The sequence below is a fragment of the Salmo salar genome, chromosome 04, assembly GCF_965601325.2.
Source record: "Salmo salar chromosome 04, fSalSal1, whole genome shotgun sequence".
Taxonomy (NCBI): domain Eukaryota; kingdom Metazoa; phylum Chordata; class Actinopteri; order Salmoniformes; family Salmonidae; genus Salmo; species Salmo salar.
This window is the reverse complement of record NC_138294.1, coordinates 83,525,404-83,669,582: the sequence shown is the minus strand read 5'-3', so window position 1 is coordinate 83,669,582 and position 144,179 is coordinate 83,525,404. Positions and strand designations below refer to the sequence as shown.

The 144,179-nt window shown below is 44.1% G+C and overlaps 2 protein-coding genes across 3 annotated transcripts; both read left to right on the top strand.

Annotated features, from left to right (window-relative positions):
• The first annotated feature begins 45,385 nt into the window (after nucleotides 1–45,385).
• LOC106603870 (cytoplasmic polyadenylation element-binding protein 4) lies at nucleotides 45,386–80,244 on the top strand. 2 transcript variants are annotated; one of them, XM_082974757.1, is made up of 11 exons: nucleotides 45,386–45,901; nucleotides 48,143–49,297; nucleotides 65,970–66,060; nucleotides 68,606–68,656; nucleotides 70,522–70,545; nucleotides 71,382–71,552; nucleotides 72,516–72,605; nucleotides 73,274–73,392; nucleotides 74,529–74,643; nucleotides 75,000–75,181; nucleotides 75,858–80,244. In XM_082974757.1, the coding sequence occupies exons 2-11, from the start codon at nucleotides 48,188–48,190 to the stop codon at nucleotides 76,083–76,085; spliced, it is 2,181 nt and encodes a 726-aa protein (XP_082830883.1). In that variant the 5' UTR covers nucleotides 45,386–45,901; nucleotides 48,143–48,187; the 3' UTR covers nucleotides 76,086–80,244. The 2 variants fall into 2 exon arrangements, with proteins under 2 accessions (XP_082830883.1, XP_082830884.1); XM_082974758.1 differs by lacking the exon at nucleotides 70,522–70,545 and having other exon boundaries at nucleotides 45,388–45,901.
• Nucleotides 80,245–94,030: 13,786 nt separating this feature from the next.
• On the top strand, nucleotides 94,031–141,266 carry LOC106603869 (neuronal vesicle trafficking-associated protein 2). Its single transcript, XM_014198073.3, has 5 exons — nucleotides 94,031–94,208; nucleotides 94,682–94,848; nucleotides 101,332–101,448; nucleotides 140,119–140,229; nucleotides 140,582–141,266. Exons 2-5 carry the CDS (start codon nucleotides 94,720–94,722, stop codon nucleotides 140,771–140,773), a joined length of 549 nt encoding a protein of 182 aa, XP_014053548.1. The 5' UTR covers nucleotides 94,031–94,208; nucleotides 94,682–94,719; the 3' UTR covers nucleotides 140,774–141,266.
• The last annotated feature ends 2,913 nt before the right edge of the window (nucleotides 141,267–144,179 follow it).

Below are 144,179 nucleotides of genomic sequence, written 5' to 3'. Positions count from 1 at the left end.
TCACAAATACAAATTTAATCTAGACACCGTTGCCCTAGAACACACAAAAAACTATACATACCTCAGCCTAAACATCAGCACCACAGGTAACTTCCACAAAGCTGTGAATGATCTGAGAGACAAGGAACATAAAATTCGACATACCAATTAGGACCTGGCTAAAAATACTTGAATCAGTTATAGAACTCATTGCCCTTTATGGTTGAGAGGTCTGGGGTCCGCTCACCAACCAAGAATTCACAAAATGGAACAAACATCAAATTGAGAAAACTGCAAAAATATCCTCTCTGTACAACGTTAGAGTTTTTTTTTTTAACAAGGACAGTGCTCATTAATTAATGTTTCAGTAAAAGTGCCGGTTTTAGCCAGCCGGCTAATTTTCAACCGCAGTCCCTGGGTAGGTTATTAACGTAAAACACCAAATAATGCATGCAGAGCAGAATTAGGCCAATACCTGCTAATGATCAAAATCCAGAAAAGAGCCGTTAAAATCTACAACCACCTAAAAGGAAGCGATTCCCAAACCTTCCATAACAAAGCCATCACCTACAGAGAGACAGTAACAATTAGATCTAATCAAATCATGAGAAAACAAAAAGATAATTACTTGACACATTGGAAAGAATTAATGAAAAAAACAGAGCAAACTAGAATGCTATTTGGCCCTAAACAGAGAGTACACAGTGGCAGAATACCTGACCACTGTGACTGGCCCAAACTTAAGGAAAGCTTTGACTATGTACAGACTCAGTGAGCATAGCCTTGCTATTGAGAAAGGCCACAGGAAGGCAGACCTGGCTCACAAGAGAAGACAGGCTATGTGCACACTGCCCACAAAATGAGGTGGAAACTGAGCTCCACTTCCTAATCTCCTGCCAAATGTATGACCATATTGGAGACACATATTTCCCTCAGATTACACAGGCCCACAAAGAATTCGAAAACAAACCCAATTTTGACAAACTCCCATATCTACTGGGTGAAATACCACAGTGTGCCATCACAGCAGCAAGATTTGTGACCTGTTGCCACAAGGGCAACCAGTGAAGAACAAACACCTGTCACGGGTGTCATAGGTTAGAGACCAAGGCGCAGCGGGTTGCGTGCTCATCATTATTTTATTTATAGGTGAACACGAAAAACCAATAAACAAAGAACGACAGTTTCGCAGGCTATACACAGCAGTGCAAAAACAATCTCCCACAAAGGGACAGGTGGAAAACAGGCTCCCTAAGTATGACTCTCAATCAGAAACAACGATGTACAGCTGTTCCTGATTGAGAGCCACACCAGGCCAACAAAGAAATACACAACATAGAAACCCTAGAATACAAAACACAAGAACATATCCAACACCCCGGAACACATAAATCAAATACCCCTCTACAATAGACACACACCCCGAACCACCTAAATCAACTACCCCCTCTACGTCGACACTTACACCAATAAACCCCAGAAACACTCTACACAAAATATCCCTCTATCTAAACACATACACAAAACCATGAAAACAAATACCCTCTGCCACGTCCTGACCAAACTACAATAACAAATACCCCTTTACTGGTCAGGACGTGACAACACCATTGTAAATGCTACCCATATTTATGTTTATTTATTTTCACTTTTGTACTTCAACCATTTGCACATCGTTACAACACTGTATATATACATAATATGACATTTGTAATGTGTTTATTCTTTTGGGAAATACTGCGAGTGTACTGTTTACTGTTTATTTTTATTGTTTATTTCACTTTTGTATATTATGTACTTCACTTGCTTTGGCAATGTTAACATATGTTTCTCATGCCAATAAAGCCCCTTGAATTGAATTGAATTGAGAGAGAGAGCGAGAGAGAGAGCAGGGGAGAGATTAAGAGGAAGAGAGAGAGAGAGTGCGTGGGAGGCAGGCAAGCAGCATATCCCTCTACAATTAAAAGCCTCTCTCTTGCCTTTCGATCCCTCTCTCTCTCTGTGCTGTGACGTTTTCTTCAAATCCTGATGCCCTCCCCCTTGCGTCGTGCCGCTATCTGCGAATATCGTCAGGATAATTATTCGCTCAGAGGCATCTGAGGCACAAGCATCTGCCTCTCCTTCTGTTGACCTCTAGTCCCCCTCCTCCTCTTCCTCCTCCTCCTCCTGCTGCCTTCTCAAGCCTGTTCTACCTTCCTACTCCTCAGATTCATTACCTACAACAGAGTCTTGATCAACTAAACATGCATGCATTGACTTTCTTAGAATGAGAAAGAAATGTAGATAAAACAGTAGATGGATGATATAGAGGGGAAGTGAAAGAGAGAGAGAAAGAGAGAGGGCGGACAGACCGTATGGAGAGAGAATGATGAATGCGAAAAGGCTTTCATATTCAAATGGAGATTGAAATGGGAACTTATCAGGGTGTCACTTTTCTATCTCTTTAACACTAGGGACACACTCCATGCTTGTGTGTGCCACCGGTCTGTCACACCAATATGATTGGTCCCTAAACATGATCGTTTTTTTCTAGGTGTCTGGTGATTCTTCCCCCTTAATGCAGTTTCAGCCACTCAGGAGTCAGGAGGGTAGAGACTCCTAGCAACTCCTATCATTTCACTGCAGGAAGGTATATGTTCTAGATCTGTGGCTCTAGATGAAGGAAACAGCTGAGGAATTCTCAGTCATGTTAACAGCCATCGACTTGTAGATACACCCTAGGCTTATGGTGACTCAATATCACCATCTGTACACTACAGTATTACCTGGTTCCAAGTACTGGTATGTATCAACATGGATTGAATCCTGTTCATTATGTAGACCTCTTGAATTTAGCTCCAACATCAGGGTGGCTATGTGACTGATTTAGTAGTTTAATATAGAACATTAGAAGACAAGCGTTATGCATCATTATGGAAAAAAGCCCCAGCATTGTGAACATTATCAGCCAGAAGTCAATCTCTGTCTGGTAGACGTCACCAAGCATGCAGAGCTCATCAACTGCTTAATTAGCAGCTCATAAAACGGGTGGGGAGATCAAATTACAAAATATTCATGATATACGTACATTAGACTAGTGAGGGGGGATAGGCTCTCCAATGAGAGGGGGGATAGGCTCTCCAATGAGAGGGGGGATAGGCTCTCCAATGAGAGGGGGGATAGGCTCTCCAATGAGAGGGGGGATAGGCTCTCCAATGAGAGGGGGGATAGGCTCTCCAATGAGAGGGGGGATAGGCTCTCCAATGAGAGGGGGGATAGGCTCTCCAATGAGAGGGGGGATAGGCTCTCCAATGAGAGGGGGGATAGGCTCTCCAATGAGAGGGGGGATGGGCTTTCCAATCTCTACCATCTCTCTCCATGATTCACAGAATCCTCTAAAAAACAGGAGAGCATATGTCAAGAAGCGTGTGGCACAGTTTGTGGATAGGACCCTGGAAATATGAGAGGCACAAGGCAGACCCATCAATAGAGGACAGAGGCAGGCATACATTATACATCTCCGTTGCATGGTGATATTATTGAACGATCGCTGGCTAGTATCAAATCTAATTGTATTTGTCACATGCGCCGAATTCAACAGCTCTAGACTTTATCATGAAATGCTTACTTACGAGCCCTTTCCCAAAAATGCAGAGTTAAAAAGTAAGAACAATTTGCAACAAATTAATATAGAAATAGTAACACAATAAAATAGCAATAACGAGACTATATAAAAGGAGTACTGGTTCTGAATCAATGTGCAGATGTACGAGGTAGTTGAGGTGATTGAGGTAATATAATGTAGGTAGGGGTAAAAGTGACTAGGTAATCAGGATAGATAATAATCAGAGTAGCAGCAGTGTTGGTAGTTGTGGTAATATAATGTAGGTAGGGGTAAAAGTGACTAGGTAATCAGGATAGATAATAATCAGAGTAGCAGCAGTGTTGGTAGTTGAGGTAATATAATGTAGGTAGGGGTAAAAGTGACTAGGTAATCAGGATAGATAATAATCAGAGTAGCAGCAGTGTTGGTAGTTGAGGTAATATAATGTAGGTAGGGGTAAAAGTGACTAGGTAATCAGGATAGATAATAATCAGAGTAGCAGCAGTGTTGGTAATTGAGGTAATATGTACATGTAGGTAGGGGTAAAAGTGACTAGGTAATCAGGATAGATAATAATCAGAGTAGCAGCAGTGTTGGTAGTTGAGGTAATATAATGTAGGTAGGGGTAAAAGTGACTACGTAATCAGGATAGATAATAATCAGAGTAGCAGCAGTGTTGGTAGTTGAGGTAATATAATGTAGGTAGGGGTAAAAGTGACTAGGTAATCAGGATAGATAATAATCAGAGTAGCAGCAGTGTTGGTAGTTGAGGTAATATAATGTAGGTAGGGGTAAAAGTGACTAGGTAATCAGGATAGATAATAATCAGAGTAGCAGCAGTGTTGGTAATTGAGGTAATATGTACATGTAGGTAGGGGTAAAAGTGACTACGTAATCAGGATAGATAATAAACAGAGTAGCAGCAGCGTATGTGGAGAGTGTGAAAGTGTGTCTATGAGTAAACTCTCTGTGGCTGGCATGAGCATGGGGGGGGGGGGGGGCATGGGTTCTGCTCTCCCTTGTCCTCCAGGCTGGTGTAGTGAAGTCTGTGCCCCCATGTGGAGCGTGGTGAGGGCGGGTGTGGGATGTAGTGTGAGAGGGAGTGGAAACCCCTTCACCTTAGGCTCAGAACAGAACAGCAGAGTGGCTCTGGGGAAAGACCAAGTGTGTCTTTACTCTCCTCTCCTCTCCTCTCCTCTCCTCTCCTCTCCTCTCCTCTCCTCTCCTCTCCTCTCCTCTCCTCTCCTCTCCTCTCCTCTCCTCTCCTCTCCTCTCCTCTCCTCTCCTCTCCTCTCCTCTCCTCTCCTCTCCTGTCCTCTCCTCTCCGCTCCTCTCCGCTCCTCTCCTCTCCTCTCCTCTCCTCTCAGAACTGCTGTGTACATCTGCCTAAATAGATCTGCTAGGCTGATTAAGGCTCCACGTTTACGTAATTGTGAGTTTGGAAACGTGTCGCTGGTTCCAATTTAAATCAGGTTGTTGTGATGTAAAACGGCCTATGAGTCTGGGAGAATAGGATGTGTTTAACTCGCTACAGTATTTCAGTACGCTCTCGTATCTTTCAGCCTGTTTGCGTGTGTTGATTCATTATTCAGTTGGCCTCTTCCTCTGCTTCCGGGCCCTCTCTGCCTGCCTCTGTAATGCAGTGGACTGGTAGTTTCTGTTTCAATGCAGGAGCCGTGACCGGTCCATTCATCTCCTCTTCCATTTGCCTAACACACAAACACGACACGAGCGAAATAACAGTGTGATGCAGGCCAGCAATCTGCACAGTGGAAATCAATAGCATGGGATCTAACATCTCTCCAGCCAAACAGTATGAGTCAGAGCCTGAGGGGAATCAATGCGGCCTGTAGGTGTTTGCCATAATGGGAGGCTTGCCTTTAATGGGAGGCAGTGGTGGTTTGTGTGTGTCTGTGTTTTTGGTTGTCTGTCAGTGGGTGAGTGCGGGTGTGTTTGGTCCTGAGTGTGTCTGTGTGTGTGTGTGTTTGGTCTTGTGTGTTTGGTCGTGTGGTTGTGTGTGTTTGGTTGTGTGGTTGTATGGTTGTGCTCCAGTGAAGGGCTTACATATGGGGTGTGGTTCATGGTAGACAGACAGGGCCTCACTCCCAGCTAGGGGTATACCATAACAGTAATTCAATTGAGCCGGCGAGCCAAGCCCGCTGGGATTTACAAAATCTGTGCAGGTGTGTCTGTAGTGTATGTGTATGTTTCTATGCTGGTGTGGGGGTTGACATTACAGGCTGGCCATGAAATGTGATTGTGTTTTTTTCAGTAGGGGGCAATTTGAGACTCCTGCCTCTTTCCTCTGTGTCCAATAAATACATGATCAGGGGCAGGAGATGAATTATTGAGAGGCCTCCCCTCCACCCCGTCTCCACTCTCTCTTCCACCCAGTCTCCACTCTCCCATCCACCCAGTCTCCACTCTCCCCTCTCCCCTCTCCTCTCCCCAGTCTCCACTCTCCCCTCTCCCCTCCACCCAGTCTCCACTCTCCCCTCTCCCCTCCACCCAGTCTCCACTCTCCCCTCCACCCAGTCTCCACCCTCTCCTCCATCCAGTCTCCACTCTCCCCTCTCCCCTCCACCCAGTCTCCACTCTCCCCTCCACCCAGTCTCCACCCTCTCCTCCATCCAGTCTCCACTCTCCCCTCCCCAGTCTCCACTCTCCCCTCTCCCCTCCACCCAGTCTCCACTCTCCCCTCCACCCAGTCTCCACCCTCTCCTCCATCCAGTCTCCACTCTCCCCTCCCCAGTCTTCACTCTCCCTTCTCCCCTCCACCCGTCTCCACTCTCTCTTCCATCCAGTCTCCACTCTCCCCTCCCCAGTCTCCACTCTCCCCTCCCCAGTCTCCACTCTCCCATCCACCCAGTCTCCACTCTCCCCTCCACCCAGTCTCCACTCTCCCCTCCACCCAGTTTCCACCCTCTCCTCCATCCAGTCTCCACTCTCCCCTCCCCAGTCTCCACTCTCCCCTCTCCCCTCCACCCAGTCTCCACTCTCCCCTCCACCCAGTCTCCACCCTCTCCTTCACCCAGTCTCCACCCTCTCCTCCACCCAGTCTCCACTCTCCCCTCCACCCAGTCTCCACCCTCTCCTCCACGCAGTCTCCACCCTCTCCTCCACCCAGTCTCCACCCTCTCCTCCACCCAGTCTCCACTCTCCCCTCCCCCAGTCTCCACTCTCCCCTCCACCCAGTCTCCACCCTCTCCTCCACCCAGTCTCCACTCTCTCCGCTATTCTTCTGTTCTTGCAGGTGCTGTACTGTAATCCAAAGCTAATTAAGACACGCTCTGTGTGTGTGTGTGTGTGTGTGTGTGCATGCATGCATGTGTTTTGCCCTGATTGGGACAAGGAGACACTCATTTAGCTGGGGGTGTGTGTGGGGGTGGAGGGGAGTGTGATGGATGCCAGCCCAAAAAGGCCCATATTGGGAGTTCATGGTGATGATGTAATTAGCTCAATATGCTGCCTACCTCTGGCTTATGGGATCCCAGGCACTATGAAGACTCAGTAGTACCCCTGCCAGACTGAGTGGTACCCCTGCCAGACTGAGTAGTACCCCTGCCAGACTGAGTGGTACCCCTGCCAGACTGAGTAGTACCCCTGCCAGACTGAGTGGTACCCCTGCCAGACTGAGTGGTACCCCTGCTAGACTGAGTGGTACCCCTGCTAGACTGAGTGGTACCCCTGCCAGACTGAGTAGCACCCCTGCTAGACTGAGTGGTACCCCTGCCAGACTGAGTGGTACCCCTGCTAGACTGAGTGGTACCCCTGCTAGACTGAGTGGTACCCCTGCCAGACTGAGTAGTACCCCTGCCAGACTGAGTAGTACCCCTGCCAGACTGAGTAGTACCCCTGCCAGACTGAGTGGTACCCCTGCCAGACTGAGTAGTACCCCTGCCAGACTGAGTAGTACCCCTGCCAGACTGAGTAGTACCCCTGCTAGACTGAGTAGTACCCCTGCCAGACTGAGTGGTACCCCTGCTAGACTGAGTGGTACCCCTGCCAGACTGAGTGGCTCCCCTGCCAGACTGAGTGGTACCCCTGCCAGACTGAGTGGTACCCCTGCCAGACTGAGTAGTACCCCTGCCAGACTGAGTGGTACCCCTGCCAGACTGAGTGGCTCCCCAGCCAGACTGAGTAGTACCCCTGCCAGACTGAGTAGTACCCCTGCCAGACTGAGTGGTACCCCTGCCAGACTGAGTGGTACCCCTGCCAGACTGAGTGGTACCCCTGCTAGACTGAGTGGTACCCCTGCCAGACTGAGTGGTACCCCTGCCAGACTTCTGTCCTGCTCATAGTGGGACTATATGTTGTGCCCTCCAGACCCAGTTCAAATAGGGATTATGCATATTGGACTAAATCAGGTGATGGCCAGCCTAGGGACATATGGTCTGGTATTGGCATTGGAAACAGGTGCCAGTCATCAATAAACCATGGTGAACGCCATATACCTCGTATCAAGTTATATTGCATTCATAGCGTTTCCTGCAGGGTATTTTATGGCTAGCTATAGCTACTGCATAGCTATAGCATGGCTTTAATTCAGGTAACCTATGCATTATCCATTCGGCATTATCCATCCAGCATTATCCATCCAGCATTATCCAGCAGTCGCCCAGTGAGTACCTTATTCTGAGAAACGTTCATATCTCACTTGCTTATAAGCGTAATCCTTTCATGGCTTTACATGACTTTATTTTCTGATGTAGATTAGATTTTGCTTATGAATTGTGCAGGGCTCCCTTGCAAACAAGACCCTGGTCTAACAGTCATGGCTGGTAGAATGGCAGGTGTGTCACTATCAGGCTTCCATCATATTGACAGGGTGCAGTTCGACTGTAGGCTCCATCACAGGGCTTTAAATACTATAATATTACCATCCCAGACTGTTCCCATGTTCCCATGTTCCCATGTTCCCATGTTCCCATGTTCTCCTGTTCCTCTCTGGTCTTTGATTGTGATAGAAGCAGGCATAGGGATATTTCTCCCCTGTGCACCCTCCTCAGCTATGTTGTCGTGCCTTACCTGTGTGTGTGTGTGTGTGTGTGTGTGTGTGTGTGTCTCTGTGTGTGTGTGTGTGTGTGTGTGTGTGTGTGTGTGTGTGTGTGTGTGTGTGTGTGTGTGTGTGTGTGTGTGTGTGTGTGTGTGTGTGTGTGTGTGTGTGTGTGTGTGTGTGTGTGTGTGTGTGTGTGTGTGTAGGGAAGCTGGCATTCAGGGAGTGGGTTGGCACATTGTCCCTGAGAGATGGCTTTACATTCATCTCTACAGTCATGCAGCTGGTGAGTAAGCTAAGCACTTCCTTCAGTGTGTGTGTGTGTGTGTGTGTGTGTGTGTGTGTGTGTGTGTGTGTACACGTGTGCGTAAAGAATGACACATGGCTAAAGGCTAAGGTTAAAGAGAGTGGATGTATCTTTCTCATTTCATTTGTTCCTGTAATATTGCCGTCTTTCTCAGGATAAAACTCTCATGCTATATCACATGAATCTTTCACATGACAGCTTATTACAGTTTCTTCTACAGAGACTTTTCATGGTCGTTTATAGAGCGCTGATGAGGTAGCACTCTATCACACAGAGAGGAGCCGGAGAAACCCACGATGATGGGCTAAATTACATGTTAAACTTGCCATGTCAAATAGAAACATCATAGGATCAGGATGTGGTTTGTATATCAGCTTCTACAATGTTGCAGTACCCAGTACAGGATGTCCTCAATGTGGCAGATCTAACGGTCTAATCACAAGAGAGAAATGGGAAGAGACTATTATGAAGAGGGTAGCAATCTCTCCTCTCCTCTCCTCTCCTCTCCTCTCCTCTCCTCTCCTCTCCTCTCCTCTCCTCTCCTCTCCTCTCCTCTCCTCTCCTCTCCTCTCCTCTCCTCTCCTCTCCTCTCCTCTCCTCTCCTCTCCTCTCCTCTTTTCCTCTCCATTCACAACAGGATTCAGTTGGTAAGAGATAGACATTCAGTCCATACTAGGAATAGGATCTTCACCATCGATCTCTTACTCCAGCATAGAATATACATTGTCAAAATAGCATTTAGATTCAGAGCAATAAAAAAAGAAATCATTTATCTGAGCAAACCAGAAATCTTCCAAGAATTAAATTCAAGCAATATTTTAGGAGCGCTTGAAAACAATACATTGTCTATGTTGTAAATTACTATGGTAGATGACAGAACCAATCTATATTTTCAGACTGTCAAAGTATTTATCATTATTATTGTTTACTTTTGTATATATAGTTGTTCTTAACATATCAATATTTATTTTAAAGTTTGTCAAGGACTCCAAATGAGGACTAAAAGAGATCCTAATAAAATTCAAATCCTCTCCTCTCCACTCCTCTCCTCTCCTCTCCTCTCCTCTCCTCTCCTCTCCTCTCCTCTCCTCTCCTCTCCTCTCCTCTCCTCTCCTCTCCTCTCCTCTCCTCTCCTCTACTCTACTCTACTCTACTCTACTCTACTCTACTCTACTCTACTCTACTCTCCTCTCCTCCCCCAACCCTTCACTAACTCTCTCGCTCTCTCTCTCTCTGTATCACTATCTCTCTCTCTCTCTCTCTCTCTCTCTCCCCCCTGTAATCTATTGTGACAGATTGCGGCCGGGAGGCTGCAGCAGGTGTAATCTAGGGCTGTGTGGCTCTGTGCTGCTATTTATGTGCCACACCGGGCTGGGCTGGGATAGAGTGGTATAGAGAGGGCTGGGCTGGGATAGAGTGGTATAGAGAGGGCTGGGCTGGGATAGAGTGGTATAGAGAAGGCTGGGCTGGGATAGAGTGATATAGAGAGGGCTGGGATGGGATTAGGTGGGGTGGGGTGGGGTGGGGCTGGGCAAGGGTGGGGTGGGCTGGGCTGGGCTGGGCTCTGCACCACTTCTTATGCAGTTGAAAGGCACTCTCCTGTAAAAGTGTGGATTTAAGCCATTTCTGGATGTTTGATACTTATGTTTATGATAAAAGTGAATCCTGGTGAGATAGCACAGTACTACTGTACATTAATGGACTCGCTCGTTCTATAACTACTTATGGGAAAACCTATTTCATCAAAGATAACATGGTCAGATTGAAGAAAATCAGCGAAAAAGAAATGTCTTCTCACTGTCAACTGTGTTTATTTTCAGCAAACTTAAAATGTGTAAATGTTTGTATGAACATAACAAGATTCAACAACTGAGACATAAACTGAACAAGTTCCACAGACATGTGACTAACAGAAATGTAATAATTGTAAAGGTCCTGTGTGTAGCTGGTGTAGAGAGTCAGGCGCAGGACAGCAGATATGAGTAATCAACGTATTTTACTCAAAATACACAAATACAAAGCAATATAGCGAGCCCACAATAACGGACCGATTTACAACGAACAATTACTCACAAACAAACATGGGGGAACAGAGGGTTAAATAATGAACAAGTAATTGGGGGATTGAAACCAGGTGTGTAAGACAAAGACAAAACAAATGGAAAATGAAAAGTGGATCGGCGATGGCTAGAAGGCCGGTGACGTCGACCGCCGAACGCCGCCCGAACAAGGAGAGGGACCGACTTCGGCGGAAGTCGTGACAATAATGTGTCCCTGAACAAAGGGGGGGGGGGGGTCAAAATCAAAAGTAACAGTGAGTATCTGGTGTGGCCACCAGCTGCATTAAATACTGCAGTGCATCTCCTTCTCATGGACTGCATCAGATTTGCCAGTTCTTGCTGTGAGATGTTATCCCACTCTTCCACCAAGGCACCTGCAAGTTCCCGGACATTTCTGGGGGGAATGGCCCTAGCCCTAGCCCTCACCCTCCGTTCCAACAGGTCCCAGAGGTGCTCAATGGGATTGAGATCCGGGCTCTTTGCTGGCCATGGCAGAACACTGACATTCCTGTCTTACAGGAAATCACGCACAGAACGAGCAGTATGGCTGGTGGCATTGTCATGCTGGAGGGTCGTGTCAGGATGAGCCTGCAGGAAGGGTAACACATGAGGGAGGAGGATGTCTTCCCTGTAACACACATCGTTGAGATTGCCTGCAATGACAACAAGCTCAGTCCGATGATGCTGTGACACACTGCCCCAGCCCATGACGGACCCTCCACCTCCAAATCGATCGCGCTCCAGAGTACAGGCCTCGGTGTAACGCTCATTCCTTCGATGATAAACGTGAATCCAACCATCACCCCCGGTGAGACAAACCCGCGACTCGTCAGTGAAGAGCACTTTTTGCCAGTCCTGTCCTGGGTTTCTGCCCATAGGCGACGTTGTTGCCGGTGATGTCCTGTGAGGACCTGCCTTACAACAGGCCTACAAGCCCTCAGTCCAGCCTCTCTCAAACTATTGTGGACAGTCTGAGCACTGATGGAGGGATTGTGCGTTCCTGGTGTAACTCGGGCAGTTGTTGTTGCCATGCTGTACCTGTCCCGCAGGTGTGATGTTTGGATGTACCGATCCTGTGCAGGTGTTGTTAGACGTGGTCTGGCACTGCGAGGACGATCAGCTGTCTGTCCTGTCTCCCTGTAGCGCTGTCTTAGGCGTCTCACAATACGGACATTGCAATTTATTGCCCTGGCCACATCTGCAGTCCTCATGCCTCTTTGCAGCATGCCTGAGGCACATTCACGCAGATGAGCAGGGACCCTGGGCATCTTTCATTTGGTGTTTTTCAGAGTCAGTAGAAAGGCCTCTTTAGTGTCCTACGTTTTCATAACTTAACTGCGTCTTAACGACCGTTCCACAGGTGCATGTTCATTAATTGCTTATGGTTCATTGAACAAGCATGGGAAACAGTGTTTAAACCCTTTACAATGAAGATCTGTGAAGTTATTTGGATTTTTACGAATTATCTTTGAAAGACAGGGTCCTGATTAAAGGACGTTTCTTTTTTTGCTGAGTTTACATAGCAGCTGGAGGGTTGTGTGGAACTGAACTGACACAGTTTATGGCTCCACTGAACCGCGTGCTCTGCGATGGAATGTGAAAAGCAAGTATCAGCACTTTGCTGCTCGGCTCTAGAAAAAAAGGGCTCAAACAAAACAGTATGCATCTCTCCCCCCTCAGGCTGTCCCTGACTGGCCAATGACAGGCTCCTCCCGCCCTGCTAGGTTGTTCATCTCTTGCCAGCCTTGAGAGTGAAAGGCGTAATCAGCTGAATTACTGGAAGTTATCTGTCTCAATCAATTAGGTCTTACAGGGAGAGCTGTCTAACTCCTCCCACTGAAACTCTGACCAATCCCAAAGGCTATAGGGAGGAAGGGGATTCAAGTCGGTCGCAGAGCACAGAAACAGTTTTCCTGCTTTACAGGGTAGAGGCAGACAGTGAATGATTTGTCCCAAATACAATGCTTTTAGTTTTAGACATATTTAGGACTAACGTATTCCTTGCCACCCACTCTGAAACTAATTGCAACTCTTTGTTAAGTGTTGCAGTCATTTCAGTTGCTGTAGTAGCTGACGTGTATAGTGTTGTATCATCCGCATACATATACACTCTGGCTTTCCTCAAAGTTAGTGGCATGTCGTTAGTAAAGATTGAAAGAAGTAATGGGCCTAGACTGCTGCCCTGGGGAATTCCTGATTCTACCTGGATTATGTTGGAGAAGAAGCTTCCATTAAAGAACACCCTCTGTGTTCTGTTAGACAGGTAACTCTTTATCCACATTAAAGCAGGGGGTGTAAAGCCATAACACATACGTTTTGCCGGCAGCAGACTATGATCAATAATGTCAAAGGCCACACTGAAGTCTAACAAAACAGCCCCCACAGCCCCCATTGGAGTCAAAATGGGGTAGCATCTCTGTGGAACGCTTTTGACACCTTGTACAGTCCATGCCCCAATGAATTGAGGCTGTTCTGAGGGCAAAAGGGGGTGCAACTCAATATTAGGAAGGTGTTCCTAATGTTTTGTCCACTCAGTGTATGTAGCTACATAACAGAGAGTAAGTCTGGACCACAGGAGGCTGCTGAGGGGAGAACGACTCATAATAATAGCCGCAACGGAGCAAATGGAATGGCATCAAATACCTGGAAACCATGTGTTTGATGTATTTAATACCATCCCACTCATTCCGCTCCAGTCATTACCATGAGCCCGTTCTCCCCACCAACCTCCTGTAGTCTGGACTATGACAATTGCCAGCTAGAGTTGAACGTTTTGGGTGTTTCAAGTCTCCAACAGATGCGGCGACAGTGGCCAAGGATCCACACAGCCAGAACAGAGGGAGGGGGTTTGTCAACAGGGTGGAGATGGCAGGCAAGCAACACAGTTCACTCTCTATTTAAGGCATCTCACCGGCTCGGGTCTTGTATGCTGACTGATGAAGTTCGTTGTTAAGTTCCCAATCACTCAATGATAAAACCCAGGCACAACACTTCTTAGATTTCCTCAGATTGAGTGATGAGTTCATCACTGCCAGCTTGCCATCTATTGCAGTCCTCCTCATGGGTCAGGAGACCGTAGAAACAACAACAACAAAAATGGTTGTTGAATTAAAATCAAAACACATTGGCTAACTAGCTTGCTAGGCATTGTTATAGCTATTTTGAAAGAACTGATTTGCCATCAAATTCAATGGCAGGAATCAAATAGCTGTAACCCAGTATTGCATAAAGTGCTGTAGAATGCTAACAGACTTTCACCACAGAGAAGTAGGTTACAAACATGTTGACAGAGCTCATGTGGAGAAGCTCTCTGGTTAGGGGAGAGAAGGGGAGAGAAGGGGAGAGAGGGGGAGAGGAGAGGGGAGAGAGGGGGAGAGAGGGGAGAGAGGGGGAGAGAGGGGGAGAGAAGGGGAGAGAGGGGGAGAGAGAGGGGGAGAGAAGGGGAGAGAAGGGGAGAGAGGGGGAGAGAGGGGAGAGAAGGGGAGAGAGGGGAGAGTGGGGGAGAGAAGGGGGAGAGAAGGGGAGAGAGGGGAGAGAGTGGGGGAGAGAAGGGGAGAGAGGGGGAGAGAAGGGGGAGAGAGGGGGAGAGAGGGGGAGAGTGGGGGAGAGAGGGGGAGAGAAGGGGAGAGAAGGGGAGAGAAGGAGAGAGAGGGGGAGAGGAAGGGGAGAGAGGGGGGAGAGTGGGGGAGAGAAGGGGAGAGAAGGGGAGAGAGGGGGAGAGAGGGGGAGAGTGGGGGAGAGAAGGGGAGAGAGGGGGAGAGAGGGGGAGAGTGGGGGAGAGAGAGGGGAGAGAGGGGGAGAGAGGGGAAGAGTGGGGGAGAGAAGGGGAGAGAAGGGGAGAGAGGGGGAGAGAGGGGGAGAGTGGGGGAGAGAAGGGGGAGAGAGGGGGGAGAGAGGGGGAAGAGTGGGGGAGAGAGGGGGAGAGAAGGGGAGAGAGGGGGAGAGCCGAGGGGGAGAGCTGGGGGGAGAAGTGCGGGGAGAGAGGGGGGAGAGAAGGGGGAGAGAAGGGGAGAGAGGGGGAGAGAAGCGGAGAGAGGGGAGAAGGGGGGAGAGAGAGGGGAGAGAGGGGGAGAGAGGGGGAGAGAAGGGGAGAGAGGGGAGAGTGGGGGGAGAGAAGGGGAAGAGAGGGGGAGAGAAGGGGGAGAGAGGGGGAGAGAGGGGGAGAGAAGGGGGCAGAGAAGGGGAGAGAGGGGGAGAGAGGGGGAGAGAGGGGGAGAGAAGGGGAGAGAGGGGAGAGTGGGGGAGAGAAGGGGAGAGAGGGGGGAGAGAGGGGGAGAGAAGGGGGATGAGAAGGGGAGAGAGGGGGAGAGAGGGGGAGAGGGGGGGGAGAGGGGAGAGAGGGGAGAGTGGGGGAGAGAAGGGTGAGAGGAGGGGGAGAGAAGGGGAGAGAGGGGGAGAGAAGGGGAGGAGAGGGGGAGAGTGGGGGGAGAGAAGGGGAGAGTGGGGGAGAGAAGGGGAGAGAGGGGGCGAGGAGGGTGTCGAGGAGGGGGAGGGAGGGTTGGAGGGTGGGCGGGTTCGAGCGGTAATAGATAAGGGTGACCCTGCATTCTCATTCACCTTCCTCCTTCCACCCCGCAGTGTGAGGCCTTTCTCAGTCTCATCCTCTGCACCCCGTACTCCACCCGTCGTCATGTGACTGTGTTGCTGCTGCCTGGTCGTCAGGGAAACCCCACACACCCACACTGATATACAGTCTGACGTCATACACTCCACTGTGGTGCATGTCTAGCACTTTGTACCATGAAAAAAAATGCTCACTTTGTACCCTCAAAACGTCCTCACCTTGTACCCTCAAAACGTGCTGGCTTGTGCTTCCAAAACATTCCAAACCGGGAAAAGTGAATATGAGAAAAATGAGAAAAATACATCTATTATTATCAAGACCATTTCTAATGTTCCCTACCACACAGTTCTTTACATGACCACATGATATTTGTTGTTGTTCCATTAGGCCCAGGGGTTTAGCAGGGGTTGGTTATGTAAATGCTGGAACAGAACACAGTAAGACCTGCATTATTCACTGGTGAGAATGAAGGAAAACAGCCCTGCAGATTAGATTAACAGTGGACTATGACTGACACTCGCACAGCATAACTATAAACTCACCCCTCTCTCCTCTCCCCCTCCGCCCCTTTCCCCCTTGCTCCTCACCCCTTACCACATCTCCCCTCACCCCCTCACCACCTCTCCCCTCACCCCCTCACCAACTCGCTCCTCACCCCTCACCACCTCTCCCCTCACCCCCTCACCTCCTCTCCCCTCACCCTCTCACCAACTCACTCCTCACCCCTCACCACCTCTCCCCTCACCCCCTCACCTCCTCTCCCCTCACCACCTCTCCCCTCACCCCCTCACCAACTCGCTCCTCACCCCTCACCACCTCTCCCCTCACCACCTCTCCCCTCACCCTCTCACCACCTCACCCCCTCACCACCTCTCCCCTCACCCCTCACCACCTCTCCCCTCACCCCCTCACCACCTCTCCCCCTCTACGCTTACCTTGTGTTACTTCCTCTGGCTGACACCAGACCTCTGGTCACATGACTATCTCTCCCTCCACACTGCACCGCACGATCCCCTCTATCCTTGTGTTGTATCTAGGGTGAAGAACTGTATGTGTAGGACTGAGTGTCTCTGGGTGCCTAAACAGGCCACTAATGATCTATTTAGTCTGCCCAGACAGAGAGGTGAGGGATTCTGAGTCAGCGTGTGAACAAAGCTGCTATACAGTGCACGCTGCAGGGCTTTTCCCAAGCTGGGTTTGACATGTTGGTGTGACAGAGGCTGTGACGTTCCTAATCACATTTAATTGACTTTTTCAGGTTCTTTAGTTAAAACAGGATGACACATCCTCCAAATTGTGTATGAGCATGACCAAATTGTGTATGTAAATCATTATGGAATCTCTTTTGCTTAAATACTGTGAGAGTGGGTGCTTTTATGACTATACGGTTGCTTTAGCAAATTGGTAGTTATACTTTAGTGAGACTCATGAGTATAAAATAGGAACGTATGGTATGTGATGTATATCTGTTGTTTAACTGGCTGAACTAATGGTTTGACTTCCTCTCATAGACATACGCATACACTCATACAGACTCATAGATACTCATAGACTCATATAGATTCATATAGACTCATATAGATTCATATAGACTCATATAGATTCATATAGACTCATATAGAATAATATAAACTCATATAGATTCATAAACTCATATAGACATATAGACATACACTCATACAGACTCGTATAGATTCATATAGACTTATATAGATTCACATAGACATAGCGATTCATATAGACTTATGTAGATTCACATAAACTTATACAGACTCATATAGACATACACTCATAGAAACCCATATAGACATACACTCATATACAGTTGAAGTCGGAAGTTTACGTTCACCTTAGCCAAATACATTTAAACTCAGTTTTTCACAATTCCTGACATTTAATCCAAGTAAAAATTCTCTGTCTTAGGTCAGTTAAGATCACCACTTTATTTTAAGAATGTGAAATGTCCGAATAATTGTCACGACTTCCACCGAAGGTGGCTCCTCTCCCTGTTCGGGTGGTGCTCGGCGGTCGTCGTCGCCGGTCTACTAGCTGCCACTGATCCTTTTTTCCTTTTCGTTTAGTCATGTCTGTTTTGTGGTGCACCTGTTTCTTGTTTGGGTTGATTAGTGTGGGTATTTATTTTCTCTCTACCCGCTTTGTGTCGTGCGGGTTTATTTTTGTTTCCCTGTTTTATGTTTGGGAAACGTTGTTTTTGTTCATAATTTTTTCATTCAGGTTATGTCATTGGGATTTTGTTCTTTTGATCATTGTTGGACTGTGTATTTTTGTTCGGTGCCTGTATGGTTTTTTGATGGACTTTATTAAACTCTGGTTATTGGAATTATCTTCTCTCCTGCGCCTGACTCCTACACCCATCTCTCGTAGAGAGACATTACAATAATAGTAGAGAGAATTATTTATTTCAGCTTTTATTTCTTTCATCACATTCCCAGTGGGTCAGAAGTTTACATACACTCAATTAGTATTTGGTAGCATTGCCTTTAAATTGTTTAACTTGGGTCAATCGTTTTGGGTAGCCTTCCACAAGCTTCCCACAATAAGTTGGGTGAATTTTGGCCCATTCCTCCTGACAGAGCTGGTGTAAATGAGTCAGGTTTGTAGGCCTCCTTGCTCGCACACACTTTTTCAGTTCTGCTCACACATTTTCTATAAGATTGAGGTCAGGGCTTTGTGATGGCCACTCCAATACCTTGACTTTGTTGTCCCCCCCGCACAATCTATTTTAATTCCAGGTTCTAAGGCAACAAAATAGGAAAAATGCCAAGGGGGGTGAATACTTTCGCAAGCCACTGTAGAGTCATATGGATTCATATAGACTCATATACACTCATATAGACTCATACTGTAGACTCATATAGATTCATATAGATTAATATAGACTCATATAGACTCACATAGACTTACATAGACTCATAAATACTCATATACATACACTCATATAGATGAATATAGACTCATATACATACACTCATATAGACTCATATAGACTCACATAGACTCACATAGACTCATAAAAACTCATATACATACACTCATATAGATGAATATAGACTCATATAGATTCATATAGACTCATACAGACAGGAAGAAGTATGACACTGATGCAGTCTAGTTATTCAGACGCTCCAGATCCCTTCATGGTCATGTGTCTGGTGAGAGGTTAGACATGTCTTTGTTTCACACTGTCACATGACCCAGTCTATCCTGTTTTGCTGACTGACAGACCAAAGTTTGTGCAGAGCTGTCCAAACTCTACTATCTGACTACCGTGTGTGTGTGTGTGTGTGTGTGTGTGTGTGTGTGTGTGTGTGTGTGTGTGTGTGTGTGTGTGTGTGTGTGTGTGTGTGTGTGTGTCTGTCTGTCTGTCTGTCTGTCTGTCTGTCTGTCTGTCTGTCTGTGTGTGTGTGTGTTAGCAGAAGCTAGTATGTTTGGTGAGTGTAAGTAACAGTAACACCACTATAATCAGCGTGTAACTGTATATTATGTAATCAGCTGTGTGTGTGTGTGTGTGTGTGTGTGTGTGTGTGTGTGTGTGTGTGTGTTTGTGTTATTCAAATCAAATCAAATCAAATTGTATTTGTCACATGCATCGAAGACAACAGGTGTAGATCTTACAGTGAAATGCTTACTTATAAGTACTTAACCAACAATGCAGTTTTAAGAAAATACCCCCCAAAAAGTAAGAGATAAGAATAACAAATAATTAAAGAGCAGCAGTAAATAACAATAGCGTGGCTATATACAGGGGGTACCGGTACAGAGTCAATGTGGAGACTATATACATGGGGTACCGGTACAGAGTCAATGTGCGGGGGCACTGGTGTCGAGGTAATTGAGGTAATATGTACAGTTGAAATCGGAAATGTACATACACCTTAGCCAAATACATTTAGACTCAGTTTTTCACAATTCCTGACATTTAATCCAAGTAAAGATTTCCTGTTTTAGGTCAGTTAGGATCACCACGTTACTTTAAGAATGTGAAATGTCAGAATAATAGTAGAGAGAATGATTTATTTCAACTTTTATTTCTTTCATCACATTGCCAGTGGGTCAGAAGTTTACATACACTCAATTAGTATTTGGTAGCATTGCCTTTAAATTGTATAACTTGGGTCAAACGTTTCGGGTAGCCTTCCACAAGCTTCCCACAATAAGTTGGCTGAATTTTGGCCCATTCCTCCTGACAGAGCTGGTGTAACTGAGTCAGGTTTATAGGCCTCCTTGCTCGCACACACTTTTTCAGTTCTTCCCACAAATGTTCTGTAGGATTGAGGTCAGGGCTTTGTGATGGCCACTCCAATACCTTGACTTTGTTGTCCTTAAGCCATTTTGCCACAACTTTGGAAGTATGCTTGGGGGGTTGATGGTATCCTAAATGAAATTATAAAATATATAGACCACAAATTCCAATTGGCTATACTTAAACTCTTTAACATTATCCTCAGCTCTGGCATATTTTCCAATATGTGGAACCAAGGACTGATCACCCCAATCCACACAAGTGGAGACACATTTGACCCCAATAACTCACGTGGGATATGCGTTAACAGAAACCTTGGGAAAATCCTCTGCATTATGATTAACAGCAGACTCGTACATTTCCTCAGCAAAAACAATGTACTGAACTAATGTCAAATTGGCTTTTTTCCAAATTACCGTATGACAGACCACATATTCACCCTGCACATCCTAATTGACAAACAAACAAACCAAAATAAAGGCAAAGCCTCATGCTTTGTAAATTTCAAAAAAGCTTTTGACTCAATTTGGCATGAGGGCCTGCTATACAAATTGACGGGAAGTGGTGTTGGGGGAAAAACATACAACATTATCAAATCCATGTACACAAACAACAAGTGTGCAGTTTAAATTGGCAAAAAACACACACCTTTTCAACATATACAATACAGGGTCAAAGGTTTGGGGTCACTTAGAAATGTCCTTGTTTTTAAAAGATAAGCACATTTTTTGACCATTAAAATAACATCATATTGATCAGAAATACAGTGCAGACATTGTTAATGTTGTAAATGACTAATGGAATATCTACATAGGCGTACAGAGGCCCATTATCAGCAACCATCACTCCTGTGTTCCAATGGCACCTTGTGTTAGCTAATCCAAGTTTATAATTTTAAAGGCTAATTGATCATAGGAAAACCCTTTTGCTCCAGATACTCCAGATACTCAACTAGTCTAAAGAAGGACAGTTTTATTGCTTCTTTAATCAGAACAACAGTTTTCAGCTGTGCTAACATAATTGCAAAAGGGTTTTCTAATGATCTATCAGCCTTTTAAAATGATAAACTTGGATTAGCTAACACAACGTGCCATTGGAACACAGGAGTGATGGTTGCTGATAATGGGCCTCTGTACGCCTATGTAGATATTCCATTAAAAATCAGCCATTCCCAGCTACAATAGTCATTTACAACATTAACAATGTCTACACTGTATTTTTGAATACATTTTATGTTATTTTAATGGACAAAAAAATGTGATTTTCTTTCAAAAGCAAGGAAATTTCTAAACGATCCCAAACTTCTGAACGGTAGTGTATATCAACGAAATGGCGAACAGTCAGCAGCACCCGGCCTCTCCCTACTACAATCTGAAGTCAAATGTCTGTTTGCTGATGATCTGGTGATTCTGTCCCCAACCAAGGAGGGCCTACAGCAGCACCTAGATCTTCTGAATATATTCTGTCAGACCTGGGCCCTGACAGTAAATCTCAGTAAGACAAAAAAAAATGGTGTTCCAAGAAAGGTCCAGTTGCCAGGACCACAAATACAAATTCCATCTAGACACCGTTGCCCACATCTAGACATCTAGACACAAAAATCTATACATACCTCGGCCTAAACATCAGCGTCACAGGTAACTTCCACAAACCTGTCAACGATCTGAGAGACAAGACAAGAAGGGCCTTCTATGCCATCAAAGGGAACATCAAATTGAACATACCAATCAGGATTTGGCCAAAAATAATTGAATCAGTTATAGAACCCATTGCCCTTTATGGTTTTGAGGTCTGGGGTCCGCTCATCAACCAATCACAAAATGGGACAAACACCAAATTGAGACTCTGCATGCAGAATTCAGCAAAAATATCCTCTGTGTACAACGTAAAACACCAAATAATGCGTGCAGAGCAGAAAATTAGGCCGATAACAGCTAATTATCAAAATCCAGAAAAGATACATTCACCTCTACAACCACCTAAAAGGAAGTGATTCCCAAACCTTCCATAACAAAGCCATCACCTACATAGAGATGGACCTGGAGAAAAGTCCCCTAAGCAAGCTGGTCCTGGGGCTCTGTTCACAAACACAAACACAAACAGACCCCTAGACCCAACCAAATCATGAGAAAACAAAAATATAATTACAGTGCAAACTAGAACTAGAATCCTTAAACAGAGAGTACACAGTGGCAGAATACCTGACCCCTGTGACTGACCCAAACTTAAGGAAGGTTTTGACTATGTACAGACTCAGTGAGCATAGCCTTGCTATTGAGAAAGGCCGCCGGAGGCAGACTTGTCTCTCAAGAGAAGACAGGCTATGTGCACTCTGCCCACAAAATGAGGTGGAAAATGAGCTGCACTTCCTAACCTCCTGCCAAATGCATGACCATATTAGAGACACATATTTCCCTCAGATTACAAACCCACAAAGAACTTGAAAACAAATACAATTTGAGACTCACACAGCCAAAGTAAGTCACATGGGCTCACCATGTGTAGCTGCTCTGTGTAGGTGGACTGGGTTGGCTGCAATGGAGCTCAGCCTCTCGGCTCCATAGAACAATCCCCTGTTTGTCTCTCTCTCTCTCTCTCTCTCTCTCTCTCTCTCTCTCTGTATGCCTGAGTGTGTGATCTGTGTCTCTCTCTGTGTGTGTGTGTGCTTTTGTCTTTAAATCTGTGTGTGTGCCTGTGCCATCATGTTTGTACCTGTGTTTGTTAGTGTCTGTCTGTGGATGTATTATGTTCCTGAGAGAGAGAGAGAGAGAGAGAGAGAGAGAGAGAGAGAGAAGGTTTAGCATCAATCCCTGTCTAATTTTTGAGTGCTGCATGGAGGCTGTCCCAGCTGTTATAGTGTGTCTGGGTGCAGCATGGAGGCTCTCCCAGCTGTTATAGTGTGTCTGGGTGCAGCATGGAGGCTCTCCCAGCTGTTATAGTGTGTCTGGGTGCAGCATGGAGGCTCTCCCAGCTGTTATAGTGTGTCTGGGTGCAGCATGGAGGCTCTCCCAGCTGTTATAGTGTGTCTGGGTGCTGCATGGAGGCTCTCCCAGCTGTTATAGTGTGTCTGGGTGCTGCATGGAGGCTCTCCCAGCTGTTATAGTGTGTCTGGGTGCAGCATGGAGGCTCTCCCAGCTGTTATAGTGTGTCTGGGTGAAGCATGGAGGCTCTCCCAGCTGTTATAGTGTGTCTGGGTGCTGCATGGAGGCTCTCCCAGCTGTTATAGTGTGTCTGGGTGCAGCATGGAGGCTCTCCCAGCTGTTATAGTGTGTCTGGGTGCTGCATGGAGGCTGTCCCAGCTGTTATAGTGTGTCTGGGTGCTGCATGGAGGCTCTCCCAGCTGTTATAGTGTGTCTGGGTGCTGCATGGAGGCTGTCCCAGCTGTTATAGTGTGTCTGGGTGCAGCATGGAGGCTCTCCCAGCTGTTATAGTGTGTCTGGGTGCAGCATGGAGGCTCTCCCAGCTGTTATAGTGTGTCTGGGTGCTGCATGGAGGCTCTCCCAGCTGTTATAGTGTGTCTGGGTGCTGCATGGAGGCTCTCCCAGCTGTTATAGTGTGTCTGGGTGCTGCATGGAGGCTCTCCCAGCTGTTATAGTGTGTCTGGGTGAAGCATGGAGGCTCTCCCAGCTGTTATAGTGTGTCTGGGTGCAGCATGGAGGCTCTCCCAGCTGTTATAGTGTGTCTGGGTGCTGCATGGAGGCTCTCCCAGCTGTTATAGTGTGTCTGGGTGCAGCATGGAGGCTCTCCCAGCTGTTATAGTGTGTCTGGGTGCAGCATGGAGGCTCTCCCAGCTGTTATAGTGTGTCTGGGTGCTGCATGGAGGCTCTCCCCGCTGTTATAGTGTGTCTGGGTGCTGCATGGAGGCTCTCCCAGCTGTTATAGTGTGTCTGGGTGCAGCATGGAGGCTCTCCCAGCTGTTATAGTGTGTCTGGGTGCTGCATGGAGGCTCTCCCAGCTGTTATAGTGTGTCTGGGTGCTGCATGGAGGCTCTCCCAGCTGTTATAGTGTGTCTGGGTGCTGCATGGAGGCTCTCCCAGCTGTTATAGTGTGTCTGGGTGCAGCATGGAGGCTCTCCCAGCTGTTATAGTGTGTCTGGGTGCTGCATGGAGGCTCTCCCAGCTGTTATAGTGTGTCTGGGTGCAGCATGGAGGCTCTCCCAGCTGTTATAGTGTGTCTGGGTGCAGCATGGAGGCTCTCCCAGCTGTTATAGTGTGTCTGGGTGCTGCATGGAGGCTCTCCCAGCTGTTATAGTGTGTCTGGGTGCTGCATGGAGGCTGTCCCAGCTGTTATAGTGTGTCTGGGTGCTGCATGGAGGCTCTCCCAGCTGTTATAGTGTGTCTGGGTGCTGCATGGAGGCTCTCCCAGCTGTTATAGTGTGTCTGGGTGCAGCATGGAGGCTCTCCCAGCTGTTATAGTGTGTCTGGGTGCTGCATGGAGGCTCTCCCCGCTGTTATAGTGTGTCTGGGTGCTGCATGGAGGCTCTCCCAGCTGTTATAGTGTGTCTGGGTGCAGCATGGAGGCTCTCCCAGCTGTTATAGTGTGTCTGGGTGCTGCATGGAGGCTCTCCCAGCTGTTATAGTGTGTCTGGGTGCTGCATGGAGTATGAGGAAAACAGACAACAGGATCACCATAAACATTAGCAGCTGTCCCCACGGCAACACAGGCGTGGGGACAGTGGAGGAGCAGGAGGAGGAGGAGGGGAGGTGGAGGGGTGATATAAAGGAGGAGGAGGAGGAAGGGAGGTGGAGGGGTGATATAAAGGAGGAGGAGGAGGAGGAGAGGGAGGAGCAGAGGAAGTGGAGGAGCAGGAGGAGGAGGAGGGGAGGTGGAGGGGTGATATAAAGGAGGAGGAGGAGGGGAGGTGGAGGGGTGATATAAAGGAGGAGGAGGAGGAGGGGAGGTGGAGGGGTGATATAAAGGAGGAGGAGGAGGGGAGGTGGAGGGGTGATATAAAGGAGGAGGAGGAGGAGGGGAGGTGGAGGGGTGATATAAAGGAGGAGGAGGAGGGGAGGTGGAGGGGTGATATAAAGGAGGAGGAGGAGGAGGGGAGGTGGAGGGGTGATATAAAGGAGGAGGATGAGTCAAGTTGGGTGGCAGTAGTATTAGCTCGGTACAGCTGTCAATGGCAAGGAGCAGGTCATGGCTTAACCTTGAGATCCCTGTTGTTTCCACGGTAATGGTAGCTAGAGACTAGCCAGGACTCCTCTCTCTCTCGATCCAGTGTAACCACGCTCTCTAAGGTGTGATATGCTGCTGGTGCTGTTACAGTCACTCCTAACACAACTGTCGTCAAGATGCCTGTCTTTGCCAGCCATCTTGCCACACATCACTGTACCATGTATCCCTGGCAACAGAGAGAGGGTGGTGAAATGAAACTCTATCATGCTCTATAGTGGGAAGTCCTCAATAGATTCATATAGGGTTCAGAGTAAAGGGTTGGAGAAATACTGTATGTACGACACAAAACATTGGTGTCCTACATTTCAGCAGGGTTAAGAAGGTGTTGCTCTTTAGAACCTTAACATCCTCATTGTAACCATGGCAGCTAGCTACTGTTTTGGGGAGTAAACAGAAAAGCTGCGGATGGAATTTCTACAGGCCTGAAAATAGAGAGGGAGGCTCATCAAAATCACACCAGCGTCAAACAGGATTCTGGGTGGTGGAGGGGGCAGTGTGTGGGGGGACATAGATGGGTGGAAAGGGGAAACAGAGGGAGGGGGTAGTGTGTAGGGGCACATGGAGGGGTGGGGATTCAGAAGGGGGGAAAGGAGAGGACACGTGGTGTGGTGTGAGTGGGGCGAGGGCCCTGCCGGCAGCGGGCAGGCTAGGCTGGGAAATATGGGGGTGCTGGAACACGCATTCCTGGGGGTTGAGCTGCCTGTCCAGCCTCTGTATGGAGCTCATTGTTCCTGGGGGTTGAGCTGCCTGTCCAGCCTCTGTATGGATCTCATTGTTCCTGGGGGTTGAGCTGCCTGTCCAGCCTCTGTATGGATCTCATTGTTCCTGGGGGTTGAGCTGCCTGTCCAGCCTCTGTATGGATCTCATTGTTCCTGGGGGTTGAGCTGCCTGTTCAGCCTCTGTATGGAGCTCATTGTTCCTGGGGGTTGAGCTGCCTGTTCAGCCTCTGTATGGAGCTCATTGTTCCTGGGGGTTGAGCTGCCTGTTCAGCCTCTGTATGGAGCTCATTGTTCCTGGGGGTTGAGCTGCCTGTTCAGCCTCTGTATGGATCTCATTGTTCCTGGGGGTTGAGCTGCCTGTTCAGCCTCTGTATGGATCTCATTGTTCCTGGGGGTTGAGCTGCCTGTCCAGCCTCTGTATGGATCTCATTGTTCCTGGGGGTTGAGCTGCCTGTTCAGCCTCTGTATGGAGCTCATTGTTCCTAATCCGGTCATGAGAGCAGCCAGACCACATACAACGGCCACACACTCTCAGAGATACCAACCAATCACACTTATAGACAACACACACACACACACACAAACACACATACACAGACTCCGAAAGATACTACCTTGGATGCCGGTGCTCAGGACCTTGGGGAAACACAAACAAATATACCGTAATCACACACACTGACTAATGAATAGAACGTATTCATACTTTTCTATAAAGAAAATGGTATATCCAAGTTTTTAACCTAGATTCTCTACTTGAGTACTCGAATGGCCTTTAACTCACCAAAAGCGTGTGTGATTTTATTTTAGAATGCATTGTTTTGAATTATAATGGCCCAACCGAAGCCGAGTGCGCGGGTTGTTCGCTTTCACACCTTGTTCAATTAGAACATGTCTTTATTTTATCGTTTTATCGTTAGCGCTGTGGTCACACAAAACAATAGAAATGCTGTCATTATTCCCTTTTCTTCAACCTCATTTGAATTGTAAGAGGTGGCTTAGGGTTGAGGCTTTAGTATACATGCTAAATTAGACCACTTCATCCACTTACGGAAACACAACATCGCTATCAGTAAAGATGACTCGCTCTGCTTGCTCCGCCCACCCGCTTCTGGTGAGTTTTTCGCTTTACTGTCTAAATGACTAGAAAGGCTTTCCTCTCCTCTCCTCTCCTCTCCTCTCCTCTCCTCTCCTCTCCTCTCCTCTCCTCTCCTCTCCTCTCCTCTCCTCTCCTCTCCTACTGCCAGATGTGACCTATCACACGCCCCATCTGTCTAGTGCATCTATCTCAGAGCACCAGCAGTGGCATCTCTGTGACAGGGTCCAGGACACCTCCAACACACACACACACACACACAAACACACACACACACACACACACACACACACACACACACACACACACACACACACACACACACACACACACACACACACACACACACACACACACACACACACACACACACACACACACACACACACACACACACACACACTAAATGGATGCTGTAGTCTCTATAGGAACTCATCCTCTGGGTGTGGCGAGACTAGAGAACTTGGAAACCATTTTATGCTATCCACTGCATGAGATGCATAGGATTTATGTTATGAGCTCTTCCTGTCTCGAGCGTGTCTGTGTTGCCGTCTCTTGGGCAATACCGAGCAGCTGTTTCTGAGTCTAGATGTCCATCACTCATTGTAATACTTTGGAATCATTAATCTGAATAACCCCCCCATATCTTCTTCTGGCCTGTTGTAGAGATTAATGTCTGGTGCCTTCATGTAGATTGCCGCCTCGCCAGCTGTGGTCCCAATACTCTCCACAGCACAAGATGTGGTCTCTCACTCCCACTAATGCATCGACATGCCTGTCTTCCCTCTGTATGAGCATGTTCTCCATCTCTCCTGCCCCACAGTCTTCATGTCTATTCTGTAATGCAATCATCACTGTTGCCATGGAGAGGGAGTACGGGCGGCGGCGACACACACCATGACCTCGTGAGGAACAGCTTGGTGGAGGAGAAGCACGCTGCCTGACTATGATTCTGCAATGAGTCACCATGAGCAGCCCTTCCCAGAAATACCCCCCTGCCCGCTGCACCACTCTGCACTGCCACGTCGCTCCATCACGTGGTCATGGTAATTATTGTTTCTTAGTCACCTTCGGAGCCATAATGCATTGTTTATGTGGCATGACGAGGGACAGCACGAGAGGACTCTGGGTATAGGGACAGACAGTTTGGTGCGCTTCAGTGGCATTTGTGATTTCTCCGTAAATCAGCTTTACAGTGAGCTATACTGTAGCCTCACTCAGCTAAAGCTGCTCCCTGGCAGGCACCACACCACACCACATAACTTTGCTGCATTTGACCTTCCTTTTAAGTCTGACCTTGTGCTGATGCACTGACAGAGAGAGAAAAGAGGGGGGGGGGGGGGTAGCTTTTAGACAGTCAGCTGAATCCAGCCCAGGGAGAAAGCCTGGCTTCTTCCTGTATGGGTAATTCAGTCCTGGGCTTGATACACTAAACCAGCAGGCCTCTGCACCCGAAACAAAATGGCCCTGTTGTTGAGACAGTTTCATAGATCCATAGTGGGATCTATGAGGCAACAGTGGTGTAAAGTACTTAAGTAAAAATACTTGAAAGCACTATTTTTGGGGGGTATCTGTATTTTACTTTAGTATTAATATATTTTTGACAACTTTTGCTTTTACTCCTCTACATTCCTAAAGAAAACAATATACTTTTTACTCTTTACATTTTCTCTGACAGCCAAAGGTACTCGTAACATTTTGAATGCTTAGCAGGACAGGAAAATATTCTAATTCACACACCTATCAAGAGAACATCCTTGGTCATCCCTACTGCATTTGATCTCACTAAACACATGCTATGTTTGTAAATGATGTCTGAGTGTTGGAGCGTGCCCCTGGCTATCTGTAAATTAAAAAACAAGAAAATGGTGCTCTCTGCTTTGCTTAATAAATGGAATTTTAAGTGATTTATACTTTTACTTTTGATACTTACGTATATTTGAGCGATTACATTTACGTTTGATATTCAAGTATATTTAAAACCAAATACTTTTAGACTTTTACTCAAGTAGGATTTTACTGGGTGACTTTCACTTTTACTTGAGTCATTTATATTAAGGTATCTTTACTTTTACTCAAGTTTGTCGATTGGGTACTTTTTCCACCACTGTAAGGCGGGTGCCCTAAAGCAGGGCCTGTGGGGTTAGCAGTGGTCAGGGTGTCAGACAAGAGCCCCACTCCATGCCAGGTTGAGTGCTAATCTGTGCTGTGCTGAGGAGCTCTGTCGTGGGCTAGAGGAGCAGACTGGGACCCTTGTCAGGGCAGTGCTGAAGGGTCAACATCCCCAGCTCCAGTAGCCCTTTTCCTCCTCTCCACTTCTAGAGAGAGCAGAGTGATATACTAAAGGGATTAGAGACAACCAGAGCAGGGCTTCTACTGTGTGACACAAGGATATCTATGTATTTTTATACATGGGGAAATTAAAATGTGTTTCCTCATTTGTGGACCATAAATGAGACTTGAGAGTGAGATGTGAACCTGGACCTGAATGTGACAGAGCTAATTATCAGGATTGGAGCGCATAGAGTCTTGTGTTGTCAACAGGACTATTACTGGGGCAGCTTCCTGTGGGGGATTCTGGGAGAGGGGGTCTCCAACCCCCACTTAGATGAGACGAGGGGTGCGGCGGCGACCGAAGTGGAGCGGAACGGCAGAGTCATGGCATTCCCACCCATAAAAAGATGATTGCAGGTTGGTGGATACAAGCAAGCAGGCGAGAGAGAGTGGGTTGTTTTATAATGATGCTCCCTGGCCTCAATCATAGCATCTGAATTAGACTGCTCATCTATAGCAGCTATATCGAGATGCGTAAATCTTACAGATTAAACTGTATCACCATATGAAAAAAGAACATGCAGCTAAAAAAAAGAGGAGCTCTCTTGTCTCCCTACCTCCTCCTCCTCCTCCTCCCTGCCGATGATGTGGAGCCAAAGAGCAGGCAAGCGGTGTGATTTAATTGCACACTAGAGCAACCTCAGAGAATCTTGTATGGTGTGCATGCCAGAAACAGTTGGTGTTGTTTCTGTCTTTAATAAACTAATGGTACGTGGTGTGGTAACGGTACCTTGTTGAAGGCATGCGAGTCTCAGTAGGTCCGCCACGCAAACACATTAGGCCGTCAAACATCAGCATGAGCTGAAGCCGTATCGTACAAGATTCTGTTTGTCTATTCCGTGTTGGTCTGACTGACTTGATCGTTTTTTACAATGCAGGATGCGGAGGGGGCTGTTCCATTGTACTGTAAAACACATGACTGTGCATGCTGTGGTGCATTCCCTTTGTACATGACAGACACGTTGCATACCAATGATTTTGGGTTATACAGCAAAAACAGGAGGTGGTGGTGGGCTATTCTTTTTGAAGCGGAGCTCTGCAGTCATGGCAAACCACTTGGCAGCACTCTCGCTGGACCATGCCATGCATTTCAATGAATTGTAGTGGTGCTGCTGGAAAAGGAAATTTGAATGGACACTGGGAGGCATTTAAAAAGTGATCATTATGTCTGTGGCTCTGTGCTGTCTGGCCTGCCTGGTGGACAGAGTGTACTGTACTGTATTGTACTGTAGGAGGATGAGGCAGGGCTGGGGCAGGGGCAAGGCTGGGCCTGGGCTGGGACAGGGCTGAGGAGGGCTGGGACAGGGGCAAGGCTGGGGCAGGGCTGAGGAGGGCTGGGGCAGGGCTGAGGAGGGCTGGGACAAGGCTGGGACAGGGCTGGGACAGGGGAAAGGCTGGGGCAGGGCTGAGGAGGGCAGGGGCAGGGCTGAGGAGGGCTGGGGCAGGGCTGAGGAGGGCTGGGACAGGAGCAAGGCTGGGCCTGGGCTGGGGCAGGGCTGAGGAGGGCTGGGGCAAGGCTGGGGCAGGGCAGGGGCAGGGCTGAGGAGGGCTGGGGCAGGGCTGAGGAGCGCTGGGGCAGGGCTGAGGAGGGCTGGGGCAGGAGCAAGGCTGGGCCTGGGCTGGGGCAGGGCTGAGGAGGGCTGGGGCAAGGCTGGGGCAGGGCAGGGGCAGGGCTGAGGAGGGCTGGGGCAGGGCTGAGGAGGGCTGGGGCAGGGCTGAGGAGGGCTGGGACCGGAGCAAGGCTGGGCCTGGGCTGGGGCAGGGCTGAGGAGGGCTGGGAAGGACTGGGGCAGGGCAGGGCTGGGCAATGTGTGTTTGCACAGGGCCTGGCTGTTACATTATCCCCACTGCCAGAGTGCCTCACACCTCCTTGCCTCTGTGATGAGTAGGGAGCTGAACTAATTACCTTCCAGCAGGAATTAGATTACGGTGTGTTTGCCGGGCATCCCCTCCATGAGATAATATCCACGTCTGCTCTGCACTATCCTGACTTAACCTATGGGGAGCGGGACAAGGACAGTTTGTGGAGTAACATCCTCCACTGCAAGCAAGCTAGTACTAAACATTTTTGCTTGGAAAGCAGATATGTCTTTTTTATCATACCCAATATAACACGTTTTAACGATGCGTTCTAATGTAATTGCTATGTAATATAGTGTCCAATACGATACATTTATTTACCGTATCCAGGAGGACTTTCGTACGATAACAACATGCCATCCATAATTTTCAGTCCACATAAAGTGAGTATGTTTTACAGCAGCAATGTAGCCAGGCACCTAACAGAAAGGTTAGCATGGCACTGGGCCAAGAAAATGAAAAACACTCCATATATTCCAACAGCTTTCTGGATTCTCTCCACCAATGGGCAGACAGGTGAACAGTCTAAGGTGCACTGACCTGGCCTCTTCTAAACTCGGGGTGAGCAGGTTTTAACCGCGATCAATAGTAATCAATGGTCATGTTTTGGCTTGAAATAGAACAGGACAGAGTGTCAAGTAGACTTTGTATTGAGAGATGTTACAGCATTCCTATCTGATGTGATAAGAAGAAAGATGAGTAACAACTGAAAGGATAATAAGGCCATGGTTGACTTAGCAACCAGCACAGAGAACTGTTGTTCACGTAGAAACACATACAGTACATATTTAGTTGCGCTTGAGAGATGTCTAACAGATACAGTGTAAATCTGCAGCGCTATCTAGATCAGTGTTTCTCGATCTTGGTTTTTGCCCTAACACTAACACACTTGATTGAACCAAAGATTGTCTATTATATTGACAAGATAGTCAAGTGGCCGCTCTAACAATGGAAATACATGTCCTCAAAGATGGAAGGCAGGTGGGAGGGGGCGAGATCAGGTGGGACCATTCTAGCCAATGAGAGGGCAGATACGTGTGTGAACAACAGGCCATAGCGATAGACGGACTCATCTTTGTATATGTGCCATTATAGTGTCTGTGACAACATGAGCAGCGCCTTTGAGGCTATCTCCATTTGAAAGTAGTACATTTTCTTCTTCATTGGCTGATTGCTCCCAGCTCATTGGAATCCCCACCCAGTTGACTACTTTAAAATGGTGGAAGCCCTCAATGGCAATGTCCATGCTAAAACGGGTTGTAGCAATGATGAGTCCTCTATCTATCTCCATGACAACAGCACATATGAAGTCGTTTTTTTCCAAAGTTGCCGAAATGCTACGTGCATCCACTTATATCAGTGCATTCATAACAACCTAACCATTAAGAATCTTCTATTTAATCAAATAAGCCTTATGTAGCAAATTAGCAATTTGTAAAACCTCTCGCTTCGCCTCTTCCTCTCTGATGGAACTAATCAACATATTCCTCTCTGATGGAACTAATCAACATATCATCAACCCTGATCTAGACAAAGTAACATGTCTCTGGTATAGAGCGTCTATGTCTGTCTCTGTGTTATCTGATATCCCCCTATAGCTATGTCTCTGTGTATGTGGCGCTGTGTTGGCCTTGCTCTAGGGAGTGGGCTGTGGCCTTCCCCAGATGGCCTGGAGGAGAGCCTGGTGTAAGCTGTCCTCCGCGGCTCAGTGCAGCGCCTTTAGCTGCCCACGCCCACGCACTGCTTGAGACGCAACACACTGGGGCTAAGGAGTCGCCATGAGCAGAAGGACAGAGGACGCCTTCTCAATGCCTGGCTGAATGAAAATCAGGTCACGAAGAAAGAAACACTGTGTCTAACCAAGATTCCTTCGAAAACGTCTTATCTTTTCCACAAAACAATGTCTGATTAGAGTTGCTCCTAGTCTGTATATAAAATACAGTAACTTCATAGATGTTTCTGGAAGAAAAAAAAGCGGTAGAAAAAGCATTACAAAGATGGCACCATGAATAAAAAGCATTACAAAGACGGCACCATGAATAAAAAGCATTACAAAGACGGCACCATGAATAAAAAGCATTACAAAGACGGCACCATGAATAAAAAGCATTACAAAGACGGCACCATGAATAAAAAGCATTACAAAGACGGCACCATGAATAAAAAGCATTACAAAGACGGCACCATGAATAAAAAGCATTACAAAGACGGCACCATGAATAAAAAGCATTACAAAGACGGCACCATGAATAAAAAGCATTACAAAGACGGCACCATGAATAAAAAGCATTACAAAGACGGCACCATGAATAAAAAGCATTACAAAGACGGCACCATGAATAAAAAACATTACAAAGACGGCACCATGAATAAAAAGCATTACAAAGACGGCACCATGAATAAAAAACATTACAAAGACGTTACCATGAATAAAAAACATTACAAAGACGGCACCATGAATAAAAAGCATTACAAAGACGGCACCATGAATAAAAAGCATTACAAAGACGGCACCATGAATAAAAAGCATTACAAAGACGGCACCATGAATAAAAAGCATTACAAAGACGGCACCATGAATAAAAAGCATTACAAAGACGGCACCATGAATAAAAAGCATTACAAAGACGGCACCATGAATAAAAAACATTACAAAGACGGCACCATGAATAAAAAGCATTACAAAGACGGCACCATGAATAAAAAGCATTACAAAGACGGCACCATGAATAAAAAGCATTACAAAGACGGCACCATGAATAAAAAGCATTACAAAGACGGCACCATGAATAAAAAACATTACAAAGACGGCACCATGAATAAAAAGCATTACAAAGACGGCACCATGAATAAAAAGCATTACAAAGACGGCACCATGAATAAAAAGCATTACAAAGACGGCACCATGAATAAAAAGCATTACAAAGACGGCACCATGAATAAAAAACATTACAAAGACGGCACCATGAATAAAAAGCATTACAAAGACGGCTCCATGAATAAAAAACATTACAAAGACGGCACCATGAATAAAAAGCATTACAAAGACGGCACCATGAATAAAAAGCATTAAAAAGACGGCACCATGAATAAAAAGCATTACAAAGACGGCACCATGAATAAAAAGCATTACAAAGACGGCACCATGAATAAAAAACATTACAAAGACGGCACCATGAATAAAAAGCATTACAAAGACGGCACCATGAATAAAAAACATTACAAAGACGGCACCATGAATAAAAAACATTACACAGACGGCACCATGAATAAAAAGCATTACAAAGACGGCACCATGAATAAAAAGCATTACAAAGACGGCACCATGAATAAAAAGCATTACAAAGACGGCACCATGAATAAAAAGCATTACAAAGACGGCACCATGAATAAAAAGCATTACAAAGACGGCACCATGAATAAAAAACATTACAAAGACGGCACCATGAATAAAAAGCATTACAAAGACGGCACCATGAATAAAAAGCATTACAAAGACGGCACCATGAATAAAAAACATTACAAAGACGGCACCATGAATAAAAAGCATTACAAAGACGGCACCATGAATAAAAAACATTACAAAGACGGCACCATGAATAAAAAGCATTACAAAGACGGCACCATGAATAAAAAGCATTACAAAGACGGCACCATGAATAAAAAACATTACAAAGACGGCACCATGAATAAAAAGCATTACAAAGACGGCACCATGAATAAAAAGCATTACAAAGACGGCACCATGAATAAAAAGCATTACAAAGACGGCACCATGAATAAAAAGCATTACAAAGACGGCACCATGAATAAAAAGCATTACAAAGACGGCACCATGAATAAAAAGCATTACAAAGACGGCACCATGAATAAAAAGCATTACAAAGACGGCACCATGAATAAAAAGCATTACAAAGACGGCACCATGAATAAAAAGCATTACAAAGACGGCACCATGAATAAAAAGCATTACAAAGACGGCACCATGAATAAAAAGCATTACAAAGACGGCACCATGAATAAAAAACATTACAAAGACGGCACCATGAATAAAAAGCATTACAAAGACGGCACCATGAATAAAAAGCATTACAAAGATGGCACCATGAATAAAAAACATTACAAAGACGGCACCATGAATAAAAAGCATTACAAAGACGGCACCATGAATAAAAAGCATTACAAAGACGGCACCATGAATAAAAAACATTACAAAGACGGCACCATGAATAAAAAGCATTACAAAGACGGCACCATGAATAAAAAGCATTACAAAGACGGCACCATGAATAAAAAGCATTACAAAGATGGCACCATGAATAAAAAACATTACAAAGACGGCACCATGAATAAAAAGCATTACAAAGACGGCACCATGAATAAAAAACATTACAAAGACGGCACCATGAATAAAAAACATTACAAAGACGGCACCATGAATAAAAAACATTACAAAGACGGCACCATGAATAAAAAGCATTACAAAGACGGCACCATGAATAAAAAGCATTACAAAGACGGCACCATGAATAAAAAGCATTACAAAGACGGCACCATGAATAAAAAGCATTACAAAGACGGCACCATGAATAAAAAGCATTACAAAGACGGCACCATGAATAAAAAGCATTACAAAGACGGCACCATGAATAAAAAGCATTACAAAGACGGCACCATGAATAAAAAGCATTACAAAGACGGCACCATGAATAAAAAACATTACAAAGACGGCACCATGAATAAAAAGCATTACAAAGACGGCACCATGAATAAAAAACATTACAAAGATGGCACCATGAATAAAAAGCATTACAAAGACGGCACCATGAATAAAAAGCATTACAAAGACGGCACCATGAATAAAAAGCATTACAAAGACGGCAACCATGAATAAAAAGCATTACAAAGACGGCACCATGAATAAAAAGCATTACAAAGACGGCACCATGAATAAAAAACATTACAAAGACGGCACCATGAATAAAAAGCATTACAAAGACGGCAACCATGAATAAAAAGCATTACAAAGACGGCACCATGAATAAAAAGCATTACAAAGACGGCACCATGAATAAAAAACATTACAAAGACGGCAACCATGAATAAAAAGCATTACAAAGACGGCACCATGAATAAAAAGCATTACAAAGACGGCACCATGAATAAAAAACATTACACAGACGGCACCATGAATAAAAAACATTACAAAGACGGCACCATGAATAAAAAGCATTACACAGACGGCACCATGAATAAAAAGCATTACAAAGACGGCACCATGAATAAAAAGCATTACACAGACGGCACCATGAATAAAAAACATTACAAAGACGGCACCATGAATAAAAAGCATTACAAAGACGGCACCATGAATAAAAAGCATTACAAAGACGGCACCATGAATAAAAAGCATTACAAAGACGGCACCATGAATAAAAAGCATTACAAAGACGGCACCATGAATAAAAAGCATTACACAGACGGCACCATGAATAAAAAACATTACCCAGATGTCTCCAGACTGTCATGATTCAATGGACAAACTGCAATGTGTGTGTTTTGTTGCAATATTTGTGGGAGAGTTGTTAGATAATCCCTGTGAGTTGCTGTGTCTATACATTTTATATGTGTCAATACAGATCAATGGACAGCGAATGACAGTGATCAATCTGATAAGCGCAGATATTGGCCTGTAGCAGAATGCCCTGCCAGTGACCCAGCCAGACCTGATGAGTGGAAACTGAAAGAGCGGGTGCCCCTCCACCCTAAACAACTCTTCAATCCCCATGAAAAAGAGAGCGGGAGCGAGACCTCAATGGATGCAGTGGAGTACAATGGAAGGCAGTATTGATCAAAGCTAGCTACTGGATTGAACTGAATTCAGTGAATAGAATGTTCTCAGATTATTGATGACCAGTATACCTGTGTATTGTGGGGCTTCAAATGGGTAGAGGAACACATAAACAGAGGCATCAAAAATGTATACATAAAATGCATACGTAAAATGTATTCGCGCATGAATAAGTCGCTTCGGAAAGAAGTGTCTGCTAAATGGCATATATTAAACTTCTCCAAAGTAGAGCAGATGCTGTACATAAGACACTGCATCTCAGTGCAGGAGGCGTCACTACAGTCCCTGGTTCGTATCCAGGCTGCATCACATCCGGCTGTGATTGGGAGTCCCATAGGGCGGCACTTCAATTGGCCCAGTGCTGTCCGGGGTAGGCCGTCATTGTAAATAAGAACTTGTTCTTAACTGACTTTCTAGTTAAATAAAGGTTCAATAAAAAATTACAAATAATAGATATATATTATTTTTGATTCTATATATATTTTTAATCCAAGCCTTTTCTCTCACACAGTACCTGTATCCTCCATTCCCTTCCCTTTCATGTCGATCCATGGTGTCTCTAAGAGGACAGACAGTACGGGACGTGACACATGAAGGGATGTCCTGTTCCTAATGTTTCTGTGAAGGTAACTGGTAACAGGAGACCAGCAGGGCGTGTTGTCCCAGGGCAGGCAGCACAGGGCTGGGTCTGTCCTGCTAGCCCAGTAAAGCGGGTGGAATGGTGGTGTAAATGTTTGATGGGGTTGCAGATCACTGCTCTGATATGCTGCATCATGCCATCTGTCCCCAGCAGAGCCTTGCCTTCTAAAGAGAGGGAGGAGATGGAGAGAGCGAGAGAAAGAAACTGAAGGACAGTCATCAGTGTTTCCCTTCCTCTACCCATGAAACCGTTATAATAAGAGGTTCTTTACAGGGCAGAATAAGTGATGATCAAAGGATATGTTAAATTGTTTCTCATGGATTTTGTGCAGTATCGATCCTGCACGGTGCAGTGTATAGGTGGGGGTGGGGAGGGGAGAGCTCTCATACATTCACACTGCAGGGTCTCTCCTTTGGTTCTCTCGTTGTTATCCAGGCAGCAGCCACGTTGTGCTGTGAGGCTTGGAGCAGAGAGAGAGATTTCAACAGATTGATAATCTATGTGTTATACTTCAATCAATGGGACTAACTATCAATCAGGCAGATTGTGAACTCTGCAAACAGAGGTCAATAAACACAACAGTATTCTGGGGCCCTGGGTGGAAATCTCTTTACCTAAGCCCTGCCTCCTTCTGGTCCTGATAAAAAGGTCAACAGTCCTCTTCACAACATAACAACACAGCGAGGCTAATCGTGATGTTTCCAGAAAACCTGAAAATAAAACTGAACAACAACACAGAGATCCATGTCCGTCCGTTTGTACTAACTCTGTGTTTGATGATTTATTCTATAAGCACGACACACTTTGGAATATTAGTTTGAATCCTACATTAATGCTACTGTACACTTACGTTCATGTATGACCTGGAAGGCTGAAACCCAACCTGGACTAGTCAGATACAGTTTAGCTCATGCAGAGCAAAGCCAGTTGCCCAGACCCAAGTAGGCTACTGTATGCTGAAAGCAGTGAAGGAAAGAATGGGGCCATGCCAAGCCTACGGGAATCCACCTCAGTTCTTTTTTGTCCGGTGCTTAAACACATCAAGTTTATGGGGACACCAAGAAACTAACATCTGAAGTAATTAAGTCAGAACTTGAATGTAATCTCGGAAAGAGAGAGAGAGGCAGTCAAAAATATACATATCTTCCCTCCTCAGGCTTTCAAGTTTTTAATGATGATGATCTCAAGCACTGTTGTTTAGTGTTTAGAGTTTAATGACAGGGACAGCATTTTTTTTTTCTCCTTGAAATGTAGTTTGTGTGCGTCTGTAAATTGTTGTTCGTATGTGTGATTTAAAACAAATTATAATAATGACATGTGGCACACTGTTTAGACTGTGGTGTAAAAGACTCTTTCACATGGGCAGCCACTGTATCACGTCACCCAGACCAGTTTCTGTCAGGGTGGCTGACACATAGACATTACATTGTCCATGGGCTGACACTGCATCAACTGATAAGGTTCTTGTTGAAACTCCATCCTTCACCTGAGGAGAGGTGGAACGGTATACTGTAGGCTACGTCTGCCCCATCAAATACAGCAGAGGACTTTACATTATTGATGAGGCCACACTCCGCATCTCTGCTGGAGCGAAGGATGGCTCAGGTCGGTCTTACTCAGCTCTTCTGCGTCCAAAGCTCCAGGATTTTCGCCGTGTCAGCACTATGTGAGCTAGAAGAGAGAGAGATAGGTGGAGAGCGAGGAGTGAGGAGAGAGAGAGAGGGGTGAGGAGAGAGAGGGGTGAGGGGAGAGAGAGGAGTGAAGGGAGAGAGAGGAGTGAGAGGGTTGAGGGGAGAGAGAGGTCGTTCTGGGTGGATTGGTAGTGTAAGTGAGCTGATGGTAAGGTAGCCATTTTCATTATTCACCATCGCAGTGAGCTGTGCCACTCGATATGGCCATTGTCAGATGTCCCCTGTCAACGGGCCAAGCTCATCAACTGTGGAGAGCTGCCCAGAAGGAAAGTGGCATCTCATTTGTTACACACACACACACACACACACACACACACACACACACACACACACACACACACACACACACACACACACACACACACACACACACACACACACACACACACACACACACACACCCCGCTGGTCCACTGTAATGTATTCCGTATAGTACCCAAAGGACTAATGAAATCACTAAGGTCTCTCTGACATCCACCATTCCCCCCTCAAACGCTGAGATATTCCACTGGCTAGACCTCTTTGGCTTCATTTCTATTTCATCCCTGGGAAAAACCCACCAGGACAAATACACACAGAACAATGTGAACAAGCCCTGGCCTACTGTGCTGGATCACAGTTCATGACTATTATATTCCATTCCTTTCAAACAAAGTAGGGCAATACAGAATGGAGCAAGAGTCAAAGCTAGAGAGGCAGAATGGAGGTATAGTGGAACGTGCTAGGGTTGGGCGCCTGGCACTTACGTAGTGGTGGTGGTAAACAAACATGTATGTTTATACTATATACAACACGTCAAACAGAAATGATGCCTTTGTTGATACTCCTGCCTTGCAGCTCACGAGGACAGAGAACTGCTGAGAACACAAGGCCAGGCACCCAGTAGCGTGCCCAGTAGTGTGCCCTGACCCTGGATATAGCTTACTTACTTTCTCATGTTCTTCTTATTTCTATTTCTCGTGTGTTTTTGTTCTACTTTACTTTATTTTATAGTACAACTGATATTGATTACTGCATTGTCGGGAAAGGCATTTCACTGTACTTGTGCACGTGACAATAACACCTTGAAACTTGAGATAGTTTGTTTGGTGTATTGAATATTTAATGTGGTACAATACAATGGTATTACACAATATAATGTGGCCTTGTTGTCGTCGTCTATTCACAGCTCTCTAGGAGGAACCAGTATGGGTGATTCATTTTTTAATGGATTTAATGTTTTATTCATAGCCTCGTCGGAACTGTTGCAATATATACACGTAAAAAAGAGATACAAAACATGTCTGGATATGCGATTGGTTACGGTGGACAAACACCGTAACCAACCAGAAATACAGTAGGACACATAAAGGCTATTATCATCCGCCACACTGCTTTCTCTCATAAATATGGATGTTATTTCCCTGCTTTGAATGTTAGCATTTATTTCCCTGCTTTGAATGTTAGCATTTATTTCCCTGCTTTGAATGTTAGCATTTATTTCCCTGCTTTGAATGTTAGCATTTATTTCCCTGCTTTGAATGTTAGCATTTATTTCCCTGCTTTGAATGTTAGCATTTATTTCCCTGCTTTGAATGTTAGCATTTATTTCCCTGCTTTGAATTTTAGCATTGAGGGTGCATGGGAAGGAAGATGAGTTGGGGGAGAAGAGGTTTTGTCTCTCTCTGTAAATGAAGCCAGTAAGATCGGTTATTCTATCCTTCTGTAATTAATTTACGCATGTTTCAACATCTCCACCCCACTGTGAGAGAGAAATATGTGTTTCAAATGCTCCTTTCCTCCACCTCTTCCCACTGTTGTCAAGATTAGTGGATTAATATGATGAATGGATGAATATCCCTGGGATCATGTTTGCTGAATTGGGGAGAAAATTGTAAAAATAAAGAAATGTGTATAGGACAGAGAGCTGTGGAGGTGTCTACATTAACTGACACTATGCAATTATTACTGTGCAAGCATTAGGCTGCTATCTGTGTCTGGGTCTTTGAACTGGAAAAACTATGGACCATAAATAAACATTTATTCAGTGTAAAAAAGCTGATTCTCAGAACAGCAGCAGCCAGTGAAACAGAATGGTTACGTTTTACTCCTCTACAGAAATCCTGAAACTGGCAGAAGTGGATGAGGCCCATTTAAAGAGACATGACATACTGTATGTCATGCCATGTCAGAATGATTGGATTTTTGACTGTTAAATTATTGCTGATGTTGTATTATAACTGTGTAATGTAATCTGTTGCAAACAAATGCCTCATTGTATTTCAATTCAGCCGGCTTGTCAAACACTGCAGTGGCAACACAGGCAGATAATCACACACGGATTTGAATTAAATTCAGTCAGAGCTGTTATCAGCAGGTTAAAGGGATATGGCCTGTCTCACTGAGTGAAGTGTGAGGTTAAAGAGAAATGAGAGACTCTCATACTCTAGTATCCATGGCTACCACCCGCATGCAGTTACACACAGTCTAGAACCCCCAGTATACCCACACACACACACACACACACACACACACACACACACACACACACACACACACACACACACACACACACACACACACACACACACACACACACACACACACACACACACACACACACACACACACTAACACACACACACACCTGAAAATAAAATGACAGGTTTAATTGAATGAGCACATTTGTAGACTTCACGTTTCATGAAAAGGCAATGAGAGATTGTCAGTTAGTCGTGACCCAAGCAGCGTAGTGAAAATGATCAGGCAGGAAGAGCTTGATTAGCGGGTGAGAGAATAGAAGGCTAGGCAGCAGCTTGGTTTAATGAGATCTCTGTTTGTGGCCACAGCTGTTCAGAGCAGAGGCTCTCTCTCTCTGTGCTCCCTGACCCATCATTTCACATCCGCACTGGTAATGAGATTGATCCTGCTGGCCCAAAAATTTAGAGAAGAGAGCAAGCAGGTGCCTCTACCAATACCATCGACAGCAGACCTTTCCACCGCTGTCACAATCTGCCATATCACATGGGGTCAATTTCATGCCTTAAGTATTGACTTTAAAATTAAATAATTTATCATTTTCGAGGAATAGTGAAATAATGGATGTTGAGATCATCAATCAAAAAATCAAAAGCTAAATTATTTTAATTGTAAACAAAAATAATGATATCAAAAGCAAAACCCAAAAAACGTGCATGCAAAAAAATGAAGTGAGATCAAAACAAATTGATTTCAAAACTAATGCAAAAATAGTTTTTTTGTAAAACTTTTCCAACAACCAACCCTATTGTATCCATTTTTCCTGAACTTTTTTTTTGCCTGCAGTTACTATCTTTGGTTAGGTTACTCTGATATTTGCTTTCACCGTCCGTTTCTTTGTTTTCCCTGCCAGTTTTATCAATTGTGAGCTTTGGCAATTTTTTTCCACGAATGCAGGGTTTAGAGGGAGCGGTAGATAATGCGTCTCAATTGATCCACTAGTTTTGGAATGATAAGTCATCCTAACCCAATCAATGAGCAGGATAGACTGAGGAGGGTGGCCTTTTTATATTGGCTACAGTACTTAATAGTCTGGGTCAGTACAGAGATGAGGCTGTGTGCAGCCGAAACCACCTCTGAATATTCTTTCTGCTGAAGACAAAGTCAACATTAGCTGGATATAGGGGCAACAAGGGAAAAGCATTAACCGTCTTGCCCATGAATGTCTCTAGATTAAATAGCCAGCTAGTACAGAACATCTTGTTAAGGGTTATTACGATACAATCATATATGAATGACAGGTTTGACTGTATGCTTTTCGCAAGCCAAGTAATTATTCTATCCGTAAAGGGCGTAATGTGATTTCAATCTCATTATGAATATCTCCAGCTAGATAAATAGCTAGCTAAATTATATATGTAATCCAGAGGACTCGTGTAAGAGTGTTGATATGTCAAAGTGGATACACAAGTCCCTGGTCTAAATACAAATGATGTAGCTAGCTAGTTACATTTAACTGGAGATATTCGTCATGGGATAAAAATCACAATGGTCTATTCGTCCATAACAAGCACTATGGTTTACTAAAACGATACAGACAAACCTTTCACTACGCCTGGTACGGGCTAGCTACAGGCATGCAGAGTCTTGCGATTAATTCCATTTGGCTAGCTAGTCTGATAACTACAGTAAAACAGCCAACTAAGCTAGAAATAGAATAGAAATAGAAAGAAACCACCCTCTGTCTATCCTGCTCATTGATTGGGTTAGGATGAACCGTCACTCCAAAACTAGTGGACCAATGCAGGTGCATTATCTACACCTCCCTCTAAACCCCGCTTTTACTGAATAAAAATGCCAAAACTCGCAATTGAAAAAAACTAGCAGTGGCTACAACAGATTTTCATGCAAATATTCTAAAATCCACATAAAGAAAATATGCACAAACGGACTTGTTGCGGATAAAAATCTGTGTGATGGCGAAGTGCACACAACATTTTCTTTTTCGCTTAATTTTCAGAATAAAAATCTGTTTTCATCGCATTTTTAACTCTAGGCCTACGGATAGTTTTATCACAAAAACTGTTGCATTAAATAGAAAATGTGCTCACTCTGGTCTTGACACATGCACTCTAGCCAACAGCTTGCAGATACAGTGCAGGTAGGCTGTGAGGGTAGGCTAGTCTACATGATGAGATTATTATGAATAAGAGCTACAATAGATTTTTTTGGTCAAACGGCATTCAAGCATCGATCATCATGGCACCAGAATAAGACCCTCGATATTTATTGGAAATTTGCATCATGCACGTTACCGTGCACTTTCTCCACCATGTGAAGTTTATTATTTCCATCTGTAGGCTAGCCTAACAAACTACTGTACATGGTTTCCCGAGTGGTAGTGGGAGGACCATACACCATATCATCGTGTGACGCTAAGTTTACTTCGACATGATGGTTATTATATAAATATATATGCATAAATGCGTTTCCACCAGCATTTCTCGCATAATTAATTGTATTGCCTGAAGAAGATTCCACCCATGTCAAATGAACAAATGATCTGTTGGCATTTATAAAATTATACCGAAACATCCTGTTTCCATGGCAGCTGTTGTGATCATTTTTTGTGAGGTATGACTTTGCATAAAAACTGTGGATGGAAACATGGTTATTGAAGGCAAAGAAACAGATGGCAAAAGCGCAGATCAGAGTAACCTAACCAAAGGTAGTAACAGCAGGCAAGAGGGTAATTGAAATGGATTCAATAGGTTTGGTTGTTGGCCTACCCTACCAAAAACATATAGAAAACTAATATAGAAAACTAAGTTATAGACCGGACATTCTTGTTGAAAGCAAGTATAAGAATCAGTATATCTGTCATATGTGCACTATTTCTATGCTTCCCTTTCGTAAGTTTCATTTTTGCATCTGTAACTTTTGGTTTTGTACACCAGCTTTAAAAATGATTGCTTGCAAGTTTTTTTTATTTATCTTTTGATATTCTTTTTGTTTACAATTCTACACGTTTTTGCTTTCAATTTTTTTGGTTTTTAATCTCAACATCCATTATTTCACTTTTCAGCTAAAATATTATTTTTGCATTTTCAATTGTTTACGATTTATTTTATTTTGAATTCAATACTTAAGGCATGAAATTGACCCCATGCTATCACCAGCAACTTCTCTTTCAAAACCACTGAGAGATTTTCAGGAAGTTGCAGAAGATATTTCCACCACACAAGCTCGCATGTATATCACCTACAGTAATAGGGCTGCATCCAAGGAACATCACATTATCCTGAGTGTTTGATGGTGAATATGTCTATGAACACTGGAAGGAGCAAGCTCTCTTTTCCATGTTGAACATTGAGCTGTACTGGGGTGTTTATGCTATAGCTAATGTATAACCTCTAGCCAAAAACAAACAATAACAGTTAAGGACACAAGCTATATGCATGAATGTAAGAGTAAGGTAGGACTATATCTATATTACAACTACAGCCTGCTCAATGCTATATTTCTGCTCAGAATCCATATCGTTCATCACCTTTTAAACCTTTTGTAGAAGGCTTGACCTCTTAATTTACAAACGAAAGGGAGGGAATGCAATTTCAGCTGTTTTCTCTGATCTGAGCTCTCATGATTCGACCTTACTAGGCGGAGACTTGGCGTCAAGAGGATATACGCATATCACGTGAATTGACCTTAAAGGGCGGGCATATCTTTAAGGTAGGTGAGGCTACTGGTTTGTATGACCAATTATACGCCACTATCTCACGAGGTGTGGGTGGTGTCACGAATTGAGGAGAGGCTCCCAGCCATCCGTGGGAAGGTTTTAGAAGGGGGCAGAGCTCTACCCGGAAGTGTCTCGCGGCTGAGCACTCTGTCATTTGGCCACGGTTGGTTCTGAGGAGAGGGACAGCAACGGCAAAAGAAACGCAGGAACAAGTCAGTTGGATAGAGAGAATTTTTTTTTTTTACAGAAATCCTTTAAACAATGAAACCCACCGAATAAGCCACTACAGTCAACTAGTATTAAATTCGTTTTAACAATTTAATTCAATGACATTTATTTTTTTAGACAAGCAAGGTTAGCGGTTCGCGAGAGAGAGCTGTGTCATTGAGCAGGCAGGACACGTCAGGAGAGGAGAGAAAAGCTGGTTAGCCATAACTAGCTACTATATGAGCGAAAGCCATAAAAGTACCATATCGCTTGTCATAAACTTGATTTTCACAATTTTATCAGACACATCGAGATTGCCGGTTGACTACAGGACGATCGAGTCATCGCCTGGATCAAGGGTAACGTTAGCGACCAAAAGGTGAAAAAGGGATTTTATTGTCGATGTGTGTGCAACGTCGCTTTAGCCAGATTATTCATACACTACTATAGCTAGCTAGCATCTGTGACTATCGACTATGTCATATCTGTTTAAGATTTTGCCTAAAACAATCAAACTGTTGGGGGAAGTGCCTATAACAGATTAAGAGTAAATAAACCATCATCATTTTCTGAAATTAAAAGGTTGAATCCAAACAACGGGATAGGCTTTGACAGCTGTCAGGCAAGCAAGGTCGCTTGTCTGTCATGATTTCGTTCAAATTTAGCTAGCTAATGTTAGCTGGCTAGCGTCATTTTCCAAATACTGTTGCATATGACTATTGCAACTGGCCAGCTAACTTTAGTATGTTATCGACAAAATGCTAGCTAGTTAATTGGCCTTAGAAATGTCACCACTGCAATCTCCTGTCGACTGTCCGACATGCACTACATTGCCAAAGTAGTGGATTCGACTATTTCAGCCACACCCGTTGCTGACAGGTACATAAAATCGAGCACCCATCCATGCAATCTCCATAGACAAACACTGGCAGTATTGTGGCCAGTACTGAAGAGCTCAGTGACTTTAAACGTTGCATCGTCATAGGATGACACCTCGCCTGCTAGAGCGGCACCGCTCAACTATAATGCTGTTATTGTGAAGTGGAAACGTCTAGGAGCAACAACGGCTGTGAAGTGGTAGGCCACACAAGCTCACATAACAGGACCGCCAAGTGCTGAAGCACGTAAAAGTCATTTGTGCTGAAGCACGTAAAAGTAATTTGTCCTCGGTTGCAACACTCACTACCGAGTTCCAAACTGCCTCTGGAAGCAACGTCAGCACAAGAACTGTTCGTTGGGAGCTTCGTCATAAAATGGGTTTCCATGGCTGAGCAGCCTAAGATCACCATGTGCAATGCCAAGCGTTAGCTGGAGTGGTGTAAAGCTTGCTGCCATTGGACCCTGGAGCAGTGGAAACACGTTCTCTGGAGTGATGAATCGCGCTTCGCCATCTGGAGGTCCGACAGACAAATCTGGGTTTGGCGGATGCCAGGAGAACGCTACCTGCCCCAATGCATAGTGCCAACTGTAAAGTTTGGTGGAGGAGGAATAATGCTCTGGGGCTGTTTTTCATGGTTCGGGCTAGGCCCCTTAGTTCCAGTGAAGGGAAATCTTAACTCTACAGTATACAATGGCATTCTAGACGATTCTGTCCTTCCAACTTTGTGGCAACAGTTTGGGGAAGGCCCTTTCCTGTTTCAGCATGACAATGCCCCTGTGCAAAAAGCGAGGTCCACACAGAAATGGTTTGTCAAGATCGGTGTGGAATAACTAATCGCCCAACATCAGTCCCTGACCTCACTAATGCTCTTGTGGCTGAATGGAAGCAAGTCCCCGCAGAAATGTTCCAACATCTAGTGGAAAGCCTTCCCAGAAGAGTGGAGGCTGTTATAGCAGCAATGATCCAACATCTAGTGGAAAGCCTTCCCAGAAGAGTGGAGGCTGTTACAGCAGCAATGTCCCAACATCTAGTGGAAAGCCTTCCCAGAAGAGTGGAAGCTGTTATAGCGGCAATGTCCCAACATCTAGTGGAAAGCCTTCCCAGAAGAGTGGAGGCTGTTATAGCAGCAAAGGGGCGACCAACTCCATATTAATGCCCAAGATTTTGTAATGAGATGTTCGACGAGCATGTAGTGTAGCTTACCAGAAAACGTTAGCTAACTAGGTAGTTAGACTAGTGTAGCATATTCTGTGGCAACGTAAAGATGGTGCTAGATAACCAACTAGCTAGCATACAATAAATCATTTAGCTACAACGTACAAGGTGGAACTGATGTGGCATCTCACGTTAGCAAGGTTATTATATTAGCAGCTATTCTCGACAGATGGCTTTAACTCATTCCATGAATTTGTGTCCATTAATACCTTAACCATAAGGTAAGAGGAGTTCCTAATGTATCAGTGACCTTAATTCATTAATTAGCTAAGTACAAGGGAGGAGTGTGAACCCGAGGCACTCAGCCCTCTGTGGAATAAAAATCAATAAAAATGTTTGTTTTATTTATTTAACCTTTTATTTAACTGAATGAGTTTGCCACATGTGGACTAGCAAGATGTTTACTAGCAGAAAAGGGTCTGACGTAGCTAGCTTTCAAAGTCCTTTACACTGTTGACTGCCGGATTCTCAATTACAACCAATGAAATAATAACTGGTGTGTTTTGTGTTTGCCCCTCTCTTTAGGACGTAAAGATCACGGGATAGCACATATTGTGTGGGGGAAAACAAATGGGGGATTACGGGTTTGGAGTCTTAGTGCAAAACAACACTGGCAACAAGTCTGCATTCCCAGTTAGAATTCACCCACATCTGCAACCTCCACATCATCATCAGAATGCGTCTCCAAGCCCTGCTGCTTTCATAAACAATACCACATCTGGTAATGGCAGTAGCAGTGGGTCGCCTTGGCTGTTTTCAGCCACAGCTGCCCACAGCAGCATGCAAGATGAAATTCTTGGGTCTGAAAAGCCCAAAGCCCAGCAACAGGAAATGCAAGAAACGCAAGAAAAGCAACAACTGTCCCCTGGCCACCAGGAGTCTGTAATCATATCTGAGTTAGAGAAGGCGAGGTCCGAGGAGAACAAGGTGGAGGGCAGCGCCTCAGATGGTAGCAATGGAAAGGAGAAGCTGCGCCTCGAGTCCCCAGTACTGACAGGCTTCGACTACCAAGAGACATCGGGTCTTGGGACTCCAGCCCAGTCCAGTACCTCCTCGTCCCTGACCGGCTTCAACAACTGGTCAGCGGCTATTTCCCAGACACCCTCCACCATCATCAACGAGGATGTCAGCTTCTTCAACCCAGCTGCCTCTGCTAACAATGGGGCCCTCCTGTTCCAGAATTTCTCCCACCACACCAGCCCAGGCTTTGGGGGAAACTTCTCCCCCCAGATTGGACCCATCTCCCAGCACCATCCCCCACATCCACACTTTCAGCACCCACACAACCAACACCAACAGCACCGCAGGTCCCCAGCCAGCCCCCACCCTCCTCCCTTCCCCCATAGGAATGCTGCGTTCAGCCAGTTGCCGCATTTGTCCAATAATCTGAATAAACCCCCGTCACCTTGGGGTAGCTACCAAAGCCCTTCTCCCTCTCCCTCCTCAACCTCCTGGAGTCCTGGCGGGGGCTATGGTGGCTGGGGAGGCTCCCAGGGGCGTGAGTACCGTCGGGGCCTCAACGGAGGCATGACCCCCCTGAACTCCATCTCCCCACTGAAGAAAACCTTCCCCAACAACCACGTGCCGTCGCAGAAGTACTCCCGCACCAGCCCTGGGTTCAACCCCAAATCCTGGATGGACGAGAGTGTGAGCAGGAGTGACAACATCTTCCCCTTCCAGGTCAGTCAATAATTCCCACTGGTTTTATATAGTGTCTTCTGACTTTAATGATATTAGAGCCATTCAGCGAGACGAAATAGAATTGTGTGTACCCAAAGACCTTACTCTGCGTTACGTGATGAATTTGTCACGCTATTAGATGTTGGTCCTAATGCTTTAATTGCCAGAGGCCTCTTATGACTAGCGTAGCTGTACCACTGCAGTGATGTGTGCCACGTATATGACATACAGAAGCTATGACAGCCTAGAAAATATCAGATCATTTTCTTCATCCAGAGAACACACTGTCGCGAAATGGATGGAACATCAATTACCTATCTTTCCGTGAAAGTGATTTTTAGGATTACAGGGCTATTAATAACCTGAGACTACCGGTCTACACATCCTTTATAATGCCACCTCATTTATAATGCAATTTGAAATTTGATTGATAGCACACAATGAAGATGACTTGGATAACGGTATTATGCGTTGGAAAACTGATAGGCTTGATGGAAAGGGCATGGAGATTATTTTATTGATCAAGCACAGGGGTGACTGCGTCTGGAGGGGTGGGTGCAGGGGTTGGGCTAGTATACGTGCTGGAAGGCTTGATTTGAAGGCTCTGAGGATACCCCCCCCAGAAGTGCTGACAGCCATGATGCCATATCGACCAAGTTAGATATAGCCTGACTGCTATGTTACTGTAGCACACGGCAGTGCTGTGCTCTTGTTGGTTCAGCTAGCCTGTGTTGCTCAGGCTAGCTGGATTGTGGCCCTCTGACCTCTAAATGCATTGGGGTGGAGGGTATGATTGGAGGTTAGTTTCCTGATGCAGGCTGTAATAACTGAGACACATTGGTTTTTTAAATAATTAAGAAGCATTTTCTAGTCTACTTCAACAGGGGATGCTGAATATTCTCACATATCGGGTAAGGTTGGCCTGACAGGCAGAAGTGTTCCATAGAGACTGTCGGAATGAAGTTGTGCTCTTTAAATCCATTGGAAATGAATCCTCTGCAACGATGTCTATATCGAAGGTTTGGGTGGTGAAAGGCTACTGTCGTGTGACTGAACTGAGGGATCTGCCGTGGATCAAAATCCAGTAGTAGGTTAGCTGTAGCTGTTTGGAACTGCTGTGGAATTATTACACAGATATTACATTGTTATTGTATAATCATGCTTAGTCACGCTAGGATAAATCACATAGGTATTGTATTTTTGTTCTATAATAAAAAAGATCTGTTCTATGTAACCTAATGATTACTTTTATTATATAGGCTAATTACATTACTACAGTACCAGTCAAAGGTTTGGACACTACTCATTCCAGGATTTTTTCCTTTTTTTAAATAAACAACAACTATTTTCTACATTGTAGAATAATAGTGAAGACGTCACTATTATGAAATAACACATGGAATCATGTAGCAATCATGTAGTAACCAAAAAAGTGTTAAATCAAAATATATTTTATATTTCAGATTCTTCAAAGTAGCCACCCTTTGCCTTGATGACAGCTTTGCACACTCTTGGCATTCTCTCATCCAGCTTCATGAGGTAGTCACCTGTAATGTATTTCAATTAACAGGTGTGCCTTGTTAAAAGTACATTTGTGGAATTGATTTCCTTAATGCGTTTGAGCCAATCAGCTGTGTTGTGACAAGGTAGGGGTGGTATAAAGACCAAGTTCATATTATGGCAAGAACAGCTAAAATAAGCAAAGAGAAATGACAGTCCATCATTACTTTAAGACATGAAGGTCAGTCAATATAGAACAAGAACTTTGAAAGTTTCTTCAAGTGCAGTCACAAAAACCATCAAGCGCATGATGAAACTGGCTCTCATGAGGACCGCCACAGGAAAGGAAGACCCAGAGTTCATTAGAGTTAACTGCACCTCAGATTGCAGCCCAAATAAATGCTTCACAGAGTTCAAGTAGCAGACACATCTCGACATCAACTGTTCAGAAGAGACTGCATGAATCAGGCCTTTATGGTCGAATTGCTACAAAGAAACCACTACTAAAGGACACCAATAAGAAAAAGAGACTTGCTTGGGCCAAGAAACCCGAGCAATGGATATTAGGCCGGTGGAAATCTGATGGTGTGGGGGTGCTTTGCTGGTGACACTCAGTGATTTGTTTAGAATTCAAGGCACACTTAACCAGCTTGTCTACCACATCATCCCATCTGGTTTGCGCTTAGTGGGACCATCATTTGTTTTTCAACAGGACAATGACCCAAAACACACCTCCAGGCTGTGTAACATGGAACCCAAACCGGCTGTGCACCATTGTGCATACATTTATTTTGTCCCCCTACACCAAACGCGATCACGACACGCAGGTTAAAATATCAAAACAAACTCTGAACCAATTACATTAATTTGGGGACAGGTCGAAAAGCATTAAACATGTATGGCAATTTAGCTAGCTAACTTGCACATGCTAGCTAATTTGTCCTATTTAGCTAGCTTGCTGTTGCTAGCTAATTTGTCCTGGGATATAAACATTGAGTTGTTATTTTATCTGAAATGCACAAGGTCCTCTACTCCGACAATTAATCCACACATAAAACAGTCAACCGTATTGTTTCTAGTCATCTCTCCTCCTTCCAGGCTTTTTCATCTTTGAACTTATATGGTGATTGGCATCTACACTTTCATAGTATTACCACGACAACCGGCAAAACAGTTCGTCTTTCAGTCACCCACGTGGGTATAACCAATGAGGAGATGGCACGTGGGTACCTGCTTCTATAAACCAATGAGGAGATGGGGAGAGGCAGGACTTGCAGCGTGATCTACATCAGAAATAGGAATCACTTCTATTTTAGCTCTTGGCAACGCGGACGCGCGTTAGCAGTGTGGGTGCAATAATTGAATAACATGGATTTCTACATTTATTTTGCAACGCTCGTGCACGCGACGTGTCCGGTCTGTTCAGCATGTAAGGGCTATTTGACCAAGGAGAGTGATGGAGTGAGTGCTGCATCAATGACCTGTCTTCCGCAATCTCCTGACCACAACACAATTGAGATGGTTTGGGATGAGTTGCACCGCAGAGTGGAAAAGCAGTCAACAGGTGCTCATCATATGTGGGAACTCCTTCAAGACTGTTGGAAAAGCATTCCTCATGAAGCTGGTTGAGAGAATGCCAAGAGTGCAAAGCTGTCATCAAAGGAAAGGGTGGCTACTTTGAAGAATCTCAAATATAAAATATATTTTGATTTGTTTAACACTTTTTGGTTACTACATGATTCCATATGTGTTATTTCATAGTTTTGATGTCTTCACTATTCTACAATGTAGAAAATAGTAAAAATAAAGAAAATTCCTTGAACGAGTAGGTGTGTCCAAACTTGTGACTGTTAGCGTACATAATAAATAGGTTCCCTGTCTCTCAGTCCCTGAACAAGCAATGTTTTCAGCTTAACTTAGTGATAGTGAACACCAGCCCATTGATTGCATGACTTTCTCTTGTGACTGCCAGGCATGTCCAAATGGTTCTACATAGTTTCCATCTCATCACGGAGAGAACAGGTGGGGGGTTTGTGGTGTTTTTAACGGTATAATGCTTTTAGGCCAGGGGTCGGCAACAGGAGACCCCCCCCCCCCCCAAAAAAAAGAAAATGTTTTAGGATTTTGTTTTTTGGTGAAACAAGACGTCGACATTTAACAGGAATTCAGCAACAAATAAGTTGACTGTAGGAAATCTGTTCCCAAGCATTCCCATGAATACATTTTTATTTGTTTAATCAAGGTCTAAAAATGATTTTCGGCCCCCCGACCATCTGCGTTGACAAACCGTCCCACGGCTGAATCTAGGTGCCTACCCCTGCTGTAGGCTATGTTGCCCCTCGTTATTTAGCATAGCCTACATCCATCAAGCTTGAACAACATTTACATTGCTCAAGTAACATTGTGTAGAAATACCTTACTGTCTACAATACTTCAGCTTCATACTGTAGCAGCACCTTTTCATAGAAATCTTGGTTATGTTAATCAACAGTGGATGCCTGTTTGTAACTTATTTAAATGAGCTTTCACTGACTGTTTAGGTGTCTGCCTTGGGGGAGTTAACACATTAAAGTGATGTGATACTGAGCTCTTAGAGTTTAATGGTGCTGGAAGTTTCCATAGGCCTGCTGTGTCTCAGCCAAGAATATCTCATGTTCGGTGTGAAAGTGGAGGCTGTCTGATAGGGGGACTAGAGCACTCGCTCCATGCAAGCCCACACAGGTGAGATGTTGATGATTAACCTGTGTCTCAGGGAGGAAATGAGAAGGGAGATGCTGCTCCCACTTGGGAGAACAAAAAACGGTTTATAAGGCAATGGCGCTAAAAACAAAAATGTTGCGTAGAACACGGACGGAATTATGGAATCCAGACATTAAAATGGAATTCAACAATATTCAGAAATGTATTGAACTTAGTAGGAAATTCACAAAATGTATGGAATTTATTAGAAAATTCATTAATTTGCCCAAGTTAATCATAAGACTTGAACAAAATGCATCAGTGATTTCTTATTTTTCTGCAACTTTCTGAAACTAAACAGGAATGTTCTTCAGTGTGTGTGTGCGTGCGCGCGCGGATATCTACACTTTGTGTGGCCGTTAGCGATGATGCTAATGATAACATTTCCCACAAAGGTTCTCAATTAAATGCTAACTACAAAGTTTGACTGAATATCATGATTGTTTGCATCAATCCAGTGGGCATTTGTTTTGCCAACTCTGAAATTACATGAGCGCTACAGAAACTTGGCTAACCAAACAACTGCATTAAAGGGTAACTACACCCCAAAATCTTCATTTATTCTATTTTTCCCAGACTTCAAGTGGTCTGATGCGGTTTAAGCATTTTTCTGGACTTATAACATCGAACGTTTTTTTTGTTTTTTTTCAGAGCGATAAATAAATGGGAAAAACAAAACGGAGATAACACAATCGGGCAAAAAATAAACCTGATTTTTCTAGGGCCAGAAAGAAGGACCCTTTATTTAGATGTTCATTCTGTGATGGCCTTGGGCTGTGCAGCTGCTGATCACAGAGCATGACTGTACTGGGAGACCTAACCTACATTTTTTTTAATTTAGCCTTTATTTAACTAGGCAAGTCAGTTTAGAACAAATTCTTATTTACAATGATGGCCTACCGGGGTTAACTGCCTTGTTCAGGGGCAAAACGACAGATTTTTACCTTGTCAGCTCAGGGATTCGATCCAGCAACCTTTCGGTTACTGGCTCAACGCTCTAACCACTAGGCTACCTGCCGCCCCAAATGAACAAGGAGGCTGTTTGTTTTTCAGGCTAGGTCTCTTCTCTGTTTGTTTCTGTATTAGAGCAGCTTTTGTCACTGGTTGCAGGTGCCGTTGGCAAACAGTCATATGTTTCCTACAGTAGGTCCAGTGTCATCTCTCAGGGATTAGTGACTATGCCTCCCAGAGAGGGATGTTATGATAATATAAAACATGGACAGGCCCCTGGTCCCGACTATAGGCTTACTGTCTTTGGGTACGGTATTAGAGCTGTGTTCTTAGGCCAAGCTCTCTGCACTGAGGCAGGGCCGGTCTTTCACTTTCTAAACCCCGGGCATCCTCTTAGCTCTGTGTAAGCTGCTCTACAGACTTCCGTGACTGGGAGGGACAGGGCCTACTGCTCGGTAACATGCCTGTGGATCTGGGGTTGGGCAGGCACCCAAAGGGCCATATTTAGCAATCTAATGTATGTGGAAAATTGTTAGAGGTAGCCTACGGTTGTGATTTTTCTGGTTAACCTTTTTTAAACGAAGAACATATGTTTGCTTGCATTTATAGCTGCTTCAAATCACAGTTGTTGTCATTAGGGCTGGGTGATATATCAAATTAATTCAAATGTATGTTTTAGCACAATATTCCCGAAACCGGTTTCAATTCAGTATTTGAGGTTTGTTCCAACAGAATCAGTCATATGGACACACACAGACATTGAGACATTATTTTACTGTAATACAGGAGTAGTTAACCTTTCTAATGAAAACCTTTTTATGTATCAACTCCTCAAATTTCACACAGAGCAGTCACTACTAAAATTGTGAGTATCAATTAAAATTGATTCTGAAAAATGAATTCTCAGTTTTTCACTAGCAGCATTTGAGGTACCATGTACCACTAGCAGCATTTTAGCCAAAAACTGTTATACTAGCTGTCTAGTCTGTGTTTTTAGAAATGTGCAATTTGCATCAAATATGGGTGCGTTCGTAAATTCACTCTGGCCATCTACTCCAATTTCTGAGCACTCTCGATTGTGTGCTAGAGTGCAGAATAACTGATGAATTTACGAATGCTCAACACCTGTTGAATATTGGCTGGTGTCGGTAAGCGTCGTCAAAATTTAAATTGTTGCCAGCAGCCCAGTTATAGCCACCAGCGCTCTGGATAACACGAAAACAGCCTAACCAGCTCTGCTAGGCCGAGTAAAATGGTCAGAGTGAAATGTTCTAATTTGTGTCGAAGTAGCTAGAAAGCTAGCCAACCTTAGCCAATTAGCTTGGGTGCTTGACTGCTGTTGTGAGGTCAGAACGCTCGGATCAACCCTACTCCCAGGTCACAGCGTCCAGTGTGCGCTCTGAACGCTCCGAGAGCGAAGTGATCTGAATTTACGAATAGACAATCTGACAACGCTCTGAATTGGCAAACACCCAGAGCGCACTCTGGGGCTTGAATTTACCAACACACCCTAAATAAGGAATTGCGAACTCGTTCTTATTCTGAGAAATAAGTTAGGCCACTCGATTTCAACTAAACAAAGTGGACAGGCTAGCATGCTGTTCAAACGTATGGAAATGGACAGATGGGTGTGTTCATAACAACGCTTCTACCTTGTCAGCTAGGAAATAGGTCCAAGTTGGCTAAACTTGAATTATAGAGATTAGCTGGCTACTCACTAGCAAGTGTGCTTGTGATTTGTGAGATTGTTTTCTATAATCAAATCAAAATATATTAGTCAAATGCGCCGAATACAACAGGTCTAGACCTTACAGTGAAATGCTTACTTACAGGCTCTAACCAACAATGCAGTTAAAAAAAAATATGGATAAGAAATAAAAGTAACAAGTAATTAAAGAGCAGCAGTAAAATAACAATAGCGAGACTATATACAGGGGGTACCGGTACAGAGTCAATGTGCGGGGGCACCGGTTAGTTGAGGTAGTATGTACATGTAGGTAGAGTTATTAAAGTGACTGCATAGATGATAACAACAGAGTAGCAGCGGTGTAAAAGATATGGGGGGGGGGGGGGCAGCAATGGAAATAGTCTGGGTAGCCATTTGACTAGGTGTTCAGGAGTCTTATGGCTTGGGGCTAGAAGCTGTTTAGAAGCCTCTTGGACTTAGACATGGCGCTCCAGTACCGCTTGCCGTGTGGTAGTAGAGAGAACAGTCTATGACTGGGGTGGTTGGAGTCTGACAATTTTCAGGGCCTTCCTCTGACACCGCCTGGTGTAGAGGTCCTGGATGGCAGGAAGCTTGGCCCCAGTGATGTACTGGGCCATTCGTTCTACCCTCTGCAGTGCCTTGCGGTCGGAGGCCGAGCAGTTGCCATACCAGACAGTGATGCAACCAGTCAGGATGCTCTTGATGGTGCGGTTGGGGGCATGTAAAACGTCTGCCTTCTGCTCCGGTGCCATTTTACATTATAAGGGACGCTTTGGGATTTTGGCAATAAGGCCCTTTATCTACTTCCCCAGAGTCTGATGAACTAGTGGAAACCACTTATCCCTGTGTCCAGTATAGAGGAAGTTGGAGGTAGTTTTGCGAGCCAATGCTAACTAGCATAAGCACAATGACTGAAGTCTATGGGTATCTGCTAGCATGCTTTTTGCTTGCGAACCTACATCTAACTTCCTTCATAGTGGACACAGAGTCAAAAATGGTATCCACTAGTTCATCGGACTCTGGGGAAGTAGATACAGGACCTCATTGCCAAAATCCCGAAGTATCCCTTTAAGACCATGGAAGTAGCCTATGACGTCTGTTAGTTCATGATACGGCAGGATGTCTTATCAAAACAGAAAATATCGACCCCAAAGGTCTCGTGTTCACATCATTGTGTGTATCAGTTGACGGTGTACTAATGGGAAGATGTTTTGGGATGTGTAGACTGACTGTTTGACTGACTAATGTGCTGAGGTTAGTATCAGACAGGGCTCTACGCTGACCTTTTTTACAAGGAGCACATGTGCTCTTAAGTTGAAAGATTTAGGCACACAGAAAGAAGGAGCACAATGAAAAATATTTGAGATATTAAAGCTAGAATCCTCAAATTTTCTATGCGCACTGGTGCTCTTAAATATAAATTCTGGGTCGCACAGCAAAAGATTTGGGTGCATATGCAAGTAAAATGGTCGTGCTGTAGAGCCCTGTCAGATGTAATCTTTTGTTCTATGGTTATAGTAACAAGCCTCATTCATTCGATCTCATTTAGCCCCCCATTTACGGCCAGCACACTTTCCCAGCTATTAAAAGTTAGAGGGCATTAGCCAATTAGTCACGATCCTGATGGCGGTAAATGCCCCTTGAATAATGAAAGAATTGACCATCAGTGACAAGTGCACGACCGTGTTCTTATGTTCTCTAACCTTCTACCCTTGAATGGAGTTATGAAACAGGACGCGTACTGTGTGTTTTAACGAGCGGGAGATGGGGAAGGGGGGGGGACGTGTCTGAAGTGTCACAGGCGTTTTAACTCCCAGTCTCTGATTAGGATCTGTTGCTGTTTTTAATTACTTTATCACCAAAGTAGATCTGGCTCCCCTGTGGAACCAGTCTGCACCCCCTGCTACCCCTCCCTCCCTAACCATGCTCTGGGACTGGCTTCATGGGCTTGTGGGTGTTTTAATGTGGAAGGCTTTGAAATGCCTTGACCAGCAACACAAAAATCAAGTGTCAAAGCTGGGCCCCCTTCCCTAGCTCCCTCCCCCTTCCCTTTCCATTATTTTAGCTGTGACATTGTACATTAATGTTGTGGCAGAAACGCATGTTTCATCAAGGCCTGTTTTAGCAGTGTTCTTCACGTCGGATAGTTTGGCCTTAGCTTCTAGCTATACTCCCAAACACAGGCTCGCTGCCTGGAGCGAGTTGAAATACAAAATACTCCGGTTTGGTCTCTCTGACTGTTTCCCACTATTCTTTTGTCTCTTAATCAGGTGAAAACTATTTTTCCTCATAGTTAGGGAATTATTTCATTACATTCCTATGTGCCACTCGCCTATTATTAAGTCTAAGCTTGACTTTAAAAAATGTTTCCTTAAAGATTATTGTTGCGCTTGGTAAGGAAAAGTCTTATTTGATCCGCCCACCTAGGTGTGTACTTTGGAGGTGAACCAAACTTCTCATGTGAGGCTGTGAGAAGGAAAGAGTTGAACTGAGGGACAGGCAGGCTCATAAGGGCTATGTGTCTGTGTGCCTACGTACGTAGCCTAGTCCTGTAGAAGCCATCTCCCACCATGACGACGCACAAGTATGGCTGCTGTTGCTATGCATCTGAATGCATTGGCAACCGCAGGAAGGGTCCTAGTAAAGTACTAGGCAATGAGATGCCATACGGCATCATGACGACACACAAATATGACTGCTGTTGCAGTAGTTACGCATCTGAATGGATTGGCAACTGTAGCGATTAAAGGGATATTGCAAGATTATGACAATTGTGCTGTTGTTCTACTTAGCCAGAGTCAGATTCTAGCGTATGCTACTGTACCTGTAGACTTCCAGTCATTGCGCTAACGCTAGTTAGCATTGGCTCACGAAACTACCTCTAACTTCCTTCATACTGCACGTAGAGACATAAAAATGGTATTCATGAGTTAATTTGACTCTGGGTAAGTAGGACAGCACAATTGCCATAATCTCGTAGTATCCCTTTAATCGCTACAGTTGCCAATCCATTCAGATGCGTAACTACTGCAACAGCAGCCATACTTGTGCGTCGTCATGATGCCGTATGGCATCTCATTACCTAGTACTTTACTAGGACCCTTCCTGTTTCGCCTCTTAGGATAGGGTTCAGTGCACACTGTTCTTTTGTTGAGTATTTATTTTGTAATGAATTAAGAGTGTTTTTGTGTTAATCTACTATTTGACTTCAAGTAGTTCATCTCTCTGTGGATTGTAGAAAATACATTCTTGGCTACTGCAGCCCCAGCCTACTGGTGATTTGTGTGGTTGTCACTCCTAAGGTCATGGTTGTTAATTCTGTTAGTTTACTGCTCCATGGCCACCATTTTAACGCTTGTTTCCATTCCCACTGCTTAGCATTAGGGCTGGTCGACATGGCCACAATATCATATCACAGTATTTTTCACATTTTTGACTGTTTTTCTGTTTTTGAATAGTACAAGTTAAATGCTTTATGAGTAGTGCGTGACCCTACATACATTCTAAGTGATTTCAATGGGTCTCTCTCCATTCTGATTGTTTTATACTGGTTAATTAAACTTCAACCCAAAATAATTGTCTGCATTTTCATAAATCTCATTTGTGATCATTTCCTCACTGCCACGTAGAGCTGCACGATATGGGCAAAAAAATCAAGACCTTATTTTTAACCAAATGTTGCGATTTGACTTGAGATTTATTCTAATTCTATAGTTAGATGATAATAGTGGGCACTTTGAATACAGTTTTTGATATGACAACGAATTAACATGGCAGGGTAGGAACCAAAGTGTTGGTGAGTGTTTCCTAGGGGACCCTATAATCTTTGGCTACATTAAATATGTAGCTAACATATGCTTTGCCTATTCCTCTTTGATTTAGAAGATACTGTTTCACAAGCAGCATGCTGATTTAGGCCTAAACCATCACTGATATCAGGCTGTGTAGTTAGCTGTGTTTTCTCTGACTCAGTATATTTATTAGCTAGCTAGGTAGCCAGCTAACTAGCAATTAGCATTATTGGCTAACATGACTTAGCCACAACTTGCTAAGAAAATACAAATGACCTGTTTGCAAATGTAAGAAACACAAGCTAATAGTGTAGTTATAGAACTCTTGTGGATTATAATAAGAAGCAAAGTTAAAACGGCATGGTAGTCATCAATGTTGTTGCATGTGCTGCATTGACCATGCAGACTGAACGCAAGTGTCTCGTGGTCGAGCAACAACGACATACACTCTGTGAGTAAACAGGGGGCAGGGCTAGGTATGGAGAGGGATGACTCAAGTAGCGAGTACACTATAAAAATGGACGTTACACACAACTTATCACATTTAACAAAACAAACATTCAAATATTGTGTTATAAGATACAGTAAAACCCCAAACCGGTCTGTGCATCAATACTGGTATATCGTAAAATATCGTATACCGCCATAAGGTTGGGCGGTATACCGTATTTGACTATATACCAGTATTTATGCACCGACCGGTTTGGGGTTTTACTGTATCTTATATAACAATATTTGAATGTTTGTTTTGTTAAATGTGATACGCCGCGTGTAACGTCCATTTTTATAGTTTACTCCGCTACTTGAGTCATCTCTCTCTGCTCTCTCTCTCTCTCAGACCTAGTCCCACCCCATGTCACTCAAGGAGCGCATTTGTTGTTGCTTGACCACGACTTGCGTTCAGTCTGCATGGTCAGTGCAGCACATGCAACAATGTTGATGTCAACGATGTGGTTTCCACTTTGATCTTAATATAAATCCACAAGCATTCTATAATTACAATATTAGTTTGTGTTTCTTACATCTGCAAACAGCTAGTTTGTATTTTCTTAGCAAGATAAGCTAAATCATGTTAGCCACTAATGCTAATAGCTAGTTAGCTGGCTAGCATGAATATGTTGGCTTTATGAATAAAGATTTAACGTAGCCAAAATTATAGGGTCCCCTAGGAAACACTGAACATCAATTTGGTTCCTATCCTGTCACAACTCGTCCATGACATTTTCATTCGTTGTCATATCAAACACTGTATTCAAAGTGCCCACTATTATTTATATTCTAACTATAGAATTATAATAAACATTCTATTTCCATGATTCCAAAAGTTCACCCAAGTGTTTTGATCTAAATCGCAATTGCAGCATTTGGTTAAAAATAAGGCCTAGTATTTTTGCCCATATCGTGGCAGTGTGGAAATGATCTCAAATGAGTGCAGGAAATGCAGAAATTGATGGAAATGCAGGAAATTGTTTTAGGTTGAAGTTGAATTGAACATTATAAAACAATCAGAATGGAGAAAGACTCATTGAAATCATTTAGAATGTATGTGTTGCCACCCTAGGATCACTCACTACTCATAAAACACCCTGGGATCACTCACTGCTCATAAAACACCCTGGGATCACTCACTGCTCATAAAGCACCCTGGGATCACTCACTGCTCATAAAGCACCCTGGGATCACTCGCTGCTCATAAAGCACCCTGGGATCACTCGCTGCTCATAAAGCACCCTGGGATCACTCGCTGCTCATAAAGCACCCTGGGATCACTCACTGCTCATAAAGCACCTTGGGATCACTCACTACTCATAAAACACCCTGGGATCACTCGCTGCTCATAAAGCAAATGTACAACTTTTATTTATTCAAAAACATAAAATGCCGTCAAATACCGCCGTACCGTCAGAAATGTGAAAAATACCATATGATATTTTGGCCATATCGCCCAGCCCTACTTGGCATGATATTTTATTTGACCTGGAGCAGCTTGTCTTAATTTCCTGGAGGAGATGGGATGTATGACGCAACCACATGAGACTTCACACTAATATGTTTTTGGATTTGTCAAACATGGACTCTGGCCTAGTTGAAGTGCTTCTCTAGTCCTTTGACAGGCAGCCAGATCTTGCCTGGGCTGAAAGATGCTGTCAATGGTCTTGTCTGGCCTGGGCTGAAAGATACTGTCAATGGTGAATTATTTCCCAGTCTTGTGCAACAAGCCTCTCATTATTACCAAGTAGGACTTGTATTGTGTGTTGGCTGGCCTCTGGTATGCCATTCTGTGGAGTCGTTCAACTAGGTATGTGACATGAAAACATTTTCTTAACATTTTAAACTGCCTTTTTTCTGTTAACTATATAAGTATTTCAGAATTTAGACATACTTCTTATAGTAACATATGAAGTACGACACCAAGATGATGTCTGTATCATGTACGGTTCACAGATCATAAGGTCTTACAGGAGGCATGTGTAGGTCTACAATGACCAGTTTCATCATGATTTTCTCAAACATGGTTTGTGATACAAGTTAGAGCGTGACAGATACAGGATTTTTGGGTCAGATACAGATTTTTATGGGGGCAAATTACTGATATACAGTGCATTTGGAAAGTATTCAGACCCCTTGACCTTTTCCACATTTTGTTACAATACAGCCGTATTCTAAAATGAGAAATTAAATGTTTTATCCATCAATTTACACGCAATACCCCATTTGGGGAGTTTCTCCCATTCTTCTCTACAGATCCTCTCAAGCTCTGTCAGGTTGGATGGGGAGTGCCGCTGCACAGCTATTTTCAGGTCCATCCAGATTAGAGGTCGACCGATTTTATGATTTTTCAACGCCGATACCGATTTTATTGGAGGACCAAAAAAAAGTCGCTACCGATTAATCGGCCGATTTTTATTATTATTTTTATTTAAATTTAAATATTTTTTTTGTAATAATGACAATTACAACAATACTGAATGAACACTTATTTTAACTTAATATAATACATCAATAAAATCAATTTAGCCTCAAATAAATAATGAAACATGTTCAATTTGGTTTAAATAATGCAAAACAAAGTGTTGGAGAAGAAATTAAAAGTGCATTATGTGCCATGTAAGAAAGCTAACGTTTAAGTTCCTTGCTCAGAACATGAGAACATATGAAAGCTGGTGGTTCCTTTTAACATGAGTCTTCAATATTCCCAGGTAGGAAGTTTTAGGTTGTAGTTATTATAGGAATTATAGGACTATTTCTCTCTATACGATTTGTATTTCATATACCTTTGACTATTGGATGTTCTTATAGGCACTTTAGTATTGCCAGTGTAACAGTATAGCTTCCGTCCCTCTCCTCGCTCCTACCTGGGCTCGAACCAGGAACACATCGACAACAGCCACCCTCGAAGCAGCGTTACCCATGCAGAGCAAGGGGAACAACTACTCCAAGTCTCAGAGCGAGGGACGTTTGAAACGCTATTAGCGCGCACCCGGCTAACAAGCTAGCCATTTCACATCGGTTACACCAGCCTAAACTTGGGAGTTGACACGCTTGAAGTCATAAACAGCGCAATGCATTGCAAAGAGCTGCTGGCAAAACGCACGAAAGTGCTATTTTGAATGAACGCTTACGAGCCTGGTGGTGCCTACCACCGCTCAGTCAGACTGCTCTATCAAATCATAGACTTAATTATAACATAATAACACACAGAAACACGAGCCTTAGGTCATTAATATGGTCAAATCCGGAAACTATCACGTTTATTCTTTCAGTGAAATACGGAACCGTTCTGTATTTTACCTAACGGGTGGCATCCATAAGTCTAAATGTTCCTGTTACATTGCACAACCTCCAATGTCATAATGTAATTATGTCATAATTAAGTAAAATTCTGGCAAATTAGTTCGCAACGAGCCAGGCGGCCCAAACTGTTGCATATACCCTGATTCTGCGTGCAAGGAACGCAAGAGAACTGGCACAATTTCACCTGGTTAATATTGCCTGCTAACCTGGATTTCTTTTAGCTAAATATGCAGGTTTATAAATATATACTTCTGTGTATTGATTTTAAGAAAGGCATTGATGTTTATGGTTAGGTACAGTCGTGCAAAGATTGTGCTTTTTTTCGCAAATGCACTTTTGTTAAATCATCCCATTTGGCAATGTTGGCTGTCTTTGTTAGGAAGAAATAGTCTTCACAGTTCGCAACGAGCCAGGCGGCCCAAACTGCTGCATATACCCTGACTCTGTTTGCAAGAGAAGTGACAGATTTTCCCTAGTTAAAAGAAATTCATGTTAGCAGGCAATATTAACTAAATATGCAGGGTTAAAAATATATACTTGTGTATTGATTTTAAGAAAGGCATTGACGTTTATGGTTAGGTACACGTAGGCGCAAAGACAGTCCTTTTTCGCGAATGCGCACCACATCGATTATATGCAACGCAGGACTGGCTAGATAAACTAGTAATATCATCAACCATGTGTACTTAACTAGTGATTATGATTGATTGTTTTTTATGAGATAAGTTTAATGCTAGCTAGCAACTTACCTTGGCTTCTTTCTGCATTCGCGTAACAGGCAGGGTTCTCGTGGAGTGCAACGTAAAGCAGGTGGTTAGAGCGTTGGACTAGTTAACCATAAGGTTTCATCCCCAAGCTGACAAGGTAAAAATCTGTCGTTCTGCCCCTGAACAAGGCAGTTAACACACCGTTCCTAGGCCGTCATTGAAAATAAGAATGTGTTCTTAACTGACTTGCCTAGTTAAATAAAGGTCTAAAAATAAAAAAATCGGTGGCCAAAAATACCGATTACCGATTGGTGTGAACTTGAAATCGGCCCTAATTAATCGGCCATTCCGATTAATCGGTCGACCTCTAATCCAGAGATGTTCAATCGGGTTCAAGTTTGGGCTCTGGTTGGGCGACTCAAGGACATTCAGAGACTTGTCTCGAAGCCACTCCTGCGCTGTCTTGGCTGTGTGCGTAGGGTCGTTGTTCTGTTGGAAGGTGAACCTTCGCCCCAGTCTGAGGTCCTGAGCGCTCAAGGATCTCTCTGTACTTTGCTCCGTTCATCTTTCCCTCGATCCTAACTAGTCTCCCACTTCCTGTCGCTGAATAACATCCCCACAGCATGATGCTGCCACCACCATGCTTCACCTTAGGGATGGTGCAAGGTTTCCTCCAGAGGTGACGCTTGGTATTGAGGCCAAGGAGTTCAATTTTCGTTTCATCAGACCAGAGAATCTTGTCATTATGGGGTGTTGTGTGTAGATTGATTGAGAATGATATATATTTTTAAATCCATTTTGGAATAACGCTGTAACGTAACAATGTGGAAAAAGTCAAGGGGTCTGAATACTTTCCGACTGCACTGTATCTGCCGATACATCAGTTATTTTAGAGGTGGAATGAAAAACTGCTTTTTTTTCACTCAAATTACGCTCCAAAGGATTAACATATAATCTAAATTATGATTTCTTACCTAAATATTAAAGTTACAATTATTTAGCAGCATTTAATTTGTGGTTTACATAACCACAAAAGCAACTACATCCTCTATAAATACAGTAGAAAGTATACTGAACAAAAATATAAATGCAACATGCAACAATTTCATAGATTAAGTTTTTTTTTAATGAGTTACAGTTCATATGAGTCAGTTGAAATGAAATCATTAGGCCCTAATCTATGGATTTCACATAACTGGGAATACAGATGTAAGTCATCGATACCGTAACAAATAAATGGACCTCAGGATCTCGTCATGGTATCTCTGTGCGTTCAAGTTGCCATCGATAAAATGCAATTGTTTTTGTTGCCCGTAGCTTATGCCTGCCCATACCTGCCCATAACCCCACCGCCACCATGGGGCACTCTGCAATATTAAAGCTGATCTCTCTTCCCCCCCCCAAAATAAAAATAAATGTAACATTTAAGCAGTGGCAGCTCCATACTTTCAAAGCAGCCCTCTCATCTCTCTTTTACACAGGAGCGCACCAGATCCTTTGATGGCTTCAACATGCATTCCCTGGAGAACTCTCTCATTGACATCATGAGGGCCGAGCAAGATACTCTGAAAGGTAAGATAACAATCACAAAACCACCAGGATTGCATGTCCGGTCACAATATTGATGCTAGCGGCCATATCTAAAAACCTTTTGTCCTTCAAATCTGCTGCAAGGTCATCTAGGACGGGCGTCTGTCTGCTGCCCCACAGCCATGTCCGACGACTGCTGATTTGAGCTTTCCTTTCAGTGGCACTAGAGTGGACTAGAAAGTGAAGAGTGGAGGCTTATGTAGGCTAGGCTTTTCTACAGAGAGTGCACATGGAAATATTGCTGCAAGCAGCAATGAACGGGGTTCACAGGATGACAGAAAGGACACAAGCTCAGTTGGATAACAAAGCAAGCATTATATAATGTAGGAACTATCAGTGAAATCATTACCATGTTTATCTCTCAATACCACAAGGATGACGGAAGTGGAGTTTGGTCTAGTGGGTCATGGGTAGCCTAGCGGTTAAGAGCATTGGGTCAGTAACCAAAAGGTTGCTCGTTTGAATCCCCAAGACGACTAGGTGAATAATCTGTTGATGTGCCCTTGAACAAGGCACTTAACTCTAATTGCTCTTGTAAGTCACTCTGGATAAGAGCGTCTGCTAAATGACAAATGTAAAATATAGTGCTGTAGGTTGGTAGCGTGACAGCCCTCGAATGCAGCAACTAATCGTTGTCAAAGTCATTAGAGGCTAATTCATTGAGTGTTACTCCAGATTTGTTATAATCTGATTTATGGTTCATGAGAAGTATTTTTGGTCTATTAGTGTATGTGCTAATATGCATTTACTTAGTCCAAAGACCAAATTTGCAGTGAATCTTACATTTAGTCCATGAAGATTTTTAATGATTATTTTAGGCATTAGCGGTACACAAAAAAGTGAATTGTTAAGCGTTTCCCACATTTTTTACGATATCAATGCCAAACTTAACATGGTTCGTCATGGTAATGTCTTTGACCTTATAGTTTCAAGTTGGTAGGCCATTGTGAAGTAGATTTGCAAAGGTTTTAAATGGACACGGAAAATCTGATTTCTGATTGATCAATAACTCAAACAAGTTAGGAGATGTACCCTGGGTCTACATACAGGTTTTATTTGGACTCATAGCATATTGGTTTTATTTGGACTCATAGCATATTGGTTTTATTTGGACTTATTGTTCATAAGAAGTATTTCAAAGGTTTTCAAAAATGTCAAAGATGGAGCTAAATCTACCTTATGGTGGTGGCGTGGGAGGTGTTACTTGTCCCTTTTTAGAGTTTTCATAGCAGCAGTTTGTGAAGTGTTTGTTGATTGGATGGTATTATGGGGAATGTAAATACAGCGCTCGCAGCAGTCTATATCTGTTGTCCATTTGGTTTGTGATGCAAATGTCCCAAACCAGAAAGTTCCTGTTGTCAGTCAGGATGACCAACTGGTGTTTGTCTGGGGAGGGATTAATTAGAGTAGCCTGGGTGTTGTTACTGTTTAACTGCCCCCACAGCTTGTGTATGCATTTATTCTTTTTACACCTCTGTATTCAGCTGTTAAACCACAGTGAAACACAACTTTGGCGAACATCTGAGAGACGAAGAGCCTGAAGTGATGAGTTGTTGTTCTCAGTCTAGTTTGAGCTGATTTATTGCCTTGACGCTCCCAGTGCTACGTGCCAGCTACAGAGGGTTAGAGATGCAGAGGAAAACATCATTATGATGCATCATTCCATCTCGCCACTGTCTCCAGGGCAACGTGTTTCTACATTACAAAGATCCACACAGATGAAGGGTTTACTGCTCCCACTTTGTGCTGTCCCTACTGGGGTGAGCTCCAAGGGTACCAAGCAGCACCCCTACCCCTAATTGAAAAGAATGACCCGACCCTCAAACATGAACCCCGCTGCTCTGCAGAACAGATGAAAAGGAAGGAGGGGGAAATCGACTGTAGAAGTGGCTTTGAATCGATTCCAGCATTGTCTTCTGTTGACTGAAAAGAGCACTCTGTTCCCTGAAACGTTGTCTGTGTCACCACTGACTACCGAGCCGGTCCACCACCCTGCCCGCTCGCTCGCTCTCTCATTCTCTCTGATTTAATAGGTGGATGCGGGGGAGGGGCTTGGAGAATTTGTGTGATGGAACACACCAATCACTGAACACTACCAACCCTCTCCTCGGGGGGCCCCCCCCAATGTTCCACATTTTTGTTTCAACCATAAACTGGCACACCTGATTCAATTAGTCAAAGGCTTGATGGTTAGTTGACTAATTGAATCGGGAGTGCCAGTTTATTTTTTTTTAATAAAAATGTGAAACGTCTGGGGGGGGGGGGGGTGAAAGGTCTGGGAAACCCAAAACTAGTCCACTCCAGTCACAATGGGTTTACTATTAGTTTTCCTTTCATCCCCTCCACCAAGGCACCCCAGCATGGCACAGTTCAACTCTCAAGTACATTTGGCAGGAGGTCGGGAGGAACAGGGAATGTGCCAGCGAGCAGGCGGCTGAGAGATAGATGATGTGGGCTAATGTAACCAGGGCTCGTTTTGTGTGTTTGATTGTGACAATCTCTTAACGATGTACACTCCACTCTCTAGGTCGCCTAGGATTCACCCATCCAGGGGGAGAGAGTCCTCTGCCCATAAATGGTACGTAAAAAGGGTTTGCTAACACTAGTGTTCTACATGCTCAACCCATGCTAATGGTAGTCAACAAGATTAGCAGCACCATGTTTGTACTTTGCATGCTCTTGAGGCACCAGTGTGGATTTCCTTCTCTGTTCCACTCTTCTTATTCCATTAGTTCTTTAATGGTTGATGTGGATTTATTAAATAAGGATTTAGTAATATAGAGAAATTATTTCATTTTAAATTGCATAGCTAAACACGTTGTAATGTTGTGTAATCCCTCACCTAAGGCAGTGTATCTATCCCATTTGCATTCAGTCATCAGGTCTCTTTTGCCTGTGCAATGAAGGAACTAAGCTCCTAGTGTTTGAGTTCTTTATTTTTTTGGTTTTGAAAAGACCTCCTATTGCCTAGAGATGTTAGTCTAACCATTTCTCAATGTGTTGTGTTGCGTATTTCCTTAAACATTCTGTGACATTTCCTGTTATAGTTCTTTATATTGAATCGGTGCATGATTCACTTCTTTCCTGTATGCAGACACGAATACCGTAGGCTAGTTGTAGCTACAAAGGTAGACTAAAGCTAATCTCTTTAGCTACAGCTTCCTCAACTGCAGTTTGATATGCATAAGCCGAAATGCAACTGAAAGCTCAGTGATCCACCATGGATTCTCTCCTTGAGCCTCATAGTGTTATATTGGTCCAACATGGTGATCCACCATGGATTCTCTCCTTGAGCCTCATAGTGTTATATTGGTCCAACATGGTGATCCACCATGGACTCCCTCCTTGAGCCTCATAGTGTTATATTGGTCCAACATGGTGATCCACCATGGACTCCCTCCTTGAGCCTCAGTGTTATATTGGTCCAACAGGACAGATGGTGGTTCTGCATGGATGCCGTTCAGAGGGTACTACCAGTCTTAGAGAGGCAGTCACGCCAGCTGATAGTTACTCTGTAGAACACACACCAGAGAGTGTGTATAACCACCCTCCACTGACCTCCTCTGTATCTGGCCTAGGAAGGGAGAGTGTGTATAACCACCCTCCACTGACCTCCTCTGTATCTGGCCTAGGAAGGGAGAGTGTGTATAACCACCCTCCACTGACCTCCTCTGTATCTGGCCTAGGAAGGGAGAGTGTGTATAACCACCCTCCACTGACCTCCTCTGTATCTGGCCTAGGAAGGGAGAGTGTGTATAACCACCCTCCACTGACCTCCTCTGTATCTGGCCTAGGAAGGGAGAGTGTGTATAACCACCCTCCACTGACCTCCTCTGTATCTGGCCTAGGAAGGGAGAGTGTGTATAACCACCCTCCACTGACCTCCTCTGTATCTGGCCTAGGAAGGGAGAGTGTGTATAACCACCCTCCACTGACCTCCTCTGTATCTGGCCTAGGAAGGGAGAGTGTGTATAACCACCCTCCACTGACCTCCTCTGTATCTGGCCTAGGAAGGGAGAGTGTGTATAACCACCCTCCACTGACCTCCTCTGTATCTGGCCTAGGAAGGGAGAGTGTGTCTGAGATTCTCATGAGTATGCCTGGAGATGTGTATAGACGTGACTGCACAGGAAACCCAGTTTTAATGTCACATGCACAAGTACTGTGAAATGCCTTTCTTGACAGCTCACCAATGGAGTAATCAATAACAATGTAGCACAACAAGGTAGAAGAAAAACCCACAATATAAAACGAAGAAATCAGGGGTGAATGTTCAATACAAGCTCATCTGTCTGCCACGCAATCTGGAGCACTGAGGAGACAACATGGTACCAATCACATGGAGGATGTGACTGAGAAGGAGAGGGCATGTGTTGTGAATGAAAGAATGGATAATATCTGTCATTCCTGGTCACTGTTGGTGTTATGTTATTTTACATGCAGCAAGGAATTATGGGAGGCGACGAGGTAAACTGAATATTTCTTCCCCCTCAAACTGGCATAGAAAGACCCGGTCTTTTGCGTCCATGCCCAGTATTTCTGAAGGGGGACAGTATGTGTTTGCATGTAGATGTTGTGGTTTGTTGTTGGTCTATGTGTTTGATCTGGCATGTTGTTTGGGGGTTTTCAGCTCTAAGAGCTTTTGTCTGTGGTGTTGTGGTCGTCAGCATTGCATATTTTTTTTGTACACCACACACACAAACACACACGCGTACAGACTCTGTGTACAGGCTCTGTGTACAGGCTCTGGGCTAACTCTCTTACGTAATTGACCATAAAGCTGGTCTCTGTTTTCTGTCACTTGGTTAGGAATAAGGCTGGGGTGGCTTAACCTCCAGGACGTAGGGCGGGAACAATATTTAGCCTTTGCTGCTGCCATAGGCTTAGCTGCAGGCGTGTGTGTGTGTGTGCGCCCAGCTGAGCGAGTAGCCAAATGAGCTGATATGGGGATGGCTGGTGTGGAGGAGGGAGAGAGAGGTATCCCTGGCTCAGTCCCTCTCAAACAGCACAGCAGGGCTGCTTGTAGAAGGCCTTAATGTAGCACTGTCTCTGGCACTCACTGAATCAGGTGAATTACTGGAAAATAGACACATTGTTATAGCTAGTATTGCTTGACAATACAATACCTAACCATGTAATAACATTCATGTTGATAAACCTAAGTAATAAATTAAAAAGTGTTAATAAATTAAATTGTGTTACATCTTTATGCAATTTGTCATTGACTGACTGTGTTGTCTCCTCTCTCTCTTCTCGTCCCCTCTTCCTCTTCCCTCCTCTCTTCGCTCACTCCCTCTCCTCAGGTCACTCTTCCCTGTTCCCCATGGAGGATGGTTTCCCTGACGACGAGCGTGGTGAGCAGAGCCTGCCTGGCCTTGGCTCGCCCCACTGCTTCCCCCACCAGAATGGGGAGCGTGTTGAGCGTTACTCCCGCAAGGTCTTTGTCGGTGGCCTCCCGCCAGATATTGATGAAGGTAACCTTTACAACACTGCAGACCACGTTCACATAGGCAGAGGTGCTGTGACCAGGCTATGATGATGCTTTGACTGGGCTGAACACCTGGTTGATCGGGTGGAGGTCTACAATGTGGATATCTTCATGGCCAGTAGTCACAGGGTTACGTGACTGATGTTGAAGACCAGTCCCTCAGACCAATTTCGGACGAAGTCTTGTGTTATTTAGTTTCCGCCCGTTTCCTGTTGCTTCCTGAGGGCTTTGGCTCGCGAATAGGCATAGTTCTAGTACATTCTGTGTTATAAGTAGTGTAGGACATCTCTCAGGTGTGATCAGTGTTGCTTGCAGAAGACTAGAGAACAGCTGAGGCTACCATCTGCTCTGCTTTAATCTCCCTATTTAATGTTACCAGGGACTCGCTCTGGTAGAGCCCGCTAATGTTACCGGGGACTCGCTCTGGTAGAGCCCGCTAATGTTACCGGGGACTCGCTCTGGTAGAGCCCGCTAATGTTACCGGGGACTCCCTCTGGTAGAGCCCGCTAATGTTACCGGGGACTCCCTCTGGTAGAGCCCGCTAATGTTACCGGGGACTCGCTCTGGTAGAGCCCGCTAATGTTACCGGGGACTCGCTCTGGTAGAGCCCGCTAATGTTACCGGGGACTCGCTCTGGTAGAGCCCGCTAATGTTACCGGGGACTCGCTCTGGTAGAGCCCGCTAATGTTACCGGGGACTCCCTCTGGTAGAGCCCGCTAATGTTACCGGGGACTCCCTCTGGTAGAGCCCGCTAATGTTACCGGGGACTCCCTCTGGTAGAGCCCGCTAATGTTACCGGGGACTCCCTCTGGTAGAGCCCGCTAATGTTACCGGGGACTCCCTCTGGTAGAGCCCGCTAAGAACAGTCATCTGATGACACACACCTTATCACAGTACCACCGCTGTGAGGCAATTGTTTAATGTTTTTTGTTTGCTTTTTCACTTTTAGATGAAATAACTGCAAGTTTCCGTCGCTTTGGACACCTCTTTGTGGACTGGCCTCACAAGGCAGAGAGCAAATCTTACTTTCCCCCGAAAGGTGAGTCACGTGACAAGTCTGCCCTTTTACTGTCAGCCACATGCAGCGTTGTAATCAAAATGGGTTATCAGAGTTTATTATTGATGTCTAAATAGTTTGATTTGTTAAAAACAGTCATTTCCAGCAACAGACAGCGAATGAAACGGTAGAGATCAGAGTTATGTCCTCTAGTGGTCTCTGTGACATGGCTCTGTGCAGGCGGTTTAAGTGGTGTCTGTTCTGTCCTGTAGGTTATGCCTTCCTGCTGTTCCAGGATGAGAGCTCTGTGCAGGCGGTTTAAGTGGTGTCTGTTCTGTCCTGTAGGTTATGCCTTCCTGCTGTTCCAGGATGAGAGCTCTGTGCAGGCGGTTTAAGTGGTGTCTGTTCTGTCCTGTAGGTTATGCCTTCCTGCTGTTCCAGGATGAGAGCTCTGTGCAGGCGGTTTAAGTGGTGTCTGTTCTGTCCTGTAGGTTATGCCTTCCTGCTGTTCCAGGATGAGAGCTCTGTGCAGGCGGTTTAAGTGGTGTCTGTTCTGTCCTGTAGGTTATGCCTTCCTGCTGTTCCAGGATGAGAGCTCTGTGCAGGCGGTTTAAGTGGTGTCTGTTCTGTCCTGTAGGTTATGCCTTCCTGCTGTTCCAGGATGAGAGCTCTGTGCAGGCGGTTTAAGTGGTGTCTGTTCTGTCCTGTAGGTTATGCCTTCCTGCTGTTCCAGGATGAGAGCTCTGTGCAGGCCCTGATTGAAGCCTGTATTGAAGAGGACGGAAAGCTCTACCTGTGTGTGTCCAGCCCCACCATCAAAGACAAGCCGGTGAGTGGATTGTGCTATCACCATCATCCATCTGCTTCCTTCGTTAACTCTTATTATGAAAGAGCTCAAGATGCAGCAAGGGTGTATTCATTACGGCGATTATATGGCGAAACATTTAGCAAACGAGAGTTTCTATTGGACAAATTTGGGTAGGTCACTCTCCGTTTTGTTACATTTGATTCCGTTTAAGAACCAAACGGTAAGCCGTTTCTGTAATACACCCTAGAGTTGTACTGCTTCATGTTTGATAGATAAGCAAGCAGCTGCCCTCCCTATAGAATTGGCTTTGCATCATTACAGGCATAACATGACAGACGTGGCCAACATCGAGACATAACATGACAGACGTGGCCAACATCGAGACATAACATGACAGACGTGGACAACATCGAGACATAACATGACAGACGTGGACAACATCGAGACATAACATGACAGACGTGGCCAACATCGAGACATAACATGACAGACGTGGCCAACATCGAGACATAACATGACAGACCAGGACAACATCGAGACATAACATGACAGACATGACCAACATCGAGGCATAACATGACAGACATGACCAACATCGAGACATAACATGACAGACCAGGACAACATCGAGACATAACATGACAGACCAGGACAACATCGAGACATAACATGACAGACCAGGACAACATCGAGACATAACATGACAGACCAGGACAACATCGAGACATAACATGACAGACCAGGACAACATCGAGACATAACATGACAGACCAGGACAACATCGAGACATAACATGACAGACCAGGACAACATCGAGACATAACATGACAGACCAGGACAACATCGAGACATAACATGACAGACCAGGACAACATCGAGACATAACATGACAGACCAGGACAACATCGAGACATAACATGACAGACCAGGACAACATCGAGACATAACATGACAGACCAGGACAACATCGAGACATAACATGACAGACCAGGACAACATCGAGACATAACATGACAGACATGGCCAACATCGAGACGTGACGTGGCCGGCGTCGGGACGTGACGTGGCCGGCGTCGGGACGTGACGTGGCCGGCGTCGGGACGTGACGTGGCCGGCGTCGGGACGTGACGTGTAACATGTCTCTCTGTGTGTGACAGGTCCAGATCCGTCCCTGGAACCTGAACGACAGTGACTTTGTGATGGACGGCTCCCAGCCTCTGGACCCCAGGAAGACCATCTTTGTGGGTGGGGTGCCACGCCCTCTCCGTGCAGGTAACCTTTTGATCCTAGTCAGCTAAAGCACCGTTTCCATTGGCACTTTAGTCCTAGTATGCATCCCAAATGGCATTCTATTCCCTATATTGGGCACTACTTTTGACCAGGGCCCATAGGACATTTGGGACACAGACATGTATCCTCTACGGCGTATTAAAACCTGTTAGATTAGTGCTGCATTTCATCACATCAGCATGCACAGTATGTAATGGAGGAGAAGAGAATTGGTAGCAACTCATAATGAAAATGGAAGCTATTTGGAACATTACGACCAAGCTCGGAATGTTACATGAAGTGTACGAGGCTGCACCCTGGCATTGTGCCACCTGCAATCTGTTTCCCTCCGTCCACAGTGGAGCTGGCTATGATCATGGACAGGCTGTATGGAGGCGTGTGCTATGCAGGCATTGACACAGACCCGGAGCTCAAGTACCCCAAGGGAGCAGGGCGGGTCGCCTTCTCTAATCAGCAGAGCTACATTGCTGCTATCAGCGCTCGTTTTGTCCAACTGCAGCATGGAGAAATCGATAAACGGGTTAGTGAAAGCCCTCTCCTCAGGCTAATACAGCATTACACAAATACGCTGAAATGTTGTACCAAACACATAAGGCTCCTGTCTTGTTCATTTTTAAAAGGACAATTTTGTTATTTATTGTAATGGTTTTATAGATGAAAGTAAAACATTTTGGGGTATTTTGACTGGATCGTACGAGGACAGATAAGAAATTACTGTCGCAGACATTTAACCAGCTGCCACCTGCAGAAGAATTGTGCTAATTCACTCAGCCGAAATCAGTCAAACTAGAATAATTGATAATGAACATACCAACCAATCACGTCTCTACTTTGATACTGACTTTAGAATGTTTATTGTTGACCATTGTCCTAATTGGAATGTAATTGTCAATGCAATTATGTGTTGTGTTAAATCTTTAGATACAGTACGCTAATGTAAGATGTATTCATCCTAGTTCTATTCTTTACTGCATGTCTGATGTATGGTTTTCTTTCTACCTCTCTCTCTCTCTCTCTCTCTCTCTCTCTCTCTCTGGTCCTCCCGCTGTCTCTCTCTCTGGTCCTCCCGCTGTCTCTCTCTCTGGTCCTCCCGCTGTCTCTCTCTCTGGTCCTCCCGCTGTCTCTTTCTCTGGTCCTCCCGCTGTCTCTCTCTCTGGTCCTCCCGCTGTCTCTCTCTGCCCTCTTCCCACCCCCAGGTGGAAGTGAAGCCATACGTCTTGGACGACCAGTTGTGTGATGAGTGTCAGGGAACTCGGTGCGGGGGCAAGTTTGCCCCTTTCTTCTGCGCCAACGTCACCTGTCTCCAGTATTACTGTGAATACTGCTGGGCGGCCATCCACTCACGCGCTGGTCGGGAGTTCCACAAACCACTGGTCAAGGAGGGAGGGGACCGGCCTAGGCACATCTCCTTCCGCTGGAACTGAGAGAGAGGCAGAGGGGAGAGGGGGGGAGTAGGAGTCGCAAAATCATTGTACAAATAAATGCACTTTTCTGTTGCTGGTTCCTTTCTAACTCTAATTTGGGAAAAAAAATGTTTAATTTTAAATTAATATTTCTTTTAAAGATGAGGAAATATGTCAAGAAAGGAAAAGAAAATGTGTATCCCATGTGAAATCCCATTCTCTTGACTTTCTCCAGTTGCTTTTATATTTTATTAGAGCAGAATTTGAAAAGATTAGGCTTTCAATTGTCACCCTACTATCCAATTGGCGTGTCATTGACCATCAACTTCAAAGCAGTATGTTCAGTTCAAATGTTCATCCAATAGGCTCCAGAGCAGATGTTCATCCAATAGGCTCCAGAGCAGATGTTCATCCAATAGGCTCCAGAGCAGATGTTCATCCAATAGGCTCCAGAGCAGATGTTCATCCAATAGGCTCCAGAGCAGATGTTCATCCAATAGGCTCCAGAGCAGATGTTCATCCAATAGGCTCCAGAGCAGATGTTCATCCAATAGGCTCCAGAGCAGATGTTCATCCAATAGGCTCCAGAGCAGAAGTTCATCCAATAGGCTCCAGAGCAGATGTTCATCCAATAGGCTCCAGAGCAGAAGTTCATCCAATAGGCTCCAGAGCAGAAGTTCATCCAATAGGCTCCAGAGCAGATGTTAATAGCAAAGGTGTTGCTAAAGAAGAGTGCACTTATTTCTTTATTTTAGAGTGCAGAATATAACGTCTCAGTAGTTAACCAAAGCTTAATCTCAATTGGTTTGAAAAAGAAACAAGTACAGAAACATGGATTCTTTCCCAGATCAGATGTTTGAATATTATTATGATTTTTTTTAGAGACCATGCTAATATTTGATGTTACTTGACAAGATCCATTTCACAACAGGCGTTCTGGTTTGATCTCCATTTTGACATGCAAAAACTAATACCTCAAGCTTAGCTGCTAATGTGACAAATAAGTTAAAGAAAGTAAGCTGGTATCCCTCTTCCCTTAGGACCACAATCAAAGGGAAACGGCGTCAGCAAAAAGACACATTTTTATAGACGCTGCTTTGTCACTTCTTTATTTTTGTAATCCGACCCAAGGTTGTACTACGAATGAACAGAGCATTTTATTGGGGAATGTATGGCGTTGGAGGTTCCTGAGGCCCTCAGCGCTGGCCCGTATAGAGATAAGTGACACCCCCCCCCCCCCCCCCTCTGTGTCTGAGGTCATGCTAGCTAGGAGAGGCTAGTGCCTAGTTCTCATCAGGGCTGCACGTGAGCAGAAAGCCCTGTTTTTCATGTATTATTATTATTATTATTGCGTTGGTGCAAATCTCCCAATCCTTTATTCACAACCGTATTCTGTTTTTAACCCCCCTCAAAAAAGAGAAATGAATTACAAAAGTCAGGCTTGTCATCAACACATTTCCATCTAGAGGAGGATGCTGTTACTAGACCTGCAGACCTCTCTTCCTGTGCCAGCCCAGCTAACTCAGCCAGTGTTCTAAGCATAAATGAAGATAGTCCATGCGATGTGCTCTACTACGTGCGTCCCACAATGCAGTTCACTCACTCAAACACTGCAATAAAGAGGTTATACCTAGATGCATTAGGGAACCAAAGTCGGCTGTGCAGTAGTGAGTAATACAGTATTTCATTTTAGTTTTTCTGAGTTATTCTTTTCCTATTTTTCTTACGAAGACCAGATGGACTACAGCAAACCAAAGATTGGCCTTCAATAGATAACAGTGCAGTCAAAATCCAGGAAAACACTAGTGAAAACAACTGGACTTATTCAGTTTACAGACACCCAGGCTTTTTCACCAGTCAATCCCCTCATTTCCAAAGGTCAAAATGGAGACGTTTGTTGCTAGGCAGTTGTGTAACGTGAATAGGTCTGCAACAGGTTTGGGGAAGTGAACACAAAAAGCTAAACAAAGGCTCACATTTGGTTTGGTTATTATAGTCATACAGTATCTGAATCTACTAGCGTTTTAATGTCAGGGAGGGAGTGCTGAAATACAATTTAACACACTAGTGAAAACCGTATCCTTGTGTTGGCTTGATGGTGTTCTGCTGCACCAGTTCTGCACCATGACTTTAGCTTGATGGTGTTCTTCTGCACCATGACTTTAGCTTGATGGTGTTCTGCTGCACCAGTTCTGCACCATGACTTTAGCTTGCTGGTGTGGTGGATAAACATTTTAGGAGTTAAACACTTTTTGAAGAATTTGCTGTTAATGAGAGAAAACAAAAAAAAAAGATTATTTTATACATGGCCTGCTGATTTTTGGTACAGTGTTTTCTAGCTAAATTATTTTGTCATGCACATATAAACATTTTATGCACTACTTTTCTAAATATTTTTTTTTCTTTCTTCCCAACAGTCATTTTAGGCACATTTTTCACAAATGGGGAAAACTCCTTTTTGCAATACCTCAATTTTTCACATTGTGAATGGTAGCTTTTGTACTTTTGTTACTGAGAGATCTGCATATATGGACACTTTTCATTTAACGAAAAAAATGTAGTGATTTCGATATATATTATTTTCAGTTCTGCTTTTTTCTACATTTCAGTGCTGAGGAATCTTCACAACCAAGTAGCGTACGTGCATTGACGCGACTTCCGAAACGGCAGAGGAACGATCAGTGTACTGCTTAGGTCTTAGATCTTATACACTAGATGTTTCACAAAAATCAGATCTTAACAGCATGGCGAGGACAAAGTTGTCATTTAAAATTTTAATGTTATTGTTTAAAAAAAATTGTTATCCTAGTTGGGGAAAATGGTAACTTCTCTTTTTGGTTTCCTTTCCATAGCTGGAATATAACTATTATAAGGATAATGCAAATTATGGTTCATGCTTCGGCTGAATCTCGTATCACAAGAATGGATGTTTGGTGTTTAGATATTTTAACATTTGAAAATATATATTCTTGAACTTGCCAACTAGCTCCTATTGTAATCCTTAGCATGCATGACGAAAAAAAGATAAGTACATGAATTAGCTATTGAATTTGATTGTTGTGGTTGTGCACCAGATGTTTCTCAACTTTAATTTGTTAAGGAAACCCCCACACCTCACTTCCCTCCCATGTGTTAATATCGTTGCCTTCTCCATACTCAGACCTCTGCAGGATGCAAAGAAAAAAGATGAGAAAATAAGAAAAAAACTAACTCTAAAATCTATTTTAGCAGTGGAGGACTTGAGCATCTTATAGGACACTGTTGAAAAGACTTGTTAACTCATCTCCACTGTCTGTTGAGGTAATTCAACCGTTTTGGAAGAAGGGGAACTTTAAGACTTGAATGTGGTAAATGTTGCAAGTTAACTTCGAGTTGTTATGTGCAATACATTTTATTTTTTACTTTTTTCCAGATAAAGACTCTTTGCAATGTAATTGTTTAATGCCATTTTTAATTGCAGACATTTAAAGAAGACGTTAATATGTTTTTCAGTCATTTTCTACTGTTACTGTAATCCTTTTCATGCTGGTGTTTGTAAAAAAGAAAAAGAAATCAAACTATTTGTACTAATATAAATAATTGAAGTTATTTTTAAAACATTAAAGGTTTTGTGCTCATTTGTTTATTTCAAGCTACTGTGATTGCATTGTAATTATTAGGTCAATAATGTATTTAGCTGTTTATTGGTATATTTTTAATTGGAATGTATAATTTTTATAATTTTGATCAGATTTTTGTTATATTTTTGAGGTGAAGCTTTTAAAGTGTCTAGTTTTTACTAATTGCTATATTGTGCTCCACAATATATGATTAACATTTTCTGAAGGAAAATAAATATTTAAATATTTGTCTGTTAATGATGTTACTTAATGGCAAAATTTCAATAGTTTTTAACTGGGAAGGTTGTTGTATTTATTAATAGCATTTTTTACTTAAGATATCACCTTAATTTCTATTGTCATTTCACTTTATAAGTTCCTATTTTTGTATTTTCCTTTCTAATTAAGTTATGTAATACAAAATGTCCATATTTCTAGGAGTTGGTCTGTAGCAGTGCTAGTGAAACGAAAAATAAAATTCTGTTATTTAATTGTTTGCAGCCAACTATTTATAACAGTGCATCATTTTGAAATATTTGTAATGTGAAATGTTGAATGAATAAAACTTAACTGTGATAAGGCCCATTGTGTGTTTATTTCGGTGTGGGTTGTAACAGTCCGTTTTCTGTAGCGGTTTATCTGTTGCTGCTTTCATAAAGCTAGGCAGCAGCCATTGTTGGGCCCTGGCTGATAAAACCTCCAAATGACTTCAGATATCTTTACTACATACAAGCAAATAAGGTCACAATGAGTTATGTACGTTAGGCTGTCTGTGTGTGTGTGTGTGTGTGAAAGAGTGCGAGATAGGGAGTTAAAATGGCTACCACAAGCAGCTTTCGATAATGTCGGTATCAAAGTAAGCATTAATATTTTATGAGCATTTATTTTGCAACCATTGATTATTTCCTTGTCCACGCTACAAAGTCAGTGTGTTTGTATGCCAGCTGTTACTCTGATCTTTTCAAAGATGTAGAATGTCACTACAATGCTACAGTCATCCTTGCTTATCCTTGGTCATCCTATACAAGCCACAGATGATTAGCTGATGAAGCCAGTCATTGTAAAATAGATGTATCATGCATGCCAGGGTATTGATAATACTGCAGAAATTCCATTGGATAATGAGGTGTGATTAGTGTGTCTACAAACACAGTAAGTAATCATCTTCCTCAGACTCAGCAGCTCCACCTACCTGCTGACTAGTACATTACCAATATAAAGTATGAAACCATTGGTTGCGCTACTTAGAATCCACTTTTCTGTGGTTCTCTAATAATCCGTCCAACCTGAAAAGAAAACCATTAGCTCACTACCTTTGGGACCTTGCGTACCTTAGGTTGCAGCACTCACATTGCATGAGTAGGCTAAAGTGTAAACCCATACCATTTTCCTTCAATGTAGGCAAAACCATCTCATATCCTAGTAGAGAGTAGGGTATGTTGAGACATTTTTTTACATTCAGCATCACTACATCAAGGGGAATATAGTATTCTTTCTAACAAAGATATCTACATATATTCAGAATGTTGTGTATTCCTGGATATAATCAGAATTAATGTAAACAACAGTTTTGAAAACATAGCTTGTCGAAAGAAAAAGTGGTCTCTTGACACAACTTACCCCGGGTTTAGGGTAAGTTGAGAACAGGGACAGAGTAAGTTGAGCCTCCTTGGGGTAAGTGGGTGATGGTGTCCTGTGACAGTGTGATGGTGCTGGTAGGTCAAAGTTGAATTAATGGATTGGGGTGTACATTCAGATATATATATCTCTCTTTGTTTAATATCATTTCAATATCACTCCCATCAAGATGGCGCCGAAGAACATGACTGACGTTTTACATTCTTTCAACCAATTGTGCAATTTTGTAACTTATTTTGTAACTTATTGTGTACATAATATTGCTGCTACCGTCTCTTATGACCGAAAAGAACTTCTGGACATCAGAAAAGCGATTACTCACAGCGAATTAGAAGAAACTTTTTCCTTTAACGAGTCCGATGAGAAGGATATCCTGATTTCACTGGAACAGGCCCAGATCCGCACCTTTTGCGTGAAGAAAAGGGGACGCAGATCGGAGATCCTTCTGAGAATCCGGAGGCGAGTGAATAAACTCCCAATGCCTTCCATTCTCCTTGCTAAAAAAAATCGTTAGAAAATAAAATTGTTGACTACTATTAAGATTATCCTACCAACGGGACATTAAAAACTAACATCTTATGTTTCACTGAGACGTGGCTGAATAACAATATAGAGCTGGCGGGATTTTCCATGCACCGGCAGAACAGAGACGCTACCTCTGGTAAGACGAAGAGTGGGGGTGTGTGTCTTTTTGTCAACATCTGGTGCGCGATGTCTAATATTAAAGAAGTCTCGAGGTATTGCTCGCCTGAGGTAGAGTACCTTATGATAAGCTGTCGACCACACTATCTACCAAGAGAGTTCTCATCTGTATTATTCATAACCATCTATTTACCACCACAAAGCAAAGCTGGTACTAAGACAGCTCTCAACCAGCTCTATAAGGCCATAAGCAAAGAAGAAAATGCTCACTCAGAAGCGGCACTCCTAGTGGCCGGGGACTTTAATGCAGGCAAACTTAAATCAGTTTTACCAAATATTTATCAGCATGTCACATGTGCAACCAGGGCGAAAAAATCCTAGACCACCTTTACTCCACACACAGAGACATACAAAGCTCTCCCCCGCCCTCCATTCGGCAAATTTGACCACAATTCTATCCTCCTGATTCCTGCTTACAAGCAAAAACTAAAGAAGGAAATACCAGTGACTCGCTCAATACGGAAGTGGTCAGATGAAGCAGATGCTACACTACAGGACTGTTTTGCTAGCATAGACTGCATAGATGTTCCGCGATTCATCCAATGGCATTGAGGAATACACCACCTCAGTCATCGGCTTCATCAATAAGTGCATCGATGACCTCGTCCCCACAGTGACTGTACGTACATATCCCAACCAGAAGCCACAGGCAACATCCGCATCAAGCTAAAGGCTAGAGCTGACGCTTTCAAGGAGCGGGAGACTAATCCGGATGCTTATAAGAAATACCGCTATGCCCTCAGACGAACCATCAAACAAGCAAAGCGTCAATACAGGATTAACTTCTATGGGCTAGGTGGGACGGTAGCGTCCCACCTGCGGGACACAGCCAGTGAAATATCAGGGCGGCAAATTAAAAAACAACAAAATGTCATAATTCAACTTTCTCAAACATACGACTATTTTACACCATTTTAAAGATACACATCTCCTTGATGTAACCACATTGTCCGATTTCAAAAAGGCTTTACAGCGAAAGCAAAACATTAGATTATGTTAGGAGAGTACATAGACAAAAATAATCACACAGCCATTTTCCAAGCAAGGTCATGGGTCAATAAAACCCAAAACACAGAGAAATGAAGCACTAACCTTTGACGATCTTCATCAGATGACACTCCTAGGACATTATGTTACACAATTTTTTTTTTAATGTTTTGTTCGATAAAGTTGATATTTATATCCAAAAACAGCATTTTACATTAGCGCGTGACGTTCAGAAAATATTTTGCCTCCAATACTGCCGGTGAATCAGCACAACAATTTACAAAAATACTCATCATTAACGTTGATAAAATATTAAACTGTTATTCAAAGAATTATAGATGAACATCTCCTTTATGCAACCGCTGTGACAGATTTCAAAAAAGCTTCACGGGGAAAGCACACTTTGCAATAATCTGAGTACTGCGCTCAGAGAAATACACCAGGCAATACAGATACCAACCATTTTGAAGTCATCTAAAATCATAAATAGCATTAGAAATATTCACTTACCTTTGATGATCTTCATCAGAAGGCACTTCCAGGGATCCCAGGTCCACAATAAATGTTGTTTTGTTCAATAAAGTCCATAATTTATGTCCAAATAACTCCTTGTTGTTTGCGCATTCAGTAAGCTACTCCAAATGTAGGAAGTGCGCCGAAAAGTTATATTTACGTTCGTTGAAACATGTCGAACGTTGTAAAACATCAATCTTTAGGGCCTTTTTAACTTAGAACTTCAATAATATTCCAACCGGACGATTCCAGTGTCTTGAAAAACGTTTTGGAACACAGCTATCTCCTCACGTGAACGCTCGTAATTGTTGCCTGTCATTCTCTCGGTCATCAGACTCCAGGAGGTCTTGTTCGCTCTCTGTTGACTGCAAAAGCCTGAAACACGTTCTAAAGACTGTTGACATCTAGTGGAAGCCTTAGGAAGTGCAAATTGAACCCAAGTCACTGTATACTGAATAGGCCCAGTCTTGAAAAACTACAGTCCACTTCCGGGTTGGATTTTTTCTCAGGTTTCTGCCTGCCATATGAGTTCTGTTATACTCACAGACACCATTCAAACAGTTTTAGAAACTTCAGAGTGTTTGCTATCAAACTCTACTAATAATATGCATATTCTAGTTTCTGAGCCAGAGTAGTAACCTGTTTAAATTGGGTACGTTTTTCATCCGGCCGTGAAAATACTGCCCCCTAGCCCAGACAGGTTATGATAGAATCCTACTACATCGGCTCTGACGCTCGTCGGATGTGGCAGGGCTTGAAAACTATTACGGACTACAGAGGGAAACTCAGACGCGAGCTGCCCAGTGACGCGAGCCTACCAGACGAGCTAAATGCCTTGTATGCTCGCTTTGAGGCAAGCAACACTGAAGCATGCACGAGAGCAGCAGCTGTTCTGGATGACTGTGTGATAACGCTCTAGGTAGCCGATGTGAACAAAACCTTTAAAGAAATCAACATTCACAAAGCCGCTGGGTCAGACAGATTACCAGGACACGTACTCAAAGCACGCGTGGACCAACTGTCAAGTGTCTTCACTGACATTTTCAACCTCTCCCTGACCGAGTCTGTAATACCTACATGTTTCAAACAGACCATCATAGTCCCTGTGCCCAAGGAAGTGAAGGTAACCTGCTTAAATGATTACCGACCTGTTGCACTCACGTCGGTAGCCAGGAGTGCTTTTAAAGGCTGGTCATGGCTCACATCAGCAGGATCCTCCTGGACACGCTAGACCCACTCCAATTCGCATACCGCACCAACAGATCCACAGATGACGCAATCTCAATCGCACTCCACACCGCCCTTTCCCACCTGGACTAAAGGAACACCTATGTGAGGATGCTGTTCATCGACTACAGCTCAGCGTTCAACACCATAGCGCCCATGAAGCTCATCACTATGCTAAGGACTCTGGGACTAAACACCTCCTTCTGCAACTGGATCCTGGACTTCCTAACAGGCCGCCCCCAGGTGGTAAGAGTCACCCAAGTTATAGACTGTTTTCTCTGCTACCGCACGGCAAGTGGTACCGGAGCGCCAAGTCTAGGACCACATGGCTCCTCAACAGCTTCTACCCCCAAGCCATTAGACTGCTGAACAATTCAGAAAAATCGCCACCGGACAATGTACACTGACCCCCCCCCCCCACACTCTTGTACACTGCTGCTACTCACTGTTTGTTTGTTACCTATGCATAGTCACTTCGCCCCCACCTACATGTACAGATTACCTAGCCTGTTCCCCTGCACACGACTCGGTACCGGTGCCTCGTTATTGTTATTCTGATTTTAGTACTTTTGGTTATTACTTTTTCTTTAGTCTACTTGGTAAATATTTTCTTCTTGAACTGTACTGTTGGTTAAGGGCTTGTAAGTAAGCATTTCACAGTAAAGTCTACACTTGTGGCAAATAACGTTTTGATTTGATTTAATTTTATCACTTACCCTTCCATTTCTTGACCAGTTGTCCGGGATAAGGATGTTGTTTTGATGTGCCAATTTGAGGCTACTAAGCCCATGAAACTGGTCTGTGAGATTCTTGATATGTTTATCAAGCTCAGACTCCATGTCATCAGATAAGACCTTGTGTTTCTCTGCTACTCTGTCATAGCCTCTATCAAGCTCAGACTCCATGTCATCATATAAGACCTGGTGTGCCTCTGCTACTCTATCATAGCCTCTCTTTCACACAGGTACATGTTAATAGTATTTTTTGTTAATGTACCTCTTCAGTGTCATTCAGTGTATTTTTTTTCATCTCTTGCTGCTGTTCAAATGGACTTCTTCCCTTCTCTCACTTCCTTGGCTTCTCTCTCAAGAACCTCAAGGGGGGGCTAGACCCCTGCTTGTTTTACTTTTAATACACGATGTAACAATACAAGTGCACTATGACAGATTACATTTCGTCTGTTTTGTGGTTAATATGCATCAAATTTTTGCAATCATCATTTGTATGGGGTATGGTGGCGATTGGCTCAATTTAACCCAAGGCAAACATTTTGACTATATTAGCCCATACAGCTACAACGATGTACTGTCATGTAGGTTTAGGACCTCATATTGTAGCTTTCAGAGACCCCAACAGATGTATTAAAGTCTTAAAACAATCTACTTTGGTTTAGAAACAAGCATCATGAAACCTTTAACACAATAAATTCATTTGACTTTGTGAAAATCACTTTTTTTTAACCTAACTTGCTTACCACTTTTTGTATGTGGTTTCTTCATTTACAGACTCCATGAAATGATGATCTCTTTTTGTGTATGATTTCCTAGAAACAAGGGGTGGCTCAACTAACCCAACTCTCCCCTAGTATTTTTCTTCAATGTAGACAAAATAATTTGATATCCAATTACTTTGCTATCATCCAAATAAGTCATGCAAGAGAAAACGTTTTGGATGTCATTGCGTGGCTATCCTGCTGCAGGAAGTGTGCATAGAATATTACTGATACAAGGCTTGGATGAAAGATCCAGATGACATAACGCCTGTCTATCTCACAGGGGAGACAAAGGTTCTGCTGAGCCAATCCATTCTGCTACCGGATGCCTGCTTCTCTCTCTCGCTCTCTCTCTCTCTGCTTCTGTGGCAGTCAGTAACAAGGTCACAGAGAAATGGACCACTCTGTAAACACAGCTAGGTCGTGGTGTCTGGTAAAATGCATAGGAAGGCAAGGCCTCTGCCCTGGGCATGTTGTCTCAGTTAGAACATTGATAAGAATCAGTACTCTAGGACAGGAATTGTACATCTTAGGTAATTGAACACTGTGTGTATCCTGTGTACACTATGTGATCTGGTCTAAACTGGTGCAGAATTCAGTGCATTGGAAAGTATTCAGACCGGTGGACTTTTTCCACATTTTCTTTTGTTACAGTCTTATTCTAAAATGGGTTAAATATTTTTTCCCCCTCATCAATCTACACACAATACACCATAATGACAAAGCAAAAGCAGGTCAAGACATTTTTGCATATATATATATATATATATATATATTTTGTTTTAACGGAAATTTCACATATACATAAGCATTCCGACACTTTACTAAGTATGTTGTTGAAGCACCTTTGCCAGCGATGACAGCATAGAGTCTTCTTGGGTATGGCACTACAAGCTTGGCACACCTGTATTTGGGTAGTTTCTCCCATTCTTCTCTGCAGATCATCTCAAGCTCTGTCAGGTTGGATGGGGAGCGCCACTGCATAGCTATTTTCAGGTCAGATGTTCGATCGGGCTCTGGCTGGGCCACTAAAGGACATTCAGAGACTTGTCCCGAAACCACTCCTGCGTTGTCTTGGATGTGTGCTTAGGGTCGTTGTCCTGTTGGAAGGTGAACATTCACCCCAGTCTGAGGTCCTGAGCGCTCTGGAGCAGGTTTCCATCAAGGATCCCTCTGTACTTTGCTCCGTTCATCTTTCCCTCAATCCTGACTAGTCTCCCAGTCCCTGTCACTGAAAAACATCTCCAAAGCATGATGCTGCCACCACCATACTTCACCATAGGGGTGTGCAAGGTTTCCTCCAGACGTGACGCTTGGCATTCAGGCCAAAGAGTTCAATCTTGGTTTCATCAGTCCAGAGAATTTTGTTTCTTATGATCTGAAAGTCCTTTAGGTGCCTTTTGGCAAACTCCAAGTGGGCTGTCATGTGCCTTTTACTGAGGAGTGGCTTCCGTCTGGCCACTCTACTATAAAGGCCTGATTGGTGGAGTGCTGCAGAGATGGTTGTCCTTCTGGAAGGTTCTCCCATCTCCACTAAGGAAGTCTGGAGATCTGTCAGAGTGAACATTGGGTCCTCTGATTGCTCAGTTTGGCTGTGCAGCCAGCTCTAGAAAGAGTCTTGGTGGTTACAAACTTCTTCTATTTAAGAATGATGGAGGCCACTATGTTCTTGGGGACCTTCAATGCTACAGACATATTTTGGTACCCTTCCCCAGATCTGTGCCTCGACACAATCCTGTCTTGGAGCTCTACGGATAATTCCTTCGACCTTATGGCTTGGTTTTTGCTCTGACATGCAGTGTCAACTGTGGGACCTTATATAGTCATTTTTCCAGTACCCAAGAAGGTAAAGATAACTGAACTAAATGACTATCGCCCCGTAGCACTCACATCTGTCATCATGAGTGGCTTTGAGAGACTAGTCAAGGATCATATCACCTCCACCTTACCTGCCACCCTAGACCCACTTCAGTTTGCATACCGCCCCAGCAGGTCCACAGATGATGCAATTGCCATCAAACTGTACACTGCCCTATACCATCTAGAAAAGAGGAATACCTATGCAAGAATGCTGTTCATTGACTACAGCTCAGCATTCAACACCATAGTACCCTCCAAGCTCATCATTAAGCTTGAGACCCTGGATTTCAACCCTGCCCTGTGCATTTGGGTCCTGGACTTTCTGACGGGCTGCCCCCGGGTGGTGAATGTAGGAAACAGCATCTCCACTTTGCTGATCATCAACACTGGGGCCCCACAAGGGTGCGTGCTCAGCCCTCTCCTGTACCTCCCTGTTCACCCATGACTGTGTGGCCATGCACGCCTCCAACTCAATCATCAAGTGTGCAGTAGTGGGCTTGATTACCAACAATGACGAGACAGCCTACAGGGAGGAGGTGAGGGCACTCAGAGTGTGATGTCAGGAATACAACAAATGATCGTGGACTTCAGAAGGAGCACCCCCCCATCCACATCGACGAGACAGTAGTGGAGAAGGTGGAAAGTTAAGTTAATCGGCGTACACATCACGGACAAACTGAAATGGTACACCCACACAGACAGTGTGGTGAAGAAGGTGTAACAGCGCCACTCCAACCTCAGGAGGCTGAAGAAATGTGGCTTGTCACCTAAAACCCTCAAACTTTTACAGATGCACAATTGAGAGCATCCTGTCGGGCTGTATGCCCGCCTGGTACGGCAACCTCACCACCCTCAATCGTAAGGCTCTCCAGAGGGTTGTGCTGTCTGCACAACGCATCACCGGGGGCAAACTACCTGCCCTCCAGGACACCTACAGCACCCGATGTCACAGGAAGGCCAAAAAGATCATCAAGGACAACAACCACCTGAGCCACAGCCTGTTCACCCCGCTACCATCCAGAAAGCAAGGGCAGTACAGGTGCATCAAAGCTGGGACCAAGAGACTGAAAAACAGCTTCTATCTCAAGTCCATCAAACTGTTATAAAGCCATCACGAACACAGAGAGGCTGCTGCCTACATACAGACTCAAATCATTGGTCAGTTTACTGCCGGGGCGGCAGGTAGCTCAGTGGTTAGAGCGTTGGGTCTGTAACTGAAAGGTTTCTGGGTTGAATCCCCGAGCTGACAAGGTAAAAATCTGTCGTTCTGAACAAGGCAGTTACCCCACTGTTCCGTGGTAGACTGTCATTATAAATAAGAATTTGTTCTTAACTGACTTGCCTAGTTAAATAAATGTAAATAAATATTAATAAATGGATCACTATTCACTTTAAATAATGCCACTTTAATAATGTTTACATATCTTATATTACTCATCTCATATGTATATACTATGACTCTCGGTCATCGCTCATCTATATATGTATATGTACATATTCTTATTCCATCCCTTTAGATTTGTGTGTATTAGGTAGTTGTTGTTGAATTGTTAGATTACTTGTTTCTGCACTGTCGGAACTAGAAGCACAAGCATTTAGCTACATCCGCATTAACATCTGCCAACCATCTGTATGTGACCAATAACATTTGATTTGATTTGACTAGACAGGTGTGTGCCTTTCCAAATCATGTCCAATCAATTTAATTTACCACAGGTGGACTCCATTCAAGTTGTAGAAACATCTCAAGGATGATCAATGGAAACAGGATGCACCTGAGCTAAACATTTTTGTCTCATAGCAAAGGGTCTGAATACTTATTTACATTTTACATTTTAGTCATTTAGCAGACGCTCTTATCCAGAGCGACTTACAAATTGGTGCATTCACCTATAATATCCAGTGGAACAACCACTTTACAATAGTGCATCTAAATCTTTTAAGGGGGGGGTTAGAAGGATTACTTTATCCTATCCCAGGTATTCCTTGAAGAGGTGGGGTTTCAGGTGTCTCCGGAAGGTGGTGATTGACTCCGCTGTCCTGGCGTCGTGAGGGAGCTTGTTCCACCATTGGGGTGCCAGAGCAGCGAACAGTTTTGACTGGGCTGAGCGGGAACTGTGCTTCCTCAGAGGTAGGGAGGCGAGCAGGCCAGAGGTGGATTATGTAAGGTTTCTGTTTTACATTTTTTATACATTTGCAAAAATGTCTAAAAACCTGTTTTGCTTTGTCATTATGGGGTGCTGTGTGTAGATTAGATTTTTTACCTCATCAGTTCATCCATTTTAGAATAAGGCTGTAACGTAACAAAATGTGGAAAAAGTCAAGGGGTCTGAATACAGTGGCTTATGAAAGTATTCACCCCCTTGGTATTTTTCCTATTTTGTTGCCTTACAACCTGGAATTAAAATTGATTTTTTGGGGGGTTTGTATCATTTCATTTACACAACATGCCTACCACTTTGAAGATGCTAAATATATTTTCTTGTGAAACAAACAAGAAATAAGAAAACTTGAGCGTGCATAACTATTTCCCCCCCCCCCCCAAAGTCAATACTTTGTAGAGCCAACTTTTGCAGCAATTACAGCTGCAAGTCTCTTGGGGTATGTCTCTATAAGCTTGGCACATCTAGCCACTGGGATTTTTGCCCATTCGTCAAGGAAAAACTGCTCCAGCTCCTTCAAGTTGGATGGGTTCCGCTGGTGTACAGCAATCTTTAAGTCATACCACAGATTCTCAACTGGATTGAAGTCTCGGCTTTTGACTAGGCCATTCCAATATATTTAATTGTTTCCCCTTAAACCACTCAAGTGTTGCTTTAGCAGTATGCTTAGGGTCATTGTCCTGCTGGAAGGTGAACCTCCGTCCCAGTCTCAAATCACTGGAAGACTGAAACAGGTTTCCCTCAAGAATATCCCTGTATTTTAGCACCATCCATCATTCCTTCAATTTGGACCAGTTTCCCAGTCCCTGCTGATGAAAAACAACCCCACAGCATGATGCTGCCACCGCCATGCTTCACTGTGGGGATGTTGTTCTCTGGGTGATGAGAGGTGTTGGGTTTGCGCCAGACACAGCGTTTTCCTTGATGGCCATAAAGCTCAATTCTAGTCTCATCTGACCAGAGTACCTTCTTCCATATGTTTGGGGAGTCTCCCACATGCCCTTTGGCGAACACCAAATGTGTTGTATTAATGGATTTCATGGCGCTCTATGGGATGCTCAAAGTTTCTGATATTTTTTTATAACCCAGCCCTGATCTGTACTTATCAACAACTTTGTCCCTGACCTGTTTGGAGTGCTCCTTGGTCTTCATGGTGCCTCTTGCTTGGTGGTGCCTCTTGCTTAGTGGTGTTGCAGACTCTGGGGCCTTTCAGAACAGGTGTATATATACTGAGATCATGTGACAGATCATGTGACACTTAGATTGCACACATGTGGACTTTATTTAACTAATTATGTGACTCCTGAAGGTAATTGGTTGCACCAGATCTTATTTAGAGGCTTCATAACAAAGCAGGTGAATACATACGCATGCACCACTTTTCAGTTTTTTTTTCCTTCAGATTTTTTTTTAACAAATAATTTTTTCCATTTCACTTCACCAATTTGGACTATTACATGAGATTCAAATAAAAATACATTTAAATTACAGGTTGTAATGCAACAAAATAGGAAAAACGCCAAGGGGGATAAATACTTTTGTAAGGCACTGTACTTTCCGAATGCACTGTACATACAGACAGAAAAAACATAGGCTAACATTTTCAATTATTTAAATTATTTAAGTTCTAATATATATTATGGTCAGGCAAGACAAGATATAAGTGCCTTTAAACGGGGTGTGGTAGTAGGTGCCAGGCGCACCGGTTTGTGTCAAGAACTGCAACGCTGCTGGGTTTTTCACGCTCAACAGTTTCCTGTGTGTATCAAGAATGGTTCACCACTCAAAGGACATCCAGTCAACTTGACACAACTGTGGGAAGCATTGGAGTCAACATGGACCATCATCCCTCTGGAATGCTTTCAACACCTTGTAGAGTCCATGAGGGCAAAAGGGGGTTCAACTCAATATTAGGAAGGTGTTCTTAATGTTTGGTATACTCAGTGCATAGATGATCTGGCACATGGACAACTTGTGTAACCGATGTGAAATGGCTAGCTAGTTAGCGGTGGTGCGCACTAATAGCGTTTCAATCAGTGATGACACTCGCTCAGCGACCTTTAAGTAGTTGTTCCCCTTGTACGGCAAGGGCCGTGGCTTTTGTGGCGCGATGGGTAACGATGCTTGGTGGGTGTCAGTTGTTGATGTGTGCAGAGGGTCTCTGGTTCGAGCCCAGGTTGGGGTGAGGAGAGGGATGGAAGCTAAACTGTTAGACTTGGACAACATGGACAACACATCAGGCAACTTTTAACATCTCACAAATTTGGAATTTGGATTGTAATGTCCAGGGCCATTTCTAGAATTTTTGGTGGGGCCCCCACATCTCCCGGGCAAAACATTTTAGCTGCCCCGTCTTGGTGGTGGAGAGAAAAATGTGTGGCTTTAACGTTAATGGCGTGGAGAAAATGTTGCAGTTTTAAAGCACATTTTCTGTAATCCTTTTTTTTTCTCTCATGGGGCACAGAAAACATTTAGCAGTTTTAAAATTAATTTCATGCAATTCTACTCATTTTGCCATGGGGCGGAGAGAACACTGCTGTTTTAAAGCAAATTTCCTGCAATTCTACACATTTTGGCATGGGTTGGAGATTAACTTATTTAGCAGTTTTAAAGCTAATTTCCTGCAATGCTACACATTTTGCCATGTCTTATGCAATGTTCATATGATATCTGAGTGAGAGTGACTAAATCAATGGGCGACCCCTGGAGGTGATGGTGCCTAGGTAGCTTGAGTGCCCGGTCAGTAATTCGGCCATGATTATTAAAAGGTTTAGATAGCTGTCAAGACTAATGTTAGCTGACATGGGCTAATTGAGTTAACGTCAGTGACTGACATAACAAGACGAAAACTGCTGACACACTAGCAAACTGCTGAAGCACTATGAAATTGTTAGTTGTGTGTCCTACTATCAATCCTAACTAAACAGCACATTGAGTTGTGGCCAATGACTGTTGAAGTGGCCGTTTATGTCTAGAAACGGCACTGGCAATGTCCATTTTAATGTTATTTCTCCTCAGTTCTACTTAACTGCTTCTCAGTTCTACTTTCTAACAAAGTGGGAATGTGGTAATTACCAGTTGCGAAGTCGTAAATACAAGTTGTGTGCTTTCACGTTTTGAACTGGGAAATACCATCAAACATGGTGGTCATTAGAAGGTTTATGAGTGTTTTGCTATTTTTTGGCGACGAAAAGTATATCCAGAGCTGCTTTCACTTTCTAAATCAAAAGGAAGATAAACAGAATCAATAAACTACTGCTGATAACACCGCCATGCTTAATGTCTTTTTTACTGACAAATAACGCCGGAGAGGTGCAGGGGAGAACTGGGATGATAGATGAGTTTCCCACTTGCAATTATCAATTGGATTGGCGTTCAAGTGGATTTTCCCAGTCATATGCTGTTATTTACAAAGTTACTAGATGATGTGAAGGCAGTTTTATAGAGATGGCTATTTATTATGCAGAGGGAGAGATACAGACAGGCACAGTAAGTGTTGGGCGGATTATTTACTGTAATCCGATTAGACATTTTTGTTTTATAATCCGGGTTGATTACAGTTACTACATTTAGTTATCCCGAAACATGTAATCCGTTACTACCCAACCCTGCCGCACAATTTTAACTTCAGGTCTCTAGATGGCGATAAAGACTAAGAAAATACATCTGAGTGAGGTTTATGGTTTTATTCAAATCGGCCAAAACAAATGTGGGATTTCATTCAAAAATGCACCTAGTGGTGCCGTTTGCAAGTATAAAGTGAGGAGGCAGTGTTTGGGTTTGGGGGCTGGGTTGCCTATGGAATCTGCTAGTCTCTGCCTACTGTCTCGCATCAGCACCACCAAGCTTTGATTGCGTTTTATCCCGGTCTGCCTGCATCTGCGTTCTTTGCCTCGCGTCTTTGATATTAGCCTACAAAACAGCAGACGAAGAAACGAAAAGAATTTATAAAAGTGTGTCCATCGTAAGTAGATGTTTTTATTTGACATATTGTTTTTGGACGCTAAGGACGAAGTAGACTAGGCTAGGTTACTGCAGGTGTAGCCCTATGAACATAGCCCGATAACAGTATTTATTTTGATGCCTGCTCTATGGCGTTGGAAAAGGTGATTTTCCACCTTTTTTAAATGTAGAATATATTAATTTTGATAAATTAGATGGGAAAAATGATATCTCAAATTAGCCTGCACACCCACATTTAATTTAGCAAATCTTTTGAATAATTAAACGGGTTTTCATAGCGTCTTATTAGCCTGTTACAATATTTGATGTTATTATGAAGTTAAAGTTGAAATCAAATGTAGGTCATTTAAATTTTTTAATAAACTTGGTTGGATTAAATAACAAACGTATCGATTTGCGTGGTCAGTAGATTTTTTATTGTTTGATAAATGACACATGAACAATGAACTAACATAGTTTTTGTTATATTTACAGCATCTGCTTGAGAAGTGCACTATTTTCTATTAGTAAAGATGGTTAAACTGGGGAGCAATCTAGAAGACAAAGGCGCTAAACCGGTTAGTGTGGAGGATGGCTTCCAAAACGTGCCGCTTATCACCCCTCTGGACGTCGGTAACCTCCAGTATGGAGCCCCAGACAAGGTAAAAAGGACTGTCTTTCTGCTCTGCTCTCCTCTCCGACTCACTCCTTGATTTATTGCCATTGCCATTACATAATTAAATAGAAATCCCATCTTTCTGTCATCTCAATTGCCCTCTTGCTTCCTTTGTTTAAAGCACCTATTAAAGAAGCAGGTGTATAACTGGCATGTACATCATCCATTCAAGGAAGCCAGCAAACATGTCATCTCTAATTTACTTTGACAAGGGGGTTTATTTTTTGGCCCGGCACTGAAGACTTCTGCTGCTTATTACACAGAATGATGATGAATGAATCACTGAACTGAACGTGTTAATATGATTGATATGAGTAATGATATTTGTAATTGTTTAATAATGCATATAATTGAATCTTACTTTGAAGGGATTTTTAATCATAACAGCTGATCGGCGTGTGTGCTCCATATGAATGCAGCAGTTTTTTTTTTCTTCGTAGGAGTGAAGGACAGGTCCTTTGTTGTGTTGTCACAAGGCATATCTGCTGATGTCATTTCATGCATGTTTTACTTCAGCAGGGAATGCTGCTATTAATTTGACATTGAGGATGTAAAGAAATAACTGTCCTCTCCCTGTGATTTATTTGTCAGCTCCCAGCTGATCATGAGGCTGGCTCTTGGTTTATTTGATCGACAGCACAGCAGAGCCCGTGGCCCCATGCAGGCCGAGCCCGTCACTCTATAGTAACCATTAGGAGAAGAACCGTGACACTTTTGCAGAGTGGTGCTTCAGCCCTCGTCTTGTATTCTGCTGATGAAGGCACAATCTCTCAGTACACCTGCTAACTGGAGTGGCCTGTCACTCCACACAGACTTGCAGCATTACAAAAGAGCCCTGTGTCATATTTCACTTAAGGGGGCAGGGTCACAATAGCAGGTCCTGCCTCTCCTTCCACAACAGTGTTATAAAGGGAGACTCTGGGGAGATGGAGGATCCATTGGCCAGCATGGCAGACAAACACAGACAGATAGAACATCTTTATCTCTTTATCTGTCTGTCTCTCCCATGCCCGCCCTAGGAGGAATTGGAGCACCACTCAGAATTGTCAATGCGTTGATTCATGCCTCTCAAGTGTCATATAAGATATACCATTCAGAGGGTCAGAATGGGTCAAGAGCAGTGCTATTGGGCTGTGATTACGGGAACAGCTGCTTTAGTGAACATGTCAAAATGGATAAGTACATAATTGCTGGTTGTTTGGAGATGGAGTTGTTGAAGTGGACTAGGTGCCATGCTAATACATTTCCCCAGGGTGGTTGGATAACTAGAAAAAATATGAAGGCTCTACTTTGCATACAGTCTTGGAAAATGCAGTTGAGTTATTTATTTTAATGGGCAATTATTGACATTTGAAACAATGCAGTGAAGGCTCATTTCATAATGTGTTTACAGTGGTCCTGTGTTTCCTGAACAGTGAAAATGACATGAAATGACATGATATGACATCAGAGGGTTTGAATAGTCTTTGTTGTCTCTATGAAGAGTGGACATCAATGTCTCCAGATTCCCCTCAAAGCGCTGTCATTCTAGTATCTAGTTTGTCCCTGACAGAGATTGAGAGGTGGTCTAGGCAGGCTCTCAGAGCTCTGGAGGGCAGTGGTGTGTGTAGACTAGACACAGTGTAGTCTTGTTGGGCTACAGATGATGCATAGCTGTGGGTACAGTTCACATTCTGCTGCATTCCCAAGATTCCATGTTCACCGTCTGTTTAAAAACCTCCCCAGCCTGAGGTGATGTTACCATGTTTTCTCAGAGTATCTTGGCTGTATGTTATATGGGAATAATGTCTTTTTATGGGGTAGATCAGCTTTAACATTGCAGATAGATTGCAGCTTCTATCAATGTAATTGTCTGCATACATTACAATCCACCATATATATTTGGTTTATAAATGTAGATATTATTTTAAATATATTTGATATATTTTCCTTTATTATTTTCCCCTAACCCTAGAACCCCTGCCCTAATTGGAGTAAACTAATGGACAACAACACTTAGGCTTCTACTTCCAGTTTATACATACTAAATAACAGTGGAGGCTGCTGAGGGGAGGACAGCTCATAATAATGACTGGAATGGAGCAAATGGAATGGCATCACACATATGGAAACCATGTGTTTGATGTATTTGATACCATTCCACCAATTCCGCTCCAGCCATTACCACAAGCCCGTTCTCCCCAATTAAGGTGCCACCAACCTCCTGTGCTGTATACATTTTATGGATGCGGTATATTATACATGAATTATCTTTTATTTGTTTTTAGTCCCACCCTTCAGCTCCCCTCAACCCCTCCCATCTATCTCTGAACATCATTTTATTTCTATTTGCCATATATTGTTCAACTGTTCTGTGATGTTTCACAAAAGTTCTGAGCCTTTCTATTCTCATCGTTTCTACAGATTGTAAATTAAAGATACACATTTTAGGTACGAGTATTATTATATTATTGATCAATTGACTATGACTTTTCACATCACCCAGCAGTGCTATTTGCAGAGTTAACTCCAGATAAATGTTGCAATTCTTCAGCCATTGCTGAACCTGCGACCAAAAACAAGCTACATATGGACAGTAACAAAAAAGAAAATCAAATGACTCTGTCTTTTCGCAGCAAAATGTCACCGTTTATCAGGTGAATGTAAAACAATGACTGAAATAGATGGAAGAGAAAGTCAACCATGACACCATCTCTGGACATTATTACAGAGAGTGGCACGAGGTCTAAAGGGTATTTACACATTGTACCTTCAAACATAACTCAAAACACTGTGGGGTTGAGTCTATTCTGTCATCCTGTGTTGGAGGAGTTGCCAGGGAGCTACAGCTGTTGTTATCCCTCTAAGTTTAACCAGGGCTAGACAGGGCTGGACAGGACTAGACAGGGCTGGACAGGACTACACAGGGTTACACAGGACTAGACAGGGCTACACAGGGCTAAGCACGGCTAGACATGGCTGGACAGGGCTAGACATGGTTGGACAGGGCTAGACATGGCTGGACAGGGCTGGACAGGGCTAGACATGGCTGGACAGGGCTAGACAGGGCTAGACAGGGTTGGACAGGGCTGGACAGGGCTAGACATGGCTGGACAGGGCTAAGCACAGCTAGACATGGCTGGACAGGGCTAGACATGGCTGGACAGGGCTAGACATGGCTAGACAGGGTTGGACAGGGCTACAGAGGGCTAGACAGGGCTGGACAGGGCTACACAGGGCTAGACAGGGCTGGACAGGGATGGACAGGGCTACACAGGGCTAGACAGGGCTGGACAGGGCTACACAGGGCTGGACAGGGCTACACAGGGCTAGACAGGGCTACACATGGCTAGACAGGGGAACAAACAGGCCAGGGAAACATAATTCTCTGTGGGTCAGTGCTGAGAGGAATTAGACCTGATCCCATCTGGATGGCCGGTGACGTGCCTGCAGGCCGCAGGTTCTCCAATATCTTGATTGGGTGGGAAACCAGCAGAGTAACTGAGCTGTGGAGTGTAATGAAGGGTGGTACATGCAGCACTTTGAATCAATCGTTTTCATAAGAATTCAGGCCCCAGGCCAAGCCTTTGATTGCACTTCTTTGAGAACAAGCTGCTGTTTTACAGGGTGAGCTGGATGACCCATCACTTGGCCCAAACATCTAAGAGCTTGTTGGTTATTGGATGAGGGATGCCATGTTGTGACTGTACAGTACAAGTGAGTCATCTAATACAAACCTGGAGTTTCCTTTCAGAATAACTGCAGTGTTTCTTAGAAAAGTGTGCACACCAAAGCATAAAGGAGAATCTAGCAGAATATGTAAAGGCCATATTTGGGGGCTTTTTTTTGTTATCTTGGTAGTCTTATTATCTTGATAGGTTTATTCTTTTGAGTTTCTTTGGAGTTTCACCTCCTTATTCCTTGTAGCAGTGATGCAGTCATTCATGTGCATTATTCAGACAGGAAGTCATTGGATACGTCCCAAATGGTAACCTATTCCCTATTTGGCGCACTACTTTGACTAGGACCCTATCCCTAAAAGTAATGCACTATATAGGGAATAGGGTGCCATTTGGGACTTATCCATAATGACATAAAATGGGATCCTGTTCTAGGATTAGACAACGATCTCTCTGTGATGTTATTATCAGCCTTTTGATGAAGGTAAATTATAATGCAAATACAGTCCGTTTGATTATCTGACTCAGTGGAGCTCCTAGGATGACCTACTGTACCTGGGAACTGCATGTCCTCACCCAAGGGAAGCCTACATATTGCTTTTTCCCCATGAATGAGAAATGAAATGGCAGTGGTAATGATAACAGTGTCTCTAAAAAAAAGAGACAGAGAAGCATGGGGTGCAGACAGCCTGGTATTTCAGGGGGGAAATGAAATGTCAACATGATGGGGGAAGAAGTTAGAGAGGCTGTAATTGCAGAGTTCAGGAAGTAGCTGAGTCTCTTGGAGACTTCAGGACAATATAATGCCATTAATTCCAGGTTGTGCTGTGGAGAGAGGAGGTACCAAGGGTTTGTGGAAGGTGCAATTATTTTGGAAATGTATTCCTTGATCCTATTATTGGAAGCGCTAGCACCATTCAGTTCCTGTAATTTGTCAAGTTAGAGAGGTCCTGGGGAAGAGTGTCTGCAGATAGATATCTGAGAGGAACAGTATAATCACAGTGGCCTGTAGCAGTGATAAGGAACCAGCAGTACAGTTACAGTAGTTACAGTGGCCTGTAGCAGTGATAAGGAACCAGCAGTACAGTCACAGTACAGTCACAGTGGCCTGTAGCAGTGATAAGGAACCAGCAGTACAGTCACAGTGGCCTGTAGCAGTGATAAGGCACCAGCAGTACAGTCACAGTGGCCTGTAGCAGTGATAAGGCACCAGCAGTACAGTCACAGTGGCCTGTAGCAGTGATAAGGAACCAGCAGTACAGTCACAGTGGCCTGTAGCAGTGATAAGGCACCAGCAGTACAGTCACAGTGGCCTGTAGCAGTGATAAGGCACCAGCAGTACAGTCACAGTGGCCTGTAGCAGTGATAAGGCACCAGCAGTACAGTCACAGTGGCCTGTAGCAGTGATAAGGAACCAGCAGTACAGTCACAGTGGCAGTGATAAGGAACCAGCTGTACAGTCACAGTGGCCTGTAGCAGTGATAAGGAACCAGCAGTACAGTCACAGTGGCAGTGATTAGGAACCAGCAGTACAGTCACAGTGGCAGTGATAAGGAACCAGCAGTACAGTCACAGTGGCCTGTAGCAGTGATACGGAACCAGCAGTACAGTCACAGTGGCCTGTAGCAGTGATACGGAACCAGCAGTACAGTTACAGTGGCAGTGATAAGGAACCAGCAGTACAGTCACAGTGACCTGTAGCAGTGATACAGAACCAGCAGTACAGTCACAGTGGCCTGTAGCAGTGATACGGAACCAGCAGTACAGTCACAGTGGCCTGTAGCAGTGATAAGGAACCAGCAGTACAGTCACAGTGGCCTGTAGCAGTGATAAGGAACCAGCAGTACAGTCACAGTGGCCTGTAGCAGTGATATGGAACCAGCAGTACAGTCACAGTGACCTGTAGCAGTGATAAGGAAACAGCAGTACAGTCACAGTGGCCTGTAGCAGTGATACGGAACCAGCAGTACAGTCACAGTGACCTGTAGCAGTGATACGGAACCAGCAGTACAGTCACAGTGACCTGTAGCAGTGATACTGAAACAGCAGTATAGTCACAGTGGCCTGTAGCAGTGATACGGAACCAGCAGTACAGTCACAGTGACCTGTAGCAGTGATAAGGAAACAGCAGTACAATGTGCTGAATTCATTAGTCATTTACTGCAGAGTATACTTTCTGACGAAACGTTCAATGTGACTTTCATACAAGCAGCACAATGAGGCTCACAGGGATGTTTAAAATTTTTTTATTTAACCTTTATTTGACTAGGCAAGTCAGTTAAGAAGGTTGTGATACAGCCCAGGATCGAACCAGGGTCTGTAGTGACACCTCTAGAACTGAGATGCAGTGCCTTAAACCGCTGCGCCACTCGAGAGCACTCAGGATGTAATCACGTGCACATTTTTATCTCTCTCTCCCCCTCTGTGTTTTGACTGCTATTCTGAGCCAATTTCAGTGAAGAATGGCAGAGTGACATTACTGGGACAGGCCTCTGCTTACCCAACTCTCTGTTCCTCTACATCGTGTTAAAAGAGAGTGGATTGGTTCTGATTGGGGTGCATCATACAGGCCAGTGCCTAAAATAGCCAACCCCTGACAGTTGCTTGGCAGAGGCAGAGGTTAGAGTTTTTATGTTTCTCTCTCTGCCCTTGAATAGATAACACGGTGATGACATAACACGGTGATGACGTAACAGTAAGACTGTGTTGTATGATGGCTCTGTCTAACTGAAGTCCAGCTAACCCCTAAGGGACATTGTTTTGCTGTGTCACTGTAACTGACTGTGTTTTGCCCTCTCCTTTCTCTGTAGGTGGTGGTGAAGACACGGACTGAGTACCAGACGGACCAGAAGAAATCCAAGATGAAGGTGCCCAAGGTGGAGGAGTTTACCATCAGCTTCACTGATGGAGTGTCAGAGAGGCTCAAGGTACTCTGAAAGTTAATTTCTTAATTCACTGAGACAGACCAACTCTTCCCTCAGCGCTAAGATGCTACTTTGCTACGTTTCTGCCTGCTAGCGTTGTTAATATTAGAATTCTGCTCTTTTAAGCACATATACTGTTCCTGAGGAGTTATCTTTGGGAATGCATCAACTTCACGGATGCAGATGTAAGTTCCTTAGGATTCCTTCCTTAGCTGTACAGGGAACACAATGGTAATTGGGTTGTCATGGTAGCCAGATCTCATGCATAAGCTCATGAGAATCTCTGTAATACTTGAGCTAGCAAGCTGAACGTCCATGTGAATATAACAGTGTGTGATCCACAGTACCTGAGGACATACTGGATGTTTCTTCTGGATTTATTACACATTATTAACATACAAAGTAGATACCCAGGTTGAAATTGAAATGGACCTGCAGTTTCTTATAGAGCAGCTCTGTCACTAACAGTGAGAGGAGACCCAGACCATAGAGTGAAATGGATTGACCTCATCCATAGTTAAAAGACGCTCTGCTTTCATTAGCCTCAATAGCAGTGGTCATTGTTCCCTTGGCACATCAAATCAATGGGCTGCAATTTCTTATACAGTCCTGAGAGTGAGGGCTAGGGCTGGGAATTGCCAGGGACATCACAATATGATGTTATCATATAGTATAGGTGCCCATAGTATATGAATTGCAATTCCCAGGATTCTATAGGTATTGCGATTCGATGCTGTGATTTTGTTGCGATTTGATGTTACAAACATTTTCACCATATGTTCCGTGTGGCTCACGTATTTGCAACACCAGGCTTGTGGGTTTGATTCCCATGGGGGACAAGTACGAAATGTATGCTCTCGCTACAGTAAGTCACTCTGGATAAGAGCATCAGCTAAATGTAATATTGCTCACTATATGTCTTCTGCAGAAAGAGAAGAGAGAAAAGGAGTTTTGGTCAGTCATGGAAATAAAAGTATTTAAAACATGTTGGCTCACTATTTAAAAAGAAGATGGAGAACAAACTATAGGATGAAAAACACCAGAGTTTTGGTGCAGGTACAGCCGACTAGTGTTAGCTAACGCTATCTAGAAAAAAAAACACAACCAAAATATATATCTTTGCAAATCGATACTTGGAATCAAAATATCAACATAATATCTTCAGAAATAATATTGTGATATGTAACTGTATCGATTTCCCCCCCCCCCATCACTTGTTTAGGGCTATTACATTTTAGGTGCTGTTGAATTTTGATGGAAGAGAGGGTTCTGCAGAGTGTTTGACTATAATTATTGTGAGATGGAGTCTGGCAGTGAGGAAGGAGAGCAGAGAGAGTGGAAGTTTGGCTTTGCCGTTAAAGGTCATTTGAGGAGCCAGCAGAGGAAGAGAGAGACAATGAAATATTCAACACAAACAGAGGCTGTGAAGCTTGTCTGAGTGGGGTTGTGACTGACTGAGAGGAGGATCTTGCTCCCTTTGTGGCAGAGTGGAGAGGCTTGATCGACCATGCCTGGCATTCCCTCCCACAGCTGGGAGATGAGACGGAGGTATTTGACCTGGAAACAAGGAGGGCCTTCTCTTGCAGGCTGCACGGCGCAATGCGCTATCAACTTCTGTTTGGTGGAGGGGAATTCAAATGAGAGCCTTTTTTATAACTCAGTCTGATTTGTGTGCCGTAGGATCTTTTGGGGGGCTGGCTGCCTTGCGTGACTGATTGAGCTGAATGAGCAGTGGCGTATTCTGACTATCCTCCCAGCCTAGCGCTGACTGGGGAGAGAGAGACGGATCTGTGTAGAAAGCTCACACATCGTCTCTCCATAGCAGATTGTGTTGATGGATGAAGCGCTCAGAGTATATATGCCTCACCTCCCTGCGATTGCTCCCAGTTGAGTTGAGCACGGCCAAATTCCCCATAGTTACTTTATCCGGGTAAAGGGGAGGAACGTCTTCCTTCATTAAATACAAAACAAAAGAAGACGGAGGTCTCTTGGTATCTGATGCAGCAAAGCGTAACATATTAACATATCATGTCGAAATAAAAGGGGGAATTAGGAGGACTCAATTAAAGTGGGGAGGTGGATGGAGGGACGGGGTTCAAGCTGTCTGCTGGGGCTCGGAGGGCAGGTTGTGGCTGGCTCTCTCTTTCTCTGCAAGCAGGGAGGCAGGATGTTTGACCACACACTGCATGCCAAGTGGCTCACACAGCATGCCAAGTGGCTCACACAGCATGCCAAGTGGCTCACACAGCAGCAGCAGCAGTAGTAGTAGTAGTAGTAGTAGTAGTAGTAGCAGTAGCAGTAGTAGTAGCAGTAGCAGTAGTAGTAGCAGTAGCAGTAGCAGTAGTAGTAGTAGCAGCAGCAGTAGTAGCAGTAGTAGTAGTAGCAGTAGTAGTAGCAGCAGCAGTAGTAGTAGCAGTAGCAGTAGTAGTAGCAGCAGTAGTAGTAGTAGTAGTAGTAGTAGTAGTAGCAGCAGTAGCAGTAGTAGTAGTAGCAGTTGTAGTAGTAGTAGTAGTAGTAGCAGCAGTAGTAGTAGTAGCAGTAGTAGTAGTAGCAGTAGTAGTAGTAGCAGTAGCAGTAGTAGTAGTAGCAGTAGCAGTAGTAGCAGCAGCAGCAGTAGCCACGTCCAGAGTCCTGCCCACACCATATAGCCAGAGAGCCTCTCATTCAATGCAATTATCAAATATTTATCTTAATTTACTTAGTTTTTTTCTGGTGGGGAAAAAAAGGCCTGTCGCAAGCAATGCCTCACTCCACTGAAGGAGAAGTTGGAGATGATTGATGTTCTAAGTACATATGTGACCTAAACAGTTGTTTCAGTTGGATGAGTAATTCTGCCATACAGAATGTTCAGAGTCTATGGTTATTATGTGCTTGTCATTTTTGTTAAAGGTTATGAGTTCAGAAATATGCACACACATACATGCACGCGCACATACACATACGCACAAACACAAGCTCACACGCACACACATGCTCACACACACACGCTCATACACACACAAAGGAAAATTGTTTTACCTGTAACAATAGCTTATAAATACGCCATTTAAACGGGAATCGATTCTCAATTGCGATACGGTTCTTGAAACATAAAGCTCTTTACTTTCATATACATCAAAATAATCGCAAACGTTTCAGAGACAGCACGTGTCAGAGACAGCACGTTTCAGAGACAGCACGTGTCAGAGACAGCACGTGCCATAGACAGCGCGTTTCAGAGACAGCGCGTTTCAGAGACAGCACGTGTCAGAGACAGCACGTGTCAGAGACAGCGCGTTTCAGAGACAGCACGTTTCAGAGACAGCACGTTTCTGGCAGACTTCTTCTGTTACACACAGGTGTTTGGAGCATGCTAGATAGCTAATTAGTATAGGTGGTCCCTCCATCTCCAGTCTGTCTACTGTAAACACGCTGTAACATGGAGATGTGGCCATGTGGAAACACTAACCCAAACCCTATAAAGGTGTGTATCCGTTTCTCGCTGATATGAAAGGTAAGGTCCTAATGCTTAACGCCTTTGTCAAATGACAATGACTCTTATGTGTAATGTAATGAAATGGAACTGAGAGTCATGAACAATGGCTAACTCTCCCTGTGTGCACATGAGTATAGACAAAATGAAATGAAAGAGCAGGGAGCTGAGCTGAGACGCCTCTCTCTCTGTCAAGGGACTCAGCAGAATGAGAATGAAGGGCAGGCGCTGGCTGGGTGTCTCGGCTAGCAGATGCAATCTCCACATATCCAAAACATTGCCTGTGAGCATCAGAGGTGAACCAGTTGCATACACAGCTCGAGCAAGACATTCATCAGCATTTCTCTGACTACTTTACTCCATTGAGTCAAAAAAACGTCTGATTCCAGGAGGACCATGAGCTGTTGCTATCAATAAGGTGTCTGATTCGTCATTTTCACCTCGAATAGAAGTAGAGGGACTTTTGTCAGAGGTTGCTTGTTGTGAGCACTGAGGGAACTTTATGCACTTGGCCAGGTGATTCTGTATCTTTGTTGCATTCTTCACATACGATTTGGCACCAGTATTTGCAAATGTACATAGCTTTTCCTTCTACATTAGCTGCAGTGAAATGTCTCCACACATCAGATAGTGCCCGTGGCATTTTCCTGTAAAGATTAAAAAAATACACTGCTCAAAAAAATAAAGGGAACACTTAAACAACACAATGTAACTCCAAGTCAATCACACTTCTGTGAAATCAAACTGTCCACTTAGGAAGCAACACTGATTGACAATACATTTCACATGCTGTTGTGCAAATGGAATAGACAACAGGTGGAAATTATAGGCAATTAGCAAGACACCCCCAATAAAGGAGTGGTTCTGCAGGTGGGGACCACAGACCACTTCTCAGTTCCTATGCTTCCTGGCTGATGTTTTGGCCACTTTTGAATGCTGGCGGTGCTTTCACTCTAGTGGTAGCATGAGACGGAGTCTACAACCCACACAAGTGGCTCAGGTAGTGCAGCTCATCCAGGATGGCACATCAATGCGAGCTGTGGCAAGAAGGTTTGCTGTGTCTGTCAGCGTAGTGTCCAGAGCATGGAGGCGCTACCAGGAGACAGGCCAGTACATCAGGAGACGTGGAGGAGGCCGTAGGAGGGCAACAACCCAGCAGCAGGACCGCTACCTCCGCCTTTGTGCAAGGAGGAGCAGGAGAAGCACTGCCAGAGCCCTGCAAAATGACCTCCAGCAGGCCACAAATGTGCATGTGTCTGCTCAAACAGTCAGAAACAGACTCCATGAGGGTGGTATGAGGGCCCGACATCCACAGGTGGGGGTTGTGCTTACAGCCCAACACCGTGCAGGACGTTTGGCATTTGCCAGAGAACACCAAGATTGGCAAATTCTCCACTGGAGCCCGGTGCTCTTCACAGATGAAAGCAGGTTCACACTGAGCACATGTGACAGACGTGACAGAGTCTGGAGACGCCGTGGAGAACGTTCTGCTGCCTGCAACATCCTCCAGCCTGACCGGTTTGGCGGTGGGTCAGTCATGGTGTGGGGTGGCATTTCTTTGGGGGGCCGCACAGCCCTCCATGTGCTCGCCAGAGGTAGCCTGACTGCCATTAGATACCGAGATGAGATCCTCAGACCCCTTGTGAGACCATATGCTGGTGCGGTTGGCCCTGTGTTCCTCCTAATGCAAGACAATGCTAGACCTCATGTGGCTGGAGTGTGTCAGCAGTTCCTGCAAGAGGAAGGCATTGATGCTATGGACTGGCCCGCCCGTTCCCCAGACCTGAATCCAATTGAGCACATCTGGGACATCATGTCTCGCTCCATCCACCAACGCCACATTGCACCACAGACTGTCCAGGAGTTGGCGGATGCTTTAGTCCAGGTCTGGGAGGAGATCCCTCAGGAGACCATCCGCCACCTCATCAGGAGCATGCCCAGGCGTTGTAGGGAGGTCATACAGGCACGTGGAGGCCACACACACTACTGAGCCTCATTTTGACTTGTTTTAAGGACATTACATCAAAGTTGGATCAGCTTGTAGTGTGGTTTTCCACTTTAATTTTGAGTGTGACTCCAAATCCAGACCTCCATGGGTTGATAAATTGGATTTCCATTGATTATTTTTGTGTGATTTTGTTGTCAGCACATTCAACTATGTAAAGAAAAAAGTATTTAATAAGATTATTTCTTTCATTCAGATCTAGGATGTGTTGTTTAAGTGTTCCCTTTATTTTTTTGAGCAGTATATATAAAATATATATATATACAATTCCATGTACAGATAAATAGTTAAGCAGTTAGATTAAACAACTCCTTTGTAAGATTCATGTTTTAAAATGAAACATGTATGAAAACAGGTGAATTAACACTCCTCAGTTAGCAGGCTCAAGCAAGCTAAAACCCGCATGGTAGCAAAAACTAACTAGCAGAAATTGTTAACAAGTTAGAAATGATTTAAACACACTTTACTGTAGGCTACTATTTACTAGTTAGCAAAAAATCATGAATGTCATATAAACTATATTCACCCCACCCATTATTCTAATCAAAACTTACCAGAAAGCATGTAGTCCTTGGCTCAGGCAGTGGAGTAGTGTGGGAGCAATAGCATCTCATTAGTGTGCAAGATCTTGAGAATCAGCTGTACATGTGATGGAACAGTGCACTGCACATGTGATGGAAGAATGCACTGTTGCAATTCCATTGAATTGGGGATAGTTTAACCAAAATATGCCACAAGACCTAGAATTGCCTTATGTGTATCCCACAAAAAAGTTCGCTGTTATAAGCGAACATTTTTGATGAATTTAAGCAAAATTCACCAAATTCCAGGGCTTAATTTCCCATGGAAAATGTCTGGAAAATTTTTGGAAATTTGCCGGAAATATCCCGACCCTTTGCAACCCTAATAGAGAGTAGAGAGTAGTAGAGAGTATAGAGTAGTAGAGAGTAGAAGAGAGTATAGCGTAGTAGAGAGTAGAGAGTATAGAGTAGTAGAGAGTAGAAAAGAGTATAGAGTAGTAGAGAGTAGAGAGTAGTAGAGAGTATAGTGTAGTAGAGGGTAGAGAGTAGTAGAGAGTAGAGAGTAGTAGAGAGTAGTAGAGAGTAGAAGAGAGTATAGAGTAGTAGAGAGTATAGTGTAGTAGAGAGTAGAGGGTAGAGAGTAGTAAAGAGTAGAGAGTAGTAGAGAGTAATAGAGAGTATAGAGTAGAAGAGAGTATAGAGTAGTAGAGAGTAGTAGAGAGTAGTAGAGAGTAGTAGAGAGTAGAGTTGTAGAGAGTAGTAGAGAGTAGAGAGTAGTAGAGAGTATAGAGTAGTTGATAGTAGTAGAGAGTAGTAGAGAGTAGTAGAGAGGAGTTGAGCATATTAGAGAGTATATAGTAGTAGAGAGTATAGAGTAGAAGAGCGTATAGAGTAGTAGAGAGTAGTAGAGAGTTTAGAGTAGTAGAGAGTTTAGAGTAGAAGAGAGTATAGAGTAGTAGATAGTAGTAGAGAGTAGAGAGTAGTAGAGAGCATAGAGTAGAAGAATGTATAGAGTAGTAGAGAGTAGTAGAGAGTTTAGAGTAGTAGAGAGTTTAGAGTAGAAGAGAGTATAGAGTACTAAAGAGTAAAGAGTAGTATAGAGCAGAGAGTAGTAATGAGTAGTATAGAGTATTAGAGAGTAATATAAAGTAGTAGAGAGTAGAAGATAGTATAGAGTAGTAGAGAGTATAGAGTAGTAGAAAGTATAGTAGTAGAGAGTAGAGCGTATAGAGTAGTAGAGAGTATAGAGTAGGCGTGAGTATAGTAGTAGAGAGTAGTAGAGAGAAGTAGGGAGTAGAGAGTAGTAGAGAGTAGTATAGAGTAGTAGAGTGTATAGAGTAGTAGAAAGTATAGTAGTAGAGAGTAGAGAGTAGAGAGTATAGAGTAGTAGAGAGTAGTAGAGAGTAGTAGAGAGTATAGAGCAGTTGAGAGTATAGAGTAGTAGAGAGTATAGAGTAGTAGAGAGTATAGAGTAGTCAAGAGTACAGGGTAATAGAGAGTATAGAGTAGAAGAGAGTACAGAGTTGTATAGAGTGGAGAGTAGTAGAGAGAAGAGAGTAGTATAGAGTAGAAGAGAGTAGAAGAGAGTAGTAGAGAGTAGAGGGTAGTAGAGAGTATATAGTCGTAGAGAGTAGTAAATAGTAGTAGAGAGTAGAATAGAGTATAGAGTAGTAGAGAGTATACAGTAGTAGAGTATAGAGTAGTAGATAGTAGAGAGCAGAGAGTAGTATTGAGCAGTAGAGAGTAGTAGAGAGTAGGAGAGTAGTAGAGAGCATAGAGTACAAGAGTGTATAGAGTAGTAGAGAGTAGTAGAGCGTTTAGAGTAGTAGAGAGTTTAGAGTAGAAGAGAGTATAGAGTACTAAAGAGTAAAGAGTAGTATAGAGCAGAGAGTAGTAATGAGTAGTATAGAGTATTAGAGAGTAGTATAAAGTAGTAGAGAGTAGAAGAGAGTATAGAGTAGTAAAGAGTATTAGAGAGTACAAGAGAGTATGGAGTAGTAGAGAGTATAGAGTAGTAGAAAGTATAGTAGTAGAGAGTAGAGAGTAGAGAGTATAGAGTAGTAGAGAGTATAGCGTAGGCATGAGTATAGTAGTAGAGAGTAGTAGAGAGAAGTAGGGAGTAGAGAGTAGTAGAGAGTAGAGAGTAGTATAGAGTAGTAGAGTGTATAGAGTAGTATAAAGTATAGTAGTAGAGAGTAGAGAGTATAGAGTAGTAGAGAGTAGTAGAGAGTATAGAGCAGTCGAGAGTATAGAGTAGTATAGAGAGTATAGAGTAGTCAAGAGTACAGGGTAATAGAGAGTATAGAGTAGAAGAGAGTACAGAGTTGTATAGAGTGGAGAGTAGTAGAGAGAAGAGAATAGTATAGAGTAGAAGAGAGTAGAAGAGAGTAGTAGAGAGTAGAGTGTAGTAGGGAGCAGAGAGTAGTAGAGAGTAGTAAATAGTAGTAGAGAGTAGAATAGAGTATAGAGAAGTAGAGAGTAGATAGTAGTAGAGATTAGTAGATATTAGAGAGTAGTAGGGAGTAGTAGAGCGTAGAGAGTAGTAGAGAGCATAGAGTAGAGAGTAGTAGAGAGTATAGAGTAGTAGAGAGTAGTAGAGAGTAGAATAGATTTTAGAGTAGTAGAGAGTAGAGAGTAGTAGAGAGTATATAGTAGTAGAGAGCGTAGGGTAGTAGAGAGTAGGAGAGTAGTAGAGAGTTTACAGTAGTGGAGAGTAGTATAGAGTAGAATAGAGTAGTAGAGAGTAGTATAGAATATAGAGTAGTAGAGATTATAGAGTATTGCGTATAGAGTATAGAGTATTGGAGCGTATAGAGTGGTATAGAGTAGATAGTAGTAGAGAGTAGTAGATAGTAGAGAGTAGAGAGGAGTAGAGAGTAGAAAGTAGTAGAGAGTATAGAGTAGTAAAGAGTACAGAATAGTAGAGAGTATAGAGTAGTAGAGAGTAGTAGAGAGTAGAGAGGATTAGAGAGTAGAAGAGAGATGTAGAGAGTAGAGAGTAGTAGCAAGTATAGAGTAGAAGAGAGTAGTAGAGAGGAGTAGAGAGTAGTAGAGAGTAGTAGAGAGTATAGATTAGAAGAGAGTAGTAGAGAATATAGAGTAGAGAGTATAGATTAGAAGAGAGTGGTAGAGAATATAGGGTAGTAGCGAGTATAGAGTAGAAGAGAGGAGTATAGAGTAGAGAGTAGTAGTGAGTGACGAGTAGTAGAGAGTGGAAGAGAGGAGTAGAGCATTGAAAGTAGTAGGGAGTAGAGAGTAGAATAGTGTATAGAGTAGTAGAGAGTAGAGCTAGTTGAGAGTAGAAGAGAGTAGAGAGTAGTAGAGAGTATAGAGTAGTAGAGAGTAGAGAGTAGTAGAGAGTATAGAGTAGCAGAGAGTAGAGAGCAGTCGAGAGCATGGGGTAGTAGAGAGTAGAAGAGCGTATAGTGTAGTAGAGAGCAGAGAGTAGTATAGAGCAGTAGGAGAGTAGTAGAGAGTAGTAGAGAGTTTACAGTAGTGGAGAGTAGTATAGAGTAGTATAGAGTAGTAGAGAGTAGATAGTAGTAGAGAGTAGTAGAGAGCATAGAGTAGAGAGTAGTAGAGAGTAGAATAGAGTATAGAGTAGTAGAGAGTAGAGAGTAGTAGAGAGTAGATAGTAGTAGAGAGTATAGAGTAGTAGAGAGTAGAAGAGAGTATAGAGTAGTAGAGAGTATAGAGTAGTAGAGAGTAGTAGAGAGTAGTATAGAATATAGAGTAGTAGAGATTACAAAGTATTGGAGAAGAAAGTAAAAGTGCAATATGTGCCATGTAAAAAAGCTAACGTTTAAGTTCCTTGCTCAGAACATGAGAACATATGAAAGCTGGTGGTTCCTTTTAACATGAGTCTTCAATATTACCAGGTAAGAAGTTTTAGGTTGTAGTTATTATAGGAATTATAGGACTATTTCTCTCTATACCATTTGTATTTCATATACCTTTGACTATTGAATGTTCTTATAGGCACTTTAGTATTGCCAGTGTAACAGTATAGCTTCCGTCTCTCTCCTCGCCCCTACCTGGGCTCGAACCAGGAACACATCGACAACAGCCACCCTCGAAGCATCATTACCCATCGCTCCACAAAAGCCGCGGCCCTTGCAGAGCAAGCGGAACAATTACTTCAAGGTCTCAGAGCGAATAACGTCACCGATTGAAACGCTATTAGCGCGCACCCAGCTAACTAGCTAGCCATTTCACATCGGTTACACCAGCCTAATCTCGGGAGTTGATAGGCTTGAAGTCATAAACAGCTCAATGCTTGAAGCACTGCAAAGAGCTGCTGGCAAATGCACGAAAGTGCTGTTTGAATGAAAGCTTACGAGCCTGCTGCTGCCTGCCACCGCTCAGTCAGACTGTTCTATGAAATATCAAATCATAGACTTAATTATAACATAATAACACACAGAAATACGAGCCTTCGGTCATTAATATGGTCAAATCCGGAAACTATCATTTTGAAGAAAAAAAAAGTTTATTCTTTCAGTGAAATAAGGAACGTTCCGTATTTTATCTAACGGGTGGCAACCCTAAGTCTAAATATTGCTGTTACATTGCACAACCTTCAACGTTATGTCATAATTATGTACAATTCTGGCAAATTAATTACGGTCTTTGTTAGGAATAAATGGTCTTCACACAGTTCTCAACGAGCCAGGCGGTCCAAACTGCTGCATATACCCTGACTGCTTGCACGGAACGCAAGAGAAGTGACACCATTTCCCTAGTTAACCTCACTAGGGTAGGGGGCAGTGTTTTCACGTCCGGATGAAAAGCGTGCCCAGAGTTAACTGCCTACTACTCAGGCCCAGAAGCTAGGATATGCATATTATTAGTAGATTTGGATAGAAAACACTCTGAAGTTTCTAAAACTGTTTGAATGATGTCTGTGAGTATAACAGAACTCATATGGCAGGTGAAAAACCTGAGAAAAATCCAACCAGGAAGTGGGAAATCTGAGATTTGTAGTTTTTCAAGTGATTGCCTATCCAATATACAGTGTCTGTGGGGTCATATTGCACTTCCTAAGGCTTCCACTAGATGTCAACAGTCTTTAGAACGTTGTTTCAGGCTTCTACTGTGAATGGGGAGAGAATAAGAGCTATTTGAACCAGGTGGCTGACAGAATGGCATGAGCTCAGTCGTGTGCGGCCGTGAGAGCGAGCTGAGTTCCTTTTGATTTCTGAAGACACAGTAATTGTCCGGTTGGAATATTATTGAAGATTTATGATAAAAACATCCTAAAGATTGATTCTATACATCGTTTGACATGTTTCTACGAACTGTAATAGAACTTTTTTGACTTTTTGTCTGAACTTAGTGCTCGCGCATTTTTCATTTGGAATAGTGAACTGAATGCGCGAAAAAAAGGAGGTATTTGGACATAAATATGAACTTTATCGAAAGGAAACTAACATTTATTGTGGAACTGGGATTCCTGGGAGTGCATTCCGATGAAGATCATCAAAGGTAAGTGAATATTTATAATGCTATTTCTGACTTTTGTTGACTCCACAACATGGCGGGTATCTGTATGGCTTGTTTTCGTGACTGAGCGCTGTACTCAGATTATTGCAAAGTGCTTTCGCCGTAAAGCTTTTTTGAAATCTGACACAGCGGTTGCATTAAGGAGAAGTTTATCTTTAAAATGGTGTATAATGCTTGTATGTTTGAGAAATTTGAATTATGAGATTTTTGTTGTTTTGAATTGCCGCTCTGCTATATTTTATCAACGTTTATGATGAGTATTTCTGTAAATTGATGTGCTCATTCACCGGAAGTTTTGGAGGCCAATGTAAAATGGGGTTTTTGGATATAAATATGAACTTTATCGAGCAAAACATACATGTATTGTGTAACATTGAGTCCTGGGAGTGTCATCTGAAGAAGATCGTCAAAGGTTAGTGATTAATTTTAGCTGTATTTCTGGTTTTTGTGACGCCTCTCCTTGCTTGGAAAATGGCTGTGTGGTTTTTCTTGTCTAGGTGCTGTCCTAACATAATCTAATGGTATGCTTTCGCCATAAAGCCTTTTTGAAATCGGACACTGTGGTTGGATTAATGAGAAGTTTATCTTTAAAATGGTGTATAAAATTTGTATGTTTGAGAAATTTGAATTATGAGATTTTTGTTCTTTTGAATTTGGCGCCCTGTTATTTCACTGGCTGTTGGCAAGTGGGATGCTAGCGTCCCACATACCCCAGAGAGGTTAAAATAAATTCATGTTAGCAGGCAATATTAACTAAATATGCCTGTTTAAAAATATATACTTGTGTATTGATTTTAAAGAAAGGCATTGATGTTTATGGTTAGGTACACATTGGTGCAACGACAGTGCTTTTTTTGCTTGTTAGATCATCACCCGTTTGGCGAAGTAGGCTGTGATTCGATGAGAAATTAACATGCACCGCATCGATTATATGCAACGTAGGACACGCTAGATAAACTAGTAATATCACTAGTGATTATGTTAAGATTAATTGTTTTTTTATAAGTTAAGTTTAATGCTAGCTAGCAACTTACCTTGGCTTCTTGCTGCACTCGCGTAACAGGTAGTCAGCCTGCCACGCAGGCTCCTCGTGGAGTGCAATGTAAGGCAGGTGGTTAGTAACCGGAAGGTCGTTGGACTAGTAACCGGAAGGTTGCAAGATCGAATCCCCGAGCTGACAAGGTAAACATCTATCGTTCTGCCCCTGAACAAGGCAGTTAACCCACCGTTCCTGGGTTGTCATTGAAAATAAGAATGTGTTCTTAACTGACTTGCCTAGTTAAATAAAGGTAAATTTTTTTTGCCACAATCGGTGTCCAAAAATGCCAATTACCGATTGTTATGAAAACTTGAAATCGGCCCTAATTAATCAGCCATTCCGATTAATCGGTCGACCTCTAGTAGAGTAGTAGAGAGTATAGAGTAGTAGAGAGTAGAAGAGAGTATAGAGTAGTAGAGAGTATATGTAGAGAGTATTGAGTAGTATAGAGTAGTATAGAGTGTAGAGTAGTATAGAGCATAGAGTAGTAGAGCATAGAGTATAGAGTAGTAGAGAGTAGAGAGGAGTAGAGCATTGAGAGTAGTAGGGAGTAGAGAGTAGTAGAGAGAAGAGAGTAGAGAGTAGAGGGTAGAAGAGAGTACATTTACATTTACATTTAAGTCATTTAGCAGACGCTCTTATCCAGAGCGACTTACAAATTGGTGCATTCACCTTATGATATCCAGTGGAACAACCACTTTACAATAGTGCATCTAAATCTGTTGGGGGGGGGGGGGGTTAGAAGGATTACTTTATCCTATCCTAGGTATTCCTTAAAGAGGTGGGGTTTCAGGTGTCTCCGGAAGGTGGTGATTGACTCCGCTGTCCTGGCGTCGTGAGGGAGCTTGTTCCACCATAGGGGTGCCAGAGCAGCGAACAGTTTTGACTGGGCTGAGCGGGAACTGTGCTTCCTCAGAGGTAGGTGGGCCAGCAGGCCAGAGGTGGATGAGCGCAGTGCCCTCGTTTGGGTGTAGGGACTGATCAGAGCCTGAAGGTACGGGGGTGCCGCTCCCCTCACGGCTCCGTAGGCAAGCACCATGGTCTTGTAGCGGATGCGAGCTTCAACTGGAAGCCAGTGGAGTGAGCGGAGGAGCGGGGTGACGTGAGAGAACTTGGGAAGGTTGAACACCAGACGGGCTGCGGCGTTCTGGATGAGTTGTAGGGGTTTAATGGCACAGGCAGGGAGCCCAGCCAACAGCGAGTTGCAGTAATCCAGACAGGAGATGACATGTGCCTGGATTAGGACCTGCGCCGCTTCCTGTGTGAGGCAGGGTCGTACTCTGCGAATGTTGTAGAGCATGAACCTACAGGATCGGGTCACCGCCTTGATGTTAGTGGAGAACGACAGGGTGTTGTCCAGGGTCACGCCAAGGTTCTTAGCACTCTGGGAGGAGGACACAATGGAGTTGTCAACCGTGATGGCGAGATCATGGAACGGGCAGTCCTTCCCCGGGAGGAAAAGCAGCTCTGTCTTGCCGAGGTTCAGCTTGAGGTGGTGATCCGTCATCCACACTGATATGTCTGCCAGACATGCAGAGATGCGATTCGCCACCTGGTTATCAGAAGGGGGAAAGGAGAAGATTAATTGTGTGTCGTCTGCATAGCAATGATAGGAGAGACCATGTGAGGATATGACAGAGCCAAGTGACTTGGTGTATAGCGAGAATAGGAGAGGGCCTAGAACAGAGCCCTGGGGGACACCAGTGGTGAGAGCACGTGGTGCGGAGACAGATTCTCGCCACGCCACCTGGTAGGAGCGACCTGTCAGGTAGGACGCGATCCAAGCGTGGGCTGCGCCGGAGATGCCCAACTCGGAGAGGGTGGAGAGGAGGATCTGGTGGTTCACAGTATCAAAGGCAGCAGATAGGTCTAGAAGGATGAGAGCAGAGGAGAGAGAGTTAGCTTTAGCAGTGCGGAGAGCCTCTGTGACACAGAGAAGAGCAGTCTCCGTTGAATGACCAGTCTTGAAACCTGACTGATTTAGATCAAGAAGGTCATTCTGAGAGAGATAGCAAGAGAGCTGGCCAAGGACGGCACGTTCAAGAGTTTTGGAGAGAAAAGAAAGAAGGGATACTGGTCTGTAGTTGTTGACATTGGAGGGATCGAGTGTAGGTTTTTTCAGAAGGGGTGCAACTCTCGCTCTCTTGAAGACGGAAGGGACGTAGCCAGCGGTCAAGGATGAGTTGATGAGCGAGGTGAGGTAAGGGAGAAGGTCTCCGGAAATGTCTGGAGAAGAGAGGAGGGGATAGGGTCAAGCGGGCAGGTTGTTGGGCGGCCGGCCGTCACAAGACGCAAGATTTCATCTGGAGAGAGAGGGGAGAAAGAGGTCAAAGCACAGGGTAGGGCAGTGTGAGCAGGACCAGCGGTGTTGTTTGACGTAACAAACGAGGATCGGATGTCGTCGACCTTCTTTTCAAAATGGTTGACGAAGTCGTCCTCAGAGAGGGAGGAGGGTGGGAGGGGGAGGATGATTCAGGAGGGAGGAGAAGGTGGCAAAGAGCTTCCTAGGGTTAGAGGCAGATGCTTGGAATTTAGAGTGGTAGAAAGTGGCTTTAGCAGCAGAAACAGAAGAGGAAAATGTAGAGAGGAGGGAGTGAAAGGATGCCAGGTCCGCAGGGAGGCGAGTTTTCCTCCATTTCCGCTCGGCTGCCCGGAGCCCTGTTCTGTGAGCTCGCAATGAGTCGTCGAGCCACGGAGCAGGAAGGGAGGACCGAGCCGGCCTGGAGGATAGGGGACATAGAGAGTCAAAGGATGCAGAAAGGGAGGACAGGAGGGTTGAGGAGGCAGAATCAGGAGATAGGTTGGAGAAGGTTTGAGCAGAGGGAAGAGATGATAGGATGGAAGAGGAGAGAGTAGCGGGAGAGAGAGAGCGAAGGTTGCGACGGCGCAATACCATCCGAGTAGGGACAGAGTGAGAAGTGTTGGAGGAGAGCGAGAGGGAAAAGCATACAAGGTAGTGGTCGGAGACTTGGAGGGGAGTTGCAATGAGATTAGTGGAAGAACAGCATCTAGTAAAGATGAGGTCAAGCGTTTTGCCTGCCTTGTGAGTAGGGGGGGAAGGTGAGAGGGTGAGGTCAAAAGAGGAGAGGAGTGGAAAGAAGGAGGCAGAGAGGAATGAGTCAAAGGTAGACGTGGGGAGGTTAAAGTCACCCAGAACTGTGAGAGGTGAGCCATCCTCAGGAACTTATCAAGGCGTCAAGCTCATTGATGAACTCTCCAAGGGAACCTGGAGGGCGATAAATGATAAGGATGTTAAGCTTGAAATGGCTGGTAACTGTGACAGCATGGAATTCAAAGGAGGCGATAGACAGATGGGTCAGGGGAGAAAGAGAGAATGTCCACTTGGGAGAGATGAGGATTCCAGTGCCACCACCCCGCTGGCATGATGCTCTTGGGGTATGCGAGAACACGTGGGCAGACGAGGAGAGAGCAGTAGGAGTAGCAGTGTTATCTGTGGTAATCCATGTTTCCGTCAGCGCCAAGAAGTCGAGGGACTGGAGGGTAGCATAGGCTGAGATGAACTCTGCCATGTTGGCCGCAGACCGGCAGTTCCAGAGGCTGCCGGAGACCTGGAACTCCACGTGGGTTGTGCGTGCTGGGACCACCAGGTTAGAGTGGCAGCGGCCACGCGGTGTGAAGCGTTTGTATGGCCTGTGCAGAGGGGAGAGAACAGGGATAGACAGACACATAGTTGACAGGCTACAGAAGAGGCTATGCTAATGCAAAGGAGATTGGAATGACAAGTGGACTACACGTCTCGAATGTTCAGAAAGTTAAGCTTACGTTGCAAAAATCTTATTGACTAAAATGACTAAAATGATACAGTACTGCTGGCTGGTGAAGTAGGCTAGCTAGCAGTGGCTGTGTTGTTGACTTTGTTTGAAAGTGTAGCTGGCTAGGTAACCTCGATAGTTTCAGTACTACACCTTTATCATGATACAAAGGCAACTATGTAGCTAGCAAACATAACACTAATCAAGACGTTCCTTTGTAATGTATTTAGTTTCGACAATGCTGCTCGTCGGTAATAGTTGGCTAGGTTTGGAAAATGGCGTCGCGGGGGCCGAAAATAGCTGGCTAGCTAACCATCAATAATTACTCTAAATTACACAATTATCAAACTATGACAAAGACAACTATGTAGCTAGCTTACACTACACTAATCAAATCGTTCCATTGTAATGTATTAGTTTCTACAGTGCTGCTAGTCGGTAAAGGTTGGCTAGCTAGCAGTGGGTTTGATGTTGACTAGGTGTGTTGACTAAGTCTGGAGAACGGCGTCGGACGAAAATAGCTGGCTAGCTAACCTCGATAATTACTCTAAACTACACAATTATCTTAGATACAAAGACAGCAAAGACAACTATGTAGCTAGCTAACACTACACTAATCAAATCGTTCCGTTGTAATGTATTAGTTTCTACAGTGCTGCTAGTCGGTAGAAGTTGGCTAGCTAGCAGTGTTGACTAAGTTCGGAGAACGGCGTCACTGCGGACGAAAATAGCTGGCTAGCTAACCTCGATAATTAGTAGTATAGAGTATAGAGTAGTATAGAGTATAGCGTAGTAGAGTATAACGTAGTAGAGTATAGAGTAGTATAGAGTAGTATAGAGTAGTATAGAGTAGACCATAGAATCGAGTAGTAGAGTATAGAGTAGTAGAGTATAGAGTAGTAGAGAGTAGAGAGTATAGAGTAGTAGAGTATAGAGTAGTATAAAGTATAGAGTAGAGCGCAATAGAGAGTAGAGAGTAGTAGAGAGTGTAGATGTGTAGAGAGAAATAGAGCGTAGAGAGTAGAGGGTAGTAGAGAGTATAGAGTATAGAGTAGTATAGAGTAGTATAGAGTATAGAGTAGTATAGAGTATAGCGTAGTATAGAGTATAGCGTAGTATAGAGTATAGCGTAGTAGAGATTATAGAGTAGTATAGAGTATAGAGTAGTATAGAGCATAGAGTATAGAGTAGTAGAGTATAAAGTAGTAGAGAGTATAGAGTAGTATAGAGTATAGAGTAGTATAGAGCATAGAGTATAGAGTAGTAGAGTATAGAGTAGTAGAGAGTATCGAGTAGTAGAGAGTATAGAGTTATAGAGTAGTATAGCGAATAGAGTAGTACAGAGTATAGAGTAGTATAGAGTAGTAGAGTATAGAGTAGTAGAGTGTAGAGTAGTAGAGAGTAGTAGAGAGTAGTAGAATAGTAGAGAGTATGGAGTAGTACAGTTTTGAGAGTAGAAGAGAGTAGTAGAGAGTATATATTAGTAGAGAGTTGAGAGTAGTAGAGAGTATAGAGTAGGGATACAATGTGAAGCAGTGCATTTGTTAAACTATCTATGTTAAGAGACAACCCATTTTCCAGTTTGTGAGGCATCACATTGATTTACATGGCTTCTCTGTGGAACTGTACATTTGTAAATATGTTAAAACTATCATTTCTAGACTCGATTTCCACCTAGAGGCTTTTCTCCCCGGCTCTGTCACACAACTGAGGCAAGTCAATGGCCAGTATGGATCAGCCTGTTCTGTGACAGTTAGCCCTCCAGTCAGGAGCTGGGTTGTGGCCTGGGGCCAGCAGCAATCCTCCTCCTGACTATAATTTATGACCAGCCTCTCATCTGTCACTTGCGCCATCCGCGCTTCTAAAGTGCCAGGAAATACTCACTCACTCACTCACTCACTCACTCACTCACTCACTCACTCACTCACTCACTCACTCACTCACTCACTCACTCACTCACTCACTCACTCACTCACTCACTCACTCACTCACTCACTCACTCACCTTGGAGCCATAGAAACACTGCCAGGTCTTAGTGCTAGGCAATTAGAGACGCCTACCTGGTGAACGCTGGCCATTGATTGGTTGGATTAATCAGCCATGTTGTTCCTGGGCAGCCCTGACCCCCCCATCCCAGTTAGCGGCCAGTGGTGCTGACTGACTGCCTGACTGCCTGCCTGTCAGTGTTACGATGATCGATCGCTTCCAGTTATTTCGATTACAGCTGGGTCCTCCTCCACCCTCTCTGGGATAGAGAATCTATCAACATGGCATCGCATGGGGAGGTTCAACTTTGGATGGTTAGGAGGCATTGCATGATAGCTAAGATTGAACATGCGAAGATACTGTTACAGTTAATTAGTTTACCCATTTTTGCCACTACCCCTCCACATGTACAAACAGATACACGCAATGGGTTATGTGGGCTACAGATGGGTAATACTATATGTTAATTTATTACTGCTATTCACTTGGACCAAAAGGAACAACAAAAGACGGTTGGTAGTTTGTGCCAAAGGCGTAATTTATTTTAGTGATTTGTAATTTCAAAAAGGACAGCATATTCACGCTGCCGCGGGGGCCAAGGGTTTTTGTGTGAGCAATACAGGAGATAATTTATAGCAGCAGCTGGCTTTTCCTTTGTTCTAACTAGATGTCGACCGATTATGATTTTTCAACACCGATACTGATTATTGGAGGACCAAAAAAAGCCGATGCCAATTAATCGGCCGATTTTATTATAATTTTTATTTGTAATAATGACAATTACAACAATAGTGAATGAACACTTATTTTAACTTAATATAATACATCAATAAAATCAATTTAGTGTAACGGGCGTCGTAAGGAGTGGACCAAAATGCAGCGGGTATATTTATCATCTTCTTCTTTATTGAAGGAAAAAACACTTAAACAAAACAAATGACGAAAACAGTCCCGTATGGTGCACAGACTATACAGGAAACAACCACCCACAAAACACAAGTGAAACAAACCCCAACTAAATATGGCCTCCAATTAGAGGCAACGACAACCAGCTGCCTCTAATTGGAGGTCCTACTAAAACCCCAACATAGAAATAGAAACATTAGATAAACACATAGAAATAGAAAATGTAGAACATAAACCAAAAAACCCGAACCACACATAACAAACACCCCCTGCCACGCCCTGACCAAACTACAATAACAAATAACCCCTTTTACTGGTCAGGACGTGACAGTACCCCCCCAAAGGTGCAGACCCCGAATGTACCTCAAAAAAAAAAAAAAAACCCCAAACTTAAAGGGAGGGAAGGGAGGGTGGCCACCGTCAACGACGGCTCCCGTGCTACACCCCCCCAATCCTCCAACTATGGAGGTGGCTCTGGCTCCGTCCTTAGTCCCCATTCTAACCTGCCCACCCCCGCTGAAGGCTCAGGGCTGTAGACCACTGCTGAAGGCTCTGGGCTGAGGTGCGTCGCTGGAGACCTTGGGCTGAGGTGCGTCGCTGGAGACCTCGGACTGTGGGCCGTCTCTGCCGGCTCCGGACTGTAGGCCGTCTCTGTCGGTGCCGGACTGTAGGCCGTCTCTGTCGGTGCCGGACTGTAGGACGTCGCCGGAAGCCCTGGACGGGGAACTGTCGCCGGAAGCTCTGGACGGGGAACTGTCGCCGGAAGCTCTGGACGGGGAACTGTCGCCGGATGCTCTGGACGGGGAACTGTCGCCGGATGCTCTGGACGGGGAACTGTCGCCGGATGCTCTGGACGGGGAACTGTTGCCGGAAGCTCTGGACTGGGACTGCGCACTGAAGGACTGATGCGTGGGGCTGGCTTAGGAGGCGCCAGACTAGTAACCCGTACCACAGGGCTAGTGCGAGTAGCAGGAACAGGACGTACTGGACTGGGCAGGCGCACTAGAGGCCTGTTGCGTGGGTCTGGCTTTGGAGGCGCCAGACTATTGGCATGCACCTCAGGGCTAGTGCGTGGAGCAGGAACAGGATGTACTGGACTGGGCAGGCGCACTTGAGGCCTGATGCGTGGGACTGGCTTTGGAGGCGCCAGAACAGTAACACGCACCACAGGGCTAGTGCGAGGAGCAGGAACAGGATACACTGGGTCTTGAAGACGCACTGGAGGTCTGGAGCGCACGGCCTGCACAACCCGTCCTGGCTGAGTTGTTACTTTAGCCCGGGACGGGCGGAGTGCTGGCACAGGGCGAACTGGGCTGTGCTGAGGAATGATGGCTGCCGTGCGTAGAGCAGGCGCAGGGTAGCCTGGGCCTAGGAGACGCACTGGTGGCCAGATGTGCTGAGCAGGCATACTCCTTCCTGGCTGGATGCCTACTCTAGCACGGCACTTGCGGGGGGCTGGTATCAACCGCACCGGACTGTGCTTGCGGATGGGCGAGACCGTGCGCACTTCCGCATAGCACGGTGCTCTCCACGCCAAACGCTCCCCATAATAAGCACGGGGAGTTGGCTTAGAGCTCACCCCTGGCCCAGCCAAACTACCGGTGTGCCCCCCCCAAAAAATTAGGGGGGCTGCCTCCTCTCCTCCTGAAATGGAGGATATAATGCCTCATACCTCCGTCGCTCTGCCTTTGCTGCCTCCAGTTCCTCCTTCGGTCGCCGGTACTCCCCAGCCTGCCTCCAGGGTCCCTTTCCATCTAATATTTCCTCCCATGTCCATGACTCCAAGTAGCTCTCCTTCTGCTCCTTCCTCCGCTGCTTGGTCCTTCTTTGGTGGGTGGTTCTGTAACGGGCGTCGTAAGGAGTGGACCAAAATGCAGCGGGTATATTTATCATCTTCTTCTTTATTGAAGGAAAGAACACTTAAAACAAACGATGAAAACAGTCCCGTAAGGTGCACAGAATATACAGGATACAACCACCCACAAACACAAGTGAAACAAACCCCAACGAAATATGGCCTCCAATTAGAGGCAACGACAACCAGCTGCCTCTAATTGGAGGTCCTACCAAAACCCCAACATAGAAATAGAAAAACTAGATAAACACATAGAAATATAAATTTATAACATAAACCAAAAAACCCGAACCACACATAACAAACACCCCCTGCCACGCCCTGACCAAACTACAATAACAAATAATCCCTTTTACTGGTCAGGACGTGACATTTAGCCTCAAAGAAATAATGAAACATGTTCAATGTGGTTTAAATAATGCAAAAACAAAGTGTTGGAGAAGAAAGTAAAAGTGCAATATGTGCCATGTAAAAAAGCTAACTTGAATTTCCTTGCTCAGAACATGACAACATATGACAGCTGGTGTTTCCTTTTAACATGAGTCTTCAATATTCCCAGGTAAGAAGTTTTAGGTTGTAGTTATTATAGGAATTATAGGACTATTTCTCTCTATATGATTTGTATTTCATATACCTTTGACTATTGGATGTTCTTATAGGCACTTTAGTATTGCCAGTGTAACAGTATAGCTTCCATCGCTCTCCTCGCTCCTACCTGGGCTCAAACCAGGAACACATCGACAACAGCCACCCTCGAAGCAGCGTTACCCATGCAGAGCAAGGGGAACAACCACTCCAAGTCTCAGAGCGAGTGACGTTTGAAACGCTATTAGCGAGCACCCGGCTAACTAGCTAGCCATTTCACATCGGCTACACCAACCTCATCTTGGGAGTTGATAGGCTTGAAGTCATAAACAGCGCAAGCCATTGCGAAGGGCTGCTGGCAAAACGCACGAAAGTGCTGTTTTGAATGAATGCTTACGAGCCTGCTGCTGCCTACCACCGCTCAGTCAGATTGCTCTATCAAATCATAGACTTAATTATAACATAATAACACACAGAAAAACGAGCTTTAGGTCATTAATATGGTCGAATCTGGAAACTATCTCGAAAAACAAAACGTTTTTCCTGTCAGTGAAATACGGAACCGTTCCGTATTTTATCTAACGGGTGGCATCCCTAAGTCTAAATATTCCTGTTACATTGCCCAACCTTCAATGTTATGTCATAATTACGTAAAATTCTGGCAAATTAGTTCGCAACGAGCCAGACGGCCCAAACTGTTGCATATACCCTGACTCTGCGTGCAATGAACGCTAGAGATGTGACACAATTTCATGTTAGCAGGCAAAATTAACTAAATATGCAGGTTTAAAAATATATACTTGTTTATTGATTTTAAAGAAAGGCATTGATGTTTATGGTTAAGTACATTGGTGCAACAACTGCTTTTTTCGCAAACGTGCTTGTTAAATCAACACCCGTTTGTCGAAGTAGGCTATCATTCAATGATAAATTAACAGGCACCGCATCGATTATATGTAACGCAGGACACGTTAGATAAACTAGTTATATCATCAACCATGTGTAGTTAACTAGTGATTATGTTAAGATTGATAGTTTTTTATAAGATACGTTTAATGCTAGCTAGCAACTTACCTTGGCTTCTTGCTGCCCTCGCGTAACAGGTTGTCAGCCTGCCATGCAGGCTCCTCATGGAGTGCAATGTAAAGCAGGTGGTTAGAGCGTTGTCCTAGTAACCGGAAGTTGCAAAAACAAATTCCCGAATCCCCCCTGAACAAGGCAGTTAACCCCCATTCCTAGGCCGTCATTGAAAATAAGAATGTTTTCTTAATCTGACTTGCCTAGTTAAATAAAGGTGTCAAAAAAAAAGTTAAAAACATTTTTTTTTAAAAATCGGCAAATCGGTGGCCAAAAATACCGATTACCGATTGTTATGAAAACTTGTATTCGGCCCTAATTAATCGGTCATTCCGATTAATCGGTCGACCTCTAGTTCTAACAGTGATTAACTCTCAGCTGCCTCCAATACCTCACAATTATTATTATCTGGTTACGGGGCTCATGTTAAATCCTCAACTTTCTCCCTAATGATGTGTTCTGTATAATGTTTCAGGAAAAGTTATTCGCCAATTTTACCTGGTTTACTTTCTGTAATCTGGTTTTCAAGAGTAACAGGATGACTACACTGCTCGCGTCGTGTGCGCAAGCATTGCAAAATAAATTTAGAAATCTATATTATTCAGTTATTGTACCCACACTGCTCGCGCGCGCCAACGAGAGTCTGCGTTGCCAAGGGCTAAAATAGAAGTCAGTTCTATGTGTGACGCGGATCACGCTGCAAGTCCCGCCTCTTCCGTCTCCTCATTGGTTTATAGAAGCAGGTACCCATGTGCCATCTCCTCATTTGTTATACCCACCTGGGTGACTGAAAGACGAATGAGGTCAGTGGCGGTAGTGCACCTAATTTATGAAAGTTGCAATATAAAGTCCAGAGAAGAAAAAGCCTGGAAGGAGGAGAGATGACTAGAAACGATTTGGTTAACTTTTATGTGTGGATTAATTGTCGGAGTAGAGGAACTTGTGCATTTCAGGTAAAATAACAACTCAATATTTATATCCCAGGACAAATTAGCTAGCAACAGCAAGCTAGCTAAATAGGACAAATTAGCTAGCAAGTGCAAGCTAGCTAGCTAAATTGCCATAAATGTTTAAGGCTTTTCAACCTGTCCCAAAAATAATGTAATTGGTTAAGAGTTTGTTTTGATATTTTAACCTGCGTGTTGTGATCACGTTTGGTGTGGGGGGACAGAATACATTTATGCACGATGGCGCACAATGGCGCACGCGTACAGATGGTTTGGATTCCGTGAAACACTCCCCGCGGAAATTATTTGATTTGTGGTGATGTGGAAATAGGGTCACCCTGTCATTGAGGAGGTAGCATAAGGATATGTTATTGTAATTCAGGCTGAAGTGTCCCAGTCCTTCTTTCTGGTTTGTGTGGCTCTGACACTTTATATGTTGTGAAGTCATGATGACAGTGGGATTCTAATTGACTGCTGTGTTCTCTCAGAACCCTCTCCTCCATCTGGCCCGGTGAACTTGGGGAGTAATTTGTCTCTCTCTCTCTCTCTCTCTCTCTCTCTCTCTCTCTCTCTCTCTCTCTCTCTCTCTCTCTCTCTCTCTCTCTCTCTCTCTCTCTCTCTCTCTCTCTCTCTCTCTCTCTCTCTCTCTCTCTCTCTCTCTCTCTCTCTCTCTCTCTCTCTCTCTCTCTCATACATCATTATATTTCTACCAGGCAGGCAGGGCCCACAGAGGGCCCCCTTCATCTCCTCATCAAGCTGCTCCGAACTCTCCACATCCAGCAGCACCTAGCTTCACATAATAAGGTGTGATTGTGAGGCGCTGGAGACTGACTGACAGGAAGATATTAATGAGCGTGTCTGAGGGATGTAAACAGGAGTGTTTAGTTGTTCTTTACCAAGCCTGGGGGGGTGTCATCTGGTAAATTTCCTCCAAGCCCGAGATCAACACCCCACCATTAATATCATATCTTCTCTTCTCCTAAACTATTTTATCCGAAATGCAGGTCATTGGATAAATTCAATGATTCTTGTTTGCATATCCTCATTAGTGGTGTGTTTACTTAGAACAGGTAGAAGGTAGAAGTCAGGATCACGTAATAACCAACACACTATCACAGCCTATTGTGAAAGTAGACAAAAATTACACAATTATCGTTCTTCATAATGCATTTATGTACGTTACACGGATTCCAATTTGTTGTGGCTAACGTTAGCTAGGTTAGCTAGTTGGCTAATGTTAGCTAGGCTAAGGGTTAAGGTTAGGGTTAGAGGTTAAGGTTCGGTTTAGGGGTTAGGGCTAGGGGTTAAGGTTGGGTTAGAGTTAGAGTTAGGTAACATGCTAACTAAGTAGTTAAGGGTTAAGGTTAGAGTTAGCTAACATGCTAACTGAGTAGTTAAAAAGTAGTAAGTTGTTGCAAAGTTGATAACTTTAGCTAAAATGCTAAAGTTGTCTGTGACATAATTTGAACATGCAACATTTGGGTTGCTAGACGGTTGCGTTATACAATCTTACCGACCAACCCGACCAACCTCCCTCCTGTCGGTTCTGTCTTAAGTAACCTACTGTCTTTATCTGTGATTAAAATGCACTTTATACAAAATGTTTTTTTTTCATGTGCCGGTCATGAATTTCCAATAAACTATTCATGTTTATTTCTAAATAATCTGTGATATTGGTTAGCAATAACAGGATTGTGTATAACAAATGCCATCGCTCGGTGTGAGATAGTGCCATGCTGTCAGTTAAGAACAAATTGTTATTTACAATGACGGTGCACTGATCCGGTCCTCGTCTCTGTGCCTGCGTGGATTCATAGAACGTCACTAAGTCTTTCAAGTGTTATCCCTAATGAAAATCTAGATTGTCTAAGTTTCTAAGTGTGAACCTGTCTTCAGTAGAAGTGCCAGTGTGTTCTTTCAAACCCCTGAAGTGCTATCTCCTGAGAGACCTGCCCCAATTGGGCTCATTAACATAATGAGAAATGAACTCATACTGAACATGACACTGCTTCCCTTCTCTAATGGATATGTCAAATCAAATCAAAGTTTATTTGCCACGTGCGCTGAATACAATAGTGAAATGCTTACTTACAGGCCCTAACCAACAGTGCAATTTTTAAGTAAAACTTAGGTGAACAATGGATAAGTAAGGAAATAAAAAAAACAACAGTAAAAAAACAGTGAATAATAAGAGTAGCGAGGCTATATACAGTAGCGAGGCTACATACAGACACCGGTTAGTCGGGCTAATTGAGGTAGTATGTACATGAATGTATAGTTAAAGTGACTATGCATATATGATAGAGAGTAGCAGCAGCGTAAAAGAGGGTTTGGGGGGCGGGGACAATGCAAATAGTCCGGGTAGCCATTTGAATACCTGTTCAGGAGTCTTATGGCTTGGTGGTAAAAGCTGTTGAAAAGCCTTTTGGTCCTAGACTTGGCACTCCGGTACCACTTGCCATGCAGTGGAAGAGAGAACAGTCCATGACTGGGGTGGGTGGGATCTTTGACCATTTTTAGGGCCTTCCTCTGACACCGCCTGGTGTAGAGATCCTGGATGGCAGGCAGCTTAGCCCCAGTGATGTACTGGGCCGTATGCACTACCCTCTGTAGTGCCTTGCGGTCAGAGGCCAAGCAGTTGCCGTATCAGGCAGTGATGCAACAAGTCAGGATGCTCTCGATGTTGCAGCTGTAGAACCTTTTGAGAAGGTTCTAAATCTTTTTAGTTTCCTGATGGGGAATAGGCTTTGTCGTGCCCTCTTCAGGACTGGTGTGTTTGGACCATTCTAGTTTGTTGGTGATGTGGACACCAAGGAACTTGAAGCTCTCAACCTGCTCCACTACAGCCCCATCAATGAGAATGGGGGCATGCTCGGTCCTCCTTTTCCTGTAGTCCACAATCATCTCCTTAGTCTTGGTTACGTTGAGGGATAGGTTGTTATTCTGGCACCACCCGTCCTGGTCTCTGACCTCCTCCCTATAGGCTGTCTCGTCGTTGTCTGTGATCAGGCCTACCACTGTTGTGTCGTCTGCAAACTTAATGATGGTGTTGGAGTTGTACCTGGCCACGCAGTCGTGGGTGAACAGGGAGTTCAGGAGGGGTCTGAGCACGTACCCCTGATGGGCTGGAGTGTTGAGAATCAGCGTGGCAGAGGTGTTGCTTCCTACCCTCACCACCTGGGAGCAGCCCGTCAGGAAGTCCAGGATGCAGTTGCAGAGGGAGGTGTTTAGTCCCAGGGTCCTTAGCTTAGTGATGAGCTTTGAGGGCACCATGGTGTTGAGCGCTGAGCTGTAGTCAATGAATAGCATTCTCACGTAGGTGTTCCTTTTGTCCAGGTGGGAAAGGGTAGTGTGGAGTGCAATAGAGATTGTATCATCTGTGGATCTGTTTGGGCGGTATGCAAATTGAAGTGGGTCTAGGGTTTCTGGGATAATGGTGTTGACGTGAGCCATTTCGAGCCTTTCAAAGCATTTCATGGCTACGGACATGAGTGCTACTGGTCTGTAGTCATATAGGCAAGTTGCCTTAGTGTTCTTGGGCACAGGGACTATGGTGGTCTGCTTGAAACATATTGGTATTACAGACTCAATCAGGGACATGTTGAAAATGCTAGTGAAGATACCTGCCAGTTGGTCTGCACATGCCCGGAGCACACTTCCTGGTAGTCAGTCTGGCCCCGCGGCCTTGTGAATGTTGACCTGTTTAAAGGTCTTACTCATGTCGGCTATGGAGAGCGTGATCACACAGTCATCCGGAACAGCTGATGCTCTCATGCATGCCTCAGTGTTGCTTGCCTCGAAGCGAGGAAATAGAAGTGATTTAGCTCATCTGGGAGGCTCATGTCACTGGGCAGCTTGCGGCTGTGCTTCCCTTTGTAGTCTGTAATAGTTTGCAAGCCCTGCCACATAAGACGAGCGTCGGCACCGGTGTAGTACGATCTTAGCCCTGTATTGGCGCTGTGCCTGTTATGATGGTTCCTCGGAGGGCATAGCAGGATTTCTTGTAAGCTTCCGGGATAGAGTCCTGCACCTTGAAAGCGGCAGCTCTACCCTTTAGCTCAGTGCGAATGTTGCCTGTAATCCATGACTTCTGGTTGGGGTATGTACGTACAGTCACTGTGGGGACGACGTCCTCGATGCACTTATTGATAAAGCCAGTGACTGATGTGGTGTACTCCTTAATGCAATCGGAAGAATCCTGGAACATGTTCCATTCTGTGATAGCAAAACAGTCCTGTAGTTTAGCATCTGATTCATCTGATGACGTTTTTATAGACCGAGTCACTGGTGCTTCCTGCTTTAATTTTTGCTTGTAAGCAGGAATCAGGAGGATAGAATTGTGGTCAGATTTCCCAAATGGAGGGCGAGGGAGAGCTTTGTACGCGTTTCTGTGTGTGGAGTAAAGGTGATCTTAAATTGTTTTCCCTCTGGTTGCCATTTAACATGTTGATAGAAATGAGGTAAAGCTGAAATAAGTTTCCTTGCATTAAAGTCTCCGGCCACTAGGAGTGCCGCCTCTGAGTGAGCGGTTTCCTTTCTCAACAGGAGAGAGTCTGTTTTGAGCTGTCTGTTCATCTTAACAGGAGAGAGTCTGTTTTGAGCTGTATGTTCATCTCAACAGGAGAGAGTCTGTTTGTACTTGTTGTTCTAGACCAGGGTCTCACATCATTTTTGTAATGTTTATATATGTACTGTATGTACATTGAACACAAATATAAATGCATCCTGCAAAGTGTTGGTCCCATGTTTCATGAGCTGAAATTAAAGATCCCAGAAATTTTCCAGCAACTTTGCACAGCCATTGAAGAGGAGTGGGACAACATTCCACAGGCCACAATCAACAGCCTGATCAACTCTATGCGAAGGAGATGTGTTTTGCAGCATGGGGAAAATGGTGGTCACACCAGATACTGACTGGTTTTCTGATCCAAGCCCCTACTTTCTTTTATAAAGGTACACTATATGATGGATTGTCATTTCTCTTTGCTTATTTTATCTTTTCTTGTCATAATATGGACTTGGTCTTTTACCAAATAGGGCTATATTCTGCATACCACCACTACCTTGTCACAACACAACTGATTGGCTCAAACCCAAACGACGCTGGGCCAATTGTGCACAGCCCTATGGGATTCCCAATCACGGCCGGTTGTGATACAGCCTGGATGCAATGTTCCAACATCTAGTGGAAAGCCTTCCAAGAAGAATGGAGGCTGTTATAGCAGCAAAGGGGGGACCAACTCCATATTAATGCCCATGATTTTGGAAAGAGATGTACTATGAGCAGCTGTCCACATACCTTTGGTCATTACTTTAAGACATGAAGGTCAGTCAATCCGGAAAATTTCAAGAACTTTGAAAGTTTCTTCAAGTGCAGTCGCATCAAGCGACCATCAAGCGCTTTGATGAAACTGGCTCTCAAGAGGACCGCCACAGGAAAGGAAGACCCAGAGTTACCTCTGCTGCAGAGGATAAGTTCATTAGAGTTAACGGCACCTCAGAAATTGCAGCCCAAGTAACAGACACATCTCAACATCATCTGTTCAGAAGAGACTGCGTGAATCAAGCCTTCATGGTCGAATTGCTGCAAAGAAACCACTACTAAAGGACACCAATAAGAAGAAGAGACTTGCTTGGGCCAAGAAACATGAGCAATGGACATGGTGGAAATGTGGCCTTTGGTATGATGAGTCCAAATTGAAGATTTTTGGTTCCAACTGCTGTGTCTTTGAGACGCAGAGTACTGTAGGTGAATGGATGATCTCTGCATGTGTGGTTCCCACCGTGAAGCATGGAGGAGGAGGTGTGATGGTGTGGGTGTGCTTTGCTGGTGACACTGTCAGTGATTTCTTTAGAATTCAAGGCACACTTAACCAGCATGGCTACCACAGCATTCTACAGTGATATCCTATCTGGTTTATGCTTAGTGGGACTATCATTTGTTTTTCAACAGGACAATGACCCAACATACCTCCAGGCTGTGTAAGGGTTGTTTGACCAAGAAGAAGAGTGAAGGAGTGCTGCATCAGATGACCTGGCCTCCACAATCACCCGACCTCAACCCATTTGCGATGGTTTGGGTTGTGTTTGACCGCAGAGTGAAGGAAAAGCAGCATATGTGAAGCTGGTTGAGAGAATATTATTTCATAGTTTTGATGTCTTCACTATTATTCTACAATGTAGAAAATAGTAAAAATAAACATTTGTCCAAACTTTTGACTGGTTCTGTCTGTCTGTCTGTCTGTCTGTCTGTCTGTCTGTCTGTCTGTCTGTCTGTCTGTCTGTCTGTCTGTCTGTCTGTCTGTCTGTCTGTCTGTCTGTCTGTCTGTCTGTCTGTCTGTCTGTCTGTCTGTCTGTCTGTCTGTCTGTCTGTGTCTGCATTCGGTAAACTTTTTGCACATTTTTTAAGACTCTCAGACCATGAGAAACAAGATTCTCTGGTCTGATGAAACCAAGATTGAACTCTTTGGCCTGAATGCCAAGTGTCAGCCTTACTCTAAAATGTATTACATAAAATGTTTTCTTCATAAATCTACACACAATACCTCATAATGACAAAGTGAAAACAGGTTTTTCGAAATTTTTGCTAATTTATTAAACATAAAAAACTTAAATACCTTATTTACATACGTATTCAGACCCTTTGCTATGAGACTCGAAATTGAGCTCAGGTGCATCCTGTTTCCATTGATCATCTTTGAGATGTTTCTACAACTTTATGTTTCTACAACCTGTGGTAAATTCAATTGATTGGACATGATTTGGAAAGGCACACACCTGTCTATATAACGTCCCACAGTTGACGGTGCATGTCAGAGCAAAAAACAAGCCATGAGGTCAAAGGAATTGTCCGTAGACCGCCGAGACAGCATTGTGTCGAGGCACAGATCTGGGGAAGGGGACCAAAACATTTCTGCAGCATTGAAGGTCCCCAAAAACACAGTGGCCTCCATCATTCTTCATTGGAAGAATTTTGGAACCAACAAGACTCTTCCTAGAGCTGGCCGCCCGGCCAAACTGAGCAATCAGGGGAGAAGGGCCTTGATCAGGGAGTTGACCAAGAACCTGATGGTCACTCTGACAGAGCTCCGGAGTTCCTTTGTGGAGATGGGAGAACCTTCCAGAAGGACAACCATCTCCGCAGCACTCCACCAATGGTAGAGTGGCCAGACGGAAGCCACTCCTCAGTAAAAGGCACATGACAGCCCGCTTGGAGTTTGCCAAAAGGCACCTAAAGACTCTCAGACCATGAGAAACAAGATTCTCTGGTCTGATGAAACCAAGATTGAACTCTTTGGCCTGAATGCCAAGTGTCACATCTGGAGGAAACTTGGCACCAGCCCTACGGTGAAGCATGGTGGTGGCAGTATTTTTTATTCAGTCGGGGTCTCAACTTACTGTTGCAAGTTAGAATAGTAGAATATACTCGGAGCAAGTTAGAATTGTGGTTGTGCATCAGCCGTTTTTCACTTGTTATGTCAGTCACTGATAGTCTCTCAATTAGCCCATGTCAGCAAAAAAAAATGGTAGATTGGTAAGCTAGCGGCCAGCTATCTAAAGTTAGTAATCATGGTCGAATTACCGGCTGGGGGTCCGTCTTTGATTTTGTTAGTCAGTCTCACTCAGCTATTATATTAGAAACTGCCAACATTTCTCTCTACCATATGGCAGAATTTGTAGAATTGTGGGAAATTAGCAATAAAACAGTTAATTTTCTTCTCTGGCAAAATGTGTAGAATTGCACTAAATGAACTCTAAAATGTTAAAAATGTCAAGCTTGGAGGCTACAAAAATATTTTGCTCGCATTATGAGGAGGAGGGGATTCAGCTTTTCAGCTTTTTTATGGCCCCCATCAAAGTTGCCCGTCCCTGTTCTATACATTGTTACCTCCATGGCACCACGTCTCCTGTGCGTCACTCCTCCCTTTCCTTCCTCAGCCTCTACCCTAGTGGGCATCCCCCTTCAGGTTGCCATGTAGCTCAGTCGTCTAAAACCATCTCATAAGGGCTTGAGAGGGAAATCTAAGACCATAACATTCAATAAAAAAGATGGTTGTAGTTCCCTCAGTCTTACAAAGCTCCCTCCATTTTAACAGGTCTTAGCCTAAGAGATACAGTTAACTGGTCATGTGAAAATGGCAGGTAAAGCCCGATTTTCTTCTTCACATTATCAGAAAAACTGAACCCCCTCCTCCTCATATTCTGAGCAAAATCTTACAATGGAGGAACAGCGTTTCCATTCTGTGCCTGGCTCTGTATTGAATGCCAGTTTAAGCATAATACCAATATGATTCACAGACAATAGGCTTTCATTCCTCAATCATAGATCTACTGATGTACTTATTAACTTATCTCCCATTGTTCTGTCAGCACCACCTGGTGCTAGAGGAAGAACAGACTCTCTTTGCCTATCTTTAGCTCTCTCTGACTGTTTCTATCTCTCTCTGCCTCTATCTCTCTCTGCCTCCCTCTGCCTCTCTTTAGCTCTCTCCACCTCTCTCTGCCTCTCTTTAGCTCTCTCTGCCTCTTTCTGCCTCTTTAGCTTTCTCTCTGCCTCTCTTTAGCTTTGACTGCCTCTCTCTGCCTCTCTTTAGCTCTTTCTGCCTCTTTAGCTCTCTCTCTGCCTCTCTGCCTCTTTAGCTCTCTCTCTGTCTCTCTTTAGCTCTCTCTGCCTCTCTCTGCCTCTCTTTAGCTCTCTTTAGCACTCTCTGCCTCGCTCTGCCTCTTTAGCTCTCTTTAGCTCTCTCTCTCTGCCTCTCTCTGTCTCTCTTTAGCTCTCTCTCTGCCTCTCTCTGTCTCTCTTTAGCTCTCTTTAGCTCTCTCTGCCTCTCTCTGCCTCTCTCTGCCTCTCTCTGCCTCTTTAGCTCTCTCTCTGCCTCTCTCTGTCTCTCTTTAGCTCTCTCTGCCTCTCTCTGTCTCTCTTTAGCTCTCTCTCTGCCTCTCTCTGCCCCTTTAGCTATCTCTGCCTCTCTTTAGCTCTCTCCGCCTCTCTCTGCCTCTCTTTAGCTCTCTGCCTCTTTAGCTCTCTCTATAGCTCTCTCTCTGCCTCTCTTTAGCTCTCTCTCTGCCTCTCTTTAGCTCTCTCTCTGCCTCTATCTCCCTCTGCCTCTCTCTGCCTCTCTTTAGCTCTCTCTCTGACTATCTCTCTGTGCCTCTCTTTAGCTCTCTCTCTTCCCCTCTCTCTCTCTGCCTCTCGATTTCTCCCTCTGGAGCGACTGTAAGAGTTTTTGCGCTCACATACTGTATGCCTGGAAAAGTGGTCTTGCTGTGAGAGTGGGCGAGGGTTGCATTCTAACAGTATAAGGCAAGGAGACTGGAATTACAAGATAGGGCAAGAGTTAGGAAGAAAATAAAAGATCAATCTGACACATATATAGAAAAAACCTATGTCTGAGGGAGACAAATGGCAGAAACATAGCAGCCACATGTTGAAACTTTGCCCGTATTTGGAACAATAAATTGAGATTTGAACAGAAACCTATTACACGGAGCCACAGCAGACTCAGCTGAACAGCGTGTGGGGGAGAGGAGATTAGGGGTGATAGAACGTGTGGGTGATAGAGAGGAGGGGTGATAGGAAATGAAAACTGGCAGTTGTTGTGGGCGGGTGATGATGGAGGTTTTGAGATGTCCGCCCAGTAGACATCTGCAGTGGGCTCAGCTCAGGGAGAGAGACACTCCTTGGATTGTCGTTTGCTTCCCCAGCGTCCCTCATATCTGTCTGAAGAACACACCCTGTCCTCCATGTCTGTCTGAAGAACACACCCTGTCCTCCATGTCTGTCTGAAGAACACACCCTGTCCTCCATGTCTGTCTGAAGAACACACCCTGTCCTCCATGTCTGTCTGAAGAACACACCCTGTCCTCCATGTCTGTCTGAAGAACACACCCTGTCCTCCATGTCTGTCTGAAGAACACACCCTGTCCTCCATGTCTGTCTGAAGAACACACCCTGTCCTCCATGTCTGTCTGAAGAACACACCCTGTCCTCCATGTCTGTCTGAAGAACACACCCTGTCCTCCATGTCTGTCTGAAGAACACACCCTGTCCTCCATGTCTGTCTGAAGAACACACTCTGTCTGTACTGTCCCACTGCCACTCTGTCTGTACTGTACCACAGCCACTCTGTCTGTACTGTACCACAGCCACTCTGTCTGTACTGTACCACAGCCACTCTGTCTGTACTGTACCACAGCCACTCTGTCTGTACTGTACCACAGCCACTCTGTCTGTACTGTACCACAGCCACTCTGTCTGTACTGTACCACAGCCACTCTGCCTGTACTGTACCACAGCCACTCTGTCTGTATTGTACCACAGCCACTCTGTCTGTACTGTACCACAGCCACTCTGTCTGTACTGTACCACAGCCACTCTGTCTGTACCGTACCAGTCTGTACTGTACCACAGCCACTCTGTCTGTACTGTACCACAGCCACTCTGTCTGTACTGTACCACAGCCACTCTGTCTGTACTGTACCACAGCCACCCTGTCTGTACTGTACCACAGCCACCCTGTCTGTACTGTACCACAGCCACTCTGTCTGTACTGTACCACAGCCACTCTGTCTGTACTGTACCACAGCCACTCTGTCTGTACTGTACCACAGCCACTCTGTCTGTACTGTACCACAGCCACTCTGTCTGTACTGTACCACAGCCACTCTGCCAGTACTGTACCACAGCCACCCTGTCTGTACTGTACCACAGCCACCCTGTCTGTACTGTACCACAGCCACCCTGTCTGTACTGTACCACAGCCACTCTGTCTGTACTGTACCACAGCCACTCTGTCTGTACTGTACCACAGCCACCCTGTCTGTACTGTACCACAGCCACCCTGTCTGTACTGTACCACAGGCACTCTGTCTGTACTGTACCACAGCCACCCTGTCTGTACTGTACCACAGCCACTCTGTCTGTACTGTACCACAGCCACCCTGTCTGTACTGTACCACAGCCACTCTGTCTGTACTGTACCACAGGCACTCTGTCTGTACTGTACCACAGGCACTCTGTCTGTACTGTACCACAGCCACCCTGTCTGTACTGTACCACAGCCACTCTGTCTGTACTGCTACAGTAGCACAGTGACACACACACCCTGCACTCCAGGGATGTTTAGCCAGTGAATAAATCCTGCTGCTTCCTAGGGATTATGGGCCTCCGTGTATATGGATTATAGTGATGTCAGATTACGACGCCGCCAACAACAACAACACAAACAACAACAGCAGCAGAAACATCGACCTTGCCTGTCTGTCTGTCTCTGCCTGCCTGCCTGCCTGTCTGTCTCTGCCTGCCTGCCTGCCTGTCTGTCTCTGCCTGCCTGTCTGTCTCTGTCTGCCTGCCTGCCTGCCTGCCTGTCTCTGTCTGCCTGCGCTGCGCTGCGCTGTCTGTCTGTCTGTCTGTCTGTCTGTCTGTCTGTCTGTCTGTCTGTCTGTCTGTCTGTCTCGCCTGCCTGCCTGCCTGTCTCGCCTGCCTGCCTGCTGTCTCGCCTGCCTGTCTGTCCTGTCTGCCTGCCTGCCTGCCTGCCTGCTCGTCTGCCTGCTGTCTGTCTGCTGCGCTGCGCTGCGCTGCGCTGTCTGCTGCGCTCGCCTGCCTGCCTGCCTGCCGCCTGCCTGCCTGCGCTCGCCTGCCTGCCTGCTGTCTCTGCCTGCCTGCCTGTCTGTCTGTCTGCCTGCCTGCCTGCCTGCCTGCCTGCCTGCCTGCCTGACTGTCTGTCTGTCTGTCTGTCTGTCTGTCTGCCTGCCTGTCTGTCTGTCTGTCTGTCTGTCTGTCTGTCTGTCTGTCTGTCTGTCTGCCTGCCTGTCTGTCTCTGCCTGTCTGTCTGTCTGTCTGTCTGTCTGTCTGTCTGTCTGTCTGTCTGTCTGTCTGTCTCTGCCTGCCTGCCGCCTGTCTGTCTGTCTGTCTGTCTGTCTGTCTGTCTGTCTGTCTGTCTGTCTGTCTGTCTGCCTGTCTGTCTGCCTGTCTGCACTAAGAATATAGCTGCCATATTTGGGGCAGATTTGACCTCATTTGATGATGTCCCTCCCTGACCTTATTGAGTCAAGTGCTTTAGGGAAAGTTTTCCATGTATGCCAGCTGGCACAAGGACAAATACAACTAGTCAGCAAAACCTTTCAAAATGAAGCTGTTTGTATTTAATGAAAATACAGATGAAAACAACCAGTCAGATGGGAATTGGATCATGGCGGATCTGCCGGTGCACACCAGTTTTAGTCCCCATTATCGTCAAGGCAAGGGAAAATAGAGGTCATTCCATTCACAACTAACCCAGGGTCGGCCAGCCAGCCAGCCAGCCAGCCAGTCAGCCAGCCAGCCAGCCAGCCAGCCAGCCAGCCAGCCAGCCAGCCAGCCAGCCAGCCAGCCAGCCAGCGGGAGCACACATCTGCCAATAATGTTGTATTACCGTAGTCAGGACATTTGATGTGGTGGAAATTGGCAAACGTATCCTCACCTAGAGTTGGACTATACCAGACTATGGTGTATGATTCAGACTGTTCAATAGTAGGGTTCCATTCCCTCCGAATACTGTAGTGTTCAGACTTGAAGGCCAACCATTGTATTGGTGCTACCTGGTGCTGTGAGGGCACACTAAATAGGACTGGATGCTGTGAGAGGAGTATTAACAAATTCATCGCAAATTTAACTCATCTCAAATTTGTAATAAGTTTGAGATGAGTCTTTAACACGATGAAACAAATGCTGGCCCCCAGTAATGAAAATATCCCAATGTAATATAATAATAGTAAAGGTAATATGTAGATATAGATCAAGAAGGTCCAATGCATACGTTCATGTACAATTTGTGTCATTGCATTATTTCAAATCCTGGTGAGGTTTAGGGTACATTGAGATTATAAAGAAGGTAATCATTAATATGAATGTGAACCTCATTCTTCTGTCAGGTTAAACGCTATCAATTGATATTCTATATAGTAAATAATAATAATGTGTTTCTGTCATTTGGACAGCTGCCAGAGAGTTGCAGTTGAAAAAAAATAGTTTTTTTATAGCATTGATTTAGCAAGACTGATTGAGTTTTGAATGACTAATTATGCTTTAAAATCAAACGTAAGATGTAAAATAGTAGCTAGCTACAGTAGATGTGTAATGAATTATTTGTGAGCCTAAAAGCCCTTTTTAAGCAGCCATTTCAACATGTTTAGGGTTTGTAATAAGCGAATGTAATTGAACAAAACGTCAGACAGAACCAAGCATGTGTCCTGACATTAACACAGAAGTCAACAGTCATTTAGCCTCTGTACAAATCATCCTGATCTCTGCTAATCAGCACTCAGCTATAATTAGCCTAGCCTAGCATCCTGCCGAGATGGTGTGGTGACCAGTATGGAGGGAGGCCATTGGAAACAGGGAAATTGTTTTATGGCACAAGATGAAGATAGCACTTCAGTCACCTGATTTGACACTGTGGTAAAAACAGAGCTTTACTGTACTACCACCTAATGTAGAGTGTTGGTGTGTGCACGTGTTCTTTCACTCCTCTTTAAAGTCTTCACTTGACAATACCATTCTTACTTCTCTCAGCTGTCCTTTATCTATATTTGCATAATTTTAATTAACCGGTGCTCCAAAGCACCCAAACATAGATTCAGGAGGAACAGGGAGAACATTGGTCCTTTTATATATTAATCTCTCACTATAAAACTGTCTCGTCTACCAGGGAAATACACATTTTAAACACAACATTTCAACATCAAGACGTATAGATGTACTTATTTGAATCACTATTGAAAGTAATGGGTTCTGATTTATTTGATTATGTATTTTTTAGGGATGTGGTTTGTGATAAATTATAAATTAACGCTGCTCAAAACAGTTTCACACTTCTCCATTTCACTCATTTCCAAACAAAGCAATTTTTTTCTAGCCTCTGTCTGCATCAACTGCATTTTGTGACAAATATGTGTGCTGAGTTGTGAAAAATTGAATTAGTGAAGGTTTTTATTAAATCTGTTTGTCTCCACTGGGTTTAATCTGCCAGCCAATGAACACACTCTGAGCTTTCTCCCTCTACCTCACTACTCAGATGGAAACTTCTAGAGCTAATGATGATGAGCTATTAACATGTCGGGACGATACCTGTATCACAATACTCGTTAGTATCGTGGCAAGGAAACAAAACACGAAGTGGATTTAACTTCTTTAGGAAAACAGCCCTAATGTTGGAAACAAACATCATTATGTTGTCATCCAGAGTCACATGTATTTTCATTCCAAGCTATAGCACACAATATTTGATCATACTTTATTTAGATAGTCCGGATTGTGGGAATATGGGTTAGGGTTAGGTTTAGAATAAGGGTTAGGGTTAGGTTTAGGATTAGGTTTAGAATAAGGGTTAGAGTTAGGTTTAGAATAAAGGTTAGGGTTAGGTTTAAAATAAAGGTTAGGGTTAGGTTTAAAATAAAGGTTAGGGTTAGGGTTAGGTTTAGAATAAGGGTTAGGATTAGGTTTAGAATAAGGTTTAGGATTAGGTTTAGAATAAGGGTTAGGTTTAGGGTTAGGTTTAGGTTTAGAATAAGGGTAAGGGTTAGGTTTAAGGTTAGGTTTAAGAGGGTTTCTGTTTATGCTGGTAGTAAGATGAAGTGTTACATATAGTCTGTAGATAGTCTGTAAGGCAGTTGGACTATCCAAATAAAGTGATACCTAAAATGTTACATACACCAGGTTCTTAAAGGACCAAAGAGTTTGGTCTGCTTGGTGTTTTAATTGTTATCATGGAAACAATCTTGTCATACTGGTTTCGTCAAATCCTAATGCATATTCACTTGTTTTCTCTCATCTTGTCACTAGACAAGTGATGGTTAAAAATGTATTGTGATGGAGGTTATTTTGGTTGTTAGTTGTCGAGTGCTCTTTTGAACATATACTGACTTATGGTGTCAAACCTTGCTTCAAAACCTTCGCTTTGACAAGAGACCTGACATTGCCGGCAGCTATAAAATTGACCGGAGTATTTGTCATCTTTTATTCCCAGGTCACGATTCTGATAGTCCTGGCCTTGGCCTTCTTGGCCTGCATAGTGTTCCTGGTGGTGTACAAGGCCTTCACATACGAACACAGCTGCCCAGACGGATTCATATACAAGGTGAGTGGGCCCTGTCTTATGTGGGGTCATATGTGTGTCTCAAATGGAACCCTATTCCCAACGGGCTCTGGTCAAAAGTAGTGTACTGCATAGGGAATAGAGTGCTATTTGTGACAAAGCCTTAAAACTACACTGGCTAGTCATCTGTACAGTCACCTTTGGAGGTTGTTGCTGTGGACTACGTTAGCTGAAGCAAATCTAATTTTAGACACAGCCCCTGCACTCTTCAGAGAAAAAAAAGAACCTCTTCACCAGAAAAAGCCCTTAGTGTTGTGCAGCAGTCTGTACGTGAGGAGAGTATGGTATTGAACCCTCTCTCTCGCTCTCTCTCGCTCTCTCTCTCCCCCTGCAGCATAAGCGGTGCATCCCTGCCTCTCTGGAGGCCTACTACACAGCTCAGGATGCCAACTCCCGAGGGCGCTTCTATACGGTGATCAGCCACTACAGCATGGCCAAGCAGACCACCTCCCGCTCCGTCTCTCCATGGCTCCCCGCTGGCGCTGCCCCGCACGACGCCAAGCCGCCCAACACAGGCGGGCACTGAGTATGCCTGCCCAACTCTCCCACCTCATCTGCCCGTCCACATGACAAGCTTTTAACAGGGAGTGTCTGTCGTTCTCCAGTGTCTCGCTAGGCTCAGAGTACTGTCACGCCCACCTGCCCGCCCCAGCCCATCCACCCACCACCAAAATCTCTGCCTCTCCTCCCTTCTGTCTTGGCTGTCTGTTTTCTTTCATTATTCATCATCACTAATTCTTTTTTTTACTTGTTATTGGTATTTTGTATTTGATATCAAACAACTGTTTGTACAAAGTCTTGAGTCAAAGTTGAAATCCATTCAGAGTATATGCTTTTCTGAGCTGTTACTGAGTGAGTCAAATGTCATTTTTCGGATGTGTCCATCTGATGTGTACATCTGCTTGGCCTCCTGTAGTGTCATGACTCTGTGTAATCAAACTCATGTTATGATAAACTCTGATTCAAGTCCAGGCATATCCATGGCATTTTGGTTCATACTCATACTGTAATACATTCTTATAGAAAGGGTTTTCCCAAATTAGTACCTATTTGTATGTCTATGGAAGTTAAACTTGAACACCAATATACAGTAGATGTCCTGAATTATCTGAGCAAAGCTAGCTAAGTATTCTCTATCATGACGGTTTGATATCGAAACACTCTTTAATGTACTGTCCTGTATGTCCTACTTCCCTTATTGAGCCAAGCTGTATAAAGCCCAGTGCATTCATGCGTGTGCATGGTTGTAGCTAGGTTTCATGATATTTTAACTATTTTTCGTGGGAAAAGAGCAACCTTTATTGCCAGTTACATTTCGCTTTAGCAGACAGTCCAGCCACTGTACACAACATGAATATGTGGGTCTATTGCTAAGGATAAATACCCAAGACGTGGTGATGATGGGAAACATTGTGTATATCGCTGTCTTTGCCAAAACTCTGGTTCCTGTAATGTTTAGAACCATTTGTAGATGAGCTTCTCTGCAGAGTTTTGTTCTGTTACCATTTTCTTTCTTTTTTTATCTTGTCAAAAAAAAAAAAAAAAACGCTTTTTGAACTATTGTGATGTTTGGTAGTTGATATGTAGCAAAGTCTGGAGTAGTTTCTCACTGTACATCCCATAGGTTTGAAATGAAAATAAAGCAAGTCGTGACCTGATCAGAAAGTCTCTGTCCTGGTTTTTTTCAATGCTCCACGATTTGGTTCCGTTCTCATTATCCTGGTCCACATGTGTTCAGTTGCATTAGCCAACTGCTGACTGTCGTTGGCAAGCCATTGGGTACATGACACAAGAAGGGGGGTTAAGGTACAATTACACATACTGATCTAGTCCAAGCTACCTCTGCATTGGATGCATGCATCATAGAATCCAGGGCCGGCACCAGGAATAAGTGATATAAGCGGTTAGGGCCCCTGAGAGTTGACAGTTAGAATACACCGGGTGGTGCATCAGCAGTTTTTCTCTCATTTTGTCAGTCACTGACAATCAGTCAATTAGCCAAGTCAGCTAACAATGTTTAGATATCACTCAGATATCATTAACATGGCATAAGTTATGGCAAAATGTGTAGTTGCAGGAAATTAGCTTTAAAACTGCAACAACAACAAATCTGCACCCTGGCAAAATGTGTAGAACTGCACTAAACTTGCTATACAACTGCGACATGTTCTTTACGCCACCTGGGCAAAATGTGTAGAACTGCACTAAACTTGCTATACAACTGCGACATGTTCTTTACGCCACATGGCAAAATGTGTAGAACTGCACTAAACTTGCTATACAACTGCGACATGTTCTTTACGCCACATGGCAAAATGTGTAGAACTGCACTAAACTTGCTATACAACTGCGACATGTTCTTTACGCCACATGGCAAAATGTGTAGAACTGCACTAAACTTGCTATACAACTGCGACATGTTCTTTACGCCACATGGCAAAATGTGTAGAACTGCACTAAACTTGCTATACAACTGCGACATGTTCTTTACGCCACATGGCAAAATGTGTAGAACTGCACTAAACTTGCTATACAACTGCAACATGTTCTTTACGCCACATGGCAAAATGTGTAGAACTGCACTAAACTTGCTATACAACTGCAACATGTTCTTTACGCCACATGGCAAAATGTGTAGAACTGCACTAAACTTGCTATACAACTGCAACATGTTCTTTACGCCACATGGCAAAATGTGTAGAACTGCACTAAACTTGCTATACAACTGCAACATGTTCTTTACGCCACATGGCAAAATGTGTAGAATTGCAGGAACTTAATATTAAAACGTAAATGTTTTTCACTGCCGTCAGGAGGGGAGCAACACATTTTTTCGTTTCTTCAGGAGCTGTGGAAACATGTAATTAGATATACACAGAACACAGAGACAACGTGAAACAGGAGAGATTTGTTGCACTAACATGGAACAATGTGAGCAAACAGGATGATTGCATAATAAACTATACAAGCAACATGCAGTACATTCCTTTACATAAAGTACATACTTCCTGACTGAAATAGGCATTGCTCTTAGATTCTCATTCATCATCTCATGGCAAGTCTTAAGCCATTAAGGGAGGAGTTGATCGTTAATATTGAACCAAGATTTACCTGAATCAAAGATTGTTTCCTACATGGGGATTTTCATAATTGAAAATAGCCTCAAACTTGTGTTAAAGCTGGAATCCTTAAAGTGGCGATCAGCGGCTGAGACAATACGTTTTTCCTCCCCCCACTGTTTCGCTTAAAAGCTGCTGGTGCTGGAGAAATGTAACCACTCTCAAATTCAAAGACAGAGCTATGGATGCAAGGCCTGACCATCCATGATATCAAACCATGTTTTGAGACTATTCAGTGTTTGTTCTCATTTACTTACTCTTTACAAACATTGGAGTAAAATAATCTTATATTTTGGGTTCTGATGGGATACAAGAGTTGAAGTAAGCTCATGAGGCATTTATAAGTTATATTCTTAAATAATAAATGTGTATATATCATTAATTTATAAGTCTAAAAATGGATGCAGCTACTGTAGATTGCCCCTTTAATGGTGAAACTGCCACGTCTGGGATATTACTACAAAAAATAAGTTACTGCAAACAACGGACAGTGTTTTTCCCCTTCGATATCATTGCACGTGTGATAGAATAGCAGAATATCTACAGCATTTTTTTTAATCACCCTTCTCGAGGATCCTCACCTCTGCTTCGTCAACAAAACTACAACAATAACAAACCACTGGGGCGAACACCGGCACTGTTTCCCCTAATGTAGATTCCAGCTTTAAATGTCCAGGCTTATCAAACCCAATAGACACAGCACTAGTCAAGTCACTGTTAAAGACTGTCCGTGTGGACAGTGTTTGCTATCTATGAGGAGAGTAGGACAGGAGTTAACAGGGGGCGATGCAGCTTGGCGCTGACTGACACCCT

Bases quoted from the DNA above. Each gene is read 5' to 3' on its own strand.
- LOC106603870 (XM_082974757.1), top strand. From the start codon at position 48,188: ATGGGGGATTACGGGTTTGGAGTCTTAGTGCAAAACAACACTGGCAAC. The intron at 70,546-71,381 runs GTAAACTGAATA...CCCTCTCCTCAG, and splicing joins GAATTATGGGAGGCGACGAG to GTCACTCTTCCCTGTTCCCC. The intron at 71,553-72,515 runs GTAACCTTTACA...TTTCACTTTTAG, and splicing joins CCCGCCAGATATTGATGAAG to ATGAAATAACTGCAAGTTTC.
- LOC106603869 (XM_014198073.3), top strand. From the start codon at position 94,720: ATGGTTAAACTGGGGAGCAATCTAGAAGACAAAGGCGCTAAACCGGTT. The intron at 101,449-140,118 runs GTACTCTGAAAG...TTTTATTCCCAG, and splicing joins GAGTGTCAGAGAGGCTCAAG to GTCACGATTCTGATAGTCCT. The intron at 140,230-140,581 runs GTGAGTGGGCCC...CTCCCCCTGCAG, and splicing joins CAGACGGATTCATATACAAG to CATAAGCGGTGCATCCCTGC.